This window comes from Lynx canadensis, chromosome B1, assembly GCF_007474595.2.
Source record: "Lynx canadensis isolate LIC74 chromosome B1, mLynCan4.pri.v2, whole genome shotgun sequence".
NCBI classification, from domain to species: Eukaryota; Metazoa; Chordata; class Mammalia; order Carnivora; family Felidae; genus Lynx; species Lynx canadensis.
The window spans coordinates 114,120,436-114,264,614 of NC_044306.2; the positions used below are offsets into that span (position 1 = coordinate 114,120,436).

Genomic DNA, 144,179 nt, shown 5'->3' on the forward strand with positions numbered 1-144,179 from the left:
AAAATATAATTCTTTTTCCACTGATTTGTGAACTATACTTGATTTGTTCTATAGAAGTATTCCTTAAAAGTAGCATGTAAACAGCAGCTCTATAAATCAAATTGTATGTTCCTATTCAGCAGTGGTTCTAGCAGGGGATTAGGAAGTTTTTCACATTACCTGGGATACTCTTTTAAAATACATCTCTCTGGTCAACCCCTTACCAGATGGTGAATATGATTTGAAGCAGAAGAGATGTATATCAAAAAAGGTCTCCCAGGAAATTCTCTTTCCGTTCCCACTACACACACTAAGAACCTCTGACTTAATGACAGCTTCAATTAATTAAAAAGGGGCTCACAGAATTCCTAGTAAGCATGTCTGTCCCTCTCGTCAGTCCCTGCTTCACAAAACAAGTGGCCAGAGACTCGTCCCCCCTGGAGGCAAGGAGATTCTCCATCTCACATGAGGATTAACTCATCATGTCTACATTCCATTTGATGTCAGTCCCTACACATTCTAACGAACGTGGCTGTCTTCTGAGGGCACAACTTCCTTTGCAAACCTTTCAAGAGGTGTCTGTTTTTTATCTCAAACCCTAGGTAGGCACCCCTCAGCTCCTCATTGTGGACATCCAGATTATCCTTTCTCCTTGACTCCCCCAGGTCCTCTGAGCTCATGCCATCACACCGCAGCATATTCCCTGCTCCCTTTTTTACAGTCCCCATCTCTCTATGACTATTTCTTGTCATTTTCCTTGGAAATTTTAACAGTCGAATAAATGACCCATCTAAAAACCTTGGGTTCTAAGTTCTGACCTCTTCATCTCCTGTGATCTTTTACACCACCTCAATCATCCGCTCCCACAGACAGACCCTAGATCTTGTCATCACCAAAATCTAAACTTCCCCAAATCTCAATTTCAAGCATTCCATATCCTGACTATCACTTCCTATGTTTCCAGCTCATTCCATCTGGTGTCCATACTCTTTTTAAAAATTTTTAAATGTTTATTTATTTTTGAGGGAGACAGAGACGGAGCGAGAGCGGGGGAGGTGCAGAGAGGGAGACACAGATTCTGAAGCAGGCTCCAGGCTCCGAGCTGACAGCACACAGCCTGATGCAGGGCTCAAATCCATGACCTGAGCTGAAGTCACTCAACCGAGTGAGCCACCCAGGTGCCTCATGTGCACCTTTCCTTTAAATGAATGTCTCCCTTGCATGCGTCCTCAATTCCCTTGCTCCTCCGTTCCTCCTCATACCAATCCTGCTTAAGTCCAACCCTCCACGAAGCAGCTGGATGTGGCCAGAGGCAAGAGGCACTGCTGAGCTCAATGGTTCCACTTTATGTTCAAGACTCACACCCCAACGTCCTAAGTGCTGCTTGACAATCCTACTACATGCCACTGGTCAATTTAACCTCTCACTCCCCTAAGCAACTATTTCTTGAAGCCTCTCCTACTTTCCCCCTTTCTCAGCTGGTAACTCTGCTGCTTCTTTTACAGAGAAAACAAGTGCAATCCAAAGGTACTTTCCATATTCACTTACCGCTTGGTTGGCTCTTCTTCCAGACACCTGTGTGGGTTTAGGTCTCTGCTCAGCTGTCATTTTCCAGAAGGGCCTTCCCTAGTTACTACCAAAAATAGCATTCTTGATTCCCTTATCCAGCTTTATTTTGTTTTGTAGCATTCATTACACCTGACATATAAATACATTGTCTTTTTCTCAGTCCTCCACACCATTACCCTAGCCTGTAAGCTCTGTGAAAGTGGGGATTTTGTTTGTTTTATGCCTGGAACAAAGTCTGACAAGTATTAAGTGCTTAAAATTACCTCCTGAATGAGTAACAAAATATCCAAATGATTTTTTCTTTCTCAAAGTAGAAACAAGATAGTTTTTGTTATAAAATTACAATATTTAGTTGCCCTTAGAATACTGTAGTTTTTCCTAAAGTTCAATAAGATTCACCCTTGCTGGAGGCATCATGGTACAGAGACAAGTACAGTCTTGGGGGTGAGGTTGGGATGGGAGTAGGTGGTGGGAGGGGAGAACATTTGGTTTTTACTATTAGCTCTGTCATTAATTAGTGAAGTCATTTAGAGTGAGTCATTTAACTTCTCATTTGCATCAAGGAATGTGAGAAGAATACGTTTATTTTTATCTAAAGAAAATAGAGCCACCAAATACATAACCAGTAAAAAATCACCCACTAAACACACCAAGTTCCTTCTTCCTTCTGAAGTTAATTGATGGGACTTTTATAGTTATAAAATTCCGTTCAATGATCTAATAGATCATTAATAGTTTTTATAGTAAATAACCTGTTAGTAAATGAGAGATTTTTTTCATTAGAATAAAATGACTCTCAAAATTCAAGATGGTAATCTTAACAAATAGGATAGTCACTATGTCATGAAAATTTTCTTGCTATGAATGTATAGGAAAAAAATGCCTAATTTAACTGAGAAAGACAAATTAAGTTATTCCTAGTCAATACTTGTATGTATTTTGAAAGTAACATTGGCTTTTAGAATACAAACAGAGTAAGTACTTGGTAATGTCCACAAAGTAATAAAAACGTATTGATTCACAGATATTACTAAATTCAAGTAGTAAATTCAACATATCCTATATGTAAAAGTAACACCAACAACCCTCCCCACACACAAAAAGACACCAAATATTGTCAAGCAAAATATTTTTAATTAGTAGGCTGATCATAAATAAATCCACATAAAAGATTTAACAGAATTACAAAGAGTTTTGTATTTCTTTTGTGGACTCAATTCATCATATGCATTAGTCAACCTCATTCTCTAACTGTGACAAAAGAGTTGTCATCCAACGATGCAGCACAGTTTAAGCAATTCATATTTTGTAGTTACATTTTTACATTTTCTTTACAAATGTAACATTTATGTACATTATATATATTTTTCTATAGTTCATGTACTGAAATGCTATTGTTTTTACAGGGAAAATATTGAATTCATTTAATGAATACAAATCATTCCTTGTTAAAAAGTAATTCATATAAACAAGTAACACGGTACCACTGCCTTTTGGCATCTCTTGTCAGAGTTTCAAGTCCAGAAATGTTATATTAAGTATAGGAAAAAGGGATTTACCTAACTTGACATTAGGACATACCATTCCACATAGCTACATAAATTTGCCAGCTTGCAATGAACAGGGCACTGTACTGCTGCACTACTGAAAATGTGTAGAAACCAACTCAAAATATACTTGGTGAAACAGCATCGTCATGACCACTAATTCAGGCTGAAGAAAATCTGTCAAGTTCTTTCTTCCCCTTTACCTTCTGCCAAAGCCTCGGGGTGCACTGTGTCTTGTGACAACAAATGCCTTCATTTCAAACAGCCTGCGTGCTTCTCTGACAGAGTATGCTTTACTCAGGCTACGGATCTTTTGCTTCTTACTCAATTTAACTTCACTTCACTTACAAATCTGCTGCTGAATGTGAAGCAAAAATTCATAGTAAGAGAATGCAGCTTCTGTTCGGTCTTCAATCAAATGTTGAAAAAATTCTGTTTTGGCAGGACTCTCATCTCTGAAAAAGAAAAAAGGGTATTTATCTAGAGATGCACATTATTAAAAAGAATAATTATACATTAAAAAAAAATCAATACATGGGGACTTTAGGAAAACAGAACGTAAGGGATATTTATCAATTAACAGCATTCTTCTACTAGAATACATTTTCATAATATTATTTAAAGTCTGCTTTGCAGACAAGCAATTTCACACAGATTGCACAGGATATGGCAATTTCATAATTGAGTTACAGAAGTACTTACTTTACCACATGAAGAATTGGGCTTAATGGTCTGTTGTCTCTAAGCCAAGTGATAAAGGATCTCGCTCTTTCTGATGAAAGTGTATCTAGCTCTGGAAGATGTGTCTGGTAAAAGTAACATAGTTAGGAAATTATTTCCCTTTCTCACACACTTCAGCAATATTAGAACTAAATCATGATTCGTTCCCCCTACCACCAACCACCAGTACTCTATCCTCAGCCATAAAGCAGCAACCAAACGAGTGAAATTGAAATTATTCACAAACCTGTTTATATTCTTTTGGATAAGATAATAAAACATGTTTGATGGTAAGTATATATCACTGGTATTTTACCTGCATATTATATTTTTTCTAAGTCGATAAAACATAAACCATGATTAATATGCCACTGGTATTGTGTTGTACTTTTATGTTTCATCTAAAGGAAACATGCATTTGAAGGGGGCTATTGCTGATTTCCAAATCTGCTCAACAGTTGTATGTTACATCCTTTTTTTTTTTTTTTTTAATGTTTTTATTTATTTTTGAGACAGTGAGAGACAGAGCATGAGCAGGGTAGGGGCAGACAGAGAGGGAGACACAGAATCCGAAGCAGGGTCCAGGCTCTGAGCTGTCAGCACAGAGCCTGACACGGGACTCAAACTCACAGACTGTGAGATCATGACCTGAGCTGAAGTCAGACACTCAATCGACTGAGGCACCCAGGCGCCCCTGTTACATCCTCTTCTACTAACAGTCATCCTCAGAGAACTGTATGTTTCCTTTAGTCCTTAAAATTTAAGGGCAAGGGGACATCCAGATGGCCAACAAGACACACAAAAAGAGTTCATCATCACCATCAGGGAAATGCAAATTAAAACTACAATGAGAACACCTGTCAGAATGGCTAAAATAAACAACACAAGAAACAACAGGTGTTGGCAAGGATGCCAACCCTCCTGCACTGTTGGTGGGAATGCAAACTGGTGCACTCTCTGTGGAGAACAGTGTGGTGGTTCCTCATAGAGTTAAAAATAGAACTACCCTATGGTCCAGTAGTGACACTACCCATTTACTCAAAGAGTACAAAAACACTAATTTAAAGGGATACAAGCATTCCTATGTTTATAACAGCATTATTCACAATAGCCAAGATATTGAAGCAGCCCAAGTATTCATTGACTGAATAAAGTGGTGTTTATATATACATACATACATACATATATATATATATATATATATATATATATATATATATATATAAAATTCAGCCATAAAAAAGAATGAAATCTCACCATCTGCAACAACATGGATGGAGCTAGAGTATAAACTAAGTGAAATAAGCCAGTCAGAAAAAGACAAATACTATTAAGATTTCACTCATATGTGGAATTTAAGAAACAAAATAAACAAGGTAAGGGAAAAAAAAAAAAAGAGAGAGAGAGACCAACCAAGAAACAGACTCTTAACTCTAGAGAACTGATGATTACCAGAAGGGAGGTGGGGTTGGGTTAAATAGGTGATGGGGATTAGGGAGGAATTAAATAGGAATTAAAATAAAACTTAAAAGAAAATTTAAGGACAAGGAATTCTAAAGAACAGTGTATGCATATTTAAAACTATGTGCGAGATTATTTTTAAAAGACCTAAAAAGTCTATTCTTATATGTTTTCATAAGTATATTTTATAAATTTAATAAATATATTTATATATGTAAGTTATATATATGTTATATGATGAAGTTTTTTCCAAAGCCAAATTAATAGTAAACTAAATAACTCAAAGTATAGAGTAAAAATTTAAATAGAAAATATTTAAATAGAAAACTTTATTTACTGTTATTGTTTTTAACTATGATTGAAGCTGAACATTGTTTCACATGGCTACTACTAGATTTTCCCTCCTATAAATTGCCTATTCAAATCTTTTGCCCATTTTTCCTTTCCTTTTTTTCTGAGGGGACTGGGGTGTCTTTTTCTTAAAGATTTGTAAGAAAACTTTTAATACTGGAGAAATTAGCCCCTTTTCTGTCCTGAGTTAGAGATAACCTTCTGATTTTATTGTATTTATTTTACCACATGGAAATGTTTTTTTTTAATGCTCTCAGATTTATTAATCTTTTCCATCATGGACTTACAAAGGCCCTACCCATTTTAATACAATAAAGATTATTTTTCTAGTATTTTTTTCTTTAAATGCAATCTTTACCACCTTCTATTTGTCATGAATTACATCCATTTCTATTTTGTGCCCCTGATATATTTATTGTGCCACTATCACAGTGCTTAAATAACTACAGCTTTGGAAGAAAGTTTACTATTTTATTTAGAACTTATTTTCTAGGAATGCCTGAGTGGCTCAGTAGGTTAAGTGTCCAACTCTTGATTTCGGCTCAGGTCATGACCTTGTGGTTTGTGAGTTTGAGCCTCACGTCAGGCTCAGAGCGGACAGTGCAGAGCCTGCTTGGGATTCTCTCTCTCCTCTGCTCCTCCCCTGCCTGTTCTGTCTCTCAAAATGAATAAATAAACAACAACAACAACTTATTCTTCATATGCTTTTCCCCTCTGCTGACATTATTCCCTCTTCTTAAACTTTTCCTTATTACCTTCATTTGTTGAGTTTTAGAAACGAACTCTGGAATTAATGTGTCAAAATCAAATCAATCAATCAATCAAACAATACCAGAATGTGATAAAAATTACGTTGACTTTAAAGTAGGCCTTTTCGTTAATAAAATAGAGAACTATTTTCAGAATCATATTTCTTTGGTATGGGTTAATACACATCCAGAAAAGGCCCACTGAAAAAAATTATGTTTATTATCAGCAAAAAAAACTTAGAAGTTAAAGTTGTTGGAAAACAATTTGGCAGTTCCTCAAAAAATCAGACATAGGGTTTATCATATGACCCAGCAATTTTATTCCTAGGTATGCACATTCCTAGGTATGCACAAGAGAACTGAAAACATATGTTTACACACACACTTGTACATAAATTGTTCACAGTAGCACTACTCACAGTAACTCCAAAAGGAAAACAACGCTAATGTCCATGAATGAATGACTGGATTTAAAAATGTAGCATAACTACACAATTATTATTTAGTCATAAAAAAGCATGAAGTACTTGTGCTTCCTTCCGCAGCACATAAACTAAAAAAAAGAATGAAGTAGTACTCATATGTGCTACAATGGGGATGAACTTTGAAAATATTATGAGAAATGAAAAGAGACGAAACACAGAAGGCCACATCTTATGTGATTCCATTTATATGGAATGTCCAGAACAGGCACATCTGCAGAGACAGAATGTAGATTGGGGTTGCTAGGGGAAAGCAGGAGGGGAGAATTTGGAATATAGGTTTCCTTTTGGGGTAATGGGAATGCTCTGAAATTAAGGTGCTGGTGACTGTTGTACACCACTGTAAATATACTAAAAGCTAATGAGTTGACTTTATGATAATTAAAATGGTGAATTGTATGTGAATTTGATCTCACTGAACATTTTAAACAAACAAGCATACAAAAAGTTAAAAGTGTAGAGCCCACTGACCATTTTCTGTGGTATTGATGCAAAATTAGGATACCCAAGCACATCCTCTATGAAATTATTGTCACAGCTTTTTCCAATCCAAATGTAAAAAACCTAAAACAAAAAAAACCCAACAACATATTAAAGCTCTGTACTCAGAAACCTATTATAACTAATTTTCTCAAAATCGTGAAGCATAAAAGAGGTAAAGTATACCATCTTAAATTAGGAACAAACATAAAAGTAAAAGGAAACTCATAATTGGTACATTTGGAATCCATATTCAAGAATCTAGAGTGGTTCGTGTCTTCTTTGCTTAAATTTCAAGACTTTCCATAAAATATTATTTTATTTCACCATCTTCCTTACTTTTTTCCCCCAATAGGGAGATAGTGCTTTAGCCAGGATAACTGACTCACTGTATTTCCTATCCACTATTTCAATTACTATCTGTGTATTTTAACTAAGGGCTCTCCCTCACCCCTCCTTTCCTGCTCATAAGGTATCGTTTATGAAGCTATCTTGATCATTCTGACACCCTTCACCACCATCTGGCCCAGTGACTTCTCCTGAACTCCTAATCACTAATGGCTCAGACAATGGGGAGAAGTTGAAACTGCTAAGACTCTTGAGGTCCTTTTGAATTTAATGATTCTAGATGCTAGACAGAATTTATCTCTTTACTTCTCTTTATCAAGTACACATAACCCATGACAATAAATAATCCATAATAATAAAATGGTATCTGACTAGAAAAGTCTAAAATAAATTGATTGCTCGTGCCAGGTACCAATTTATTGCTTCTCAGTTCCTAATCCCACCTTTCACTGCCTGACCTACGATAACAGAGCTGGCCTCTGTAAGTGTTTCTGCTTTTGCCAGCCAGAACAGTGTTAAACATCATCAGTAGAGGGTGCTTACAGAGCCACAGTCCATAAGGAAAGCACCTTCTCTTGTCAGTTTTTCTGCAGACAATTTTTGAAGAGGTGGTTGAGGTACGACCCTGTCATTAACATGTATCGCACCCTGAAAAAAAAAAAAAAAAAAGAGATGAAACGTGAAGGAACTTATATAACTATCATCACAGTCTGGAAGGTAAAGGCTACTACCAGTGTTTTATGAAATACTAAAAAATGACACTTGAGAATTTTCTAAGTTGCAAAAAAATTATTGATAATACATTACCACCCTGGCTATAGAATCAAGACACTCAGATATATTCAAATTACAAAGATAAAAAACATGAATATGTAAAATGATCTGTCCATTTCCTTCCCTTCTGGGATCTGGACACATTAAAAGTATGACTATTAAATCTGCTGCAAAGCAAGCTACTTTTTTACATTTTTCTAGTAACAAAATAAAGAAGATTCCAACGAGTAGAGTTTTAACACAAGAAAGAAAAGACACTATAAATTTGCATATTAAAAATAACTATTGGATACCAGATTTGGTTTATAATATAATAAAAATTGCACTTGTATCAGGGGGAACCACACCTCAACATAATAAAAGCTATATATGAAAACCCCAAGCTAACATCATACTTAATGGTGAAAAACTGAAAGCTCTTTCCATCCCCTAAGATCAGGAACAAGACAAGGATGTCCACTCTCAGCACTTTCATCAACACAGTATTGGAAGATCCAGCCACAGCAATCAGATGGCAACGAAAATGAAAGGCATCCAAATTGGTAAGGAAGAAGTCAAACTTTCATTATGCAGATGACATGATGCAATATACAGAAAACCCTAAAGAATCCACCAAAAAACTACTAGAAATGATAAATGAATTCAGAAAGGTCACAGGACACAAAATCAATATACAGAAATCCACTGCATTTCTATATACTAATAATGAAGTAGCAAAAAGAGAAATTAAGAAAACAATCCCATTTACAATTGCACCCAAAATAATAAAATACCTAGGAACAAACTTAACCAAGGAGGTGAAAGACTTGTACTTGGAAAACAATAAAACACTGATGAAAGAAATTGAAGATGACACAAACAAATGGAAAGATATTCCATGCTCATGGATTTAGAAAACAAGTATTGTTAAAATGTCCATACCACCCAAAGCAATCTACAGATTTAATGCAATCCCTATCAAAATAGCAACAGTATTTTTCACAGAACTAAAACAATCTTAAAATGCATATAGAACCACAAAAGACCCTGAATAGTCAAAGCAATCTTGAAAAAAAAGAACAAAACTGGAGATATCACAATCCCAGATTTCAAGTTATACTATAAAACTATAGTAATCAAAACAGTATGGCACTGGCACAAAAACAGACACATAGATCAATGGAACGGAATAGAGAGCCTAGAAATAAACTCGTGATTATTTGGTCAATTAACCTTTGACAAAGGAGACAAGAATATGCAATGGTAAAGACAGTCTCTTTAACAAATGGTGTTGAGAAAACTAGACAGCTACATGCAAAAGAATGAAACAGGACCACTGTCTTACACCATACACAAAAATAAACTCGGATTAAAGACCTAAATCTGAGATCTGAAACCATAAAAATCTTAGAAGAGGGCATGTCAGACAGCAATTTCTTGGACATCAGCCACAGCAACATTTTTTCAGATAGGTTTCCTAAGGCAAAGGAAATGAAAGCAAAAATAAACTGTTGGGACCATGTCAAAATAAAAAGCTTCTACACAGCAAAGGAAACAATCAACAAAACAAAAGACATCCTATTGAATGGGAGAAGATATTTACAAATGACATATCCAATAAGGAGTTAGATCTAAAATACACAAAGAACTTAAAGAACAAAAACCCAAATAATCCAATTAAAAAATGGGCAAGACATGAAAAGACATTTCACCAAAGACACCCAATATGGCTAACAGACACATGAAAAGATGTTCAACATCACTCACCATCAGGGAAATGCAAATCGAAACCACAATGAAATATCACCTCACACATGTCAGATGACCAAAATCAACAACTCAAGAAGTAAGTGTTGGCGAGGATGTGGAGAAAAAGGAACCCTCATACACTATCGGTGGGAATGAAAACTGGTACAGCCATTGTGGAAAACAGTATGGAGGTTCCTCAAAAAGGTAAAAATAGAATTACCATATTATCCAGTAATTCCACTACTGGGTATTTCCCCAAAGAATACAAAAGCACTAATTCAAAAGGATACAAGCATCTCTATGTTTATTTATTTAAAATAGCCAAAGTATGGAAGCAACCCAAGTATCCATCAACAGATGGATGGATAAAGAAGTGGTATATATAAATAATGGAATATTAGTCATAAAAAAGAATGAAATCTTGTCAGTTGCAATAACATGGGTGGATCTAGATGGTATCATGCTAAATGAAGTAAGTCAGTCAGAGAAAGACAAATACCCCATGATTTCACTCATATGTGGAATTTAAGAAAATATGAAGAAAAAAAGGAACAAACAAAAAATAGACTATTAACTATGGAGAACAAACTGGTGGTTTCCAGAGGGAAGGTGGGGGGAGATGCAGGAAACAGGTGAAGGAGATTAAGGGTACATTTATCATGATGAGCAGTGAGTAACGTACAGAATTGTTGATCCACTATATTGTACACCTGAACCTTATACATAACATTATACTATACATTAATTATACTGGAATTAAAAACAAAACCAAAAATTGCCTTCTGATCACATCAGGAACAGTCAGTATCTACCAAATACAAATGGAAATGTCCACTCTACAATTTACTTTGTAATAAATATAACCAAACCCATAAGCTGAATTACTTCCCGTTATTTTTGAAAACTCCATGACCATAGACAGTATCTAATAGTCCTACTGTTCAACCAACTCTACAGCTAGTGTCGTCATTTACTATATTACCACTATAGGGAAAGAGCAGATGTAAAAAATTGTTAGCACCTTACATTAGCAGCCTAGCTGTAGAATCAAGACGCTCAAATATATTTAAAAAATCCTACCTCATCTGTCAATCTGTCTATCCTGTATAAGTTGGGATGAATCATTTTCATTAGATGAACAAGTGGCTGACACTTTATCTGACACATGGCATATACACGATCATCCAGGCGTGTGCTTGTACCAGTTCTAAATGCTTTCTACGAGGAAAAAAATACATATTTTCAAATAAAACAAATATAGACAAACATTAAAACAAATATATATACCATCACAGTCATGGAAAAAGCATGGCCTTCAAAACAGACCTGGATTAAATTCTCAGCTCTGACACTGAACAGGTAGATAGGTGAGCAAGTTATTAGCTTCTCAAAGCTATACTATTATCATAATAAAAACAAAAAAAATGCTTACCTCTCTAGGGTGTGGTAAGGATTAAATAAGATGATGCATATATAACAGTTATTATAGTGCTTGAGACTTGGAAAGATGTTCGATGGACAGTATATCCTTTCCTTAGAGTCTTGTTCCAGAAGCACATACATACTAAGAGTGTGCTATAAAAGCATACCATTCTTTAAGTTGCTCCCACATATTATTTTTTTTAATGTTTATTTATTTTTGAGAGAGAGAGAGAGAGAGAGAGAGAGAGAGAGAGAGAGAGACAACAAGAGCGAGAATGAGCCAGGGAAAGGCAGAGAGAGAGGGAGATACAGAATCCGAAGTAGGCTCCAGGATCCGAGCTGTCAGCACAGAGCCTGATGCGGGGCTTGAACTCCCGAACTGCGAGATCATGACCCGAGCCAAAGTTGGACGCTTAACCAACTGAGCCACCCAGGTGCCCCTTGTTGCTTCCACATATTAAAGAGAGCATATGGTTTCAAACATCCTGTTTTTATATGCTTTCATTTTCCACTGATCTTCTGTTTTTCAAAAATTTTCCAGTGCTAAGCTGCAAAACTGTCTAAATATGAAAAACCGCAGAAAACCTGGATTTCATTTCTTCATCTTTATGAAATGTAACAGTGTAGATAGAGAGCTACCTGTTTAAGAAGGGCCAAAACATAGAGAGGAAACAGCTTGAGGGAGCTGGGTGCTATCAGGGCAGAGTGCTGTAAATTTGAGACCGTTGAGCCGTATGCAGATAAGGAATCCACGACAGCATTCACTAAGGCATCTCTTGCATCTGATAGGCTTGAGGAGATGGATCGATCAACAGCTATAAAGCAATCAAAATGAAAATGTATTTCACCATTAGATTCCAATGAATGCTACGAGAGATAAAATTTATATGCATTTCTTAAGAAAGCAACAAACACTGTTTTCAGGATAGAAAAATACATTTCACCTGCTCCTTCATTTTGTAAGTGTCTACTCATGACACATTTTTTGTGAGGTAAATGTGAACAATTCTGTCAATCAGAACAAATCTAGATTGTTTCGGACCTTTTGGTTTTAGTCTCTATACATCTAAAAATGCTTAACTTCTATTGATATTAGGGAATGTGTACCATCCATTTACATCTGAGCAAGAAAGCTCTAGGGATGTTTTCATTTCTCCAGTAGAAGTCACATGTATAAAGTATCATTTTTTTTTTTTTTGCATAAACAATGCTGGGTTCTGCTATCTGAGTCATACCTTGTGATCCTCTAAAATTTTCTTTATTAAAGCATTTCCAGGTCAACAAAAAAAAAAGAGGGCAACTGAACATAGCTTCTCATGCAGACACTGAAGAGCCAGGTATCAGTGTGAAAGTTATTTTCTTCCAAGCACATATTTTATTAAACTAGAGATAGCTTATAGGTATGCCCAAGTATTAAAAATAAAAATTATACTGAATAAAAAAAATTATATTGAAAAACAATCAGTTATAACATACTGAATTTGAAATACAGATAAAATAATAAAATACTGGGATACTTTAGTATATGGTATTATAATTTTTCCCAAAATGGATAATAATGACTACTTTTCTCTAGGACTACATGAAAAATAAGATTCATTTCATGTCAAAAAGGAAAATTCATTAAAAACAACACTCCCAGTATTATATTAATTCCCCAAAAGACTTTTTTTTTTAAAACTTACATATAATAATATTTATTCTTTTGGGTATAATTCTATGGTGATTATATGTCAAACGCACAGCTATGTAATCAATATCACAATCAAAATACACCACAGTTCCATTACCCCAAAAATATCCAGTGGTGCTGGCCCCTTGTAGTAAAATCTTCCCACTATCCTTAACCCTGATAATCACTGATCTGTTTTTCACCCCTGGAATTTTCCCTTTTCTAGAATGTCATATGAGTATGTCTACAGCTGTCTCCTTTTGAAGCTAGCTCCCTTCCATTTAGCATGATGCCTTTGAGAGTCATCCATGTCTATTCACGTATCAACAATTCATTTCTTTTTATCACTGAGTTACAGTTAATGGTATGGATACACCATAGTCTGTTCAAACATTCATCAACTGAAGGACATTTGGGTTGTTACCAGTTTTTAGTGATTATGAATCCCCCAGGAAGTTTTAAACTAAAGAGTTAATAAGAAATATAAGAACAGTCCAATTCACACTTCTGTAAGTGAAGATGTAAAACATATACACTTTCTAAGTAAGTAATTTCTAGGGTAAAAAACGTCCAGGTTTCAGCTTTTAGGACAGAAGAATCCAAGTCGTCCACGTTCTTACTCACCCATGTTTGCCAGAAGGCAGATGGCAGCCTGTACGTCCACTCCCGCATACACATCTGCTAGTGAACTCACTACTGGCAAACAGAGCGTGTGCACTCTAATTCTCCGTTCGCCTATAGGAAATGATGAAATAATGTCAAAACACACTAGACCAAGACAGAAATAAAGCAGACAGGTCAAAACAGTATTCAGGTTACTATCTGACTGAATTAAACCAACAGGATTCTGAAATGTAAACACAAAGTTTTACACGTAATGGGTTTTAAAGAAAATCAAACACTCTCCATATTTATAGATTGTGATATATATTTTGTATACAGTTGAACATTAGGTTCTGGCTTTTATTTTTAAATTTTTTATTATTTTTAATTTTTTGACAGAGAGAGAGAGAGAGAGAGAGCGCGCGCGCACAAGCTGTGGAGGGGGACAGAGGTAGAGATACAGAGAATTTTAGGCAGGCTCCACACTCAGTGCAGAGCCTGACACGGGGCTTGATCCCACGACCCTGGGATCATGACCTGAGTGGAAATCAAGAGTTGGACATTCAACCAACTGAGCCACCCAGGTGCCTCCTGGTTTTCAGTTTAATATCAATCATCGTAAATTATATACAGCATAGTAAAATGTCGGAAAACCTGTCAAGTAACTAACATGGGTCTTACATGATATACAGATTTATTTATTTTATGGGGCAAAAAATAATGCTAAGGATGACATAGCTGGATTTAGCATGAGTTTACCAGACACATATGATACTGAGAATCCATGACTTCCACGAGTCAAAAATATTAGATATTAGATATTAAAAGGGCACCTGGGTGGCTCAGTTGGTTGAGTGTCTGACTCTTGATTTAGGCTCAGGTCATGATCCCAGGGTTGTGGGATTAAGCCCTGCATCGGGCTCTGCACTGAGCGTGGAGCCTGCTTGGAATTTTCTCCCCTGCTTGTGTGCTCGCTCTCTCCCTTAATAAAACAAAACAAAACAAAAACAACAACAACAACAAAATGATACTAAAGATTCAAAATGAGTTAAAAAAAAAAAAAAACAGAACATATATTTGATTCACTAATGCAGATTCCATTTATCTCCCACTGTACATTCATTCCTTCTCCCCATTTCCACCAGCATGTAAAAGGAGGGGGAAATTACGGCTGATTATATTTCATATCTATTAACATTACCTTTGCTTGATGTATATAATAAAGCTGTCTGAAAGCACACTAAGGAAGTATCTGTCAAATTTTCTTCGATTGACAGCTGTACTGCAAATCCAGCATCAGGATTGATGTTGGCAAGGGATAACAAATCAGTGGAACGGACAAAGAAGTTTCCGTGAAAAGTGTGCATTGAAAGACCTAAGGAAGAGAAAACTTGTTATAAAAGATAAAGCGACAGAAGTATCTTTACCTCAGGCTAAAGCTACTTTTTAAAGTAAAAACTGTCTCTGATTTTGAATTTTTTTTTTTAGTAGCCTCCATGCTGGAGGCATGGAGCCCAATATGGGGCCTGAACTCAAGACTCCGAGATCAAGAGTCAGATGCTTAACTGACTGAGCCATTCAGGTGCCCCTATGATTCTAAATCAAAAGGGTTAGGATTAGGGTGTTAGTAGAGGTTCTAAAATACCAATTCAAAACCAACAAACAATGCATGTTATATAAAAGAGACAGTATACATTTAACTTGTATTGATAACTAATCTTGTATTTTCTCATACATGATTTGAAGTCAGACAAACATCTAATATACAAAATGAAACTAATGACGGTTACTATATAACTCATTTAAGAATTAAAATTGGGGGGGGGAGGAGGGCGCCCGGGTGGCTCAGTCTGTTTAGGGTCTGACTTTTGCTCAGGTCATGATCTCACAGTCTGTGGGTTTGAGCCCCACGTTGGGCTCTGTGCTGACAGCTTAGAGCCTGGAGCCTTCTTTGAATTCTGTGTCTCCCTCTTTCTCTGCTCCTCCCCGGCTTATGCTCTGTCTCTCTCTCTTTCAAAAATAAACATTAAAAAAAAATTTTTTTTAATTAAAATTAGGGATGAGAATCCCTCCAGCAAACATTCACATAAAACTGAGGTAATGCAAACTGAAGACTAACTGAACGATTATGAAGGCAAAGATCATTCATCAAACAATTTTCACTTATGATCTTCCCTACTCCTCTAATTCTCCTTCTAAAATCACCTCCAGTATGGCTTTTTCTTAGGTTCTTCCTAATAAAGCAAACATTATTTTTTCTCATTTATTCAAATTACTTAAGAAATTAGGCAATGATTATTCAATAACTATATACATTTAAAACAGCTTATAGCTGACTGGTTCAAGCAGGGAGTCCTGAATGATGAAGAATCATTATAGGTAGTCAAAGTAATTTTGACAAAAGTACATAACATAAAGCATGATTCTTGTAATTTCATACCTTTAGTACACCTTATTCTCATAACAGCTTCAAACCCAATTTTTCTTGTGAGATACCGTTTCAGGTCTTTCTGTAACTTTTCTGCTTGTGAAGGATTGTGAGTATAGTGGAAAGATGGATAATAATAGATGCACCCTGCAGAATACTTGGACATGCAAGCTTTAGAGAGAAATATAAAAAATATTAGCTACAGAAACAATGATATCCTATAATAATATCCAGGAATATCTTACTTGCCCAACAATAGTACAGATTTTTATATCATGAAAAAAATCTAAGTCTTAAGGAAGAAGCCTAAGCTGTCAAAGTAAGAAAATACAAATCTGCGAAAACACAAATATTTGTAAAATATCTGGATAGGGTTTATTGTTGAGCAGAATGGCAAAGGAATTAGATTTTAAAAACAAATAGTAATAGCATTTTAGATTTGTATAGTGCTGTACAGTTACTGGTAATTTTCACAGATATCATCTATCTAATTCACATGCTTTTTATCCCCAAATAGAGAACCCTTACTAAAGAGTTTAGATTTGACTATATGCTAAAAATGTTTATGTTAAAAATGTTTATGTAAACAGATGAACATGGAATCTCCTTACCTAGAGAAGCAAGATCAGAATACTGTGAACTTAAGAGGAACAGATCCACTGCAGTCTGCTGCCCTGAGCAATCTAAAGCCAGTTTCTTATAAAAATCCGTTGCAGGGCCAAGATGCTGTACAACCTAAATCAACAGGCCATAAAGAAAGAGCTGGAAGCCTTGCACTATGCACACATTTCTACATCTCTTTTACAGTAACGAAGATGATACTTTGTCCTCCTATCAAACTAAGTAAGTTTTTGAAACATCTAGGTAGTTGGCATAGATCCTACAAGACTAATTGTTAACATTTATAAAGCACTAATAAAGGACTGTTGGAGAGGTTTTAAACAAATTGAAGTTACCTACATTTTACAGGTGAGGAAACTGAGGCAAAAAATGATTAAGTAACAACCAATTACGTGTTTACTGAGTGGCGGACGCTGGAATATAAAACTGAGAAGTCTGGCTCTGGCTCCAGAGTGAGTGCTATTAACCATTACTGTGTACTGTTACATGACAATGTGACAGAATCAAAGACTGATGAAGGTTTTTCCTATTGGCATGAGGACACTTGAGCTGAGAAGGTAGCACTGGTGAAGAGTTAAAAATGCAAGAGTCAGACTCCAATTCTTAACTCCTATGCTACACTGCATAACAAAATATTTCAATCCTCTTAATTATAATGTATGATTACTATATTAGAGTTTACTCAGACATGAAGAAATATGTATATCAGAACAGGTATTTAAGCTTCTGAGTCCCAGGAAATAAAGAAGATTTCTAAAAGTTAAATGAGATAAATAAAACAAAACTGCACTGGAGACTTCAGTAACACATAACACCTTCCTCTGTTCAAAACCCCTCAGTATTCTATGATGGATTGCAATAGATCAATGAACTGAATGCTAGCTGTACTTGATGAGTTTAAAAAATACACTTGCCCTAATTTATTTTAAAATTAGATTTTTTTCTGAAAAGCAACTTAAAAAATGCAGTTTCTGGGATGCCTGGGGGGGCTCAGTTGGTTAAGTGCCCAACTCTTGATCTCAGAATTGTGAGTTCAAAACTTGCTTTGGTCTCCACATTGGGCATGAAGCCTACTTAAAACAAAAACAAAAAACCTTCCTAATAATACAGTTTCTATAATAAGTAAAATATGGCACTATTTTTCTCTAGCAAATTGATGAAGAATAAAAAAACAGTAAAAATAATGGCTAGAAGATTTGAGAGTCCTTAAGGATGCAGTTGAGAAAGAAAGAAAGAAAGAAAGAAAGAAAGAAAGAAAGAAAAGAAAGAAAGAAAGAAAGAAGAAAGAAAGAAAGAAAGAAAGAAAAACCCCAAGCAAGTAAAACACTTTAATAACTTAAGTTTGACCCAATAATTACGCTTCTAGGAATTTTTCCTAAGGAAAAACTAAATATGTGGCTAAATGTTTATGGCATTACTAAAACTGTTTAGTTCAGACTCACAATTAGTTGTAATAGTATTCCCTTGAGATCACATAAAACTTATACAAAGCACAAAAATGATTATTCTAGCTCATTTATTATTTGAAACAAGGGATTAAAATATTCTGACCAAATCTTCATGTAAAACCCAAGTAATATTCAGTCTCATAGTTTTTGGTTTTTGTTTTTCTTTAATAGAGAAAATACTGGAAACAACAGTTCAGTAGCTAGGAGGCAACTAATTAAATCGAGTACTTTCATATTTACTAAAAGATATTCTTTATTTTTGAAAGTTTATTTATGTTTTTAGTAATCTTTACCTTCAAAGCGGGGCTTGAACTCACGACCCTGAGATCAAGAGTTGCATGTTCTTCTGACTGAGCCAGCCAGGTGCCTCTAAAAAATATTTTTTAAAGATAATTTTCAGGGGCACCTGGGTGGCTTAGTTGTAAGCTTCTGACTTCAGCTCAGGTCATTATCTCAAGGTTCGTGAGTTTGAGCCCCGTGTTGGACTCTGTGCTGACAGCTCAGAGCCTGGAGCCTGCTTTGGATTCTGTGTCCCCCTCTCTTTCCGCACCACTCCTGCTTGTGCTCTCTCTCTCTCTCAAAAATAAGTAACATTAAAAAAAAAATTAAGACAATTTTTGGGACCTCAGAAAATGCTCACAATGTACTCTTCAATGAAAAAAAGTCAGTTAAAACATATACTATATACGTATGATGCCTGATTATGCATATTTGTATATGTTTATATAAACATTATTATCTTTTTTTTTTTTAAAGATTTTAAGTAATCTCTACACCCAACATGGGACTCAAACTCAAGACCCCAAGATCAGGAGTTACATGTTCTTCAACCAAGCCAGTGAGGCACCCCTAAATCCTATTATCTTGATAGTAAGTTTATTCTTGTTATACAATGGTTTGTATTATCTTTATAATTAAAATGTTTATGGGGGCTCCTGGGTGGCTCAGTCGGTTAAGCGTCCGATTTCAGCCTAGGTCATGATCTCGCCGTTCCTGAGTTCGAGCCCCACATCGGGCTCTGTGCTGGTAGCCAGAGCCTGGAGCCTGTTTCAGATTCTGTTTCTCCCGCTCTCTCTCTGCCCCTTCCCCACTGACACTCTGTCTCTCTCAAAATAAACATTAAAAATTTTTTTTTAGGGGCGCCTGGGTGGCGCAGTCGGTTAAGCGTCCGACTTCAGCCAGGTCACGATCTCACGGTCCGTGAGTTCGAGCCCCGCGTCGGGCTCTGTGCTGACGGCTCAGAGCCTGGAGCCTGTTTCCGATTCTGTGTCTCCTTCTCTCTGACCCTGCCCCGTTCATGCTCTGTCTCTCTCTGTCCCAAAAATAAATAAACGTTGAAAAAAAAAATTTAAAAAAAAAGAAAAAAAAAAGAAAAAAATTTTTTAAATGTTTATTAGTATGAACATGTTAAATTGTAATATCTCAGATTTAGTATTATCAGTTGTATAACAGAAAAGAGAACTGCAGCCAGAAAATCAAGTCACACCTTCACCATTAGTTACTTAACCTTTGGCAAATTTAATCTATTTTCCTCATCTGTAAAATGAAAGGATTAGAGTAAGTTATTTTTAAATTTCTATGACTTGCAAAGAAAGTAATACAAAGAACGCAAAATGATACATTTTCTCACCAGATTTTTACTATCAATGAAGTAAAAAAGCAGAATAACGAACAAATAATTACACGGGCTATGGAGGTACAAAACAAAATCTTAAACATGACAGAGAAACCAAATCTAAAATACCTTCGTGCTTGATCTCTGATTAGGATCTTCTCTGGACTGCAGAAGTCCTGCACCCAAGGAAGGTAACTGTGTCTGAAATACAGACACACGGCCACCTGTTGGAGACATTAATTTAAAGGCAGCCTGAAGCGCAGGACCAAGGGCACTGTGTGTTTCTCTTGTATTGGTGAACATATTTGGTAATGCATTCAATAAGTCTTTTATAAGCTGGGAAAACAAAGATTAAAAGTTGAATTACTCAGAGGGCAAGGCAATTTTCTTCTTTAAAACATTCTGGAGTATAATATATACCACTGTATCTTAGGGGATATAAACTGAGGGGCCAATAAGTATGCTACCTACATTGTCTATGCAATATTAATATACTAAGTAAACAAATGTTAAAGATTTTAGTAAACAGTTAAAATAACAGAAATATTTTCATACTTTAAGAGAAAAGTCAATCTCACCTCTTTACTTTCATACAGATTCACAAGTAAGCTATCCGGTGTAGGTAGAAAAACATCTAAAGGGAAAACATATATTTTAATCAATAGATAAATCAAGTCAAAAGAATATCATAAATCTAAAAATCTTAGTTTTTAACAGGCTGTATATATAATGGGAACCATGATACTGCTTTATTAAATATATATTATACATATGTGTGTGCACATATAAGTACACACACAGACATAGAAAACTTAGAATGAAATATGTTCCAGAAAACAAACTATATCTATCTAGAGAGAGAGAAGAGAGGAGAGAGAGGAGAGAGAGAAGAGAGGAGACAGAGAGGGAGAGGGAGAAAGAGAGAGAGAGAGAAAGCATGAATTGGGGAGTGGGGCAGAGGGAGAGAGAAAGAATCTAAACAGGCTCCATGCTCAGCACAAAGCCTGATATGGGGCTGGATCCCACAGCCCTGGAATCATGACCTGAGCCAAAATCAAGAGTTGGACGCTCAACCAACTGAGCCACCCAGGCACCTCGCCAGGAAACTGTTTTTAAAGTATCAAAGTGCACCAAATTATCCTTACAGCACTATGACAGAATGTATTGTCAAATACAGTAGCCTCAATTCCAAAATCTATAGTCACAAAAACTTCTATTCACTGCTTACCATCTATATCAGACACAATCAACATTTGAGGTTGTGATAATCCTTCTTGTAAATTGTAGAAATGAATAGTGCTATCGAAGGTCATGAACCCTATTCTTGTTCGTGAATCTCCAGGAAGCCTAAGGATAAAAATGATAATTTTAAATTCAAAGTGTTTAGTAACATATTTTATTAAAAAAAATAATGAAATAGTAAACAAAGTCTAAGAATAATTACACATGCTTTTTCATAGAGGAAAGTTATTCCTCTCTAAACCAACATACATCAGAAAAGAGCAAAGATGAAACATCCCATTTTCAGATGAAACCAACGTGTTTAGAGCTAATACTCAAGAAAACTGAACCATGTTCAAATAATAAACCAAAACTAAAAATGATTAAAAAAATCAAAGATTTCTTACTAACTTTCCTCTAGCACACACTCCTTTAATTAAACATTTACTCATATTTTCAGTTCCAATGCTACAAAAAAAGTGTATGTAGCTCAAACTGTTTAAGGGCAGATGACAAATGAGTACTTTTCAAGAAAAGACAATGTAATTAATGTAAACCAGATTTTATTTTTTAATTCTATTTTATTTATTTATTTATTTATTTATTTATTTATTTTTATATTTATTTAGTTTTGAGAAACAGTGAGACAAAGCGTGAGCGGGGGAGGGGCAGAGACAGGAGGAGACACAGAATCTGAAGCAGGCTCCAGGCTCTGAGAAAGCGGTCAGCACAGAGCCTGATGCGGGGCTGGAACCCATGAACTGTGAGATCATGACCTGAGCTGAAGTCGGACGCTCAACCGACTGAGCCACCCAGGCGCCCCTGTAAATCAGATTTTAATGTGGAAATTTTTAAATAAAAATCACATTTAAGAACATCAAGACATTTTATCTATTATCAGTCCTTTAAAAGTTTTCTGCAAGAACTCAGTATTCAAGAGTCAATGCCATGACAAAAAAAAAGAATAAATGACCATTTCTTTGCCCGTCAGGTTCTCCTAATTGATAAAATGGATGCTTCATCTTACAAAAATATTTTTTAAGTACCACTATGTTAAATGCTGTTATATAATTTATTATTTTAGCAATGCTTTTAAAATATTTTTGAATATCACAGGATGCCAAAACAGTGTACATCAAAAACAAGAAACATTATTACTGTTATGCATGATTGATCAGGCCAGTCAGATAGTCTGCAAAGTCAAAGAAAATTTCAGAAAACAATGCACCAACTTATGTGGGTGTTTAGTTTACCAATACTGGTCAAGATTTATGATGTTTCTACAGATGATTCTTTACTCCTCTGAAATTTCTAAGGTCATGGAGTGTTAGGGCTGTTTGTTACCGATTAGAATGGAGACTCCCTATCTACTCTACTCCAAGCTCAAAATTCAGAGTTGAGATGCAATTGCTCCATATCAAATGGCTTTTTCTCCAAGTTATAACCATAGCCCTTTCCAAAAACATGTTATCTTCTTTTTTTACTTTCCTAATGCTATTTTCTGCTTAATAATAATAAAAAAAAAATATGTGTGTGTATGTGTGTGTATATATATATTTGTATGTTATGTTTTAAATAATTTGCCATTCCCAATTTTATCCTTTTGGTTTGGCATGGTCTATTTAACTCACAAATAGTCATGCACTGGACAGGCTCCTGTTTCTAGGGTCATATCCTCATACTTTTTCAGCAAGCTGACTCTTCAGCTTTAAAACTATTTCTTTGCAGTCTTCCATTGCTACTCACTGCTGAAACTACACCCGAATTAATAAGTACTTGTGCCGAAAAACAGGGCAAATGCTTCACTCAAGGATGAAATTATGAAAACTCTAAGTTACTAAAAGCAAATCATTTAAAGTTTCTGGGTATTTTTATCTCAACGTTATCCACTAGTCATAGGCCCAGATCAGTGATATGTAGACTATGGTAACAGAGCAAGGATTCTCAGACTTAAATGGAAGGTGGGAGAGAACCTTCTGAAATCACCAGGAGTACTTCTGACAAAGTATTTATATATAACCACCCTTACTCCTCTACACATGGCAAGAACCAATGCAGGTGTCAGCCACTCTTACTAATAACCTTAAGTCATATATCCTGTAGGTTTGGGGAGTAAAAAAAGAAATGTACAAACTACTTTGTTTTCCAGAGATTTGGAAGGTCCATTTTTGAAGCTAGTTGAGGGTCTCCTTCATGACCAATACTAGGCAGGATTTAGAGCCAATATCCTATACCCTGTTTCTAATTGCACGATATAGCTCATTTCTAATGTGTCAAAATGAAGAGCTCAGTTTCTGGCTTCCTGAAATATTCAGCACAAAATCAATTCCTTCTTCCCTTTTATCTGGCTCATTTTCTCATTAGGACATTTGAAACTCATGAAAAACTCCTTGCTCAGGCAAAAATTACAGCTAGATTTCTCTCATCTGGATCCTTGATATCCTGGTCAGTGTTCAGATCTGTCAAGTCAGAGGAACAGTTAGATGAGATCTAAATTCCTTAGCAAGTATTAAACATTTAGAATTTTATGATTTGGACAGCAAGTCATGAATCATAATAATTGAAGTAGCAGGATCCTTGGTCTGAGGTGGACAAGAAGTACTGTGCAGTGATAGATAAATGAAGTCAAACTGTAATAAAAACGAACCCCATAAATTGCTAATAAACTTCACATTTATATATATTTGTACACACACAAACACATTATGAGTAAAAACATTTCTTACTTGTCTAGATTTTCTAACAACGACTGGCACAAAATTGTCAAATATCCAGCTTCCACTGCATTATGAGATACATCTAAAACAAATAAGTAAACTGCAGGTTGAGGAGGACGAAGCTGAAAGGAATAAAAATAATGTAATTTATTTAGTAGGTACAGTTTATTCTTTTCATACCACTGTTACCACTGGGTATTTACTGATGACACAAAAAAATACACACATAGGATCGATATTTTGTAAGATCTAATGTGCTAAAGAAAATGACATTCCTTTAACTTTTTTTCTTATAAAGTTGGTTATGGATTAAGCATAATAAGGTAGTTGTTACACAGTAATAGTTAAATAAGCTAAATGTCTTCCTGATAGAGTGCTGACTGAGCTATCTTCCAAAGAAAAATTAAGCTTATTTACTATTTAATGCGAACCTCTATATCCCTTCCCTACTCCAAAAAACATTGTTTTTTATATTTAGTTTTTAGAATCTTACAACTGATAGTAGTAGCCATTAGTACTAGCTGTTGGGTCACCTGGTGGTGGCTAAGTCACAAGTATTAAGTGCTAAGTGTAAAGAAAGTGCTTGTGATGGTATTCTAAGTATGTTAAGTCATTATCTGGTAGAGATATATACTGAAGTATTTATAGGTTAAATGATATGATGCTGGGATCAGCATTTAATAAACTCCAGGGTGGGTGAGGGGAGGGAACACTGGGGTGGACTGGGTTTAGATGAAATGTATTTAGCAAAATGTTGCTAACTGTTGAAGCTTGGTGATAGGTAAATAATGGCTTACTATACTATTATTTCTTTTTTGCAGTAGGCTTGAAAAATTACTGCTATAGAAAGTTAAAAGGATATATAAAATCTTTTTTTTTTTTCTTAATATGCCAACCAAAGATCATACGGCAAAAATTAAAGATTAACTTCTTGCTTCACCACTTCAATTAGATTGAGATCCTAAGGAGCCATAACAGAGTTGGGAATGTAAGTTGTAAAGAAGGCAAGAAGTTCAGAGTAAAAGTGCCCAAAAGTAAAAGTTAATATATGGAAACAGACAAGGAAATAGTAGTTAAGTGGGGAGATGCTAAACTGGACACAAAGGACCATAAAAATCACAAAAATAAAGAGAGACATGGGTTGAACACCAGGAATTTAATACACATTAACTGTCCCTGTTCACCTTTCCCCACTAGCAACACCTTACATTTTTGCAGGCGACAAAGATTAGTAATGAGGATACTGAAGAAATGTAGGTTATTATAAATGCATTTAAAATGAATAGATATGATAAAGAGGAGAACTTTAGCTAAGAATTCATTTTTGTAAATAGAAAAGAAGAATGAGATCTTAAAGGACTAGTATAATTAAAGAACAAGTAGAATTTTGTGATGAACTGGAGAGAGAAAAATTAAAGTGAGGTCGATATCCATTTATCTTGATATCTGTACTGGGTGAACCAGTAAGATGGTGATATCTTTAGGAGCCGGAAAACTGCAGTTTTTGGCAAAAACATGAGTTTTTCTGTTTGAAGGTCTTAAATATTAAATGGCAAAAGGATATTTATATTCATTCCATGACAGTAATCAAATCAAAATGACAACAAATTATAAATGTAAGTGCTTATCACAAAATTTTACTAATGTTTCTTAGTGACATAACTGCATTCTTTTAGGACATCAAGTAACCTTTATAAAAAGTTTTCTATTTGTTAAGTATAAACTTTCGGTATTATTGTAAAAAATTAATACTGGGGACAATACAAAATTTTGCAAGAATTTACCTCACAGAAAATTATAAATGACCAATACAGTTATATCCTATGGCTAATATTTACACTGAGTAGTTACCATGTAATCTGAAGAAGCAATGAATTCCACAGTTGAATTCTGAACTTCTGGTCGTTTATGAGGCTCTCCATAAGATCGAGTTAGGGGGTTATACATAAATTCTTCAGGAACTAGGTAACAAACAGAAATCCAGTACAAAGTTAGTAGTATGTTTTGTAACTAAACACACATGTACATACCAAGAAATAAACACCTTCGTCAATATCTGTATCAAGTTTCAACAGTTCTGTGAACATCTAATGGTAAAAACACTCCTTAAAAAATATATCAAGATAAAATAAACATATAGTGAAATCAAGTGAGGAAACCAGGACACGGGCAACCTTGTTTCCCAGGCTTGTGTCCTATTTATTATATCACATGACATGAAAAGAAATCAGACAGAAACACAAATTTGAAAGCAATTATACTACAAGGACCTAAAAAATGAGTAAAGGGAAACCAGACAGACCTGCTGGTAGGCACATGTCTACACATACTGGTAAAAACGTATGTTTGCTTTAATGGACCAATTATATCTGGTAATGTAGAAACTGAAGATAATCTTAACTTGGCAGGATCAAGCACAGTTAGTCTACATGACCTTCACTGCTTGTTCTGTGAATATTATTTTTATTTGGCCTTACTGTCACTCTGCTTATTATCAATTATCCCCGGGCCAGCCAAGATGAAGTGTCCCTAGCCTACATTTTCTCCATTAAAAGGGGCCTGAAAGTTTTTGAAGCAATGAGGAAAGAGACCAGATAGACAAAATTGTCAAAATGTTTAAAATAGTATTAAACACACTTATTTTAAGAATCTGAAACTCACCATCATTAACTCTATAGCACAAATTGCATTTCCATCTACGTTGATCAATGAAGGATACAAAAGGGTTGATATATGTTCGACACGACCGGCACCTCACGATGGTGTTTGATGTTATCACTGGTAATTGCTAGGAAGTAAAATAAAGACGCTGTAGCAGAAAAATCATCACAGGGAAAAACGGAACGCATACTGCTCTGCTCCACATACACAACAGAAACCATAACTGAGTTTTGGAATTGATGCCTTTTAATAAAATCCAGTGATGTGCTGAGCAACACAGGCAGCTGTCAAGTTTTCTCCCCCTTTGTCACAAACTGTAAAATAACACCAAAACATTTTATTACCAAATGTAATAAAAGTTATTGGCTCATAAGAAAAGCCTGGTTGGCCAAGACAATAACTCAGAGCTCATCAGGTAGACTCAAGAAATATCAGTGAGAAAGAAAAATGTACCACATAAAAATGTCTTTGTCTTTGTTGCCCGACAGCACCTGGTACTAGACCATCAGGCACTGCTCACCAGCCAGCCACACAGTCCTGATGGGAACCGAGGCCACAAAAACACAAACACGATGTGCTTTAAAAAAAAAAAAAAAAAAAAAAAAAAAATACAGGGGCGCCTGGGTGGCTCAGTCGTTAAGTGGCCGACTTCGGCTCAGGTCATGATCTCACGGCCTGTGCGTTCGAGCCCCGCGTTGGGCTCTGTGCTGACAGCTCAGAGCCTGGAGCCTGTTTCAGATTCTGTGTCTCCCTCTCTCTGACCCTCCCCTGTTCATGCTCTGTCTCTCCCTGTCTCAAAAATAAATAAAATGTTAAAAAAAAAATACAAAAAAAAAAATACACGAGAGGCACCTGGGTGGCTCAGTTGGTTAAGAGTCCAACTTCGGCTCAGGTCATGATCTCATGGTTTGTGAGTTGGAGCCCTGCATTGGGTTCCGTGCAGACAGCTCAGAGCCTGGAGCCTGCTTCTGTCTCCCTCACTTTCTGCCCTCCCCTGCTTGTGCTCTCCCTCTCTCTCTCTCTCTCTCAAAAATAAACATTAACAACAACAACAACAAAAAGACATGAACAAAATGTGTGTGTGTGTGTGTGAGACAGTCTTAGATAATCAAAGGCAGAAGTTCTACCTAATTTTGAACAAGTTATTTTTTAAGAGAATGAGAATGTTTCGGTGCTAAACTTATCAAAAAAAAGACCACTGAAATGCTGGTAATTTTAGTGATCTTTTTAAAAGTGTTGAGGGGGCAAAGATTATAAATTATGATATATAAAAATAAACTTATAAGGGCACGTGGGTAGCTCACTCGGTTAAGTGTCCAACTTTAGCTCAGGTCATGATCTCATGGTTTGTGAGTTTGAACCCTACATTGGGCTCTGTGCTGACACTGTGGAGCCTACTTGGGATCCTCTCTCCCTCTCTCCGCCCCCCCCCCCAAATAAATACATAAACTTAAAAGTCAGCATGAAAAATATTCAAAAATAAACTTATAAATCTGTTTTGGACTCCTTTAAAAAAAAGGGAAAAGGGAAGAAAGGGCTTGGGAAGCGAACTTTATATTTAATTTAAGAACTTTAGAAAATATGAAAAAACACTAAAACCCCAAATATTATTCAATTAATTCAATTAATCCCTGATAACATTTTAGTATATTTCCTTCTCGCTTTTTTCCATCTATACATAAATATTTATATCTTTGTATTTAATTTCTTTAACATACACAGTTTTTATTACACAAGTAATGACAAAAACACTTCATGAAAAAATCAGGAAGCACAATTAACTGAAAATGAGAAAACAAAGAATTACCCAGGATTCTACAGCCCAGAGGAAACCACTGTTGCCAATTTAGTGTATACACTTCCAGAAAATATCATATATGGCATCTGTGTTTAGACAAAAATTCTCACTTATGTATATAGGAAATTAACTATCTTGGTTTAGAGATAAATGGCTGAAATAGTATTATAGGTGATGATACAGCATTTACTGAATGAATAAATTCAAGGTATTTATTGTGTATCATAATTATTTTATTTTCTATTCACTCTCTTCCTTTCTATACATCCTAGTATGAAAGTTAGTTCCATAAGGAACCTTACTGACCTTTATAACCTCAGCATCTGGCACAATAGGTAGTTAATAAACACTTTTTTTTTTTTTTATAAATGAGGGCAAAAGAAACTCAGCAGCAGTAAGGATAGAAAATCACAGCAGTAAAAAAATGTGAGGGGGAAATACAACTTACAAAGTATAAATAAAATATATCTGGATAAACTTGTGAAGTTTAGAGTTTTAGTTTAAAGACAACATATTTGCATAAAATAGCAGAAGTGTATGTAAAAATCCAGCAAGCTCGGCATTAAACCAACAGACTGTGGAAACATAAACAAGTAATGTTTTAATTCAATAGACTTGAAGCATTTGGACTTATTATTACAAAGGTTATTTGTTCAGTACAGTTAGGAACATCATATAGTTTTCCTCCCTAACTGGACATTACTGTTGGTACAACCTTTATGTTTAATAGAGCTCCCAAAGGTTATCTGCAATGGTCTTCCCAATTTCCAAAAGTACTAAACTTTCAAAATCCAGCTCAGACCTCGACAGTCACAGAAAACCTCTGCTACTGCACCTAGAGAAAATCACTTCCCATCCTGTACTCAGTGCCTAAGTACCTCACAGAATCTGGTTAGTTACGTATTGGTTACCCTATACCATCATTTATTTGTTTTTACATCTTTGTCCCCTGTTACATATAAATTTCTTAGGAGCAAAGTCAATGACTTATTTATCTCTGTATTTATCGGTGCTCAGAGCCTGTCACAGAGCAGGTACTTTAAAAAACAATGTCTGCTGAGTTGAGTTTGATTATTTCTAACTTAAAAAATAAAAGAAGATGAAAAATAATCTCCCAGAAAATATACAATCCAAACACCCTGCACACAAACATACATCAGTATCCACAAATATTTTGAAATATGTCACTTTACCGTCAGGTCTCTGAAAGGATGTAACAGCAATCCTAAAGGAAGCTTAGCTTTATTCAGTAAAGCCTGGGTCTGTGGAATATTTGTCAAAGTACACCGAAATGAACTGCAAAAAACAGAGGCAACACGGACTATATTAGCTATCAGAGAAAAAACATACTGAAGTAGACAGCTGTAGATAATTAACATTCAAGGGTACAGATGAAAATTATCTGAGAATGTTCTAGAACTAGAACTAGAAAGATCCGTGTTACTCTAAGCAGGCATATTTGCAATATATGTCAAAAGACCTAAATCAAGGACTCAACATTTTCATGGTGGAAACGTTTAACACATTTGGGAAAAAACATTATGACTAAGAATGTGAATCGGAGGGAGTAGAAAACACAAGTGAACAGGTATACCCCCGCATCTTTAGTAATGCTGTTTCTGCTTTCCTGCCCATTTTCCACCTGTTGAAACTCTCTTACTATGAGACTCCTCAAAATTATCGCTTCTTCTGAAACCACCCTTCCTTCTGCTAACAAGTCAGAAGAAATGACGTCTTCCTGTGCTTTGAGATCAGTTTATGCTTCTATGTATTACTCTGCCTTGCCTTAGGGTTGTGTACCTTGTCTGTCTTTTCCCCTTGAGATCAGAGATCATTTTGTCCTGTGTGACCCTAGCACTATTCCTCTCTTAGACAAAGTGCTTATAGCTCATTGAGTTATAAGTCAAGGTCAGTAGACACAGAATCAATAAAGGAGCAATCAAAGAGATAAGAAGCAAGAAGTACTGGACACCAGAAAAGAAATTTTAAGAAGAGCAGGTGATAGTATGTAGAGATATCCAGATACGTACAGACTTCGGGCTGGTGGTGTTCCATGAACGCACTAAGGCGGTCCCTGCTTCACGACTTCTGTGTTTACTGTTCATGCAGCTTGGCACACTTGGTTTGTTCTCATACTTCATTCAGATCTCTACTCAAATGTTAACTCCGTGAGAAAAACCTATCCTGACTCCTCAATTAAAAACAGCCAACCTCTACCCTTACTACTCTCTACCTCATAGTAATATTCTGACATTACATTACACGCATGATCCCTAACTTATGAAGGTTAACTTACGATTTTTTGACTGTTCATAATATGTCTTCCCTAATAGCATAAAGGTTGCAAATGATTAGGAACTCTGCTTACTGCTTCATTCCTAGCACCTAAAACCAGTGCCTGGCCCTTAATTTAGAAGGCATTTGATAAATATTTATTGAATAAATGATTTATCGTTTTATGTAGGCACAATTATTACTCCTGTTTTACAGCTGACAACACTGAAAATTTGAGAAGTTAAGAAATTTGCACAGTCTTGGGGCACCTGAGTGGCTCAGTTGGTTAAGCATCCAACTTTGGCTCAGGTCATGATCTCACGGTTCGTGAATTTGAGACCCACGTCGGGCTCACTGCTGTCAGTGCAGAGCCCACTTCAGATCCTCTGTCCCCCTCTCTCTTTGCCCCTCCCCCACTTGTCCCCTCTCAAAAATGAGTACTAAAAAAAAATGTGCAGAGCCTTACAGCTATTTATCAGTGGAACCATGGTAAGAACCTGTGTCTGTCCAGCTCTAAAGTCTACACTCCTAATTGCTCTGCGTTGCTATTTTGATAACAGAGAGATTTTCACAGAAAACACACACACCATCCCCTGAACCTGTGGAATCTCTTCAAACATATACATAGACCACATTCACCTACTTAGGGGATGCCTAATCTTCTATAATACAAGGCCAAAATCCACATACTTACGACCTGATAGCAACTTATATTCACAGGAATAGGCAGCTGTTTTTATCCTAGAATCAGTGATTATACATTTTTATGACAATGATCTTGATGCTGCCTTAGGCACCGATGGGGGATTGGTGGCAGTGGGTAGGAGAAGAGGGGGAATCTTCGGAGCGGCTCTATTTTCTGTTTCCTGTATTGGAATTCTCTATAAAATTTTGGTTGAAAAAAGAGAAGCTTATGGTTTTTTAAAAAAGGTAGAACATCACTGCCTTAATAAAGGAAAATAATGGCTGTAAAAAAGAACGCTAATTCTAATGCAAGGAAGAAGACAACATCTTTCTGTGAAGCAGAGTTTACTTTATGAAGGAGAGATTTCAGGAGCAGAAAGATGTTTTCTAAAAAGCATCTAGGTGCAGAGAAATATCCTATTCTTAGGAGGAAGAAGTACTGAAAGCAAACAAGAACAGAACTCGTAGTTTTGAAGGTACTGTAATGTGAGTGACAGAGCTCACCTACCCAGAGGATGCACCAGGGCTTGGTGGCCACCAGATGCAAACTGTCAGTGAAACTTCTCCATGAGGTGAGGAAAACTCAAAAAAGGAAATCTTAAGCCTGGGGATAATGGTCTTCGCATTCTATGCTGAGTAGGCAAAGAAAACTCAGAGATAAACCATTTACCTAAACCTGTTCTTGGGATTATATATGTGAAGTCTGCATCCTTTTCAAGCAAAGATTGAAGGGTATACATTTTTAAAGATTCCACCTTATTTTAAGAGACATCAGAAGTTACTCCTGGTGAAAAGTAAGGGAAAATAAATTTAAGAAAAATATAGTTAAATCTGGGTTCCTGAAACCCTTCACTCAAATAGAAAAAAAATTCCCTCACATTAGGTGACAGGGAATAGGACTGAATGGAGACAGAGATGGAGGCATGAACAGGACCTAAACTGAATTTTACCTAAACTGAACAGGACCTAGAACTTCTATACAAACTAAAATACAAAAGTCTGGATTAACAAAACTTCCAGTCAAAGAATTAATATCCTATCACTTTTACTAGTTTTGAAACTCAAACAACATTTCTGACAAAGTGTATTACTTACTAAAGATTATAAAAATAAATACTTACTCTGGGCTACAGTTTAATTTTTTGAGGTCTAAATTCAAGTTAGGTACAGGAGCCCAAACAGGAGTCATGGGTAAAATATTCCTCTCCTGGGTGAGGTTTACAGGTCTCAGACTTTCTGGTTGTGGAGAACTTTGAAGACTCAGTCCTCCCAGACTGGAGGACAGCTGGTTCATACCAGGATACTGCTAAAAACACAATTCAAAACAAAACAAACAAAAGAACAATAAAATCAAATTGAATACAATGTATTCTATTACAGGATTTTAACATTCGGAGTTAAGTGAGAAAATATAAGAATTTAATAAACATAAACAAAGGGGAGGCAGTGTGCCTGGTGGGTGGCTCAGTTGGTTAAGTGTCTCACTCCTGATTTCCGCCCAGGTCATGATCTCATGGGTTCATGAGTTTGAGCCCTGTGTCAGGTTCTGTGCTGACATCGTGGAAGCTGCTTAGGATTCTCTCTCTCCCTTTCTCTGCCCCTCCCCTGCTCCTTCTTCTCACTCTCACTCTCTCTCTCTCTCTCTCAAAATAAACATTAGAAAATATTAAGCCTGGCTTGGTAACAGAATGATTTAAAAGGGTAGCTCAATTTAAAACATTCTTGAAAAAAACCTCAAAACAAAATACTGAAAAAACAGTATTAGTATTAGTACAGTTACTGTACTAATTACTAGTTACAGTTACTGTAACTAACAGTACAGTTACAGTATTAGTACAGTTAAACCTCATAACAAAATTTTCAGCAACAATGTTTTTCAACATTAAAAATCTGGTTTCTGTGAATACAGAAAGGCATAATGAATACATACATGCTTATGTTTGCAAGGTTTTTCAATGATCAATTTTTGGAATAATGAGTTGATGCCATAAAAATGTACAATGCTGTTTTGCTTTGCTTATTTTTTCTGTTACCTTTGTTATATTTAGTATTATTATGAATGCATGGCTTTCTATCAACTCCAAGTGACTGAATTACAGTTATTATTTATTTTAATGCTCAAACTACCCAATTTTTTTGCCAGTGGAAAAAAGATAGATTATTTAATACATGACAGTGAACTTAGAGCTAACTATTTATAGAGGTGGGGAGGGGGATGAGATTTATTGTTTACAGTATGAGCCAAAATAAAACCTTAAATAGATTAAAGATGCAAAATTGAAACAACCAAAGAACTAAAACAATTTATAGCTGGAATATTTCCTAACCTGAAGGCTGAAAAGATCTTCTAAAGGACACAAACAAAAGTTAAAACAAAAATCACAATAGGACTATTTAAAATTTAGACATTCCTTCAATGTCAAAAAAAACCCCACTAAAATTAAATACAAATGTCGAGCTGGAAGGAAAAATTACAATGTGTATTAGACAAAAGGTTATTATACTTATTATAGATAGCTTTTACAAACCAGAAGACCTGAATAATGGTGAAATAATATGAACTGGAATTTCAGTAAAGAAACATAAATGACTAATAGTTATAAAAAATCTTTGCTTATAAAAAATAATTCTTGGTGGACTTTGTAATATAGAAGAATGGGCAGTCATAGACACTTTTACTGCCTACTGGATATCTACACTTAAATGTTATCAGGCATTTTAACTTAACATGGCCAACTCGATTCTCACTCCTAGACCTGTTGTCTCTCTTCATCATCAAAGTAAAAGCACTACCCTATACCCAGTTGCTCTGCCAAAAACCTAAGTTATCCTTGCTGTCTTCCTTTCTTTCACTTATCATAATCAGTTCATCAATAAGTCAACTTTCATCCATCCACTGTTCATTACCTCTACTGATACCACCTTAGAACAAAGCATAGTCCTACATTTCTGTGATTGTGGCAAAGCTTCCATTTGTCTCTGTTTCCATTTTTGTCTTTTCAAATACTTCCATCCATAATCTGTTCTTCACACAGTAGCCAAAATGATTCTCTAAATAACGTAAATCGGGTATCACTCCATTACAAAAAATCTCCACTGTCTCCCCTCTGTACTTGGGATAAAATCCAAGCTTCCGATGATAGTCCTTCCCTAGCTCTCTGATCTTATTCCTATTGCTAACTGAGTTCCAGCCATACCAAGACTTTATTCTTGCAACACATCACAGTTGCTCCTGTCTTAAGTCTTTGCATGTATGCTTCCTCAGCCTGAAATGCTCTACCCCCAGATTTTTCCATGCCTGGCTTTTGTCATTAAAATGGTATTTCAAACAGAATTTCTACAGTGAGGGATTTCCTAACTATCTATTCTATATCCCCAACCCTAGCAATTTCTTCAACTTGTCTTACTTCACAGCACTTGTGACTATTTGAAATTATCTCATTAATTTATTGATTTACTTATTTACTGTCCCAGGGAACCTACCCCTCCCAACAAATTTCTGACAGCAAGAACTTTGTTTTGTTTACTGAGCTCCTCTTGTATCCTCAGTGCCTAAAGTAGTGCTGTCACACAGTAGGAACTCAGTAAGTTTTTACTGAATGCATAAGTGGAAATTTTAAAGTCTTATAAAATTAGGTGCTTTGATTCAGTAATTCCACCTGAAGAAATTTCATCTAAGAAAACGAGACAGATGCATCAAGGTGTGTATGCATATAAAAGTTGACTTTAACAATTATGCCCAACAATAGCAAATTGGTTGATTATAAAACACTATGCAGCTACCAGAGGAAGGATATATAGAAAGGTTTTGTCTTTTGCTATGAAAAGAACAAAAAGTTTCTAAAACAATATCCCTACTTATCAACTTCTTTTGTTTGTTTAAAAAAGCCATTAGATGTCCAGTTTCCTTCCTAGCTCTTCCCCCAAAGTGCATAGCAAGAAACTTGGAAGGACAGACTCCAAGTGTTGCTGTTTACATCTTGATAGTGGGAATATTGTTTGGTATTTATTTTCCTCTTTGTGCTTATCTGCACTTTTCTACAGTTGATCATGTCTTTTTTTTTCAGGGGGGAGGTTAAAAAAAAAAAGTGCTAAATACATTATTTACATTAGCCAAGAAATGGAAACAGTCCAAGTGTCCATCGATGCTAAGTGAAATAAGTCATTCAGAGAAAGACAAATACCATATGACTTCACTCATATGTGGAATTTAAGAAACAAAAAAAATGAGCAAAGGGGGAAAAATAAGAGAGAAAGGCAAACCAAAAAACAGATTCTTAACTATAGAGAACAAACTGATTGTTATTAGAGGGGATGAGGGTGAGGGGGATGCATGAAATAGGTGATGGGGATTAAGGAGTGCACTTGTCGTGATTAAAATAGAAACTTAAAAAAAATAAAAAAAAGCTTTTGACTAAAAAAAAAAGCACTATAGGGGCGCCTGGGTGGCGCAGTCGGTTAAACGTCCGACTTCAGCCAGGTCACGATCTCGCAGTCCGTGAGTTCGAGCCCCGCGTCAGGCTCTGGGCTGATGGCTCAGAGCCTGGAGCCTGTTTCCGATTCTGTGTCTCCCTCTCTCTCTGCCCCTCCCCCGTTCATGCTCTGTCTCTCTCTGTCCCAAAAATAAATAAAAAACGTTAAAAAAAAAAAAAAAAACTTAAAAAAAAAAAAGGCACTATATAACATTACATCTGGTTTTTCATATATTCATTAAAATACTTATCTAATTCTTATTTTCATTTCAAACATCATATTTCAGGGCTGAAAAACAAATTTTAATTTTTTTTTCTTCCTCAAAGGCCAACTACTGAGGTTTCCCATTTCTTAATAAGGGTCATCTCAAATTAATAAATGCAAAAAAAAAAAAAAACCCTTAAAAATTTAGAACCCTACCACTGGCTAATACTAAGTACAACATTTAATGGCATTTCAATTTCATTATAAAGGGTTGCTTAAAGCTAAAGTAAGATATTCTTATCCTGGGGCGCCTGGGTGGCTCAGATGGTTAAGCGTCCGACTTCGGCTCAGGTCATGATCTCGCAGTCCATGGGTTCGAGCCCCGCGTCGGGCTCTGTGCTGACAGCTCGGAGCCTGGAGCCTGTTTCAGATTCTGTGTCTCCCTCTTTCTCTGACCCTCCCCTGTTCATGCTCTCTCTCTGTCTCAAAAATAAATAAATGTCAAAAAAAAAAAAAAAGATATTCTTATCCTAAGTAGGACTTTAATTTTTTTTTACCATTTATTCATCTTTTTGAAAGACAGAGAGTGAGAGGGGGAGGGGCAGAGAGAGGGAGATACAGAATCCGAAGCAAGCTCCAGGCTCTGAATTGACTGCACAGAGCCTGACGCAGGGCTTGAACTCACAAACTGTGAGATCATAACTTGAGCCAAAGTCGGACGCTTAACCGACTGAGCCACCCAGGCGCCCCCTAAGTAGGACTTTAAAAATAAATGGCTTCTTTTAAAATTAGCTTGATAATGTTAATCTTAGATTAAAATGTATAATCTTTTTTTTAGCAGATAGGTAAGAATTTAAATGTACGTCCTAACTGTGCATTTAAATCATTACTGTTCATTGGCCCAGAAACACTAGGGTCCGAAAACCTATTTTAAATTCACATTAAACAAAATTAAATTGCTGCTTTGTATTCTTCCTTAGATTCATATATCAAATCTGACTTTGGTTTTCTGCACAAGTCCCTACCAGTTAAAGAGAGAAAAAAAAATGCTTAATTCTGAACTGCAAAGACTTGTATTCTCAGGACTAAGCCTGGTCTTAGATGATTTCGCTTATCTGAGTCTCAATGTCTTCACTTAAATAATGAAAGGAAGGTAATTACTACAAAAAAGTCAAAATTCCAAGTGTTCACAAGAATGTGCAGTAACTGGAACTCTCATAAACTGCTAATGGGAGATATAAATTGGAACATCTGCTTTGGAAAACTGTTTGGCATTAACGGTTGAATGTTTGGGTACTCCATGACCCAGCAATTTCACTCCTAGATTCACACATCTGTGTAAAAGACATGAACGGAAATATTCACAACAGCACTATTCATGATAGCCCCAAACTGGAAATTTACCCTGATGCCCATCAACAATAGAACAAATACATAAACAAGTATATTCACAAAACAGAGTGCTGTACAATGAGAACAATGAGAATGAACAATGAGAACAAGCACACAGAAAGCAAAATGTTGAGCCAAAGACTCACAGCAAGAGTATACACAGTTATGATACTACTCATATTAAGAACAAAAGGAGGCAAAACTAATGTGTAGTATTAGAAGTCAAGACAGTTGCCAATTCTAGCTTGAGGGTTAGTGACTAGAAAAGGCATGACAAAGGACTCTGGCTGTTGGTTACGTGTGTTCAATTTGTTGAAATGTATCAAACTGTATGATGTTGATTTATATACCTGTACATAAATGTAATATAGATTATAGTTCAATAAAAAGTTTTAAAAGATGAAAGGTAGGAGTGAATGCTTTCTAACAGTATAAAGTCTAAAGCTTTGGCTTTGTGATGCTCATTTCCCCCAAGATTTAATAATCCAAGTTACTTTTTATTTTTTATTTAAAATGTTTATTTATTTTTGAGAGAGAGAGTGTGTGTGCATGCATGTGGAGAGGGGCAGAGACGGAGAGAGAGAGAGAGAGAGAGAGAGAATCTCAAGCAGGCTCCGTACTGTCAGTGCAGAGCCTGACGCAGAGCCCCCACAAACTGTGAGATCATGACCTGACCTGAAATCAAGTCGGATGCCCAACCTGAGCCACCCAAGTTACTTTTTAGTCTGCCTCTGCCCCCTTCATTCAAACTCCTGTGATCCTTGCACTGGAACTAGAGTATAAAAAGGACTGGGGTCACAGAATAGAATGAAGTTATTTTTAAAAATCTAGTATAATAAATATTAATTTTCACTTTTATTCCAAGGACAATCTCTTAACTTCCAAAATAACCTCCTAAATAAAATGGGAAAAGAATATTGTCCATTCTCTATGTCAAGGGTCAGCAAACTTTTTCTGTAGAGAGTCAGGTAGTAAATATTTAAAAACTTTAAGAGATGCATCTCTTTTGCAACTATTCAACTCTACCACTGTGGTGCAAAATTGTCATAGATAATACATAAAAGAATGATTGTGGCTCTATTCCAATAAAGTTTATTTGCAGAAATGGGCAGGAGGCCAGATTTGGTCAAAGAACCTTTTCCTTTGTCACTGTGGAATACCACTACAATTTTTTTTTTCTGTCCCTAAAACTTCCTCTAAGAACCAGATCCTTTCTTTGAACTTGGTTTTCGTCTCATTAAAATGTAGAAACACATTATATATTATGACCCCCAGAAGCAATCTGTCTAAAGCACAAGAGTCAGAAAATAATGATTTAAAAAGTGTTTCATATGACATTAGAGTCATAAAGAAACTCTAACAGAACAGAAGGCAGAAAAATGTGTACCAACTAACCACATTTCTTCAGTGCCTCTCCCAGTATCTTTATTCCTTTTGTGCCTTAATGCTAAGATTAAATTCCAGAAACATGATTGTCCTATTTCCTCTATTTTTTTAAATTTTGTTTTTTAACACGTTTATTTATTTTTGAGACAGAGAAAGACAGAGCATGAATGGGGGAGGGTCAGAGAGAGGGAGACACAGAATCAGAAGCAGGCTCCAGACTCTGAGCTGTCAGCACAGAGCCCGACGTGGGGCTCGAACTCACGGACCGCGAGACCATGACCTGAGCTGAAGTCGGCCGCTTAACCGACTGAGCCACCCAGGCGCCCCTAAATTTTGGTTTTTGAGAGAGAGAAAGAGAGAGAGAGAGGGAGGGAGGGAGGGGGAGGGGGAGGAGGTGGGGGGAGGAGGTGGAGGGAGGGAGGGAGGGAATCTTAAGCAGGCTCCATGCTCAGCAAGGAGCCAACACGCAGGGCTTGGTCCCGTGACGCTGGGATCATGGCCCGAGCTGAAATCAAGAGTCGGATGCTCAACCGACAGAGCCACCCAGGTGCCCCTCCCTCTAATTTTTATTCTTAGTGGACCATAAGATGAAATTTCTCTAAGATTAGTCTACTACGAGCAGTTTTTTCATTATAAGTAGAATGCTTTTGCCATTTCAGTTGTTAGCTTATATTTTACTTTCTTAATAAATATAAATGTAAGATACTTACTATTCTGTATTATTAAATTGATATGGCATTTAAGAGGTGTCTCCAAAAAAGGTCATATCAGAATGGGTCACAGCAGTACTTAATAATAAACATAACTACTGATTAGGATTTATGTATATGGAGGCTGTCACCAGTTATGTGTCATGTTATGAAGATTTTTTTTTTTTAATGTTTATTTTTGAGATAGAGAGGGAGCATGAGCAGGGGAGGGGCAGAGAGAGAGGGAGACACACAATCCAAATCCAAAGCTGGCTTCAGGCTCTGAGATATCAGCACAGAGCCCTTTGTGAGGCTCGAACCCACAAATCGCAAGATCATGACCTGAACTAAGTAGAACGCTAATCGACTGAGACACCCAGGCAGCCCAAGATTTCTTTAATCTAAGAATTGGAACCAAACTTCCAAATCACATTTATACCATGTCATTTTTTTTTTTTTTTTTTGAGGAAAAAGCCAGCTTGGTAATACAGAATTTTAAAAAACTTAACACTTACTTTCTTTATTATAAAATTACCAGCACATTGCAAGACTCTAAAAAATGGAAGTACCACGAGGGCCAGAAAAATCATAGCTAATATCCTGATCCAGATATAATCTCTTTAAGAATCTGGTATTTATATTTCCTTTTATCTCTATCTATGTACACACAAACACAAACACACCCACAAAACTAGAACCAAATTCTATGTATATTTGATCTAGGCTTATCAGTATTTGTACCTATGATCCATCTGAATCACCAGGTATTTGTTAGAATTGATAAGTTTCATGATTTTAGAAATGCAATGTCTTTTTTTAAAATGTTTGTTTATTTTGAGAGAGAGAGAGAGAGAGAGAGAGTGAGAAAGAGAATCCGAAGCAGGCTCTGAGCTGTCAGTGCAAAACCCAACGTGAAACTCGATCCCATGAACTGTGAGATCATGACCTGAGCTGAAATCAGGCCTCAGATGCTTAACTGACTCAGCCACCCACGCACACCAGAAATGCAATGTCAAGTTTATACATACTTGAGCATACTGCTGGAATCCAGAATACACTGGGCTACTGGGAGGTACTCCAGAATTAAGTGGTGCTGTAGCATTCTGATAACCAGGCTGAAGAGTTGGATAGCCATACCCAAATGGCTTAGCCATTTTTGAAGGCTGAGGAGCAGTAGGAGCTGAAGCTGGAGCAGAGTCAGGTTCAGGAGCAGGATCAGGAGCAGGACTGCTTGCTGATGAAGAAAGCATATCTAACAGAGGGAAAAACATTATGTTAGCACTGCAAATCAGGATTCTATAAAGACTTGGCTCCTGGGCAAGCTATAATCTTTGGCATTTCCCTTTTTTAAACTTAAAAAAAATTTTTTTTAATGTTTTTATTTATTTTTGAGAGAGAGAGACAGAGCGTGAGTGGGGGAGGGGCAGAGAGAGAGAGGGAGACACAGAATCTGAAGCAGGCTCCAGGCTCTGAGCTGTCAGCACAGAGCCTGATGCGGGGCTTGAACTTGTGAACTGTGAGATCATGACTGGAGCCAAAGTTGGATGCTTAACTGTATGAGCCACCCAGGAACCCACCCAACCCCTGCCTTTTTAAACTTTTTATTTTGAGAAATTGCAAATATCCACAGAAATAGAACAGAATTATGAACCTACACCTCTTCACTCAGCTTTAATAGCTGCCAGTGGTTTGCTAATCTTATTTCATGTATTCTCATCCTGTTTTTTTTTTTTTGCATTCATTAGAAAAGTGTTTTTTTTTTTTTAATTTTTTTTTTTAACGTTTATTTTGAGACAGAGAGAGACAGAGCATGAATGGGGGAGGGTCAGAGAGAGAGGGAGACACAGAATCTGAAACAGGCTCCAGGTTCTGAGCCAGACACAGGGCTTGAACTCACAGACCACGAGATCATGACCTGAGCCGAAGTCGGACGCTTAACCGACTGAGCCAACCGGGCGCCCCAGAAAAGTGTTTTTTAAATTAGTTTCAAGTATACAATATAGTGTTTACACCTTATCTTTTTTTTTTTTTTTTACAGAAGTATTCAGAAGAAAACCCCGTATTTCCTATCATTTCACTGACAAATACTTCAGTTGGTATTTCTAACAGGTATGACCTTCATATTTACACAAATATAAAATATACTATATACCATATAAAATATCTAAATGTACTATACTATAAATGAATACATTATGATATAATTATTTTTACTTTTATTCTCTCAGCAGGAATTGGGGCTAAGAAGCAGAAAAAAGAACAAAGCAATAAAAAGGGTATCAACCACTCTTTTATTTGACCCTGCCATTATTTAAAAAGTCCATGGAAAGGGTAGATATTTCCATAATCCCTTAGAAGTCTGTATTATTTGCAGAAGCAAACTATACAAGTATGAAAGACAATGTACAGAATAGTGTCCAGCTCCTAAAACAATGTTTGGTATATAATAGATGCCAAATAAAATTTAGTGAATACATGTTCTTCCTTTATTTAAATTCAAAACAAAAACTAAAATTTGAGTCACACTGAGAAAAAACTGCAGAAAATTTAATCATCAAAGACAAAAATAACAAGACACCCTAAAAATTACTCTACTACACATGCCATTATTAACATGCTGCTATACGGTTAGTCTTATTTTAAAGTAAAATCTATATAGTATACATGAATTTTACTCTATTTTTTCCTATAAAAATTACATTCTTCACCAGCAACCAGACTCTGCAAAAAATATGCTCTTAAAAGCATGTGATTTAATAATATTTTTTCTTTGAAGATTCTTGAAGACTCTTATCTTTCTACTGACAATATCTCTTGGCTCGCATTTTGAAGATATGTTCCTAGATATTCTTCTATCGTCTTGTGCTAATGAGGCAAGGGCTGGCTTACTGGCTTTCTGGTAACCTCCCAGATTTCTTAATAGAACAAGAGCATTTATGTAGTGTCATGTCCTGCTTATCCTTCCTCACAGGGAATATAAGTAGAACGGTCTCTTAACATTGTAACAGTCATCAGCCTAAGAAATAAAAAACTGGATTCCTAAACATGGAGGTCTAAGACTTCTCCTCTTCTTTAGGAAAGGGAGGAGGTAAAACTATATATTTCTATAGTACTAAGATCTATCCTAGTATCTGACATACAGCATTTTCAATACATTTTCTTACAAATGTTCACATCTTTAATTTTGGTGCAGTATAAACAGCTAGAAAACTTGCCCAAGTTCACCCACTTATGTCAAAGCACAGTTCATAATAAGATTAAGACTGGTTAATAAAAGGGGTGCCTGGGTGGCTCAGCCAGTGGCTCAGCCAGTGGCTCAGTCAGCCCTGGTGGCTCAGAGATCAGGTCATGATCTCATGGTTTGTAGGATCAAGCCGTGAGCCAGGCTCTGTGCTGACAGTACGGAGCCTGCTTGGGATTCTGTCTCATCTTTCTCTCTGCCTCTCCCCGCATTTGCACGTGCTCTCTCTCGCTCTCTCTCTCTCAAAATAAACATTAAAATTAAAAATAAAAAAAAATTGTTGAGGAAATGAATATAGACAGACAAAGCAAAGTCAAACTCCAAGGCCACGACCTTTTATTAAACCACATTTGACATTTCATAATCAGGTTAGTTTTTTTAGGTTAATTTGAAGCTTATGAAATATATAGTTACTCATCTTAAAATTTTTTTTAAATAGAAAGTTAAAAAAAATTCCAGTATAGTTAATATACAGTGTTATATTAGTTTCAAGTATACAATATAGTGATCCTACATATAGTATTCGCCTTATAGTGAGCAAATTTACTCTTTTAAAATATTTTGATAATGGTGAATGTTTTTGGAATGGTCCATAATTTCTTAGACATGTGCATGCCTAGGGAAAAAAAAAAATCCCTACTCACAAAAGACCGAGTAGCTTACTGGAGTATTCTTGAAATACTAAAAAGGAACTCTATATTAAGCTGAGAAGATGAAAGTTTTCTACCAATCTGTAGGATAGTGATAGCAAGATAGTATGTTAAGTCCAGCGTGCTCCAACTTAAATTAAGCTCCATCTTGGATTATTACCAAAGTGGTAAGAAGTAAAGAAAAGAGGAAAATTACTTGTCCTGTTAGTCCTAATGTTTCAAATCATTAGAAAAAGTGAGAAAGAGAGAAGTCAGATGTGATGTAAGAGACAGACAGAAAAGGAATTTCACAATACAAGACATTATAATGAAATGACTAATAATTATAAAACCTAAGCTTGCATTTTTTTAAAAACCATCCACCACTCCTATTCCTTTGTAATGACCAAAGTTATTTCTAGATACGGTTAAAAGTAATGCCTCCAAAATCTAGCCCCAAGTGGTTAATCTATTTACCTGGTGGAGGCAGCCAGGAGCCATAGGGGGAGTAAAGAGTCAAAGACTATTTATATTCAGAGGCTAGTTGGAAGGAATTCAAGGACCTAAGCATGAGAACAGAAATATAAAATTTACTTAAGAAGTTATTAGCATAAAAAAGGGAAGAGGAAAATTACTTAGTATTAAAAGTTACTTAGCATTTAATACTTTAATACTTAAAGTATTAAAAGTCTTTTAGAAAGAGGAAAAAGATAAAGAGCATAACAAAAATAAAATAATAAATTTTCTTAGGCCTCCCAGAAACAACACTTGTAGTTGTTATAGGACCATTAAAACTACTAAATTAGGGCTGAGAGTATGAGAAAATGTCTCTTTGTTCTGTTAAAAACATAGCCCGCTAATTATGTATAATATATGTGATGTCTGGAAACAACTGATGGTCAGTAATGTTTCCAGTAAGCATCAAATAAGCACAAAATAAACTACCTGGGTAGCTGCCTCCTTCCAGGGCGTCGTAACTGTTGGGCACTGGAGAAGCACTGCTTGTGGTAGAAGAGCTGTCAACACCTGAAAGGAAACCAAAACATCTACTAAGTTTAACGGGACAATGTATCTTAGAGCAAGCAGCCTTTGGCAATGTTGAAAAGGATGTTTTGCCGAACTAGGAAAATTCCTGAGTCTAGTAAACACTAAAAATGACTGATGTTTCATGACATTTAAAAATCATATATAAACTTATGTTAATAAGAGTGGGGAGAATATGGAGCTGACAAGTGGAACAAAATAATTTAATCAATTTTAATGACTTTTATAAGGCAGCACAGCTGTATGGAACCTCTTAGAAGAGGAGTCTATGGCTTGGTTGTTACCTCACATGTTACCAAGCATTTCTATGCCTTAGTTTATATATCTCCAGATTGGAGAATAAAAATCTGTGAGATTAACAGGAACCATCAGTGGCAATTTATGAGACTTAGTGATAGGTCACATGGATAAAATAAACAATATATTTATTTCATTCATCCACTCAATAAATATTCTGAGCCTACAGTTATCGTAGGGCGATATGCAAGAGTATATACTGATGAATAAAACTGAAAATTCACATGGTCCCTCTCTTGCATTAGAGATCTTGGGCTCTTTCACTCTAAGACAAATATCTGGTAGAGAGGTGATCCCTAGTTCTTACCACCAATATTATAACGGGGGTTTAAACTGCATTTTAGGTTAATTTTCAACTGCGATATAAAAAGAACAGGTATGCATAATTATCTTTCATTGAATAATTTTAGGTGCCATGAGAATTAGGTATACTGACTCAGGGCATAATGGCTAAAGCTTTTTGCAAAGGAACATTTTATTATCAGCAAAAAACATGATTTAGAGGCAAATGACTGAAGTTACTTAGACTCTGTTCTTTACTTGCTATATAACTTAGGGTAAGTGACAATCGTCAGTACTAATACTCTCTTCTGCAAAATGGGAACAATTTTAAAAATGCCCTACATGTGTGCTTCTTAATGTTCCTGTGAGGCTTAAATGAGATGGTGAATATGAACTGAGAAAATATAAGGGCTATAAAAAATAAGTAATAGGTAGAAGATACTAATGTTAACTAAATGCTTTGTGATAAATAGAAAATGGATGCATATATATGTCATTCTTAATTAAGAATGGGAAATGATGGCTCTTCCTTTTGTTCTTTGTGTTTGTGAATATACAACTAAAAAAGAATGCTGATATATAAGGTCGTTTTGAAAAGTTTGAAAGTAAAACATTAAAAAACAATACACCAGTACCCAAAGCAATATTCAGTGCAATCCCTTTCAAAATACCAATGGCATTTTTCACAGAACTAGAACAAACAATCTGAAAATATCTATGGAACCACAGAAGACATCAAATAGCCAAAACAATCTTAAGAAAGAAGAACAGGCCTGGAGGTATCACAATCCCAGGTTTCAAGATATATTACAAAGCTACACTGATAAAAATAGTATGGTATTGGCACAAAAACAGACACACGGATGTATGCAACTGGGTAGAGAGCTCAGAAATAAACCCACGCTTATAGGACCCATGAATCTATGACCAAAAAAACAAAGAATATACATCTTAATAAATGGTGCTGGGAAAAGTGGACAGCTACATGCAAAAGAATGAAACCGGACCACTTTCTTACACCATAGACAAAAATAAACTTAAAATGGATTAAAGATCTAAATGTGAGACCCAAAATCATCAAACTCCTAAATTAAAAATGCAGGCAGTAATCTCTTAGACAGTGGCCTTAGCAATTTATTTATGGATATGTTTCCTCAGGCAAGGGAAACAAAGGAAAAATAAACTACCGGGACTACATCAAAATAAAAAGCTTTCACATAGCAAAGGAAACCATTAACAAAACAAAAAGGCAAACTATTGAATGGAAAAGATATTTGTATATCCTATATCTGGTAAAGGGCTAATATTATATAAAGGATTCATAAAAACTCAACATCAAAAAACAGTCTGATTAAAAAATGGGCAGAGGTCTGGAATAGGCATTTTTTTCCAGAGAAGACATACCGATGGCTAACAGACACATGAAAAGACGCTCAACATCACTAATCAGCTGGGAAATGCATATCAAAACCACAATGAGATATCACCTCATACTAGTCAGAATGACTAGCTAGTATCAAAAACACAAGAAACAAAAAGTGTTGGTCAGGGGCACTTTGGTGGCTCAGTCGGTTGGGCCTCTGACTTCGGCTCAGGACATGATCTCGCGGTTCTTGAGTTCAAGCCTATGTGGGGCTCTGTTCTGACAGCTCAGAGCCTGGAGTCCGCTTCGGATTCTGTGTCTCCCTCTCTCTCTACCCCTTCCCTGCTCATGCTCTTTGTTTCTCTCTCAAAAATAAACATTAAAAAAAAAAAAAAAAGGTGTTGGTCAGGATGTGAAGGAGACATAACCCTCACGCACTGTTGGTGGGAATGTAAATTGGTACAGCCACTATGGAAAACAGTATGGAGGTTCCTCAAAAAAACCCCAAAATACCATACAATCCAAAAATTCCACTACTGGGTATTTACCCCCCAAAACCAAAAAGCTAATTTGAAAAGATATATGCACGCCTATGTTCACTGCAGCATTATTTATAATAGCCAAGATACAGAAGCAACCCAAATGTCCACTGATAGATGAATGGGTAAAGAAGATGTCACCACACACACACACACACACACACACACACGAATATTAGTCAGTCATAAAAAAGAATGACATCTTGCCAAGTGCTATAACATGGATGGATCTAGAGGGTATTATGCTAAGTAAAATAAATCAGAGAATAAATGGCATATGATTCTACTTAGATGTAGAATCTAGAAAACAAGTGAACAAATAAACAAGAAAACACTTAAAAAAATTTTTTTAATGTTTATTTTTGAGAGAAAGAGCGAGAGTGCATGAGCAGGGGAGGGACAGAGAGAGAGGGAGACACAGAATCTGAAGCAGGCTCCAGGCTCTGAGCTGTCAGCACAGAGCCCGATGTGGGGCTCGAACTCACAAACCGTGAGATCGTGACCTGGGCCGAAGTCAGACGCTTAACCGACTGAGCCACCCAGGCGCCCCAAGAAAACAGACTCTTAACTACAAAGAACAAACTGGTGGTTGCCAGAGGGGAGGCAGGTAGGCGTATGGGTAAAATAGGTGAAAGTGATTAAGAGGTACAAACTTCCAGTTATAAAATAAAATCAGTCATGGCGATGAAAATACAACATAGGGAATATAATCGATAATACTGTAATAACACTGTATGGTGACACACAGTGACTACATTTATTGCAATGAGCACTGAGTAATGTACAGAATTGTCAAATCACTATGCTGCACATCTAAAACGAATATAACATTGTATGTTAACTATTCTTCAATAATAAAATAAAATCTTTGTTTAGTAAATCCACCCCTCCCCTCCGCAATACACCAAAACTTAAATATTCATCAACAGATGAATGGATAAACAAAATGGCTGGGATATTTTTCAGCTATACAAAGGAATAAAGTACTGATACATGCTACAGTGTGAATGATCCTTGAAAACATGCTACATGAAAGAAGTGAGACACAAAAGGTCACAATTATATGATTCTATTTATAAAAAATATCCAGAATGGGTTAAGTCTCCAGAGATACAAAGTAGACCAGCTGCCAGGGGCTGAGAGAAGTGAAAATTGGGAAGTTACTACTTGATGAAAAGAGTTTCCTTTTGGTAGGATGAAAGTTTAGTTCTATCCATTCAATACCTTCACAAAGTTAGAACTAGATAGAAGTGGTGACTGCACAGCAACCAAAACGCTAGAATCAGATAGAGGCGGTTATACTACTGACACTGAATGATACACTTTAAAATGGTTAATTTCATGTTACACGACTTTCATCCCATCCTTACACCTTACACTAAAATTAACTCCAAATGGATCACAGACCTAAATGTAAGCACTACAACTCTTAGAGTACAGGAGTAAATCTTCATGACCTTGGATTGGCAAAGGATTCTTAAATATGACATTAAAGCCACAAGCAACATTGTTTATATACACAATGGAATACTACGTGGCAATGAGAAAAAATGAAATATGGCCTTTTGTAGCAACGTGGATGGAACTGGAGAGTGTGATGCTAAGTGAAATAAGCCATACAGAGAAAGACAGATACCATATGGTTTCACTCTTATGTGGATCCTGAGAAACTTAACAGGAACCCATGGGGGAGGGGAAGGAACAAAAAAAAAAGAGGTTAGAGTGGGAGAGAGCCAAAGCATAAGAGACTGTTAAAAACTGAGAACAAACTGAGGGTTGATGGGGGGTGGGAGGGAGGGGAGGGTGGGTGATGGGTATTGAGGAGGGCACCTTTTGGGATGAGCACTGGGTGTTGTGAGGAAACCAATTTGACAATAAATTTCATATATTAAATATATAAAATAAAATAAAATAAAATAAAATAAAATAAAATAAAATAAAATAAAATAAAAAAATAAAATAAAATAAAATTTCTTAGAAAAAAAAATAAAGCCACAAGCAACAAAAAGAAAAAGATAAATTGGATTTTATCAAATTAAAAACTTTTGGGCTCCAAACAATATCATGGGAAAAAAAAAAAAAAGAGAGAGACAACCCCCAGAATGGGAGAATATATTTGCAAATCATACATCTGATGAGGGTCTAGTATCCAGAATATAAAAAGAATTCTTGTAACTCAACAATAAAAAGACAACCAAATTAAAAATGGGTAAAGGGCTTAAAAAAGAGATTTCTCCAAAGAAGATAAAGAGCCAATAAATACATGAAATGATGCTCAACATCATCAGCCACTAAGGAAATGACAATCAGAGTAACAATGAGATGCCACTTCATATCCACCAGGATGGCTATAATTGAAAAGACAGATAATCCCAAGTTTTGGCAAGAATGTGCAGACACTGAAAACTTCATGAGACTGGAAAACGGCACGGTCATGTTGGAAAACACCTTGACAGTTTCTAGAAGGTTAAACAGAGCTACCTTATGACTTGGCAATTCCACTTATGAGAAATGAGAATACACACCTCCACAAAAAGCTGCACATGAATGTTAACAGCAGCATTATTCATATGGCTAAAAAGTGGAAATCCAAAAGTCCATCAGCTTGTGAATGGATAAACAAAATGGGATGTATCTACACAATTAAATATTATTCAGCAATAAAAAGGAAGGAAGTATTGATACATGCAACAACATGGATGAACCCCGAAAACATCATGCCTTAAAGAGAAAGAAGCCAGTCACAAAAATCCAGATATTAAATAATCTATTTATATGAAATATTAGAATAGAAAAATCTAGACACAAAAAGTAGATTAGTGGTTGCCCAGAGCTGTAAGCGTGTGTGTGTGTGTGTGTGTGTGTGTGTGTGTGTGTGTACGTACAAGAATTAAGAACAGGAAGTGACTGCTAAAAGGCAGAAAGTTTCTACTTGGGGGTGATAAAAATGTTTTGGTATTACATAGCAATGGTTGCAGAACTTTGTTAATATAAAACTGCCAAATAGTACAATTTAAATGAGTGAATTTTATGGTATTTCAATAAAGCTATTGTTAAAAAAAATACCATAGCATTCTCTCTGATCAAGAAAAACTTTTATAAATATCAAGAAATAATTATTCTTGAAAAAAAATTAAGTTGAAAGGTAAGATTGCTTACACGTATCAAATTACTTTAAGGAACATACTACTTATGCTGCTTATCTTCCTTCATGCCAAATCAAATATTAATGCTTAAAAATTTGGCCAATTTTAATAATAATGCTATATCTACAAACTTTAAAGTATTAATTTTGTACAAATACTGTTTTATTTATTGAAAAATTTGAAACCTGCTAGTTTACTTTAAAATTCACTTTCAGGGGTGTCTGGGTGGCTCAGTCAGTTAAGCATCTGACTCTTGATTTCAGCTCAGATCATGGCCTCACCATTTTAAGATCAAGCCCTACGTCAGGCTCAGCGTGTAACGCAGAGCCTGCTTGGGATTCTTTCTTTCTCTGCCTCTCCTTTGCTCACTCTCTCTCAAAACAAATAAATAAACTTTAAAATTCACTTTCAGAAGAAAAGAACCAATGCAAATCTCTATTTTGAACTTGTTGAAATAGCAAAGCAATGATAAAAGTTTATCATTGATAAAAAAGTTTATCAATGATAAAAGTTTATCTGGATAAATCCAGATGAACTACAGACTCAAACTTTTCTAAAATTTAATGTTTAGATTAATTCTACTTAGGTCATGCCATCACTGCCAGAACAAGTCAAAGCGGCGTTTTGTTTTTTTTTAAAGAGGTACATTATGTAACTTACAAGTTGACATTCTGAACATGCTTAAAAGCACCTTCACAATTCTCCTACCATCTTACAGAATAAAGTCTAAGTACCTTTTATCAAAATAGGAACTACAAAATGTGGCTCCCACCTGCTCTCTTCACCTCTATTTCTCTCCTATTCCTATACCATTTTCTCTTTTACCTTATGATGCAATCACACTGATCTCATTCTGCACCCAACACACCATCTTTCCTGGCATTTATACACCGTATATATTGGTTCACTAGCCTAGATTCTGTTGTTCCACATGGCAAATTCCTACTCATCCTTCAAATTTCAAATCCTCCATAAAACCTTTCTGATACGTGCATGGAAAATCATTTCTACTCCCATGCTGGGACATTTTTTCAACTCCTAATTAATGTACTTTTCAAGATATATTGTAATCATATATGCTTTCCTATCACATTTGAGGAGGAGGCTATGCTGCTGTCTTAATCTCTGGAACCATAATACCAAGCAAAATACTGCTTTCTGGGTACAAGCTGGCTTTAGTTAAACGAATAGCTTTGGGACTTGTCCATATTCTTAAACATTACATAGGTCCAGTTTGCAGACACTTATATACCACATAATCTATATTATTGACTAAATACTATACATTTGCTGGCTGGGGAAAAAAATAAAGCATTTTCAAATGTTTAGTATTGCACTTAATCATATTTGGGGCTAGCCTAGACATCTAATTACTACTTGAATACTATTTCTATTTGAAAGTACCTTTAAAATTTTAACTCTAGATGCTGGTACCAAATTTCCTCCCACTGAACCCCTAATATTCTGCTTCTCATCTTACAGAAAGTTGGGAGTTTACAGCTATAGCAATCATATATCTATGTACAGGATGTTTACAAGCTAATTATTCAGGTAACAGGTACCACATTAAAAAAAATGTATATGAATACTGAAAACCCTCAAATACTTTTCTTGTAGCATGAATATCCTTTTATATCCTTCAGAGACCCAGGACATGTGTTCAATTTATAAAATTTAAAAAATCCGTTCCATATGTATTGAATTCAGCTAAAAGATATTTACTTGTTAAAATAATAAAACAGTACATCAAATAAAGGGAAAGACAGATTTGAACCTTTTAAGGATTCTCTTCAGGGGTGGGAAAAGGGGGGAGATATTGGTCAAAGAGTACATACTTCTAGTTATAAGATGAATACGGTTAGAAATCTAATGTACAGCTATAGTACTATAGTTAATAATACTGTATTACATATTTGAATAAACAAAAAGAAAAATTCTCTTTGGAAGTGAGACCTAAGTAGGCCAATAAGGTCTTGTTATCTACAGGCGTCGACTTTAACTCATTCTGTGTCAAAATACGACATTATCTTTTAAAATTCCCAAGGCAAACCATAAACATATCATTAACTCTGATGCAGCACCTAGCACTGAATAATTACTATTAGCTTGTGTGAAAGTCAAACAAGAACTATGACCTTAAAACTCATTATGAAAAATCAAAAGTTTTATTCCAATAGCACTTACAAAATGTAGCACCAAGCTGTCACATTCCCAGAGCCATGTAAGAAAGCTTCCTGTTGTTCTCTGGCCATTTCCTAACCTGAAAATTCCCTAGAGGAAAGGTGACTGAGAGTTTGTATAGCAGGTAACAGAAGATTAACTGACAGTGCTTTTCAGGGAACAGGGCTGAGCACAGCCTAAAGTCTGAATTAGTCTTTGCGTTACTTCCCTCTTTGACATTATTTCACTTCTCCATTTTTATTCCATTGCTATTCCCTTTCACTCCCACTTTCAAGTTGTTATCCCTTACTATTAGAAGTCTGACAGTATCTGTCTGCAGTACAGTACCTAAAACTAACAGAAGGTCCACTCTAGCACTAACAACTAAAGGAGTCAATACCTGAGACCAAATAAACTAAAGAGAAGAATTTAAGATAAAACCATATGGGAACCTGACAGCTTGCTAGTTGCTCAAGCTTCCTTTAAAGTTTATTCTCCAACAATTCTGAACTTTTAGGAGCTTCTAACAAAATATGACTGCCCCTAGTAAAAATCCTATTGTAGTTTTCTAGTGTGTATTTCGTGAGAAAATTTTTATGAGAAAGTCTACCTATAGCATGTCATTTAGAAAATATAATTAGATTGTAAATGTAAGATTGAAACTGAAATAAAAGTTTTCCTTTAAAATCGAAAGTTAAAAAAAAATATTCCTGTACTGGACTGTTGCATAACCTTGTTGTCAAGAAAACCGTAAGCTTTAATAAGTGAAAAGCTAAACAAGTAGTTTCTTTTACCATAAAGAGGAATTTTACTGATTTCCAAACCTGCCCATTAATATTTTGTTGTTGTTTGATAAATTTTTTCAAAATTGGAGAACAATTCCATGTGAACAAAACACACAAAAATCTTATGAATATAAGGAAATGCTTAAAAAGTAGAGCACTCCAAATGTCTTTATTATAGATACTTATATGTAATCCCCACAACAACTTGAACCACTGTCTTTTACCTCTTTACATAGGAAAAAATTATTGCAACTGAGCAGGTTTAAAAAAATAAAACTAAAATTCATTCATTCATTCATTTAAATTTTATCAAGAAAGAAAATCTTAAGCAGGCTCCATTCTTAGCACGGACCCCAACGTGGGGGCTTGATCCCAAGACCCTAAAATATGGCCTGAGCAGAAATCAAGAGTCAGATGCTCAACTGACTGAGTGCCCCTGTCCCCAGGTGCCCCTAAAATTCATTTAAAAGCTAAGATCTCTGGGGTGCCCGGCTGGCTCAGTTGGCAGAACATGTGACTCTTGACCTCAGGGTTCTAAGTTCCAGCCCCATGTTGGGTGTCAGAGACTACTTAAAAATAAAATCTTTAAGAAAAAAAAGCAAATTTTTCCTTGACTGCTTTCTTTCCTACTCAAAACATGTCTTTAATTTGCAATCAACAAACATATGACTTTTTTAACAAACCATGGATTGAGAACACCAGGATTCTAGTAAAACTGTCCATGGTATAGTCTTATTATTTTGTTCCATAATAAAAAAAAAGGCACAGGAGGAAGATAACATGTAAGTAATAGAGTAGTGACTACTGCCACGTGCCCTTTAGTTCCTTCCTACTCCAGTGCTTTGTGTTCTCACTAGGAGATAGAGACTCTTTTCCTTTTCTTTTTCACACCTTCGTGCAAAGAGGCCTTGGTTTGACTCCCCACTCTGCTGCTTAGTAGTTGTTGGACCAGAGACAAATGTTACTTAGCTTGTTCAGATCATAGTCAACTCATTTGTAAAATGAAGCCAATTATCTCTGCCTTATAGGATTGTGGAGAAGAATAAACTGAAATAAAAAATATAATCTCAGGGCGCCTGGGTGGCTCCGTTGGTCAAACATCCAACTCCTGATCTTGGCTCAGGTCATGATCTCGCAGTTTGTGAGTTGGAGCCCCATGTTGGGCTCTGTGCTGACAGAATGGGGACTGCTTGGGATTCTCTCCCTCTCTCTGCCCCTCCCCCACTCACTATCTAAAAACAAACAAACAAACATCATCTCAATGTTAGCAATGACAATTAATCTTTTTGAGTCCTTACCATTTGCCAGATAGTGTTCTAGGCTCTTTACAAAGAAAACCTTCAACCCTTAAAATAACCATTTGTAATCTCATTAGTATTGTTATTCCCATTTTACAGATGAACGAACTGAGACTCAATGAGTTTAAGAAACTTGTCACAAATCTAGGAAGGGTCAAAGTCAGGATTTGAATCTAGAAAAACTGACACAAAACCCCAGGGAGACGTATTAGCTCTTCAGTGCTGGCACTGGCATACAGTAAGTGCTCCATAATGTTAGGTATTATTATAGTTTAAATTCCATGAGTTAAGAACTCAGAAATTTTTCTGGTGCGGCCACTCTGGAAAACAGTATGGAGGTTCCTCAAAAAGTTAGAACCAGAACGACCCTAAGATCCAGCAATTACACTACTAGGTATTTACCCAAAGAATACAAAAATACTAATTCAAAAGGATACATGCACCCCGATATTTATAGCAGCATCATCTACAATAGCCGAACTATGGAAATAGCCCCAACTATCAATTGATGAATGGATAAAGATGTGGTATATGAATATCTACAATGGAATATTCCTCAGCCATACAAAAGAGTGAAATGTTGCCATTTGCAAGGCTGTGGATGGAGCTGGAATATTACGTTAAGTGAAGTAAGTCAACCAGAGAAAGAAGACAAATACCGTATGATTTCACTCATATGTGGAATTTAAGAAACAAAACAAATGAGCAAAGAGAAAGAAAAGGGGGAAAGGGGCAAACACCAAGAAACAGACTCAACTATAGAGAACAAACTGACAGTTACCAGAAGGGAGGTGGGTGAGAAGATGGGTGAAGTAAGTGATGGGGATTAAAAAGTGCATTTGCTGTGATGAGCACAGGGTGATGTACAGACGTGCTGAATCACTATTGTACACCTGAAACTAATATTATGCTGTATGTTAACTGACTGGAATTTATATAAAACCTTTAAAAAAAAAAGAACTCAGAATTTTAAATCTGTAATATATTCAAGAAAAAAAATAGTTAAACAAGATAAGGTAATTGGAGAAAAACCATAAATGCTTAATCTTTTTGATTTCCCAATTTTTTTCAGTCTAAGAAAACAGAAGTTTCAACAACTGCACTTAATTGCAAGCGGAATAAAAATGAGAGTAATTTAGTTAACTATACTGGAATTAAAAAGATTTTTTTAAAATGAGAGTAATTTAGGCTGTCAACATTATACAAAATAACACATTTTTGAAATGTGCAAAATAAGGATGAGAGGATCTGAATAATATATACATTAAATAGTAATAATTCAGGGCCTGGGAACAATAATCCATTTAGTAGCAATATCCACACACTACAATCAGATCTTGGTTTCATTAAAATACCCTTTTCCACTAAACAAAATAGAACTATTTGGAGAAAAAGCTCAGTCCATGGTTGAAGCAATGTAAGATGAGCTAGGAACATCTTACTGAGACCTCAATGTGCTTAAAATATATGCTTAAAGACTCATGGAAACATTAAAAAAAATTTTTTTTTTAATATTTATTTTTGAGAGAGAGATAGAGCACAAGTGTGGGAGGGGCAGAGAGAAAGAGAAGGAGACACAGAATCTGAAGCAGGCTCTACACTCTGAATTGTTCCCACAGAGCCCAATTCGGGGCTGGAACCCACAGGCTGTCAGTTCATGACCTGAGTCAAAGTCAGATGCTTAATCGACTGAGACACCCAGGTGGCCTTCATGGGAATATTTTTATTTATTTATTTGTTTGTTTGTTTGTTTAATGTTTATTTCTGAGACAGAGTGAGGGGGAGAAACACAGAGAGAGCGAGCGAGTGAGCGAGAGAGAGCGCGCACATGAGCAGGGGAGAGGCAGAGAGAAGGGGGACAGAATCCGAAGCAGACTCCAGGCTCCGAGGTGTCAGCAGAGCTCAATGTGGGGCTTGAACTCACGAACTGTGAGATCATGACCTGAGCCAAAGACAGATGCTTAACTGAATGAGCCACCCAGGTGACCCCATGGGAACATTTTTAAAAAACAGTTTGAAGGAACTGTCACTGGGCCAAAACTAGGATAAGTTGCTATCAAAATAACCAATGTTTGTAATAGATTATTACCTAGTGAATAAAGTAAGAATCCATGAATCAATATGAACCCAAAGAAGTCAACAAGGGAGAAGAAAACGTTCTCCTTTACAGTGAAACCTTGGCTCATAAATATTGAAGGAATGTTGGAATTAGAAAATCAGCAATGAATACCTAAACTGAGTGAAAGTTTATAGTAAAGAACAGGGCATTACATGCTATCAAAAAATCTCCCCAGAAATTATTAAAAAAAATTTTTTTTAATGTTTATTTATTTTTGAGACAGAGACAGATAGAGCATGAATGGGGGGAGGGGCAGAGAGAGGAGTCACAGAATCTGAAGCAGGCCCCAGGCTCTGAGCTGTCGGCACAGAGCCCGACACAGGGCTTGAACTCATAGACCAGAAGATCATGACCCGAGCCGAAGTCGGAGACTCAACCGACTGAGCCACCCAGGTGCCCCTGCCAAAAAAAATTTTTTTAAGTTTACTTATTTTGAGAGAGACCAAGATAGTGCAAGTGGGGAGGGGTAGAAAGAGAGAGGGAGAGAGATAATCTCAGGCAGGCTTCCGGCTGCCAGCACAGAGCTTGATGTGGGGCTTGAACTCACGAAACCCTGAGATCGTGACCTGAGCTGAAACCAAGAGTCAGATGCTTCACTGACTGAGCCACTCCAGCACCTCTCCCCACAAATTATTTATTAACTCCAAGAGGAAAAAGAAGTAACTTTACTGTGGAAAAACCTGGAAGACACCATTTTAATCAAGTGATCAAAGTTAACACCATCAATATGGAAACAAATCAACATCATGTGCCTTGGAGAGAATGCACTAAGAACACATTACTTTAGTGGTAATCCTGCCTAAATACATGATTTGAATCTAATCACAAGGATACATCAGATAAACCCAAAGTGAGGTACATTCTACAAAACAACTAGCCTATATTCTTCAAAATTGTCATAGTCAAGAAAAAGAAAGGTTAACGGACTATCTCAGATGGTAAGAGTCTAAATAGAAATGGCAACAAAACTCGATGGATGACCCTGAATTGGATCCTGGACCATGAAAATAGCTATAAACGATCTTACTGAGACAACTGTTGAGATGTGACTATGGGCTGTGTAGCCGATATTGCACCAGTGTTTAATATCCTGATAACTGCACTGTGTTATGTAAGACACTGTTCCTATAATAAGGAACTATATGATATCTCCAACTTACTTTCAAACGATGCAGGAAAAAATGTGGAATTATGAAGTAAGTGGGGCAAAAATGGTTTATCTAAGTGTATATGGGAATTTCTTTTCCTCTTCTTACCAATGTTTCTATAAGGCTGAAATTTAAAAAAAATTATTTAAAAATTAAACATTACTAAAAATCCAAAAAGATAGATGGGTATTTTATATATTTAAGGTAAAAAAAAAATTACTCCCCACTGTAACCCTCTATTTTTTACCCTTCCTCGAATTGTGCATAATGATCTGAATATTTTTTTAACCAGTATTTGAATATAGTCAATCCTCTTTTTTTTAAAAAAAAAAATTTTTTTTAAACACTTATTTTTGAGAGACAGAGACAGACCACAGGCCGGGGATGGACAGAGAGAGGGAAACACAGAATCTGAAGCAGGCTCCAGGCTCCGAGCTGTCAGCACAAACTGTGAGATCATGACCTGAGCCAAAGTCGGATGCTTAACCAGCTGAGCCACTCAGGTGCCCCAGGATCTGAATATTTTAAAAATGCACAGGAAATAAACTTTTGTTTATTTTTATTTTTTTAATTTTTTTTTTTAACGTTTATTCATTTTTTTTGTAAATTTTTTTTTTTTCAACGTTTATTTATTTTTGGGACAGAGAGAGGCAGAGCATGAACGGGGGAGGGGCAGAGAGAGAGGGAGACACAGAATCGGAAACAGGCTCCAGGCTCTGAGCCATCAGCCCAGAGCCCGACGCGGGGCTCGAACTCACGGACCGCGAGATCGCGACCTGGCTGAAGTCGGACGCTTAACCGACTGCGCCACCCAGGCGCCCCACGTTTATTCATTTTTGAGACAGAGAGAGAACAGAGCGTGAATAGGGGAAGGTCAGAGAGAGAAGGAGACACAGAATCTGAAACAGGCTCCAGGCTCTGAGCTGTCAGCACAGAGCCCGACGTGGGGCTTGAACTCATGGACCGTGAGATCATGATCTGACCCAAAGTCAGACACCCAACTGACTGAGCCACCCAGGCGCCCCAATAAACTTTTGTTTAAACATACTGTTTATAGAGCAAATCCTTCCATTCAATAATAAAAATAACAGGAGAATCATGGCTATATATAATTTGAAATATCTGCCTTAATGGTTGTCTTAAACTGTTAGAGTAATGGAGGAACTGAACTGGTTAATGTTTAGTAGTGCTCTACCCAACAAAGCCAGAAAAAGATATTCAACAGGCTGCAACACATAATCATATGTACAACTTCTTCCCCTACCAAGATCTGAACTACTACTTCATGAAGCAAGATCATAACTACAAATTTTGGGCCTCCTAAATATATAACAAGAAGGACCAAAAAGGACCTCAAAGAAACACTGTTAATTTCTCTATCAGTATTATAAAATCCATGTGGTTCATTTTGATTAGTTTAGGTAGCATGCAGAGCAGAAAACAAAACATTATTCCTCAAAGGGTGCTAAAGCAATCCATAAGCCAAAAGCTTCAGTTAGGACTCATTCTTTGGCATGTGACATGAGAGGAAATGCATTTCTGAAAGAAGAAAGCACTCTATCATCATGAAAGATGTGTCGTTACTTACAAAATGGTAGAGATGTCCAAAGGAGGAAAAATAAAACAAGCAAAAACACCTCATTTCAAGTGAACCAACCTTCTATAACCCAAACCAAGCAAGTTCATTGAGCTAAATCTGCAGACACTCTTGTTTTAAAGGCTAACAGACTATGGACATAAAAAGAAAGCTTGAGTAGGAAAAGATCAAGAACTGGTGTAAAGCTAAAGCAGACCTGCTTCCTCATCCTCCTCCTCCTCTTCCTCATCATCGGAAGTTGATGACAAGGGAGTTGGTGCGGAGCTAGCTTGATTATTAACATAGTCACCATACTGCATGCCTGTAAAGTGGAAAGCACAAACACAAGAGTCAAACCAACAGGAAAGATGAGAAATAAAATTTTGACATTGCATCAAAAGTGAGAAAGAACTCTGACATTCTAAAGAACATCCCAGCATGCATTTTAATGTTAGCAAACTTATTATCAAAACTGGAACCATTAGAAAATCTCTGCAAAGCAGTTTAGTAAAAGCAGCTTTTATAATAACTGGTTTAAGTGTGAAAAACGTACCACGTATTACGCTGATAATATTTAGGAAACTGCAGTGATACTCTGAAAATTTAACTGAGCTCCATACATGTTTACCTTCATTGACCTTGGGGCCCTTGTGGCATACATCCTTTGGGACTGCGCATTCTTGGTGAGCAGTGATCATTTCTACTCAAATGAATTTATACAGCATTCAACACACATACAAATACTTGATACCTTCCTTCTGTTAATGCCACCTTGATGGTAACTCAGTTCTCGTAACGGAAAAAGAATGACAGTTAAAGAACTGTATTCAGAATAGTTCTCTGCTCACAGATGCAAAAAAAAAAAAAAAAAAAGCTAATTACCTGTGGTCCTACAAGTGTGACAATTACAAAACAGTGAATTTTCTGAGATGGCCAATCATTTCAGCTTCAGCCTATTGCCTACATGTAAGTCTGAGGTAGGTGGATAAGACTGGTCTTGTAAGACACACCAAGAAGAAAGATTCTGTGGAAAAGGCACAGCAGGTTTAACTATATAACTCTTCTCCCCCACCTCCCCAAAACAGTGACTGGGTGTTTTTATAATTTAATTAATGTGGTAAAATTAGACTAAATCCACAAAATTTTAAGAGGGAAAATAAAATAATCCCAATTAAAAATACAAAAATAAAAAATAATATCCTTGTAAAGAAAATCTTATAGCTCAACTTGAAAAAAAGATTAAAAAAAAATGACACTGAAACACAGTGTGGATATTTAAGAACACTTCACAATATTGGAAGCACAATGAAGCGATGCCTCATCAAACTCACATGGTAGTCCCCTGATGCTTGCTGTCTTTTTTCTTTCAGGTGACCTTTTAAATTAGCACGTTATGAAATATGGCCCTTTGTAGCAACGTGGATGGAACTGGAGAGTGTGATGCTAAGTGAAATAAGCCATACAGAGAAAGACAGATACCAGTGGATCCTGAGAAACTTAACAGAAACCCATGGGGGAGGGGAAGGAAAAAAAAAAAGAGGTTAGAGTGGGAGAGAGCCAAAGCATAAGAGACTCTTAAAAACTGAGAACAAATTGAGGGTTGATGGGGGGTGGGAGGGAGGGGAAGGTGGGCGATGGGTATTGAGGAGGGCACCTTTTGGGATGAGCACTGGGTGTTGTATGGAAACCAATTTGACAATAAATTTCATATATTGAAAAAAATAAATAAATAAACAAATTAGCACATTATGTTAATAAACATAACTCATGGCTATCATAGGAAAAATGCTATTAAAGAGAAAAATCTGAGTTCAGAAGAGAGCAAAGGTTAAACTGCAGATGAGTGAAGCTCTGATCTTCTGACCAAAGAAGTCAGAAAAATCTGCTGGCTTTGCTGAAACATCTTTTTAATATAGATAAACAGTAGTTATTACAAACTTATCTGAGAAATCAACTTGACACCCTGAAAGACCAAATTCAGAGTGGCCTGTTCCTCTAACAAAACCTATTTAAAATGAAAATTTGACTAATATTAGACCTTAGGTTAAATATACTAAGAAGTCTGCAATAAAACACAAGTTAACAGTAAAAAGATAGTACAGAAAATAAATACTTCAATTTAATAAGAACTTCTTTAAAAATGAAGTACTTTCTCAAAATGCAATTAGCATTGCACTTTAAAAAGTATATATGTGTGTATACAATAAGAAGAAACAAGAGAAAAAAGAAAATCCGTTTACTGCGCTAAGACAGGCCACTAAGCAGGAAAAAATCAGAAGAGAATCCATTCTTTTCATCACTGAATCAATACGCAGGATGTTGACTCTGTAACTAATCAAAAAAGCCAAAATAAAGCACAAACCTATATGCATGATAAAACATTTTCCTCTCTTTGTCTAGATTTACTGAATTAACAGATTCACTTATTACTGGAAAAATATGCAGTGCTTAATTGGAAACAAATGAGAAGACTATACGATTAAAAAAAAATCTAAAGAACTACTTAATGAACTGGAACAAACCTATGAATAAGACAAAATAGAGTAATGTATCATTTTAGGTTATACTATGGCTGTCAATGTACCGTATTAACAGAATGTCACACAAAATACTCAAATTTTTACTTTCTCAAAAAAGGATGCAGTCCTTTTTGAGAAATTCTAGAGATGACAGTGTCAAGATTTGAGTCCTTCCCCAACTATGACTCTTACTATGCTCAGAATTTAGCATTCCTTTGCTTGTCCAAGTAAACTTTGTTTAAAGCTTGAGAATATTAATGGCACAAGAATATGATATTTTTGTGACTCCACAGAGAAATGATAAGAGCTCTGGAATAACAATCAACCCTTATTTAAAGCCCTGCTCTAGGCTGGGTACAGTTCATACAAACTGCAACAAATGGGGAGTTACAGCCAAAAGGGGGTTGACAGCCAAGTCATCTACTCTACGATATGTGCGAACTTCCTGAGTGCCTTTATTCAGACCTCCTTTAAGAGCCAGAACCTATGCATGAGATACTCAGGTTGCATATATGAGGTGGTAGAACGTAAGGTCTTCTAGAGCTCAGCCTGAAAGCCACTGTAGAGATGTACATGGAGTACCTTCCACTCCAACCACCGCAACCTCCATCTCCACCTGCGCCAAATGGGGCAGGAATGCTACATCCTAACTTACTGTTTTACTTAGAACTTTGAAGGTATGAATCTTAGTAAACCAAGAGGCAAGACACACTTCATAGATAGAATCTGACACGATGAAGAGCTTTGTTACCAACAGGGCCCCAATATCTTAAAAAGGACATTCAGTTTAAACTACCTATCACATTAAAGTACCTTCAGGCAAACTCTCCAAGAGACTGTATCCTTGGAGCTGCTTAATAAAGGGCATCTTCACTGTTCCCTGGATACAGCTACACTGGGAATAAATAAAATTAGTCTGAAGAGAACAAATCCCTTGTGGAAGCTAGCTTTTTCAAATTCAAGAGTTCAGACTTTTGAGCGACTGTTACCTTTCTTTAAGCTGGTCTTCAAACTACATATGCATACTCTAAAACTTTCCAAGAGTTCCTGCAAAATAATGGCTTTAAGAGAATCAGTTCCCATGGTAGTCTTTCTAAAACTTACCCACCTTAGAAAGTGCCTGTGTTAACAGCCATTCTCTCACTTTACAAACGAAACACATACCCTTAACTTCTCCTAAATCTTACACTGCCCTGAGATATAAAAATGTCTCTGGGACTAACGGGAAAGCTTCTTCCTTCTTTAAATGATTAATCAAGGCACCTTCAATCTACAGACTTTCTTTTATCTTGCCATACATGTTTCGGTTAAAGATGAAAGGTGTTAGAAATAGGGTTGGGGCTCAATGGAATATTCTTAACTCAAAAATAGTGAAAAGTAAATTGGTGGGAGTAATGATGAATTCATTTAATAATTCTGCACGTATGCAGCTCACAGGCACTACTGCCAAAGAACCCACTGCTTTTGAAAGAGTACCATGAGGACAAAGCAAAACCAGTAAGAAATACTGAAGAGACAAGCAGCAGAACACTGAATAAAGATGGGGGCTCTGGGTTCAATTCTATGCTCTATCAATTACCAGCTGTGTTTCCCTGGGCAAATTACTAACCTCTCTGGTTTTCATTTACATCATCTGTAAAGGGGGTAAGAACTACCTCAGATAGTGGTTGTTGTGAGGATTAAGTGAATTAATATATTTCAAAGCTTAAAATGATGCCTGAAATATACTAAATACTATATAATCATTAACTACTATTATTATTGAACTTTAAAAAACATGTTTTTGTGTATATTTAATTAAAAACAATTATTTTCAGCTATTCTTAATATTTATCCCTACAGGGGACAGAACAAGTCATTACAAAAAATAAACTTCCACCAATCTGAAGAGTATTCTTTGTCATGTTAATTCTTTTAAAAACAAGTAGAATGTTTTCTAGGATGACCAATTTTTTTTCAAGATACATTGGATAAAACTCATAGATAAAAATTTTACATAATTTCTTTGAAAGTCAACATGAAATGTTCAATGAAGTATTTTACAACCTATTTTATCATAAAATATTTATGATTATAATCACTTCTCACCTCCTTATATTTTATACAATATTTAGTTATTTCTACCTCCTTTTTAACAATAGCAAAAATATTTACTAGTGGGTAAATCTGTTAGTACTTAGTGGTATATGTTTTTCTTTTTTCAATTAATTACATGGGAACATTGTTTTTAATGTTTATTTTTGAGAAAGAGAAAGAGGGAGAGAGAGAGCACGGGGGAGGGACAGAGAGAGAGGGAGAGAGAGGATCCCAAGCAGGATCTGAGCTGTCAGAACAGAGCATGACATGGGTCTCGAATTCACAAACTGTGAAATCATGACCTGAGCCGAAATCGAGTCAGGTACCAACTGAGACACCCAGGCACTCCAACATGAGAACATTTTAATCATGATGCCTGATTAAATAACAGAATTACTTTTCATTTTTATACTTGATTCCTATTTAAATATTTTAAAGACGCCAAATACCAGAGTTTGATACACATAATGCATATATTTACTATAGGAATACAATGGTTTTCAAGAAAATCCTCACTTCTTAAATAGTCTAATATCAGATAGATGTTACACTCCTTTATTTCAAATTTGGTAACAAAAAACAGCTTATCAACTCATTGCCTAATTTTATAGTCTACCATAAAAAGGATACATCAATCATATTTGGTCTTTGACATTTAAATTGACTGCTTTAGTAATTTGGCTTAGAAGATATATGCTATAATTTATTTCTCAGCGGAGTTTATGATACCCCTTTGAAACTCCAGGAACACATTCCCTTGGATTAAAAAAATTAAGTCACATTTTCTGGCAAAGAATGAAATTTGTCTCACTGGTTTGAAAATGAGGACTGCCTTTGCCAATTAGGTTATATGGCGATGCCATATATAAAACAAATGACCTACATTACACTTTAAAGTTTTTGATAAAAACACATTTAAAGGATGTGATGAGATGTTATATTGGCAAAAGTATAATGAAATTCACAATACTCTGAATAATTGGTGATTCAGCAAAACAAGGATTGGGTTTGGAGCCAGAGGACCTACATGGGGTCTTGGCACCCCCTACCTAGAGAGTTTGTGTCTTTGGGGAACACACCTAAACCTTTCTAACCTTCAATTTTTCCTTTTATAAAAGGAAGATGAAATATGATATGCCTGCTTTACCTGATGATTGAGATAATAAAAATTAAAGGTATTTTAAAATTATAAACTGCTACATGAAAGTAATAATGGTACTATCTACAAGCTGGAAAATAAAATCTAACAAACAACAATAAAAATTCTGACATGTAACCCAGAAGATTAAAAACGTTAAAAAAGTCTAAAGAAAAACACTACTTTAATAAAAGCCTTCCAATACCATTCCTATCTTCTTTACATGAAAAAAATTCTTAGCAATTGTATGTGTGAAGATAAAAACTATGAATGAAATTTATCTTAAGTTTATCTTATTCTAATAATGAGTCATACAACTCAGGTACACAAAGCTATGATGGGGATGGGGGAGAGTCATTCATTTCACTGAACGATGTATTTCCATTCAAAATGTACTTTCCATAAAAACAATACCCAAATTCATAATTTTTATATGTTATTTTGACCAACTATATACTAATAATTATCTTGGTAGTTCAATCAAGAATAAAAAAAAGTTAATGCTTAGACATGTACGATCATAAAGCAAAATTTAAATTTCATTTTATATAATATTACTATGGCAAAGAACTATGATAGAATGATAAAAGAGTTTCTAGCTTAAGAATATATTATATTATTATATATATTAATATATATAAAATGATCATATTATATTCAGGGGGAAAGAGTATGACATTAAGGAGAAAAAGAAAAAAATGTAAACTTTCCAAATGTTAAAGAAGGGCTCATTTAGGCATTTTTAAAAAGGATGACAGTAGGTATCATTCTAGTGGATACAAAGAATAATATAACCTGTTTGTTTTAAAAGTCAATGTATGCAATATGTTGAAATTACATAACTGCAACTATTTAAACTTTTGGTGAAAATTTTAGCCGTCAATCTGACCAATGTCCAAGTAGTTAATAGAGTTTTTACAAAAACTTTTTAGGAGGTATGCAAACCAAAATTTGCAGCCTCCTATCTTAAAACCAGTACAAGAATGTGTAGTCCTTCTGAGAACAACAAAGCAAGAGTATCTCTGAAGCTAGGAGAAAAATATTAAAATCTCTTTGAAGTATTAATATTTTAGTAGTCATATCAGAACCACAGCATAGCCTGTGCAGCCCACATACTATTCAACTACAACAGGCACCATTCACATAAACCATAACTTGCACAACACACGTGGCAGCCCTACCTCACATGACATATTGTACACTGCACATCTATCCAAAGGCCACTAAGGAGCCAATCTCCCACTTAAAAAAAAAAAAAGGAACAAACTACAATTCAAATGTTTCTAGTATTCTCTTTTCTGTTACTTATTCAAGGAGCTTCTCTTGTAAATCAAGAGCTTGTTAACTAACAGCCTACAAAACAATTCACCTTATTTTACAGAAAGATAAAGTTTCAGTTAAAAATCTTTCACTCTGCTACTCGGGCAGAGTAATTTATAATCTTGGGCAAACTCCTTAATCTTTCTGAATCTCACTGTTCTCATCTGTAAAACAGGGATATTATAGGATGATAATGGGGGTTAAGTAAGATAAAAGTATCTGGCACACTGTAAGTGCTCAATAAATGGTAGCACCTCTTTTCAAACCTATTTTATTAAATCTATCTTATTAGTAAGAAAAACACATAATTAGGATTATTTGTAGGGATGTGGTTTACAAAATGATACTTAAAATGGCAGGATGGTACTTAAAGTAAAATGCTAACAAGAAAATATAATAGGAAAAAGATATCAGCAGGGGCAATGTAAAGGGTCAAAACAAGCAAGATATTTAAGAAATGGAAGCCAGTCATCAATGCCGAGGAAAGATACCATTCATTTAGTCAGGGGTTCAACCTCTTAAGTTTGTTCTACTCATGATAAGCAAACATTTCCTACTAGTCCTTCATTTTAAAGGCAAACACTTATAAAAAACTAGATTTTATTCCCAATATACCCACTGGCTTCTTGGGAATCCATGGACACTCCATGGTGCTGCAGGTGGTTTTCCTATAAAGCCAAATAAGAACATTTTTAATGTATAATCTGATTAAATGATAGAAAGTCCTCTTGACCACATACTCAACAGATAATAATAAGTTGTGAGATCAATCTAAGATGCTTTTTCTGAGATTCAGAACATAAGAGAGAAAAATGAAAGAGAATTCTTCATATTCAAGGTAAGAAGCTGTCATTATACAGTAAGCATAGTCTCTAAAATATTACTAATGGTTGCTCTGGAAATACAAACTATAGATTCCTAAAAATAGTTCAGTTATTTCTCATCAAATGAAAAACACAGTACATCAACCTGAAACATCAATAGCTTTGGAGTTTCAGCCAGGTAGAAAATAACCAAGAATACTGCCAAAAGAAAAGGCCACGTAGGGAAGGAGGGTCAAAACAACACCTTTTAGTTACCTGTCACTTATTTAACACATGGAGAATATTCAACAAGCAAACGAATAAACCATATTGTTTGTCAGTGCTGCAAGGGTATGGGTTACAATTTAATTTTCACCCCTCTCAGTACCAAAGGTGGCTCAAAAGTTACTTTCATTAATAATAATGACAGAGAAAACATCAAATAGGATATGGAGAGTCACTAAATTAAAAAATCTGGGGTGCTTTATCCTACAACTATAGTAATATTTAAAAAATAGGAAAGAAATGTTCCATAACAGAGGGATGGATTAGTAAATTATAATACATTGACACAATGAAGTATTAGCCATGAAAATGACTCTGACAACTATGGGGATATATGAATCAGAACTGTGTATAATTTAATAAATGTAAAAGCAAAACACAAAATGGTATATATGCTATGACTACAATTATGTAAATATATAGTCATAAGCAGAGCCTGGTAGTTAATATACAAAAAACAGTGTTGAACTGAGATTAGAATTATATCACTTCATATTTATATAAACTATAGTTATACAGTTGGACTTTCTAAAATCAGCTATTGAATCAGTGTGTGTGTATATATTTGAGTGTGTACTCTGTATACAGTAAAATAAATTTTTCAATACCTTTCTGTTGTAATAACTCTGATGGCTGTGTAACTGAGGCTAAGGCTCAACTGGGCGATTTGCAGCAGGAGGTGTTCTGTTGATGAGGCTCCTGACAAACAGAGGATACGACTGGGCTGGACTTGAGAGGCTGAACATTTTGCATAACAGGACAAGATAAAGAATCTGCAACTAAAGACAGAAAAACTATTTCATTCACAGGAATCAAATGGAAAGACCATCAAAATACTAACAAAATACAGTTTATAGGAAGTTCTTGTAGAAACTTCAGTAGCATCACATACATCTAGTATTACATAGAGAAAATAAGGTGGTTCAAAGATATGATTTTAAGAAAAACTGGAAACTTACCAATGTTTTAATAACCTTTAATGGCAACTTTCCTAAAACATCTCATAAACTTCCTTACCTTTTAAACAAAATGAATCCCAAACAGTTTTACTTTACTAATCATCACTGCTATTAATTCATTATTGTACTATGCAGTGGTACCTAAGATAGATGAATAGAGGTTGTTTCTGCAGTAATGTCCACGAATTCCCGTTCAAATGTTTCCAGTATCAGCTCAGATCCCGTATTTTATTATAAACTGCCACATCTTATTTGCTGCTGCTAATCAAATGCTGTTTCACATATAGCTAAGTAAGGACTCAACGGTAACACTAGGTTGGACGTCTGGATAAAGTACTGTGATTCACAGTGGGTCTTTTGTGAAGGTCAAACTGCCTGGTTTGGAGGATAATCTTCAGCCAACCAAGAGGTAATTAAAAACCCATGGCAACAGCGTATCCTCAAGGGTCCACTGATGGATAAATGGATAAAACACTACACACACACACAACACACACACACACACACACACACACATTATCAACCATAAAAAAGGAAATCCTTCCACTTGCAACAACAGGGATGGACTCTGAAGGTATTATGCTAAGTAAAACAAGTCAGAGAAGACAAATAGCACATGATCTCACTTGTATGTAGAATCTAAAAAGCTGAATTCATAGAAACAGAGCAGAATGGTAGTTTCCAAGGCCTGGGTGGTTGCGGGGAAGGGAAATAGGGAGACAGTGGTCAAAGGGTGTAAACTTTTATTTTCTTTTATTAAAGTACAGTTGATATGCAATATTGTATTAGTCTCGGTGTACAACATAGTGAGTTGCAAATTATATACAGTATGAAATTGCTCGCCACAATAAGTGTACTTACCATCTGTCACCATAAATTTTCAGTTTTAAGATGAGTAAGTTCTGGGGATCTAATGTACAGCACTAGTGACTATTGTTAACAATACCTGAAAGTTGCTAAAGACAGTAAATCTTAAATATTCTCATCACACACACACACACACACACAGGTAATTATGTGAGATGATATGGATATATTAACTAACCCTACTATGGTAATCTTTTTGTAGTACATATATGTGTCATGTCAATCATCACATTGTATCATCTTAAACTTACACACGTTATATGCCAATTATATCTAAAAGTTAAGAAAGGGGTGCCTGGGTGGCTCAGTCAGTTAAACGTCTGACTCTTGATTTCAGCTTAGGTCATGATTTCACAGTTCGTGAGGATTGTGTCCCATGTAGCCTGCTTGGTTGTGATTCTCTTCTCTCCCCCTCTCTTTGCCCTTTCCTGGCTTGTGCGCACATCTCTCTCTCAAAATAAATAAACATTTAAAAAAAATAAAAGGGGGGAACACCCTATGACAAAAAGACTAGTAGTGAGCAGTGAAAATATATCTATATATATGCATACACGTATGTATGTTTAAACATGTATAATGTGTCTGTGCCTATATAGACAAACTTAGAATGTGTAAGACTAAAACAAATGTAGGAATATGGTGACAGAACAAAATATCGTTATATGTGGGATACCTGGCTGGCTCAGTTGGAAGTGCATTTGACTCTTGATCTTGGAGTGGTAAGTTCAAGCCCCATGATGGGGATAGAGATTATTAAAATAAATAAACAAAAATTAAAAAAAAAACACATACACACACAACATGTTATATGTCCCATAGTGTATAAATGATATAAATGTGGGGAATGGGGAAGAAGGTGGAAGGTAGTCTAAATGTGTTATTACTTCATCATTTTTAGGAAGGACAAACGTCATTGTGGGGAACTGAAAACCTGGTCACAGTATGTTACAATTCTTCTCATTAAGAAGTGGAGTCTATTTTCCCTCTCTCTGAATTAGGACTAACCTTGTGACTGACATTTAATCAATAGAATGTGACAGAAGTAATGCTATGGCAAGTCCCAGAACTCAAATCTCAAGACACCCTGTAGCTACCCTGGGACTATCATGTAAGGAAGTTAGTTAAGTGTTGAAAAACCTAGGTACCCCAGTGAACTATTCTGCACCAACTGCTGGACACATGAGTGAAGTCCTAGGATCTTCCAACTCAGCCAAGCCTCTAGCTAAATGAAGACACACGGGTGAGTCCAGGAAAAACCTGCAGAACTGTCCAACCCACAGACCACAAAAAATAGTAAGCCATTTTTGTCTTAAACCAGAATTAGATAACTGATGTAATCACTAAAACTGCTAACATAACAGAGTGATAAATATAGTTAACAGTACAAAGGGAAAACTAAAATACAGTCATCTAATATTGGGTGACAGAGAACAGAGAAGGGGGCATGAAGACCCAGTAAATAGGCTAGTTTTACATTAGCTTGTGGTAGGTAATTAAAAGGTACTGTCTAAAAAATGGAGAGGATATTTCTGCCTCAGTAAGGACCAAACCTCCCATTAAAGATAACTTTAAAAATACTTTTTAAAAATTATCAAAGACCTAACAGGATATTAATGAAATTCCAGGCCCAAATCTGTAAGAAATTAAAAACTCAGAAAAATAGCTAACACTCAAGCTGCTTGCACACTGGGGATATCTGCTTACACACCTGATCTGTTTCTGTGGACTTGCAGAGGCCAGGGCATACCAGATGGGGTACCTGATAAGGTACCCATACTTCCACTTTTAAGATAGTACTCTGAAGGGTTATAACTTAGGAATAAGGATAAGCCAGGAATCTAATCCTTATAACACAAGGAGCTTTGGTTCAGATCATTCAATAGTCAGGAATCAGAGGCCTGGAATGAATTAGTGCAATAAGCTCGTAGTACCAGAGGCACTTGGCAGAAGGAAAGAAAAAAACCTCTATGGAGAACAATTCCATCATCCTAGGCCTCAAACGATTCCCACAATTATTTTTCAAAAGGGCAATTCCAAGCACAAGTCAAAGATAAGTAATTTTAAACAGGGCCCCTCTCTGTTTCCGGAACGTTACAGCCAGTCTCCAACCTGCTTATAATCCTTCAGAATTTCTGCCAGTGCTCGGGGTGAAGACAAACATCTTACCCTCAAAACTTTCTAACAGGTTAACAAGGCCGGAATGATCCTAAGTCCCTAGCCTCACCCTGGCCTGTGCTTCTCCTCTAGCTTCACTGCTCTTCTTCCAGTCCCTTGAACTTGCCATGCTCTTTCCCATTAAAAAGGAATAAATTCACTCCTCGCTTTGACAAACTTTTTCTTTAATAAAACAGTTGGTTATAGATAAGAGTTTATGTGATACATCTGTGCATATTTACATATACACATATATAAAACATAATAAAATGCCCATGAACTCAGCATCCAGTTTGTAAAAAAAATATTTCCCAAACTGCTGAAGCTATCAGTGTACTCCTCACGGAAGTCCTCCCTCCTGAATTCTGTTTATTATTCCCTTGCATTTGTTTTTAAATAATTTGCCACACATACAAGTATTCCTAAACATTTTTTTTGTTTGCTTTTCAACTCGGTAACAATATCACACTACATACGTTGGTTTTATTGAATTTTTTTATGAATGTCCAAGTCTGTGTTTCTCCCCTGCCTTCCCAGACTTGTGTGGCCAGCTGGAAATGTCTGGTTTGTGTTCATCTCTCCCTCATTTCTGACGCAAAAGTTGAGACCCCACCACATCTCCTATGCTCTGCAGCCATGCCTCTTTTGGACATTAAAGGTCGATTAATACACCAAACACACACACAATCCATTTGATGAAGAACCAACGAACCAACATAAAAAAAAGCAGAAGCACAGCCATAAGTCCAAGAAAAAGCCAATCATAAAGTTCTGGAGACTCTGTGCAAAGCTGACAGTATTTCCGTTTATTTGTTCTCTGTCCTCTTGGACACACAACATATCCTCCATATATTTCAGTTGAGCCATTTTTAAGTAACAGGGTCTTCCCATGATAGAGTCCACGACTTCCTACGTTAAATTTCTGGGGTCCACTCAGGTTAATGTGTGCAACCGTATATGACATTTCCACTTCTGTTCGGTAGTCCATTGGAATGATATAACCTATCCATTCTATTATACTGGCTTTTGGGTTTCCAATTTTTTGTTTTCACAAACAGTGCTGCTATAAATATTCCTGAACATGTCCCTGGTGCAGATACGCAAGTTTCTCTAGGGCAGAGCTTCTTAAGGTATGAACTGTAGGTCAAAGGGGCGTAGGTGTGCAGCAAGAGACTCAGAATCCCCTTAGCCCTGAGGGAAGCCTGTGGGAAATAAGCTCTTTTGGCCTAGAGAGCACAGTAGTCCTTTTTAGCCCAGTATCCCAAACAAATGTCATCATTTCCTAGAAGTGCCACACATCTAAAACAGGATGCGGTAGTCTAGAGCCTTCCATTCAAAGTGTAGTCTCTAGGCTGGCAACAGCTCACATAGAAACTTAATGAAAATGTAGAATCTTGGACCAAGCCATACTAGACTTGGTGAATCAAAACCTGCATTTTAACGAGAGTCTAGGTGACTCATTGCATCAAATTTTAGAAATGGAATCACTGCATTTAGGGGATGGCTATCTTCAATTCCACTAGTGCCCAATTTTCGTAAAACAGTGAACCAATAAATCCTATCAACAACGGTGTCTAAGAGTCTTCCTGTTACTCCACACCCTTGCCATCCCTTGGTACGGTCAGACTTTCAAATTTTTACCATTCCACTGCTAGGTATAAAAAGACATCCCATTCTATGGAACACCTGAATGGCTCAGTCAGTCGAGCATCTGATTCTTGATTTCAGCTCAGGTCATGATCCCAGGGTTGTGGGATCAAGTCCCATGTTGGGCTCTGTGCTGAGTGTGGAGCCTGTTTAAGATTCTCTCTCTCTCTCCCCTCCTCTGCCCCTGTCCTCCACTCGTGCTAAAATTAAAAAAGAAAAAAAGGCGGGGAGGTAATCTCATTCTGGTTCTAATTTTCTTTTCCTCAAAATTAATGAGATAAAGTATGTTTTCATTTCATCTGTTTTTTTCTTGGGTTGTTGGTCTTTTCCTTATTAATTTGTATGTGTTATTTGTGTATTCTGGATAAATACTGTAAATAGTTTTTTCTCTCAGTTCAGAGCTTGTCTTTTTGTTTTCTTCATGTCTTTCAGTGAAGAAAAAAAATTTTTTTTAAATAATGGCTTCTAGATCATAGAGTAGTTTTTAATTTTTTTTAAAATGCTTATTTTTGAGAGAGAGAGACAGAGCATGAGCCGGCGTAGGGCAGAGAGAGAGGGAGACACACAATCTGAAGCAGGCTCCAGGCTCCAAGCTGTCAGCACAAAGCCTGATGTGGGGCTTGAACTTGTGAACTGCGAGATCATGACCTGAGTCAAAGTCAAATGCTTAACTGACTGAGCCATCCAGGTGTCCCAAGAAAAGTTTTTAACTAGAAATTAGTCAGGGGGGGCACCTGGGCGGCTCAGTGGGTTGAGCGTCCAACTCTTGGTTTCAGTTCAGGTCATGATCTCATGGTTCCTGGGCTCCAGCCCCGCATCAGGCTCTACACTGACAGTGTGGAGCCTGCTTTGGGGTTCTCTCTCGCCCTCTCTCTTTCTCCCTCCCCCGTTGCACTCTCTCTCTCAAAATAAATAAACATTAAAAAAAAGGAGAGAGAGAAATTAGTCAAGTTGAACATGCTTATTCAATATAGTGATAATTTATTATATGAGTGTTGCCTTAAGAAACTTTTCCTTATTCCAAGTTTCTAAAGACAGTCCTCTGTACTTTCTCAGAAGTTTTTAAAATTTTGCCTTTTGCATTTAAATATTTATCTTGGGGGCACCTGGGTGACTCAGTTGGTTAAGCATCTGACTTCGGCTCGGGTCATGATCTCATAGTTTGTGAGTTCGAGCCCTGCATCGGGCTCTGTGATGACAGTTCAGAGTCTGGAGCTTGCTTCAGATTCTGTGTCTCCCTCTCTCTCTGCCCTTCCCCCTGCTCACACTGTCTCTTTCTCTCTCTCAAAAATAAACATTAAAAAAATAAACTAATATAAAATATTTATTTCACCTGCAATTTATTTTACACATGAAGAACTCATTTTTCAGATTGCGGTTCAAATATGAAATATCAGGGGAAACTTCCTGAGAATTTATTCTGCTTTTCCTCAGGCACATCAGTACCCCAAGATGACAGACATAATATTAACTTATCAGTAATTAGATCATGGTGTCATGTGTATTGTGGATTTTTATATAGAATTATATAGGTGTTTATTATTATTTTTACATAAGCAGTTTTTAAAATGCTTTTTATTTTAAAAAATTGCACATAGTAAAACACCATTCTCAGACAGTACTATGTCATAATATGCTATTAATATGGGACTCTCGTTAAGCAAAAAAAGTCAAAATAATTTTAATAAAAATAACTCCTAGGGGCGCCTGGTTGGCTTAGACGGTTAAGCAGCTGACTCTGGATTTCGGCTCAGATCATGATTTCATGGTTTGAGTTCAAGCCCCACAGTGGGCTCTGTGCTGACAGTGTGAAACCTGCTTGGGTCTCTCTCTCTCCCCTGTGCACACATGCCCCTCTCTCTCAAAAGAAATGAACCTTTATTAAAAAAAAATAACTTTCCTGGCAAAACTGTATGTCTTGGCAACATTATCTTGCTAATTTTTAAAATTATGTATTTTCAAAACAAAGGATAGTAAAAAATGTAAAAAATTGATTTTAAATGAATTTAAAGTTTCAGTACTCATCTTGCTATCAAAGATGGGTATCTTTTTATCTTAGTCACCCACTCAACTAACTTCATCTCAAATTAGAATTTCTGAACCTTCAGAGATTTACCTACAGTAACAGTCCTAATGAAACATGGACACCTTTTCACATATGAAAGGACACATATCAGCCAAAATTTCACCCTAACAACTAAACATAGCACCCAAGACATATATAATTGGGATAAGCTTTTTAATTAAAAAAAAAAAATTTGAAGTTCTAGTGCTGAATTACAGTGACATGTTCTTATAAAATAAGACGCGAATGAGATAATATTTAAGTTCTCTTTTATTCCAATGCTCTTAAAAATGAACTTATTGGCTGCCTAAAAATAATAGCATGTATGCATCACCATGTTTTTGGTAATCATTTAACTCAGGTTCATGTTTTTGGATCTCCAACACTTTATGAATTGTTGAAGAACTTTTACTACACCTAAAATGAAACTAGTATAATCAATAAAAAAATGCAATCATTTTAGTCAATTATTCCATGAATTTCACACAAAACTATATTTAATACCTAAGATTATCATTCTAATTTAATAATATTGTATAAGTGTGACCAAAACAATTAAAAAAAGTTTCCTGTCTTTCTAGGAAATTTAAATCAATATTCCCATGGTTCCCAAAACTGGTACCTAAGCACACAAGTCACCCTTGCAAAAATTTACAGGGTTCTAAGGGATGTTTTATTTAGTTATTTATTTTTTATTTAAAACAAATTTTTTTTTAAACATTTATTTATTTTTGAGACAGAGACAGAGCATGAACAGGGGAGGGTCAGAGAAAGAGGGAGACACAGAATCCGAAACAGGCTCCAGGCTCTGAGCTGTCAGCACAGGGCTCGAACCCACGGACTGCAAGATCATGACCTGAGCCGAAGTTGGACGCTTAACTGACTGAGCCACCCAGGCGCCTCTTATTTTTTAAAAAATGAATGTAGTTTATTCCATTCCAATATAGTACATTTATATATTAGGATTAAATGGGTTTTATTTAGTAAAAGTAACATAAATTAACCAAAAATTTACAAATTTCAATAGTTTCATGTTATTTAGTGTATCATACAAAATAATTCCTTAGTATTTAATGATTAACTTTAAATGTGTACGTATGTGCTTATGATACCTCTAATATAGAACATTTGTATACGTGTAGAGGATTTCTGGAAGGATTCACAAAAAAAATTGCTAACTGTGATTATCTCTGGAAATTAATGGCCAAAATTTCTAATGGTAGTAAAGTTTTTTTTCATTCTATCTATATCTGAACTCTTTCTATGTGTATTTGTTAATTTTTCACTATAAAAACTTACCAAAGGATGTTTTAAATTTCTAAGAGAAACAGTGATATCTGCCAAATACCTTATGAACTATTACTACTACATTGCTTGGGGCGCCACGAAAAGAAATATTGATACATATCGATTCAACCTGAGAAAGTCTGGGAACTTCTGTAATATTTCATTTCAAAGTAGGTTTCAAAAATAACCTCTTTATTTCTTTTGAAATGGGGAAGAACAAGTATCGAATTAACCTGAGATATATTTGTCAAGTTCCGAACTAGAATTAAAAAGTAACTTGCCAATCTAAAGGCAAAAAAAACCAAAACAAAACCCTATTCGACATGAATTAACTTCTCAAATTATATTTTTATGACTTTCATGGTACGGTACTAGGATTAAAAGAATGGAAATATACCCCATCTCTCTATGTAAAGGACTAATTATTATTCAAAAAGAAGGTAATTTTGTAATTATTCTTTATTCAATATTTTTTTCAGCGATTGCTCTTTACAATTAGGTGTTCTATTCATTGGCCAAGTGGCCCCGTATTTCCCTGACCCTGTATCTCAGTATAATTGGTTCCATCCAGGGTCCCATTCCCATCTCAGAAATAAGATAGGAATTACCTGTATTTCTTCTTTTTTTGTCCCGAAAGTCACAAAATCCTTAAGTCAGAGGGACCTTAGGATAAGCTGATCTGTAAAAGGACTGCTGAAAGAAGAGAGAAAGAAAACAATTTCTAGGGGACAGAAAGCCCTGGTTCTGAGGAGGGAAGGCTGAGAGTCAAAGAAACTGAGCTCCGGGACAAACTCTGTTTCTAACATTAATCACCACCGGAAGGCAAAACCCAACTTGGATAGCTTTCCTCATTTGTAAAACAAAAAGAAATAGAATTTGCATTTGAATCTTGTACTAGGCGTCATGAGGTCAAATCAGAAATATAGATTCCACAGACTATACTGAAGATTCTCCTCTAGCTCAGTAGGTAGGGTTGAAGATCACAATCTGTGCAAGGGGACCTGGTGCACAGCCAGATTTGAGAGCTGTGAGAGATGCTCTACGTTGACTTACCCAAGGCCTAGTTGATACCAACACATTTCTTTCTCACCTGCTTCTACCATGAAGGCTACAAAGCTAAATGTTCATTTTCCAATCCTCCCTAAAATTAGGGACTGTCTTTTAAAACAGCTATGGCAAATGATATAAAAAGTCTGTCAGTACCACCACCCTATCTTCTTTCCTCTCCCTACTTTCTGCTTTTAACCAAGACTAGATGTCTACAGATACAGAAGTTCAACTGTTTCTATAAACCAATGTGCAAAGGACGGCAGAAAAGACACTGAGGACACCTGGATCCACTATATCTACCTAGACTTCTTGTTATCTGAGAAAAATACCACTTTTGTTTAAACCACTATTAGTTGCTTACAGCCAAAAGTGTTTTTACATAACACAGCAGTGAAAGAACAGATGATCTCAAGCATACAGTTCAGACATAATATTCCAAAGTTCTAATTTTAAATAATCTAATTGTCCAGGGAAGGATACTTTTCTACATCATCTTTAAACTATGGCTCTTTGGACTCTGATATACAATTTAAAGATACTGTTCAGAAAACTACCACATCTTGACCAGTTCTCATTCTTTACATACATTTTCATTCAGTTCAAGAGCATATTTTGTGAAGTTCAAGCTCACAAGTTGAATTAAAATGAGTATATCCTATGGAAACCCCACACAAAAATGACATGTACGTAATTTTCAAACTAATAAATTTAACCATATCTTGATTTAGGATGGTTAGAAAGACTACAAGAGTATTCTTCATGTATCTTTCTTCCTCTTCCCCATCCTTCATCCTAATTTACCAATAGGGAATAGAAAACATAAGCTTTAGTATGTATTCTGACATATTACATACATATATATTTTTTTCTGTGAGCGTTGCTAACAGGGCTTCACTTGGGAAACCGGTGTGGTATTCTATAGTGAGTAGGGCTCTGGCTGAAATAGTAACTGTCCCAAGGTTGAGCGGTATAAAAAAGAAAGTAGTGGCTAACAAAGCATAAATCCAAATGGATCCTATTTTGCCCTAGACCTAATTCATACTAAAGACAACTATTGCAGAGGCATAAAATGTATCAATAAACATTGCCTGAGATCCCAATCATGACAAAGAACACACCTATGTATGGTAGATGGTTGGGTGTCTGATTGTGAATAGGTGAAGGAAAAGGGTTCGGGGAAATGTTGCAAAGTACCACAATAAATAAGGCAAATAAACTGCAAAGGTGAGCTAATTTCCAATTTTTCCATTAGGCAATATTATCTTTAACCTTCATGCAAATAAAAACCTGACTGGAAATGCACTGATTTTCAGCCATGCTTTGGTGTACTTTTCATTCAACCTACCAGTATTTGTTGGGTTGCTGTTGGCTGTAGCCAGGGAGCCACTGTGGTTTCGGAGGAGATTATCTTGGGTTGACGGAAGGCCTGAAGCTGACCACGAGAGAGTACTGCATCCTGAAAGACTCTGCTGCTGGTGGTACTGGTGTGATGGTGGAGGTGGAAGCGGTGATGAATGACTGATAGCTGTACTGTGACCAGAAAATGAATTATCTCTAACCGGCCGGACAGTCGGAGCATTCTGTGAGGTAAACATTTGTTGCCCATATGGATCACCAGCAGGCAGAGAGGGATATGAAACACTAGGATACGCAGCATTAGAAACAGTTGACATAGCATAGTGACCACAAGTAGAGGGAAATCCCTGAGAAGCAACAGAAGAGTTGGCAGAGTACATGGCTGGACTACTGTAGTGATTCACAAAAGGGGAGTACGGCTGGGAGGCACTCGTATGCAAATGGGATGCTGATGAAGCGGCACCCTGGAAAGGTCCCGGAGTGGATCCTACAATATGAGGAGCAGGAGGACCCCTGCCATACATCTGCTGTGCTCCTGGTTGTTGGTTTGCTGTGTTAGGAGTCACCACATTTTGTGTCGGTACAATATAGAGACCAGAGTAGTAATCACCACATTGGCTATCCAATGGCAATGAGGTCATTTTCCCAGGTCCTTGAGGATAATGTCCTGAGGGAGCAATATAGTTTTGAGGATGCAATCCATACCCTGATGGAACATGCATTTGATTCTGTGCTGGACCTGAAAAAGAAAAGCAAACATTTATAGGGATTGGCAAGGAGATACTAGTTTTTAAACACAGTTCCCATGTAAATATTGCCATAATCCCAAATTGTCACAAAAGATATACTATTATGACCCACTGTGGTAGCTAGCCTCCAAGATGGCTCCCAGTGATCTCTACCTCGTGGTACTGATACCCTTGGGTGTGAATTCACATCCTCCCAAAATATACTAAGACTGATCTGCGTGACCAATAGCACATTAAGCAGAGGTAATGATTTATCGCTTCCAAGATTAGCCTAATCTTGAGTGCTAGCTCTCTCTTAGATCATGAAGTTTGAACAAAGCTGCCGAATTGTGAGGAGCCTATGGAAGAACCCATGAGGTAAGGTACTGAACTCTGTGCCCAACAGCCAAGGGGAAACTGGGGCCTGCCAACAACCACATCAGTGAGTTTAGAAACAGATCCTTCATACTCAGTAGAGTCTTGAGAAAACTACAGCTCCAAATGACAGCTTGACTACAATCTCATGACATCCAAAGCCAGAAACTACCCAGCTGCTCCCAAGTTCATGTCCTTCAGAAATGATGAGATTAAACATTTGTTGTAAGTTGCTAAATTTTGGAGTGTTTTGTTAGACAGCAATAGATAACTACCATTCCCAGTATGGAAGAAGTACAAACCTTTTTTATTAGCTTTTTTTGTTTTTGTTTTTTTAACTAAAAAATTAACACTAGATACCCATTGTAAAAAAAATTTTTTTTCAAACAGTGAAGAATATAAAATAAAAAGTACCACTCCTTTTCCTGGTAGCTGATATCCTTCTTCCTACATGTAGCTATACTTAATGGTTTCTTGCGTATCTTTCATGACACAGTTCTGTAATTTGCTTTTTTTACTAAATATCCTGAATATCCTTCTGTGTTAGCATATATAAATCTTCACCATTCTTCTAAAAATCTATATAGTATTTCATTACGGAGATGTAATATTATTCACTAAATCTCCTTTGATGAATATTTATTTCAGGGAGTAAACTAATTTATATTTATGAGGTCAACCTCTGTGATGAATCTGGAGGTTCAAAGGGTTTATACTTTTAAAATTGACCATTACTGCCAAATATCTCTTCAAAAAGTCTATCAATTTATACTTCCTATGAATAATGCTTAAGAATGCCTCATCTTCCCAACACTAACATTTCAATCTTGCCAACCTGAGAAACATTTCAGGTTGCATACTTAACTTTGAGTAATGCTGAGAATCTTTCCAAGTATTTCTTAGCTACTTAGGTGTCTTTCTCTGTTATTTGTCCTTTTGTCACAGGGTTGTGCTTTCCATAATGATTTATAAGTGTTCTTGTATATTAAGAAGTTTAACCAGGGCACCTGGGTGGTTCAGTCAGTTAAGCGTTGGTTAAGTGTCCGACTTTAGCTCAGGTCATGATCTCGCAGTCCATGGGTTAGAGCTCCACATCAGTCTGTGCTGACAGCTCAGAGCCTGGAGCCTGCTTCAGGTTCAATGTCTCCTCTTTTTCTGCCCCTCCCCTCCTCACGCTCTGTCTCTCTCTCTCTCTCTTGAAAAATAACATTCAAAAAAATTTTTTTCCCTTGGGTTACTGTTTCCCTTGGGTTACTGTTTTTTGACTTTGTTCATGGTGCCCTTTGCTATAGTTTCTCTATTATTATATAGTAAAATCTTTCTTTCATGCTTGATAAATTTTTAAGTCATACTTAATAGAGCCCCATTCTAATATTATAAAAATATATACCTGTGTTTTCCTCTACTACTTAAAAATTTTTTTTAATGTTTATTTATTTTTTGACAGAGAAAGAGACAGAGCATGAGCGGGAGAGGGGCAGAGAGAGGGATACACAGAATCTGAAGCAGGCTCCAGGCTCTGAGCTGTCAGCACAGAGCCCGAGGCGGGCTTGAACTCACAGACCTCGAGATCACGACCTAAGCTGAAGTCAAAGTTCAAGCGACTGAGCCACCCAGGCGTCCCTTCTCTAATACTTTTAATATTTCCATTGACATATATTCATATTTTTGATCACTACAGAATATATTTGTATCAATACCATTCAAATTAACATTAACCTCAGTATTACTTTTATTAATTTTTTTAAAATTTAAATCCAAGTTAGTTAACATTCAGCGCAGTAATTTCAGGAATAGAATTTAGTGATTCACCACTTACATATAAGTTTATATACTTATATATAAGTTTACATATAAGTTTATATATATACTTATATTATGTAAGTATATATATATAAGTATATACGTATATACTTACATATATAAGTATAAGTATTATATAAGTATATAAGTATTAAGTATATAAGTATATATATAAGTATATATAATATATATAAGTAATATAATATATAAGTATATATAAAATTACATATAGTTTTATTAATATTACAAGTATTATTAAACATATTACATTATGTGCCATTCACTGTCCTTTGAAGTAAACAGTTGTAATTATACCTACTTTACAAATTAGGCAAAAAGAAAAAACAAAAAAAAAGACTAAACTCTATACTGGTAAGGCATTATCAATCAAGAGAAGACCCACATCAGAGTGAGATAAGTCCGTTTAAATATCTATCCACTTAATAAATGATGTGGCTCATCTATCCTATAGGATCTGAAAACAGGGAAATAATCATCAGTATGTCCAAGCTATTCAAATGCCGTTCTTTTAAAGCTAACAGGAATGTTGTACATGCTAATGTTTACCAGAAGTGAACTACCTACTTCTGGTGAAAAAAGGAAACCTTTTTTACTTCTCAGCCCATCAAAGAAAGTTACTTACTTTGAGGGGATGTGAAGGTGTGAATAGCAAATTATATGTTGATGCTTACCAATCCTTATACAATATCAAGATCCAAATGTTATGAATATATGAAAAGTATGTGAAGATAATCTGGTTCAAATGATAAATGAATCAAGACTCCTTTGGAAGTAAAATGCTTCCTTTCAAATATTTTAAATCAATTTTCAAAAGATTACTTAAAAAAATAAATAAACATAAGATCAGCTTAAATGAAAAGAAAATGGTATCCAGGACAAGTAAAATATTTTTAAAAATTTTATCTTACTGTGACCTAACAAGAAACACATTTTCTTCTTTTACTTATTTATTTAGAGTGTGAGCACACATAAGTGGGGGGAAGAACTGGGCGGAGGGGGGGAAGAAGGAGAGAGAGAGAGAGAGAGGGAGAGAGAGGGAGAGAGAGGGAGAGAGAGGGAGAGAGAGGGGGAGAGGGGGAGAGAGAGGGAGGGAGGGAGGGGGAGGGAGGGAGAGGGAGAGGGAGAGGGAGAGGGAGAGGGAGAGGGAGAGAGAGAGAGAGAGAGAGAGAGAGAGAATCCCAAGCAGGCCTTACACTATCAATATCAACATGGAGCCGGATGTGGGGCTCTAAGTCATCAACTATGAAATCATGACCTTGAAATCAAGAGTTGGACGCTTAACCAACTGAGCCACCCAGGTGCCCTTTTTTAAAAACTTTATTTATTTACTTATTTTTTTTTGAGAGAGAGTATTTCTTCAAATTTATTTTTAAATGTTTTTATATTTTTGAGAGAGAGAAAGAGACAGAGCATGAGAAGGGGAGGGGCAGAGAGAGAAGGAGACACAGAATCTGAAGCAGGCTCCAGGCTCTGAGCTGCCTTGTCAGCACAGAGCCTGATACCCGACTTGAACTCATGAACAGCGAGATCATTACCTGAAGTCAGACGCTTAACTCACTGAGCCACCCAGGCGTTCCTCTTCAACTTTAAAATGTATTAGATAATTCTACTAACTGTAGTAGGATATAATACCAAAACTAATATTAAAGTTTAATTTCTTCTACACATACTAAAAACTGAACCTGACAAATATTACAAATACAGAGGTTACACACACCTATGCTCTTTTATTTTTAACAAAATCTGTAAATTATCGAAATTTCAGTAGTATTAGCATTTGCATTTGCCCATATTTCCTATAATTCCCTCAGCAATTGTGGCAGTTTTAAAACGTGGTCCCAAAATTCTTTGATACTGTTCTGATTAAAGGGTGAAATCTGTCTACTTCCTTTGAATTTGAGCAGGCTTTTAATAGCTTCCACCAATAAAGAATGGCAGAAGCGAAGCCTTGTGACTTCCCTGCTTGATCAGAGACAATTCAGTTTCTACATTGTTTGAAGGAACATGTGCATGTGGACCCCTGAGTAGCTAGCTGCGCAGGAAGTCCAGTTATTCCACAGCTGCCATGGTCTGGGGGAGTCAAACCACATGGAGAGGTCACATTTAGGCACCCAGGTTTGAACTCCCAAGTTTTTGAGTCATTCTAGCCCAGGTGCCAGACATGTGAATAAATGAGCCTTCCAGATCATTCTAAACTCCAGTCATCAAAACACCTTTGAGTCTTCCAAGCTGAGGCCCTAGATATCATAGAGCAGAGAAAAGCCATCCTGACTCTGCCCTGTGCAAATTCCTGATCAACAAAATCTGTGAGCATAATAAAATAGTTGTTTCAACTGTTAAGTTTTGGAATAATTTGTTATATAGCAATAGCAACTGACACAGCAACTAATTACTATTTTTAAAAATTCAGAATCCAGATTCTAAAACTGAACTACACCCAACTTTACTTAACATAAAAATGTACTACATTCTTAAAAGTCCAGACATCACAGTTTCCATAATTCTTACAAAAGAACATGTTATCTTTAAATCAGTTAAACATAATTATGTGTACATATGTACAGAATGCACTAAGTAGTCCTATTCCATTGGAAAAATAGTTCCTTTGTAGATAACATATTACTTGAGAGCTGTAAAGCTTATGTAAAATATAGAAAAAGAGTTGAATCAGGTACACTAGGAAAGAATGAAAAAAAAAACTAAGGGCTGAAAACTAGGTTTACTAGGAGAGGTAAAAACAACTGGAATCATAGACACATGTGACAGACCTGCATTACCCCATATGGTAGCCACTAGCGACACGTGGTTATCGAGTACTAGAACATAGCTAATCTGAATTGAAGGTGCTTTAAGTATAAAACACACACTCAGGGGCACGTGGGTGGTTCAGCTGGTTAAGCGTCCAATTTCAGCTCAGGTCATGATCTCACAGTTCTTGGATTCGAGCCCCACGTCGGGCTCTGTGCTCACAGCTCAGAACCTGGAGCCTGCTTCGGATTCTGTGTCTCCCTCTCTCTCTGCCCCATCCCTACTCATGCTCTGTCTCTCTCTGTCTTAAAAGTAAATAAAACATTAAAAAAAAAAAAAACCTTTGTAAAAAAAAAGTATAAAACACACAATTTTAAAGAAATGATATGAAAAAAGTAAGATAGCTCAGTAACTTTTAATTTTTTATCTTTTTAAAGTTTATTTTTTTGATAGAGTGAGTGCATGAGAGAGAGAAAGAGAAAGAGAAAGAGAGAGAGAGAGAGAGAGAGAGAGAGAGAGAGAAAATGAATGAATCCCAAGCAGGCTCCGTGCTGTCAGACCAGCTCAGGGCTGGATCTCATGAACTGTGAGATCATCCACCTGAGCAAGATTAAGAGCTGGATGCTTAACCAGCTAAGCCACTCAGGGTGCCCCTCTCAGTAACTTTTTAATACTAAACATGAACACATGTGAAAATAACAACCTTTTATATTGTGATAACTGGATAAACTGAAATTGATTGTACTTATTTCAGCTATTTTAATATGACTTCCAGAGAATTTAAAATTACATATGCAGATTGCATTAGACTCCTACTGAATACAACTATAAGACAGAAAAATACAAAGAGAAAAGGTGAATTAATGTCAGCATATGTGGAATGCTTTCAACCTAGGCCTAAATATTTATTTTTTAATGTTTTATTTATTTTTGAGACAGAGACAGAGCATGAGCAGGGGAGGGCAGAAAGACAGGGAGACACAGAATCTGAAGCAGGCTCCAGGCTCTGAGCTGTCAGCACAGAGCCCAACACGGGCTCGAACTCACGGACTGTGAGATCATGACCTGAGCTGAAGTCGGACGCTTACCTGACTGAGCCACCCAGGCGCCCCTAGGCCTAAACATTTAAATTGGACATCAGTAGAAATATTAATTACAAAAGTATTTTTAGGTACTACCAAATTTCATTAATGCTACTAATTAAAAAAAAAAACAGAGAAATAACTGGTTTTCTGGGATTATTTAGATGTGCATCTTTCTTTGTGAATTCAAAATGGTTCTGTAGCATATAAGAAAAGACTGCTGGTATTTTACAACTACTAAAATGGAGAGAGACAAAGGTTGTGGATGAAAGGATAAATTAGTTATATATGTAGATAGTCAAAATTCTGAAAAATAACTCTAAGAGTATTTTTCTTATTACAAATATGATATACAATAATTGCAAAAAGGAGTACAGAAAATTATCAAACAAAATATCATCCATTATCTTACTACCTGACATAACTGCTTTTAATATTCTGATGTATAACTACCCACTAATTTCTTTTAGGATATATCTAATTTAGTTAAGCAGAAGTAGAATTATAACATACATTTACATTATAACATACCATTATAACATACCATTACATAGATTCATAGAATCTATAAATCAGAATCTATATAATTACATAGAATTATAACATACCATTACATAGATTTACCATATTTTAATCACTTCTCTATTAATAGCCATTTAGGTTTTCCATATTTTAAAAATATTAAACAATATGATAATAAATATATTTGTAGGTTAAGTCTGTGTGTTCATTCATTTTACTCTTCTGAAAGTAATTTCCTATCAGTTACAATAGTTGGGCAAAGTCCCTAGTTAGCAGCCTAACTGTATAGACAGACACAGGAGAAACATTGAGATACCCAGTAAAAAACCCAGCAGAGACCAGAATCAAAGTTGTCCCAGAAGTTGAATTTAGCAGACAAAGGTTTTAAAGCAGCTACTGTAAATATGTTCAAAAGAAGGAAGAAAATATATTCAAAGAATTGAAAAAAAAATCAGTAACTGAACTGATAATATAAAATGAGAAAAAAAACTATTTTGAAAATGAAAATATTCAGAATAAAGCTGAAATAAATATACTAGATAGCCTCAACAGCATAGTGGAAGAAAGAATCAATGAATCTAAAGACTGGTCAATAAAGTGATCCAAATTTGAGGCACCTGGGTGGCTCAGTCAGCATACGTGACTCTTGATCTCGGGGTTGTGAGTTCAAGCCCCACATTGGGTGTAGAGCTTAGTTGAAACAAAATAGTAATAAATAAATAAAATGATGTAATTAAAAACAGAGAAAACATAAGAAAAGGAAAATTTAAGAAACCTGTGGAACAAGATGTAGCAGTCTAACATTTATGTAAACAATAAGGTTGAACAACGGCCTCCCAAAAGATATATCCACATCCTAATCCCCAGAATGTGTGAAAATGATCTTCTAGGAAAAAGAATAACTATTACATTTTATGACAAAAGACAAGATTAAGTTAAGAGTCTTGAGATTAAGTGGGTCCTAAACGCAACCACATGTAACTTTATAAGATGCACGTAAATAGAAGATATACACATTGAAGAAAAGGCAATGAGAAGGTAAAGCAGAGTGATGCAGCCACAAGGAACGTCAACTGTCAAACAAAAGTTAGAAGAGGCAAGAAAAAGATTCTCCCCTAGAGTCTACAGAGAGAATATGGCCTTGGCGACACCTTAACTTCAGACTTCCAGTCTCCAGGACCGGGAGAGAACAAATTTCTGTTTTAAACCACCCAGTTGGTAGGATTTTGTTACAGCAGACCTGGGAAACTTGTACAGTAAGGATATAGAACAGCAATTCTCAAAGTGTAGTACACAGAACCCTGGTAATACTGGAGACTCATGGGGGATCCATAGGTAGAAACTATGTTCATAAGAGTACTAAAATGGTATTTGCCTTCTTTGCTGTGTTGACATTTGTACTAATGGCACAGAAGCAATGATGGGTACCATACTGGCCCTGTGGCATAAAGTAAAGCAGTGGCACCAAGAAACTCTAGTAAGTACTGTATTCTTCATTACCATGCACTCATAGTAAAAAAATAAAAGCCATTCCCTTATTCAACAATGTTCAGGATTTACTAGATACTTTAAAAACGCAAAAAAAGGGGCGCCTGGGTGGCGCAGTCGGTTAAGCGTCCGACTTCAGCCAGGTCACGATCTCGCGGTCCGTGAGTTCGAGCCCCGCGTCAGGCTCTGGGCTGATGGCTCAGAGCCTGGAGCCTGTTTCCGATTCTGTGTCTCCCTCTCTCTCTGCCCCTCCCCCGTTCATGCTCTGTCTCTCTCTGTCCCAAAAATAAATAAACGTTGAAAAAAACGCAAAAAAAAAAAAAAAAAAAAAAAAAAGACAAAGAAATGGCATACAGATTGGAAAAGAAGAAATAAAACTATATTTGCAGAATGACAGGACTGTGTAGAAAAATCTGAAGAATCTTTAAAAAAGAAAGAAAATAAGTGAGTTTATCAAAGTCACAAGATACAAGGTCAACATGTAAGAGTCAAATGCACTCCTCAAAACAATAATGAACAAATAGGATTTAAAATTAAAATAAAAAACAAAACCAAGCATCTAAATGGCTCAGTCGGTTGAATGTCCAACTCTTGACTTTGGCTCAGGTCATGATATCCTGGTTTGTGGCACAGAATCAGGCTCTGTGCTGTCTGCGTGTATTCTCTCCCTCTCTCTCTGACCCTCCCCTGCTCAAGTACATGTGCATGCTCTCTCTCAAAATAAACAAATAAATACTATTTATAATATCACAAAGAAGTACTTAAAATATAAATCTAATAAAATATGTAAAGGATCTATATGCTGAAAATGACAAAACACTGATGAAAGAAATCAAGGATTTCTTTACATAAATGGAAGGACTAATATACCATGTTTGTGGGCTGGAAGACTTGCAATTAAGATATAAATTTTCTCAGTTTTTATCTTTAGGTTTGATGCAATGCCAATAAAAATACCAATAGTTTTTTAATAAATATCAACAAGCTGATTCTGAAATTTCTATGGAAAGGCAAAGGTACTAAAACACCAAAAAAACAAAAACTTTGAAAAAGAACATTTGGAGGACTCACATTACCCAATTTCAAGGGTTGCTTTATATGCTACAATAATCAAGAAAGTGTGGTACCCAGAGAAAGGATAGATACACAGAACATAATAAAAAATCTAGAAATAGAGCCACAAAAACATAAGCCAACAGATTTTTGACGAAAGATGTCAAGGCAATTCAATGAAGTAAAGATAATCTTTTCAACAAATGGTGCTGTCATAGTCCACCATTCAAAAAATGAACCTCAAAAAAAAAATGGAACCTCAACACGTCTAGGTCTCAAAACTTAAGTCAAAATGAATCACAGATCTAAATGTAAATTGAAAACTTCTAGGAGAAAATTTAGAATATATAGATAATATGAGATTAGCAATAAGTTCTTAACCTATGACACTAAAAACATCAGGAACAGAAAATATTGAGAAAAGAGACTTCATCAATTAAAAATTTTACTCTACAAAAGCACCAAGAGAATTAAGAAAGCTATGGATGAGGAGATAATATTTACAAATCACATGCCTAATAAAGCCTCATATCCAGAATTTATTAAGAATTCTTCAAATCCAACGGTAAGAAAACAGACAACCCAGCCAAAAAAAACTGGTAAAAGGTCTGAAATAATCACCAAAGAAGATATATGGATGGCAATAAACATTAAGCTGCTCATCATAAATCATTAGGGAAATGCAAATTAAACCACGAAATATCACTACATAGCCATTGTAATGACTAAAACAACAACAAAAAAATAAAAATATCAAATGTTGGGAAAGATGTGGTGCAAAAGGAACTCTCACTCATTGCTGGAGGGAACAGAAAATAGTACTATTTTGCCACCTTGGAAAACAGTTTGACAAGTCCTAGTAAAGTTAAATATATACAGCTGACCCTTGAACAATGCAGAGGTTAGGGGCATGAACTCCCTGTGCAGCTGAAAGTAAGGATAACTTTTGACTTCCCTAAAACTTAACTACTAATAGCCTACTATTGACTGGAGGTCTTACCGATAACATAAACAGTTGCTTAACACATGTTTATATGTTATACATACTATATACTGTATTCTTACAATGAAGTAAGGTATAGAAAACAAAGTGTTACTAAGAAAATCATAAGGAAGAGGTCACACTAAGAGTACTTTACTGTATTTATAGAAAAAATCTGCATAAGTGGATTCATGCAGTTCAATCCTGAGTTGTTCAGGGTCAACTGTAGTTACCATTCGACCCAGCAGTGCTACTCCCACACATTTACCTATGTGAGCAGAAAACCTGCGTTCACACAAAAACTAGTATATGAATGTTTACAGCAGCTTTATTCACAATCACCAAGAACTAGAAACAATCAAGATATTCAACAACAGAGGATGGTTAAACAATCCTAGTATACACATACCATAGAAAAGTACACAGCAATAAAAGGGAACAGACAACCGATTCATGCAACAGCAGAAATGAATGTAACTCAGTGAAAGAAACCAGACCCAAGAGACATATTTTATGGCTCTATTTATATGACATTCTGGAAAAGCAGAATGACAGAAATGTAGAACAGAGCAATGGTTGTCAGGGCTGGTGGAGGAAGAGATGACGATTACCAGGGGACTACATGAAGACATTTTTTATAGTAATGGAACTGTTCTCTATGATACTGCGGTGGTGGTAGATACCTGACTGCACGGATTTGCCAAAACTCATAGAGCTGTACACCACAAAGAACAAAAGCAAGTTTTACTATCTGCAAATTGTAAAACAACATCCAGAATGTCAAGATAATCTAGGACAGAATGAAGACTGTGACAGATCAGTCTAACTGCATTACATGTATGATAACCTGAGTGAAGGATACTTAGGTAATATATACACAGATGAATAGGCACTGATGTAATTATAGAGATGTTTACATACATAATTAAGTATATACATAAATATCTCCTAACTCTGTCTACTGAGAAAGCCTATAAGCAGTGACACCCCAGTAGCTATGAGCACCTCCAGGGCCCAGGTCTTGGTTTCTAAAAACCATGCCCCAACAAAAGGAACTAGGGCTCCTTGGACAAAGGACTGATTCCAGTGTTGGGATAGGGCAAGTGCAGAGTAGAGTACCTTGTAGTGTCAGAAAGTAAGGAAGCAGTCAAAAGACAAAAGGATGGAGGTAAAGGGACACTGGAGCCAACCTCAAAGAGTTCCCAGTGGCCAAAACTCAAAACAACTCGAGCAACAAATACAAATAATGATAGTTCTAGATTATAATCCAAAGAATAAAGTAAACATTCATGAGTCTATAATGATATAAATAAATGACTGCATACATTTTAAAATGGGAGAAAAGGGGTGTCTTCCTTACAGAAATAGTTCAAATAATAAACGTAGAATAAATGAGCAAAAGAGAAAATTACCATCAGAATTCCACAGTAAAAATCACTGCAGGTGCAAGCCACTGAGGAATGCTAAAATTAGTGGGCCAAACTTTAAGGAGAAACAGGAATCAAGTATTTCCCGAAGAATATTTGAATTACTGTGATGACTTCAGCATGTGCTCACAAATTATTTGATATACCTCACTGTAGGAGGTGGAGCTTAATTCTCAACTTACTTTCTGTTGAATGTGGGCTGGAGTTAAGTAACTCCTAACAAACAGAGTAGTGAAAAAAAATAATAATTTTGCAGTGGAAGAACCTGGCAGCCCCTGTTATAGACTAAATGCACACACACCCCCCCCAATACGTATGTTGAAGCTGTAACCCCAATTCGATGGTCGTAAAATGGGGTCTTTGGGAGGTAATTAGGTTTAGATTAGGTCACAATGGTAGGAAGGACTCTCATGATGGAATTAGTTTTCTTGCAAGAAGAAGAAATCCCTCTCTCTCCACATGCATGCAGAAAAGCCATGTAAGCACAACAGCAAGAAGAGGGTCTTCACCAGAACCCAACTATGCTAATCTCAGACTTCTGGATTAGTCGCCCTAATCTCAGACTTCTGGACTCCAACACTGTGAGAAAATAAATGGCTACGGTTTAAGCCACACAGTCTATGACATTTTGACTGGGCTAAGACATTCCTTCAATCAAGTGCCCAAGGTTAACATGACCAGTAATAAAACAAGTTGATATCATCTGATCCCTAATACAATGTGATAAGAAGGGCACTTCACCTCTGTGGTATTCTTTCTAAAAAGTCATAAATTATTTTTTTAAGTTTATTTACTTTTCAGAGAAAGCAAGAGGGAGAGAGAATGAGCAGAGGAGGGACAGAGAGAGAGTCCAAAGCTCTGGCGTTGTCAGCAAAGAGTCAGACACGGGCTTGAACTCACAACCATGAGATCATGATGTGAGCTGAAGTCAGATGCTTAACTGACTAAGCCACCACGTGCCCCAGTAAACTGACAGTCTTAAGAATTCACCCTCACTTAATCATGAGAAAGCATCAGCAAAGTGAGGAACTGTCTACAAAATAATTAACCAGTCCTGTCAAAGTCCTAAAAAACAAACAAAAAGGCTGAGAAACTGTCACAGATCAGAGGAGACTAAGGAGACATGACACTTAAAGCAGTATGATATCCTGAACTGTATTCAGGAACAGGAAAAAAAAAAAAAAACAGTGGGAAAATAGAAATAAAATCTATAGTTTTCAAAAAAATTTTTTAAAGTTTGTATTTTTGAGAGAGAGGGACAGAGCACACGTGAGGGAGGGGCAGAGAGAGGGAGACACAGATTTTGAAGCAGGCTCCAGGCTCTGAGCTGTCAGTACAGAACCCAACGTGGGGCTCGAACCCACAAACTGAGAGATCATGACCTGAGCCGATGTCGGATGCTTAACTGACTGAGCCACCCAGGCACTCCTAAGTAAAATCTATAGTTTAGCTAATATGGTATGTCAGCAATGTTAATTTTCTAGTTTTGATAAGGTACCACGGTTTGGAAGATGTTAAGACTTTAGAGGAAGCTGAGTGAAGAACACTGCATTCTGTACTATCTTTGCATCACTTCCACAAATCTAAAATTACTGCAAAATAAGTTTTTACAACATCAAAGGGAAAAAGTGCTGGAAATGACTTACTAAATTGACTGTATGACACTATTTTTTAGACAAATGACTGCACCATACAGAACCAGAGTGATTTTCCTAAAATCAAATCTGATTATGTTATTTCTTTGTTTAAAGCTTTCTAATTTTTTAAAATGTTTATTTATTGTGAAAGAGATGGGGAAGAAGGACAGAAAGAGAAGAAGCCAAGCAGGCTCTGTGCTGAAATCTGAGTCGAAATCAAGAGTCAGAGGCTTAATCGACAGAGCCACCAGGCCCCCCTCTTAATGGTTTTTCTTGCCATTAATAAAAAGTTCAAATCCTTTAATATGGTCTATAAGACAGTGGAAAGCACAGCAATCTCTCCCTGACCCCAAATGTCCATGACCTAATCACTGGAACATGTAAATACGACAGCTTATACGGCAAAAGGGAGCTGACATTACAGATTGTATTAGGACTGCTAATCATCTGACCTTAAAATAGGGAGAAAAGCTTCAATTATCCAGATGAGCTCAGTGTAATCACAAGAGTCCTTAAAATTAAAAGTACAAGAGGGAGGCAGAGGAGAGGCAGGGAGAAGTGACTACAGAAGACTCTTCAGAGATGAAGACAGATATTGCCAGCTCTGAAGGCAGACAGAGGGGACCATGAACCAAGGAATGTGGGCACCTCTAAAAGCAGGAAAAGGCAAATAAACGGATTCTCTCCCACAGTCTCTAGGAGGGAATTCAGCCCTACCGATCTTGATTTTAGCCTTGTTAGACTTTTAACCTACAGATGATGAATTCATGTTATTTTATGCTGCCAATTTGTGGTAATTTGTTGCAGCAGCAAAGAGAAAATGAATGCAAAGGCCCTGCACGACCTGACTGCTGCTCACTTCTACTTTATCACTCACCACTCCTTCTCACTGTGATTTTCAGCAGGTGTGCCTTAATATACCGCTATATTCAAAGCATTCACATGGGTCTACTGAGGTCTGGTCAATAAAGAAAATGAAATTTTGCTACACTAAAGGTGCCTATCATTATGTTGAAGTGATACAGAATGATGACCTGGTAGAGAGCAAAGCCAGAGCACAACATAAGGAAAGACTGTGCTAGAGCTTTGCTTCAAAAGGCCATCGAAGAGGTTGGTTAGAGCAGAATATAGGTACACTGCCTTCCTTGTAAAGGGGATCAAATAAATATGTGATATTTTTCTGAAATTTGCTTTTTTCTAATAAAAATTTTTTAATGTTTATTTCTGAGAGTGAGAGAGACAGAGTGAGAGTGGGGGAGGGTCAGAGAGAAAGGGAGACAAAGAATCCAAAGGAAGCTGGGGGCTCTGAGCTGTCAGCACAGAGCCCCGAACAGGGCTCAAACTTACAAACTGTGAGATCATTACCTGAGCCGAAGTCCAACACTTAACCAACCTAGATGCCCCTGCTTTTTTTAAATTAGAAGTGTCCAAAGTTTAATTTCTTCAAGAATGCCACCAACTAAAACTTTAGCACTAAGGTAGCCATGAGTATGAAAAGGTCAAGAATCACTGATCCATACACACGTTGACAATACTAAATTTTTCTCAAGCCATGCTTGCTCATCTCTGACCCTTCACACAGGCTCTTCCCTCCACCTGGAACCATCAAAAATCCTCTCTTACCCCTTCATCTGACCAACTCTAATTCTTCGGATCTCAGTTCAACTCTTCCTCCAGAAAACATCTGCTAACCCTGCAAGTGAATGCCTACTTAATGGTGCATCTACAGCATCTTGGACCACAATGACAGCACTTTTCACATGGTACTGTAATTGTCTAACTGTAAACTCTCTAAGTGAAAAATTTGAGTCTAGTTGGGTCCCAGCTCTATCATATTCCTAAAGTTAGCATAATGCCTGGCTCATGGAAATCATTCCTACATTTTGGGGAAAAAATTAAGCCTAGTAAATAATCATCAAACACTTCTGTATCAGACATTTCTCTCATCACAATGTATCAAGAAGGACGGCGTAAATAAAGAGAAAGAACACAAAACTTTAAGAGCTTTCGCTACATAAAGCAAATTATACTCTAGTACAAGAACAAATGCATGTATCTAAGTTTTTTGATCTATATTATATATAGATCTATATTATAGATAATATAGCTATATTAGTTCAAATGGAAGAACAGCCTTTGAAACGAAAGGAAAGTAATAATATACAGTATTTAATTACATCTAAGGTGTTTTGATACTGCTGCTTTTTACACTCACCAGGTGCATTAGCTTCTACTGCTATTGTAATGAATTACCACAAACTGGCTTAAAACACCACAAATTTATTATTTTACAGTTCTAGAGGTCAGAAGTCCAAAATCAGTTCACTGGGCTAAGGTCAAAGGATCATGGGCAGACATGGTTCCTTCTGAGGCTCCAAGAAGGGAATCCATTTCCTTGCCTTTTTCAGCTTCTAGTGGCCACCTGCATTCCTTGGCTTATGGCCCTTTCTTCCATCTTCAAAGCACACTACTCCCACCTCTAGATGCTGACTCCTCCAGGTCCCCTCTAATCAGATGTTGTGATTATATCAGGCCCACTCAGATCCAAGATAATATCCCCAACTCTTAATCACAGCTGCAAAGGTTCAAAAATCAGGACGGAAACATACTAGGGGGCCATTATTCAGCTCACTGCATCAGCTGTTAATGGCAGGTTTTCACGCAACTATATCATGACTTCTATCACTTCAGTAAAACAAATTTTAAAATTCCACCAATTCTAAGATGCCCCCCAAATTCAGAGATAAAAATGTGAAACAAAAGTGTCTTAGAACCAATGAAATAAAATAATTTTACTACATCCACCAAATAACCTAACACAGTGACTCACAACAAACAAAAGAGCATCAACAAATAAATCACTGAAAACAGGGAAGTTCAGGTTACATACAATCTCTGAAAAGTTTCTACATTCTTAGCCTCAAGTGAGGTATGTCTGTATAAAAGAAGAACATATATTCTAACACATTATCTACTCACTGGTACCAATCTGACCTGAGAAGTAAACAAAACATTTTTAAGAAATCGTCTATATACCTTTTTTAAATTTTAGTTTCTTATTTATTTTGAGAGAATGTGAGCAGGGGAGGGGCACAGAGAGAGAGAGAGAGAGAGAGAGAGAGAGAGAGAGAATCCCAAGCAGGTTCTGCACTGTCAGTGCAGAGCATGATGCAGGACTCAAACTCACAAACTGTGAGATCATGACCAAGAGCCAAAACCAAGAGTTGGACACTTAACTGCCTGAGCCACCCAGGCGCCCCAGTCTATATACCTTTTAATGGAGCTGCTCAGCTGGTCAACCTGACTGATATCATCATATACCAGTTAGATACAGTCTCTGGTTTTCTCTTTTAAAGGTTTTATTTTTAAATAATCTCTACACCAAACCTGGGGCTCGAACTCACAACCCTGAGATCAAGAGTCTTATGATCCACCAACTGAGCCAGCCAGGCGCCCTAGTCTTTGATTTTCTATAAGCATCTATGCTCTCCTTGGCAAGACTACATCATCACAAGATAAATAAAATTTTAAAGATTTTATTTTTAAGTAATCTCTACACCAAACCTGGGGTGCAAATTTACAACCCTGAGATCAAGAGTCTCATGTTTCACTAACTGGGCCAGCCAGGCGCTCCTGGCCTCTGGTTTTCCATAAGCATCTACGTCCTTCTTGGCAAGACTAAACTATCACAAGATCTATCCAGATGATACATCTGCCTCAGGGACATAATCTCCTTCCAGACACTAGATTCCCACCAAAGGAAAATTGATTCTATTCTTGCTGTAAGCAAACCAGACACAAGAATCCAAATTTACAAGGTAAATATTTTACGGATGTCTAGTCACTATACAAAAAAATTAATCATAAGCTCTCTTTAAATAAATGAGTTTTCTCATCCTCTTCCTTGCCAAAAAAGTAACGTTTTAAATATCGAGAGTCTTTGTTTCATTAGTCTTTTCCTGAATCAAATTTCAATATATTTTAGAAGTCAGATTCAAGTTTTTCATTATCTTATAAACAATATCAAGGTCAGCAAAATATAAGCTCCTCTATCTGATAAAGATACATTCATACTAACGTGAGGGGCACAATCAGATATAAGGATATAAGAACATCATTTATCCATCACCAAACTACCAAGAAATAGGTCAATATTCAGCCACTCATGCATTTTAACCATTCTTATTAAAATATTATAGTACTTCTGAACCAGTTGGTAAATAGTCACACAGCCCCGACCCTGCTTCCCTGTTGTATCCCACAATGCTGTTTCCTTGCCCCAGACCTTCAAGACCTCATGAACACCATCCTGCTCTAGCATCAAGGCTAGTATCCATTCCATCGTCAGTGTATGTAGCACTGATTGTTAAATATTTTGAATATATGATTCCTGACAATAGAGTATCAATAATGTTGCTAAAATAAAAATTTTTTAGAAACATAAAAAACATAAAGACACACACACCCCTACAGAAATCTGCAATTAGAAACCCCAGTGATTTAGAAAATGAGTAATTCCAATCACATCTGTATACCCTGGTTTACTCTTTTCTAATGGAAGGCTAATAGCTACAAAAGTAATTGACCCAGTCACTGCTGGCTGACAGTCTACACAGACATGGCCTATGTAACCATTTGGATGAAATCTTACTGCATTAAGTACATCAGTTCCCCTCTTTGGCTGCCACAATAATGAGTACTAAGAGTAAAGGGACCAAAAGAAAACCAATACCAGTTGAGAACCTACTCTATGCCAGGCACATTACTTTTCTCTACATCATCTTATATAATTCTCACAACAATCCTGTGAAGTGTCACTATTGTCACTTTACAGACAAATGGGGATATGAAAGGTCACTAATGTATACAGATTCAAACAGTTGATAAATAGTGAAGAAGCTAGGCATTGCAGGTTCCAAAGCTCATTTCACAATACCTGTTTCTCAGAAATACTGAGAAAAACAAGCAAGTTCAGACTTGGCCATTCGCTTGGCTAGGCGAAGCATTTTACAACTCCCTCTAGCCTCCCTATTTCCTCTTGCTTTTCCTCAGTTCCTATCACAAGCAGCTTTCAGCACCAATTAAATCCACCTTCCTGCAGCCAGCTAGCTGAGGTAGATGGCCTATTAAAGGAAACCTTTCAAGAGTAGATCTGTTGGAGGAAAGAAGGCCTGGCTGAGCAGTGTAAGAAAATAATAAAAAGACTGAAACAGTGATTGAGCCTTAAGAGAGAGCTGACCATACACAGATCCTTTCAGGGGTCAGTCTTCAAAAATAATAATGAATATGAAGCCAAGTTCACTTACTCAGTTGAGTGCCTACTGCAGAATATGATGAGGAAAACTCATACAGTCTCTGCCATCCAAAGAATTTATATCCTGGTGTTCTGAAGGAAACGGAATGAAGGGGACTCTCATTTGCTAAATATCTCATTTTGCTAAGCACCAGGTACTTTAAAAATAGTAACTCATTTAATAAAACTCTCTCTACAACTCTAGAAGAAAGGTATTATTATCCCCTGAAACTCAGAGATGTTAAGTAATTATCTCTACAAAACCCTGAGCTGTATCAAAGCCAACGACTTTTTACTAGCCCACACCTTCTGCAATTCTGAGTATGCTTAGCCTACTGGAAAGAGTGGCTTTCCCAGGGCTGAATATAACATGATTTGCTCTAACGTGCAGTGCTAACATGAGGGTCTCATTTCTAGGAAAGTCCATTGAAGACTGGCTCAAAAATCTGTTCTATTTCAATGTTTTTAAGGATCTAATACTTCAGGGTTTACAGATAATTAGAAAGATGAAGTTAGCTCAAATGCTATAATCAGTGGCAATGAATGTGGTTTACAAAAATCATTACAGATATAATCTCAGAAACCTGAGAGGAGGGACTGCAGTGGGAATGAAAAGACACTGCAAATAATTAATGCAATACATACAGCAACGAAAAATAAAATTTAAACCCACATAAAAGACACCTGTTTATATAAGGAATAATTTTTAAGATCCTTATCTATTAATCAGTTTAGAAAGAAATTATGTATCCAGATGGTTACATTGTGCCATACCAATATCTTTACCAGAGGACCTGATGTTTCTGCTGAGCTATAAAGAGTAGAAACCTGAGACACAGATGCTGCTCTGATCAAAAAGAACTTTCTTCAGACACACTAGGGAGCTTTATATCATTTTAAATTTTGCATGTGCTCTCAAAGTTGAAGGGTTTCCTATAACTGACCAGATAGTACTGCTGAGTGAACGGTATGCTTATGCCATTATGGAGTCCAATAATTCCCATTACTATCTCCTCTTTCTCACATTATTAGCAATTGAAATGATAAAACTGCCAGCAGTATCATTCCTAATAAAGGCATATGGAAGAAAGAAAACACATTTTCATTTGAAAATGAGCACCATTTGCTTCCCCAAAGTAGAACTAGACAGCAGTGGTTTACTCTTAAATCTGGGTGCCTGCCCTCAAAAAAAACTTTTGAATTACCCCTTTCAATGTAGGTCAGTTGGGAGAAATTTTGAAGTTACCCCATCATTATTGCCAGGATTATTATTTCACCCAGTCTTTCAGGTTTTGAGGACTAGACTTTGGAAAGACTCTGAAAAGGCAGAGTAAAAGTTGAAAAATATTCAACTAACACCTCATATGGAAATACAAATAATTCTAAAAGCCTATATGCTGATCAGTGAAAAACTGAAGTACAGAAATCCAAGTCCACAAAAGGAAGTGTAAGACAAGTATGTCACAAGCTCAAGTCGAACTATTATATTCAAGTTAAGTGGGAAAGAGCATGTGAACAGTTAAACCCAGAAAGCAAAAGTGATAGACTCAGTTTTCTGCCTATTTCCTACCCTTTCAAAAAAAAAAAAAGTCTCTGAAAAAGAAACTTTTTACAGTCTCTTTCAACGTTTATTTTTTTATTTTTATTTTTATTTTTTTTTTGGGACAGAGAGAGACAGAGCATGAACAGGGGAGGGGCAGAGAGAGAGGGAGACACAGAATCGGAAACAGGCTCCAGGCTCCGAGCCATCAGCCCAGCGCCCGACGCGGGGCTCGAACTCACGGACCGCGAGATCGTGACCTGGCTGAAGTCGGACGCTTAACCGACTGCGCCACCCAGGCGCCCCTACAGTCTCTTAATAGAAAGAGAACTGGACTTGGAATTAGGAAGACTGAATTGGAGTTGATTTAACTAATGTTTACTGAATACCCATTATTTGTTCCAGGGCCTGAATATATACAGCAGTGATGAGGGAGACAAAACTGCTACCCTCAGCAAGTTTACACAGGAATTGGTGAAAAACATACCCACTTAACCCTTCCAGATCTCAATTTCCTCTGTACAATTAGGGAAGTGGACTAGGTGTTGTTCAGGCTGCACTCCAAAAACATCTCAATATCCACCTCTATTTTAATCCTAACGGCTCTGCTTTTGTCTGATTTTTCCATCAGTGGTCTATCCACTATTTCCTTCAGAGCAATAAATATGTTTTTTAAAAAGGTTGGATAACCACTAAATAAGTGATCTATAGATAACATTCCAGTTTAACAATTCTGTCTCCTGTAATGTTCTATCCTCATACTTCTGACATGTTTCTTTTTCATCATGCCTGGAATTCCATACAGACAAATTAAAAGGAAAACTATTTCATGTAGGGCTAAAGAATGAACCAAAACCCCAAAGGATTGCTTAATCTTTATCTACAAATGCCAAAACAATGTAGCAAAAATTGTTTTTTTCTAAGATTAGCAAAAAAAGACAAAAACAGATTTGATGTTGCTACTTCTCTACTTAAGCTACTTCCTTCCACCAAAACAACAAAAAATTGACTGTAGTTTTTTATTTTACTTTATTTTTTTGAAGTATAATGGACACATGCTCTATTAGTTTCCGGTAGACTAAAAGAATGATTCAGTATTTGTATAAACTGCAAAATGATCACTACAATAAGTGGTTAACATCTGTCACCATACATAGTTACAGATTTTCTTTTCTTGTGATGAGAACTATTACCATTTCCTCTCTTAGCCTAGTTTTTTATCTTAATTTCCAAATTCTTTGGCAATGATACTCAAGGCCTTTCTGCAACCTGACCCCTTTTTAAGTATCCTTTTCAGCTTCAATGCTTTGGGTTCTCCCTATTACCCAGCACACTTCTTGTCTCTTGACAGCTTCTCTTCTAAACATGCCGTGCACTTCCACAATTTGAGACTTTTGTCCATGCTGTAACCTCTGACTCAAGACAGTCTTGCCTTCCTATCGATACCTGTCAAATCCCTCAAGGTCACCACCAAGTCGAATGTCACCAAAATACAGGTGAATTTAGGACAAAGGCAGTGATTCACTTTCCACTACGCTAATCTTGAGTACCCAAGTATTAAACATTCCACAAATGCTTTAATGAATTATGTTAAATGGTAGAAACAAAGCATCATCCGTATCTGGCTTCTAACGTTCTTACTACACTCATTACAATTGATATTCTGGCATTTCTTGAGCATTCACAAAACTTATAAGGCTAAGATCAATATCTCCCACTTTAAAAATCATTCACTAACACAGTAATGATGTTACACAGAATCAAGAAAAGGCAATCCTTGGATCACTGTTAAACATGGGTTTACAATATTCTAAAACACTTGGGATCTCTTCTTAAATGGCCATGTGCTAGTTCCTTCACACACAAAACTGTTCAAAAACAAAACAAAAACAACAATTTATATTAAGTTCACAAGAAAAAAACTGCTCACAAATATCTTTATGTACGTTCAGGACAGGAACACAAAACTACAACAATGTTCACATTCAAACCCACGACAGCAAACAATGACCATTGGAAGCATATAATATTGCCAAGTATGGTTGATCCAAAGGATACTAAGCCTAAGACATCAACCACTGATTGTCAGGATACACGGTAATCTTCATGTTAGAAAAGCATAAGCTGTAAAAACTAGATATTGGCTGAACTGACATAACCCAATGAATTTTCATTAGCAAATTGTACGAAACAGGTCCATCCAAAAGTCGTTTGTACTAGTGTATTAGTACAGTGTACTAGTGTAGTTTTGTTCTCTTATGAACACAGGGCACTTTTTCTGAAGTATTCCATTACTTCCAAGAGTTCTCATCTAAAATACTATCAAGTCTATAACATGAGTTCCTCCTACCGTGGCTCCATCCACAAACATTCAAATCTCAAGATTAGGTAATGAATACCCCAGAAACGATTATTTTTCACTTGAATCTCCTGCATACTAAAAGCCTACGACCTTAGCATGAAAGCGGCTTTCAAGTTGCACAGGCTGCTGCCTGTACGAAGGCCTTTCTTTCCTCAAAGCAGGGCCAACTCTGGCACGCTTTATTTCTGAAAGTGAAGCTGAGGGAAAAAAGCCACCCAGATCTAAAGGTATTCGTTTAAATCCGTTTGACACCTGCTCCCTTTACAACGCGACAAGCAAACCCCAAACGCTAGAGCAGCAGCCGCAGCGGCAATGACAGATCCTGAGGCCAAATTGGGTCAGGGTTACGGTTACTCTTATGTTGCATATTTACACCCTTTTGTCTACAAACTTGCGCGCTAACTTAAGTTCCCTACAAGGCAGCGGGCTCGCTGGGCCGCAGAAATCAAAGCAATTTTCCTGACTCGGGAAGGGCACAATCCATGCAGTTCCATGGCTACACCAGTTTTCTCCAGACCACGCACTCTGCGGCCTCGGCTTTTCGCCGGAGAAAGGGTCGCTCCGGGCAACTCGCCTGCGCTCAGGCTGGATATGAGGGTTTTTAAACTGCACCTGGGCCCCTCCTTTTCCACCGTCCCCACTAACCCCGGCCGCTTTCCGGCCTAGGGTCACATTACGTAAACAGCCCCAGCCCCAGCTTTCCCAGGTCGGCCCCCGCCCCCGCGCCAGGGCGCCCCTCCCCCCCCTCCGTACCACGCGTTCCCCCCCCAAAGTCCGCCCCCCACGCGGCCTCCGCCCGCGGCCTCGGCTCAGCGCCCCAACCCGCCTCTGCCCCCGCCCCGACGCCCCCCACGGCCCAGCCCGGTCCAGCCCGCCCCGAGTAGCCGCCCAGGCTGCCCCGCCGGCGCTAGGCCCCGCGCTCCGCAGGGGCCGCCCGCCTCACCGTTCTGCTGGTGCGGCGCCGGGCCCAGGCCGGCGGGCGCGGCGGCTCCTGAGGCTGCGGCTCCTCCAAGCTTGGGCGGGATTCGGGCGCTGGCGGCCGGATGAGGGGATTCGGCGGGGGCCGACATGACGGCGCTGCTGGCGGCGGCGGCTCCGCTTCAGGGAGGTGGGCGGAGGGAAGGGAAGGCGGGGCCGGAGAGGCGAAAGGAAGAGGAAGGAACGCGCCTGGCGTCACCGAGGGAGTCGCCCGGGACCGCGGCCGGGTGTCGGCACTCCACCGGGGAGACCCGCTCTGCGGACGCAGGTGCCGGGCCCCTGGCCCGCCTCGTCGGGCCGTGCTGCGCGCCCCAAACCCTGAGTGCGGGGCTCCCGACTCGGGTGGCTCCCCGCACCGAGGCCTTGGGCCGCCGACGCAACGCCCCCTGCAGGTCGAAGCCCGGCAAGCTCAGGCTCGAGGCGGGGTCCGGGGCCGCGGCCTCCCCGCCAGCCTGGCGACTAAACTGCTCCGGCACCGGCGGAGCCCCGGTCGCTTTGAGAGGGAAGGGATGGGCCCCGGTAGGACTCCCATCTGTGCGGAGGCTGCGCGCGCGGCGAGCCTGGCCCCGCGGGGTTGGGAGGGGGATCCGCGCCGCACCCTAGCCTCGGGGTGACATCCGGAGCTCAGGGCCACGCCGCACTGGCCTGACCCCACCCACCCTTCCTCCTGAACGGGAACCCTGGATTCACTTTCGGTTTTTCATCTTGAAATTTTCCCTCTCAATGTTAATTCTAAAGGAAATACGGCATTCAGGGTCCCTGTCTGTAGGAAATTGTAATCCTCAGCAAAGGAAGAGGAAACATTTCTCTTTGATAAACACAAGGATCGAAATAAGTGCGTTATTCTAAACTTTTCCCACTAACTTAAATCTATGGAAGGGGAAGGAGGAAATAGAGCAAGAGAAACTGGAAGACAAACTTTTATCTTCCTCATTTTTGCCAAGAGTTGCATCATTCTGTTGATGTTTAGATGAGAAGCTATAGCATCCAAAGCAGAAACTCCGCCTGCATTATATACCTTGAAATCTTTGAATCCCTGGCCTATGCCAGCAGGCTAACTGGCAAGCAAATCTTGGACTTTATTACCCAAGTCATTTTTCCATCTTAGAACCCTTAGTGTGCTACCATCTTTATTAGAAATGAAATTGCTCAAGGGCACCTGATGGTTAAGCCCTCGGTGGGTTAAGCCTCTGACTCTTGATTTATGCCCAGGTCGTGATCTCAAGGTTCCTGAGATCTAGCCCTGGGGTAGCCTGCTGGGGATTATCTCTCTCTCTCTCTCTCTCTCTCTCTCTCTCTCTCTCTCCCCCCCCCCTCCCCCACTCGTGCTTTCTCTCTCTCTCAAAATAAATAACAATTAAAAAAAGTGAAATTGTTCAGAAACATTGAATTTGAAATGGGATGTAGCAAGATGTTTCTGGAGTGATAAGTCTAATTTACCGAATAATTATGGAAATCATGTAGTGTGATCTAGCATAATGCAAAGCTTCCCTTTTGTTGTTCCCATGAATTAATGGTATTTGGTGCTTTAATGCATCAAATGGACTACAAATAGGATTGCAGTAGTTGGATAAGTACTTTTGAGTTTTAGGGTTTTCAAAGAGACGTCATGCTCCACATAGAAGTGGCAAGCTCTTTTCCGCAGCATTCCCAGCTTTTCCACAGAAACCTAAGCCCTGCATGAGCAAAAATCACACTTTGCTTTATCAAGGAGATTACATGGTTACAGGTTCCAAGGCTTCCCAGGAGTTCTTTGAAAAAAAAAACAAAAAAAAACCAAAAAAAAAAACCGCTGGATTAAGGGCTACCATTATGAGGGTAAGGGAATCACTAGGCAATTGGCATTTTGCCCCTGAATGTATCTTCCTTTAATCAGAGGTATATGTAATGAAGGCAAGCCCTATCTGTTTTAGGGGAGACTCCTAAAGAGGAGGACTGGAACCATGTTTCAGCAATCTTCCCCACAATCTTTATCATCTGAGCTGCTTCCTCTTGTCCACTAATTTACCATAGTATTTTCTATTTTCTAGCATGGTTATAAGAATCTTTTGCATGTCAGATCCTACAACTTTTTTTTTAATGTTTATTTATTAGAAAGAGAGCGTAAGGGCAAGGGAGGAGCAGAGAAAAAGGGAGAGAGAATCTGCACTGACAGTGCAGAGCCTGAGGCAAAATTTGATCTCAGGACCCTGAAATCATGACCTGAGCTGAAATTAAGAGTCAGACGCTTAACCGACTGAGTCACCCAGGTGCTCCAGATCCTACAAACTTTATGAAAATGTGTTATTTTGCTCTCTTGCTTTAAGTTTCGTGACAGCTATCGGTGAAGAAAAGGATAAAGGCTTGAATGAGTGAATGAATGCTTACCATGTGCCAGGCACTGTACTAGTCACTTGAGATGCGTATATATGTGGATATATATGTGTGTATATATATATATATATATATATATATATATATTTCCATTTAGTCTTCACAATAACGCAATAACTCTACGGGATATTTTTCTTATCCCCATTTTACCAGAGGAAACTAAGACTTCTAGAGTTCAGTATTAGCAAAAGTCATGAACCTGTAAATAGCAGAACCAGAGATCAAACCAAGGTCTATTTAGCTCCAAAATCTTTACTCCATTCACTACAAGCTATGCTGGGTTCATTTACATTTTTCTTCATAAAGCTATGCTAATTATGATACACTGTTTTGCTTGTCAAAGGATTTTCAGTTTTGCATATTTAAAATGTATTCCAGTATTCTTTAGAATGATGGATCTCAAAATGTTTGAAATGCAAATTAACAGGTCCCACCTAAGACCTACTGAACACTGGACATGGGCCCCAACAGCAAACTCTCCTGGTGATTCTGAACACGTAGGAAAATATGAGAACCACCGCTTTTGAATAGCAAAGTTAAGGTGACTTGGTTCATTGTTTTTCTTTCACATTGGGAGGTAATGCTCCTTTTCTTCAGGACGTCTCTTCAATTTTTTTGCCAGTCATTAAAAGTGATCGTTTTTAGATGTGTGATGACAGTGCCAGAAATGCCAAATATGGTAGTGCCTGTGTCGATTCTGATCGATAGGCGGTGTTGAAGCAAATGCTGACCTCCAAGTCTGTGTTCAGTGGGAGAGTGCTGTAATTGAAATTAAGCCCTTCTGCAGGTACAGGAGGGAAATTTTTGCTGAGTGTTAGATTCTGACACATGTGCCACTATGTGTCACCCCTAACTCGGGACTTACATTCTTTATAACAGAAGTTGCAGGAGACTTCACAACTAAAGACCTATGTGGATCTCAGAAGATGCTAGTGCAGTCCTTTCTCTGCTGTAGCCTCGCTTCCCATCCTCAGACAGGTTTTTTTATTCTCTAGTTTTTAAATCATGTCTGACCTTTGTGGAACACCTTTTTTCTCTCTTGTGTTTTTTGTAATGTTTATTTACTTATTTTGAGAGACAGCGCATGTGCAAACATGAGTGAGGGAGGGGCAGAGGGCAGGAGAGAGAGAGACAGAATCCCAAGCAGGCTCTGTGCTGTCAGCACAGAGGCCCACGCGGGGCTCGATCTCAGAAACTGTGAGATCATGACCTGAGCAGAGATTGAGGGTCAGACGCTTAAACAACTGAGCCACCCAGGTGCCCCATACCTTTTCTCTTTTAGTAGCATTCCCTATTGGGTGTCTCTGTCCCAATATGAAAAACAATTTTCTTCTTTCTCCTTCTTTATCTGATCTATTTACACATTTATTGCATTTTTCGTAGGCCCACACTTTGAGTAGCAAGTTTCCAAAGGGCATCTTTCTATTACATTTGCAAGTTCACTGGGGAAAGAAATACCCTGCTTGGATGATACCAAGGGAACTACTTAGCAGCTGCAGTGTAGTCCTACCTGGCTCCACTTGTATTGATGTGGTACAGATTAAACTGGGTCTGGCACTTCCCTGGCTTTCTACAGCTGGTACTGGCAATGGACAGATGAATAAGATATAATCTGTTCCCAAATATTTTATGCAGGATCTTTTACATATATTCTTACTTTTTTAAAAAATTTTTTTTTCAACGTTTTTATTTATTTTTGGGACAGAGAGAGACAGAGCATGAATGGGGGAGGGGCAGAGAGAGAGGGAGACACAGAATCGGAAACAGGCTCCAGGCTCCGAGCCATCAGCCCAGAGCCTGACGCGGGGCTCGAACTCACAGACCACGAGATCGTGACCTGGCTGAAGTCGGACTCTTAACCGACTGCGCCACCCAGGCGCCCCTATTCTTACTTTTTTATATTGGAATTTCTTGATTTTTTTCCCTATAAACTTGCTCTATTATTTTTTTCTGTTCCTTGTGAATCTTTATTTTTTCTTTTTATTATGGCATTCTAAATTGAGTTCTACCACTTATACTGTGATGGGAAGAAACAGTTTCACTGACGTTTATATTATGTGATTGCTTATGTTTATGTCATCTAATTATCACGTAAGTCTCGAAAATCTAAGACACAGCTAAGATCCTAAAAGAAAAAAAAAAGATAGGGATTATTAGGCAAATAATTACCATATAGTCAACTTGTGCACAAAACTGCATGCAGAAAATTCTGTCAAGTTCTTACTTAGAAGATTTGGCTATTATTTCAGATATATAGTACTATAATTTCTGTAGCTATCTGCTTATCCAACCCATAGCAAGTTAGAAACAATGAATCACAAGATGGGGCGGGGGAGGTACTATTGATATGGGCATATTGAGAGCAGCAATCGTTATCAGTGGCCAGAATAAATACAGGAAAGACAAGAAAATTGGCAAAATGGAAGAACTGAAAATGCACAGCAGTCTGAAGCAATTAGTTAAATTGAACAACCCTGTATATTCCACTGGGAATATGATAAACATAGCCCACAACTCTGCCATCTGAGAATTTCTAACCTCGTATTCTGAGGGAATTGAACGAATGGAATTCCCATTTACTGAGCATCTACCATACAACTTGAAATCTCTAGGACATTTCTCTTTCTCTCTTGCACACACACACACACACACACACACACATTCAGGAGACAGCAGGGATACACAACCTATTTTTAGAACCTTAGAAACTCTTGTACATATGATCAGCTTAGGCTTCTAAAGCCCCATTGTTCTAACATTCACAAGTCCAGAGTAAGTAGAAGAGTTTACCCTCCTAGGCCCCATATGCATGTTCACCAAACAGAAAGAGCCAGTTCTTTGAAGCTTTAGAACCAAGCTTACTCTTTTCTTTTTACTGGTAGCAAGTTGTAAAGTGGTGCCTCTCGAACTTCGATGTGCCTACGAATCACTTGAGGATCTTCTAAAATGCAGTTTTCTGATTTAGCGGATTTGGGGATGTCTTGAGATTCTGCATTTTTAATAAGCTCCCAGGTGCTGCTGCTGCTGCTGGTCCTCCATGACCCACACGTTGAGTAGCAGGGTTCCAAAGGGCATCGTTTCAATTACATTTGAAAGTCCATTGAGGAAAGAAATGCCCTGCCCGGATGACAAGAGAACTACTTAGCAGCTGCAGTGTAGGCCTCCCTGGTCCCACTCCTGTTGATGTGGTATAGATTGAACTGGGCCTGGTATTACCCTGGCTTCCTACAGCGGCAGTACTTTCTTATGCCTTTAAGATACTGAACCCGCTCCTACTGGGTTGATGGGTGCCCGATGTTGACACTGATCATCTCACCACATATTCAACATTTGGGTCATTATTTTTCCTCTTGCTGATTATTGTTGTAGAAAAATGTTGTATTGACTCAGGCTGCCATAACAAAATACAATAGACTGGGTGGCTTGAATAACAGAAATTTATTTCCCACACTTCTGGGGGCTGAAAGTCCAAGCTCAGGGTGGCAACATGGAAGGTTCTGGCGAGAGTTCTCTTCCTGGCTTGCGGAACCTGGCCTTCCCTCTACGTCCTCACATAACACGGAGAGCAATGTCTCTGGTGTCTCTTTGCATAAGGGAGCCAGTTCTATCAGATCTGATCTCCACCATTCTGGTCTCATTTAACCTTAATCACCTCCTCATTAAAGACCTAGCTCCAATATAGTTACATGGGGGTTAGTGCTTCAGCATATACATTTGGAGTGGGGTGCAATTCAGTCCATAACAAATGGCATTTTTGTAAAGGCATGAGTTCACTGTTTGCCCTTCAGAATTGCTCCTACTTTCAAGTGGTTTGTCCCAATTCACTGTATATTTAATTATTATGAGTTTCCATTCTTAAACCTCTTTTATGTTAAATTCTTATTCTAAATATTGTCAAAATTTTCACTGCTCTCTCACTGACATAAATGTTGAGATTTGGGGCATGTGTGTGACTCAGTCGGTTAAGCATCTGACTCTTGCTTTCAGCTCAGATCATGATCTCACCATTGGTGGGACTGAGCCCCTGCATCGGGCTGTGTGCTGACAGCAAGGAGCCTGCTTGGGATTCTCTCTCCTTCTCTCTCTGCCACTCCCCTGCTTGTGCTCACTTTCTCTTTCAAAATAAATAAATAAACTTAAAAAAAATGTTGGGATTAATATTTGTAAAGTACACTTTAAAAATGTAAACTCTGGGCACCTGGGTAGCTCAGTCAACTGAGTGTCTGATTCTTGGGTTTGGTTCAGGATCTCACAGTTTGTGGGATTGAGCCCCAGATCAGGCTCTGTGGTGACAGCATGGAGCCTGCCTGGGATTCTCTCTCTCTCTCTCTCTCTCTCTCTCTCTGCCCCCTCCCCCGCTCTCACATGTGTGTTCTCTCTCAAAATAAACAAACACTAATAAAATTAAAAAAAAAATGTAAACTCATTGTAGGTTCCAAATTAATAAGAAGATGACCTGGGTCAGCATTTCCCAACCAAAGTACCAGGGGACGCTGTGGGCTGCAATGCATTAAAAGATGTGCCAAATATCAATCCTCTTCAGACATTGGAGGATTGTCCTGAGGGGGCTTTCAGGTGATCCCCAGCCTAGTCTCCTGGGGCTGCAACTTCCCTGTGTGTTTACCCCACAGAAATATTCTTATTTTCTATCTGGGCTAAGCCAGGAAGGGGCTGGGAAGTGCTACCCTTGGCAAAAATTACCGTGCACAATCTTCAGTGCCATCTGCTGGAAGCAGGCAAAATTGATATAGTGTTGCTCCAGAAGGTAGATTTTTATTTATGAAGCTGTCTGAGTTAAAACATCATAAGAAGGGGTGTTTCTTTTCCTTTTTTTTTAAAGTTTATTTATTTTAAGAGAGACAGAGTGCAAGTGGGGGAGGAGCAGAGAGAGAGAGAGAGAGAGAGAGGGAGATAGAGAATCCCAAGTAGGCTCGACACTGTCACACCGAGCCTGATGTGGGGCTTGAACTCATGAAACTGTGAGATCATGACCTGAGCTGAAACCAACAGTGAAACACTTAACCGACTGAGCCACCCAGGCTCCCGGATGCCTGGTGTTTCTATATTACAGGTTTAGTTCATTTTTTTTTTTTCTAGTTGAAAGGAAAAACTTCAATTACATTAGAAAAATCAATTGTGTGAATACAATTCTCTTTGAAACATGCCAGATTAAAAATGTCGAACATACTAATTCGGTTAGGATACACTTTTTAACAATCACTATGATGGCAAGTTTTTAAAGAGCTTGACATATAAAAATGTGCAAGAGTATGGGAGGAGGGGGTGGACTAGAGAAGATAAATTCATGGGAAAATGGTAAACTTCCTAAAATATTAGACAGCTTTCTTCTGAAGAGTGGTAAGTCTGCTTCAGATGCCAGACCAAGGACAAATGAGTTGAATTTTGATACATGGGATATGTTCAATCAGGATTCTTGGGAATCCTGAAGAAGGTATCTCCACAATGGGAGAGAAATTCAACTACATGTGCTCTACACTTACTCCCCATTTCGGCTTCCAGCACATGTCATACTTGCCACTTAGATTTCATTTGTTTTGATATTTTCAGTAATTACAAAGTCATTTATTAATATCCTTAAAGTCTACAAAAGCATACCCAACTAAAATTCCAGTAAAATTTGAATCTCTATCGTGGGCTGAATTGTGTCCACTCGTAATTGATATATCAGGGAGCGGGAATTCCTGCCCCCTTTAAAGGCCCTTCTAACTGGACTAAAAATCAGATTGGCATGAAGCAGATTGACAGGGGAAAATCTGATTTAATAGCATATGTACAAGGAAATCATACAGGCATGGAAATTCCACAGACGGGCAAAATGAGGTATATATGTTATTCTGAACCAAGGAGAAAGTAGTAGGGGTCTGGGACTTCAGAGGAAAGGAATGTTATTCACAGGGTGATAAGAAGAGATGTTTGGTAATTAGATGTTTGCCCTGTCATGTAGATGAGTCACTTGGATAAAATTTATCTTTACTAATAACTCTTATTCTGGAAAGACCCTCCAATTTAGATTCTTCTATGTAGTTAAGGGTGTGAGAAAAGTTTCTCCTGGGCCCACAAGGTCTCCATTGCTTGCCAAAGAGGCACATTCTCAAGGGGCCTGTCCGAACCCCTTCAAGTCCTAACCACTAATAACTCAGAATGTGACTGTATTCGGAGATAGAACGTTTAAAGAGGTAATTAAGGTAAAATGAGTGGGCCCTATGGATGGGCCCTAATCTAATATAACTGGTGTTTTTATAAGAAGAAATTAGGACACAGATTTGTTTGCCCAGAGGAGAGACCATGAGAGGACAGAGAGAAGGCAACCATCTGTAAGCCCGAGAGAGAGTTCTTAGTAGAAACCTTATCTTGAATCCTTAATCTTGAACTTCAAGCCTTCAGAAGTACGAGAAAAGAAATTTCTATTATTTAAGCCACCTAGTCTGTGGTATTTTGTTATGGCGGCCCTAGCAAGTTAATACAATGTTCTTCCTATGGGGTCTTTTTCCTCTATATTTTGTTCAAGGATTGAAGTAGATTTTCTTTATTTTCTTGGTGCATAATTTCTTTCAAAAAGGTTTTTTCTTATAACAACTTTCTTCTCCAGTAATGAAGAGTAGAAATCAAGCAGATTCCTATACACAGTTGCTATGGAATAGACTAAAATAAATCCTTATCACGTTCCTGCAAACTTATATGATATTATGAGGTTTAAGCTACAGGAAAGTTGATATGGGAGAGGTTATTTTAAACAGGAATTTCTCCCATGAGGTTTTCTCCTTTTAAACACAACAGCGTGGGTAATGTTATTTCCCAGAAATTCTCTGAGAACATTTCTCTTAAGAAAAACATTAAGGGGGCACCTGGGTGGCTCAGTTGATTGAGCATCTGATTCTTGACTTTGGCTCAGGTCATGATCTTACAGTTCATGAGTTCAAGCCCCACGCCGGGCTCTATGCTGACAGTGTGGAGCCTACTTGGGATTCTCTCTCTTTTCTCTCTGCCCCTCCCCTGCTTGCTCTCGATATCTCTCAAAATAAATAAAAATAAACTTAAAGAATAAAAAGAGAGAAAAACATTCAGGAGGAGAGAAATATACATCCTAAGGGATGCTACATGCTTCTCACCCAAGAAGTGATCTGAAAGCCTATCTTCTATGTGTGGCTGCTGTGTGGTTACACAAGAATTTATGGCTTCTCACTTTTATACCACGTGGGAAGGAGGTAGTGAGCAAAGTAGAAGCAACAATGAGAGAACAGCATGGAAGGGTTTGAGGGATTGAAAGAGGAAAGGAGTTTTAACTGTCATGAGGAGTGAGGAAACATATGTAGAGATATCGTAGGAAGCTTTCCTTTCTTTTTTCTTTTCCCTGTGAAAGACTTCTGTATTACATCTTTAAGGAAACCTACTAAAGATCTTTATTTTTATCAGAGTTAGTCTCATTATCTTTGAATGAGACTCCCCCCCCCCCAAAACTGGGTTCTGTTTGTAGATTAAACAAACTTCCTCCAAAAGGCATCTTCTAGGCCCAGCTCTTCTCATTTCCTGGATCTAGGAAATTTCTGATAATATGAGTGAAGTGGGTAATTCCTGTCTACTTTCTGAGACAAAGAGTTCTTACTTTGTTCTCCATGGAACTCCAGTAGAGCTATAAGTTGTATAGCTGAAACCAGGTCATATAATCCATGTACTTTCTCTATAACTAGGGCAGAGAATGTCGGCACGTCTGGTATCTATTAATTTTCCCCCTAGCTGAAGTTTGGAAAATACGTGTTTTGAGACACACTCTGGGCTTAGGGAACATTTCTTCTTTGCGTGTGCATATGTGTGCACGTGTATGTGTGTGTATTTTGTTACTGTAATCGGCCAACTGGGAAAAAGCAACAAAAAATTTTAATGGCTGCAAATACATGAGTTCTTTATAGATACAAAATGTAGACATTTTGATGGTTAATCAGCATGTATGTAAACAGAAGGCATAGTCATAATTTTGTCCCATGATCATTGGGCACAAATAATAAGAACTGTATACAAATCACTATAATTAGGAAGCCACAGGTTCACTTTTAAAATAAGGTAAACGTTGGAAATAATAATTACTGCTATTTTGGGGCACCTACTATTTACTAGGCATTGCATTAGGTATGCTAGTATATTAATTCCACAAAATAGTAGACACTTAAAAACTCTATAAACAAGAAATCTGAAACTCAAAGAATTAAGAAACATCCCACGATCACAGTTATCTCAATCATTTAGTGAGTGGGATAAACAATGGAGGAAGTCACAGAGGAAGAAGGGGGGGTTGCCTGAAAGGCTCTAGAATCCAGGTACAAAGGTAGTTCATCCAGTCTCCAGTAGCTAATGATATCCATAATGACGGTTTTCTCTTGTATGCTATCATTGGGATGAAAAATAATAGGAGATTTCAAGCATATTGCCTCTTTCAGTTCCTCCCCAGCCAAGAAGTTTCAATAAACAGATCACTGAGAACTTAAAAAATGTGTTGGCAAACTTTACCCAGGCACTGGTGTTCAGTACCATTTTGCTTCATTTAAAAAAAAAAAAAAATCAACAGAGAATGTAATCTACTTAGCTCACTAAAAACGTAAAAACATTGTCTTTAGCATATGTAATTTTTTTTACCTTTTTTTTTTTTTTTTTTTGAGAGAGAGAGAGAGCAAGAGAGAGTGTGAGCGGGGAGGGGCAGAAAGAAAAGAGGGAGAGACAATCCTAAGCAGGCTCCACACTCAGCTTGGAGTCCTACAAGGGGCTCAATCACGGCTGTGAGACCATGACCTGGACCAAAATTGGGAATCGAAAGCTTCACTGACTGTGCCACTCAGGTGCCCTTAAATTTTTTTTTAACTGGGCTCTTACAGAAGCCCAACTTCTGAGGCTGTAAAATGCAACAGCCCTCTTCCATTTAACAATTAAGTTTAAAAACAAGTTAGAAAGTTCCACCTCTCCCTTTGGGCTTAACTAATTTTTCTCCTGCTTTGTGGAATAAAGCGTCAGCGGGCTTCCATCGCCATCTGGTGGACAATGTACAGTCGTGCTCTGACTTGAGAAGACTACAGGACGTGAGGAGGAGGGTGATTAATAAGAGTTTTATAATAATGCAATTAATCTGAAAGGAATGCATGGGAATATAACAACTCCATAGACAAAAACAGTGTATTTCTTGGTAATTATAAAGGGGGATCACTTTTAGGTGTTGGATCACAAACTAGGATGATGTGGAACCAAAGTAATGAAAATAATCTTTAGTCACACTCCACAGTGTGTATCACTTCATAACTACTTCCAGCACCATGGACCAACTTAAGTAGAGATGTTTACTCAGCATTGTCATTTGAGAGGACAGGAAGTCTTCTATCTACATCCATTTTTATTTCTATAATCCCACTTCTCTTACACCTCAACTCTCAACATTGAGGATCTACTCTTTTTTGGTAAGATTGTTCTATTTTCTTTAATTAAAACAATTTTTCATTTTGTAAAAAGTTTATTTTTTTTTTGAGGGTGGGGGAGCACATGCACCTGCAAGTAGGAGAAGGGCAGAGAGAGAGAAAGAGAGAGAGAGAGAGAGAGAGAGAGAGAGAGAGAGAATCCTAAGCAGGCTCAGTGCTCTTAGCATGGATCCCATGAACCATGAGATCATGACCTGAGCCAAAATCAAGAGTCAAATGCTCAGCTGACTGAGCCACCCAGGTGCCCCCATTTCCTTTAATTTTAAAATACAGATAAGCCTTACAGGTATCACACATCCTTAATTTTTTTTTTCAACATTTATTTATTTTTGGGACAGAGAGAGACAGAGCATGAACGGGGGAGGGGCAGAGAGAGAGGGAGACACAGACTCAGAAACAGGCTCCAGGCTCTGAGCCATCAGCCCAGAGCCTGACGCGGGGCTCGAACTCACGGACCGCGAGATCGTGACCTGGCTGAAGTCGGACGCTTAACCGACTGCGCCACCCAGGCGCCCCACACATCCTTAAAGAGCTAGGGCGGAGGGTTGCCTGGACAGCTCAGTCGGTTAAGCGTCTGACCCTTGGTTTCAGCACAGGTCATGATCTCAAGGCTTTTCAGTTCGGGCTATGTGTTAACAGCGCGGAGGTTGCTTGGATTCAACTTCTCTCTATCTCCCTCTCTCTCTCTGCCCCTCCCTGGCTTTCTCTTTCTCTCTCAAAATAAATGAATAAACATTAAAAAAAAAAAAAAAAAAGCTAGGGCAGAGATGTAGCTGGCAGAGGGAAAGAAGTGTGCAGTGCTCGTCACAGAATAGTTCTAAAACCCTGCCTTTCAGCACATTTACCTTGGTTAGATTGGCTGTGGGGCCCTTTCTGGTCAATGAGCTATGAATTAAAAATTTTAAAGTCCATATGATTCTAGGAAAGTAGTTTACAATTGACAGTAGGCAGCGGAGTAAATCGAAAAATTCAGGGTTTTTTTTTAAAAATTAGTTTCCTTTGTTATTTTTCCATTAATACAACAAATGATACATTAAATATATAGCTGGCTCAATGTCATCTTCTCCCATAATATATCACAAATGGTATGATATGTGATAAAATATAATAAAATTACTTTTTTCATACTCACCAAAACATATTTAGCTATATAAATAAATGCTGCCTTTCAAAACAATTTGGGTAAAGATATGCTGCTAGTATGCAAATACACTAGAAATCACAAGCCTCCATTTGTCCCCAGCCAAATGCTGCCACCTACTGGCCAGACTTCACTCATTGGTAAGCTACCACTGAACCTGACCGGAACCTTCCAAAAAAGCCTCAGCCCCATAAGTAGTCATATCTGTTATGACTAGGGGCAAGTTTTAGGCCCTTCTAGTCTGCCAAGTCACATCCAAGCTGACCCTACCCTCCCTACATTGCATTGCTGATGATTCAATTTAGGGCCAGCCCTTAATGGTCGTGCAGGATCCCTCCTCCCACCCAGACAGGATTTCCTCCTTTTAAGCTCTGACCTGGGTGGCTTGGTGTGGGGCATGATGTATTAGGTTCTTCTTGTCTAGTTCCATTTAGTTTCCTTTCCCTCCGAACCTCTATCCTCTACTCCTCCATGCCCCATAGTCACAGGCTTTCACTGCATGCCCCTTCAGTTGACTGAACTCAGAGTAAGCACTGGACACAAACTGAGTAAGCCAGAGTCCCTCCAATCTGCCATCTGGGACACGCAAAAATAATCCAGTCTCAGTTATTCTAGTTTGGAATTTGTCTCAATGGAGGAGCTGCAGATTCTGGAGCTGTAGGAGGCCATTTTCAACCATAGGGAATGCTTACCAACATTTCCCTCCTGTGCCTTATAATTCCATCACTGCTATCAGGGAAGAAAGGAAAGGAGGAAGAGCATGCAGGAAGGTATGAAAGATCCCTGTAAGTGGAGGACAAAGCCAAGAGGATGCGTAGAAGGGGCAGAGCCAGGGATGAAGGGCTCGGTTCCAGCCCAATCCATAGTTTCAACCACAATCCTACTCCTCATAGAAACCCCCCACCTCAAAGAGAGAGAGAGAGAGAGAGAGAGAGAGAGAGAGGGAAACTCCCCTCCTTTCCAGGTAAGCTCATTTGTTTCTGGCACCCAAACGAATTTGAATGAATACCTCCAAGCTTGTTGCGGGCTTCCTGATAAAATTATAACAGGAAATGTCTTCACAAGCCAATCATACATCAGTTCGACTTACATTAAAATCGCCTTTTATGAGTTTGCTAAAATTGATGGGCGCCTGGGTGGCGCAGTCGGTTAAGCATCCGACTTCAGCCAGGTCACGATCTTGCAGTCCGTGAGTTCGAGCCCCGTGTCAGGCTCTGGGCTGATGGCTCAGAGCCTGGAGCCTGTTTCCGATTCTGTGTCTCCCTCTCTCTCTGCCCCTTCCCCCGTTCATGCTCTGTCTCTCTCTGTCCCAAAAATAAATAAACGTTGAAAATTGATACAGCAAATATTCAGAAAATGCTTATTCTGCAAAACACAATGCTTGTCAATCACAGGAATGCAAAGATTAGTAGGAACTAACTCTTTGGGAGAGCAAACAACAAGAAAAATAATCATAGGTAATGCATTCCATGACAGGAGTATAAATAAAGTGGCTTGGGACAGAGAAAAGAGTGATTTATTCAGATTTTTGAAAAAGCTTCATTTATCAAATGCCGAAATACTAGCAACATGCTGAGAAGTGTGTTGTGATCTGGAGACAGAATGCAGAATAAACAATCTCTGACTTCAAGGAGCTTAACTTTTATCACAGAGTAAGTGGAAATGCATTTGGCACCCAAGGGAACAGCTAACCAAGTGCTAGATGTAAGAAGGCATTCAGAAGAGGAGATACGTTAAACTACTATGGAAAGGTACAAAGGTTAAATAGGATTAAACAGAAACGGAATAACAAAGAAAATCTCATGGAGGAAACTGGTATTGAGACAGTTCTCTCAGCAGCATTAGATTCTGTTTTCTGTCTGCCTGGTTTCTTCTCAGTCTTCTTGGTCCTGAGTTCCCTCTCCTTCTCTTTCCTCACTTTCTCGCTAGCGGTGTTTTAACTAACAAATATCTTGAGACCTGAGCTGCCGTCAGTGAGTCCTGTTCACCAGCTGAGGTCTGTGTCCTCCATCAATTTTCTGGATCCCCTGGTGCCTTCCAGCATTTCTGCTGCCACCAGCAGGCTGACGGCTCCTGTGGCAGCCATACCCCCCTTGGAGGTCTCAGTCTCAGCCTAGAGATGCTTCTAGATTTTGAAAATTCCTTCCTTGTTCACTCTCCATTGGCTGTAGAGGAAGTAGTTGCCCTCTGCAGTTCCTATTTCTGTACCCTTGAGAATACTCTTAGAATCTCTGTTAGCACCTCACCATTTCATTGCTTCACAATTGCCGATGCTAAACATTTCTGTTAAAATAACCGATGTTGTTTTTTGTCTCCTGATTGGACCTTGGTTGATCTAACGAGGCAGTGGGGAAAGTTGGGAAGGACTGCACAAAAAGCACAAACCAATATATAAAAGAATTCAATAATGTGACTTCATGAGAATGAAAGACTTTGCTCCTTGAAACACACCATGAAGAAAATGAAAAGACAGTCAGTGGAGTGGGAAATATTTGCAATACATACCTCTGACAGAAAAAAAAAAAAAGAAAAAATCTCTTGTATACAGAATATAATAAAGTATCTCAAAAATAAGAAGATGGCGTTAGTTTGCTTGGGCCACCATAACAAAATACCACAGACTGGGTGGCTTAAACAACAGAAATTTCTTTTCTTAAAGTTTTGGGGACTGGAGGGGCGCCTGGGTGGCGCAGTCGGTTAAGCGTCCGACTTCAGCCAGGTCACGATCTCGCGGTCCATGAGTTCGAGCCCCGCGTCAGGCTCTGGGCTGATGGCTCCGAGCCTGGAGCCTGTTTCCGAGTCTGTGTCTCCCTCTCTCTCTGCCCCTCCCCCGTTCATGCTCTGTCTCTCTCTGTCCCAAAAATAAATAAACGTTGAAAAAAAAAATTAAAAAAAAAAGTTTTGGGGACTGGAATTCCAAGACCCAGGTGTCAGCAAGTTTAATTTCTTCGAGGCCTCTCTCCTTGGCTTGCAGATGGTACCTTCTCTGTGTCCTCACCCTGTATTTCCTCCCTGTGCACATGTCTGTGTTCAAATCTGCTCTGCTTTCTTTTTAAAAATATTTTTTAATGTTTATTTATTCTTGAGAGAGAGAGAGAGAGAGAGAACGAGAGAGAGGGAGGCACAGAATCCAAAGCAGGCTCCAGGCTCTCAGCTGTCAGTACAGAGCCTGATGCGGGGCTTGAAATCACAACTGTGAGATCATGACCTGAGCTGAAGTCGGATGCTTAACCGAGTGAGCCATCCAGGTGCCCCAAATCTTTGCTTCTTTTAAAGACCATTGAGACACTTGCAGATGGTTTGTATGGCCAGTGCCTTCTGTCCATTGCAATAGTCCCTTTTCTCTGATTGCAAGAATCCTTTTAAATACAGTCTCTCCTTAGCTCTGTCCAGATTTGTGTCTATTTGGCATTCCTTTCCTGCCTACTGTGGTCAGCAGCGGGGCAGTCTAGTAGGAACATGCCAATTGCAAGCTGATAAGGAATGTGTTTTCCAGGGCCTGTTACATAATTTTTGGGGACCACTGCAAATGAAAATGCAGGATACCTTGTTCAAACAAACAGGGGACAAATACCATTAAAGATACTAATACATGTTTTGTCTCTTCTTCAAACTGTCTCTCTCAACTTATGATGTCTTTTATTATTTCATGTCGTTTTAAATAAAGAAAAAATAAAAATTAAAAAAATGTTTGTTTGTTTATTTAGTTTTGAGAGAGAGAGAGAGCACAAGCAGGGAGGGGCAGAGAGAGAGAGGGAGACACAGAATCCACAGCAGACTCCAGGCTCGAGGTGTCAGCACAGAGCCCGACATGGGCCTTGAACCCACGAACTGTGAGATCATAACCTGGGCAGAAGTCAGATGCTTAACTGACTGCGCTACCCAGGCATCTCAGAAAAAATAAAAATTTTAATTATCGACGTGAGCTTTACCATTCATCTCTATATTGCGCAATACCAGTTTAAATGCAAATGTAGAAGCTTTTTTTCCTTCTTAGCTTGTACATGCATATGCATTTTGTTCTTACTAGAAGAGTGGAAATGCTGCATAAAACAAACTCAACTCTTTTTGCACTTATTTATACATGCACAGCCTACATTCCAGCTTCCTGATGAATAAGGATGGACCAAAGGGAAAAGGAGGTATGTGCTCTCCTATATCTCCCTCTCCTCCTGTGTCATCATTTTTGGCATAAATTGTTCGCTAATATCAGGAAGTTATGTGAATAAGGAAAGATATGGTAGCGTTCCTTGGTCCGGTTGCCTAGAACACCATTGTCTTCTTTCTGCATTCAAAGCGAGTTCTTGTTTGAATGAAAAGTGGCTTCTTGGGATGTGTTAGGCCTCCACCCACCCTGCCCCACCCAATCATAGACCCAACATGCTTACCTTTGTTCTGGCCTTGAGTCTAGATGAAATTCCATCTCCTCCACTGTCACCACCAGCCTAGGGCAAGCTGTGGTCTCTGATCACTTGGACTGAAGTAATCTACTGACTAGTCTTTCTGTATCCATTCTTGTTCCCGTAATCCATTTTACACGCTGCAGCCAGAGCCATCTTCTCAACACATTTGATTATGTTATTCCCCCGTTAAAAAGCCCTTTAATACTTTGAGAATGATGACAAATATGATCCACAGACTCCTGTAAATTTTGCTTCTTACATTTTCTTTTGGTTTCAGTCTGCAGCGTGCTCCCTATGAATGCTCCATTCCTGACTAGTGGCCTTGCAGCTCCTTGATCAGCCCATTTCTTTTGATCTTTTCCTAGAGAACTCTTCCCCATCTGTACTCCATCCCCTCCTTCACCTAATTAAAGCCCACTCATCCTTCAAATTAACGTTCCAATGTCCCTTCTTCAAGGAAGCCGTCTCTTCTCTCTGGCAAATTCTAATCTTATAATTATTTTTTCATAGAACCATCTGCCTCTCCTTTGCAGCACTCAAAACAGTTGCAATTTTATATTTATTTTTATGGTTATTTTATTCCTATCTATATTTTCTAGAGTATAAATGAAGAGAAGAAACCCCTTTTCTGCGTATCTTTTTTGGTTTGTTTTCATAACATCTATCAGTAGGTGGTGATTGTTTACTCATGAGATAACCTGAAGAATGAGTCTTCCATAAAGACCTTATCTGTTTTGTTTACTGTTATTCCGCCCACCCTGCCTGTACCTAGAAGCTTTCCTGATACATAGTAAAGAGCTTAACAATTAATCATTGGATGAACAATAACCAAAATGATCAGACTTTTCTTTTGAAATTCCAAAGAATTGCTGATTCCAATGAGTGCTTAAATAGGATTGCAGATAATCCTACTGTCCTGACATCTGAACATCTGAACACTCCTACCTTTTTCCTTTGCTTGCAATTTTACCTTAGTCTCTTTCAAAATCTCAGTTGCAGAATGGGTATAATCCTCCGGTCCTTTGTGGTGAGGAATTTGAAGGATTCACTGTATCTTGCTTTATTGCATTATTGTGTTCATCAGCGTCTCTGTCTTCTTGTCCACTCACCTGTGGGCCCCTTCCTTTTGTGTCTGTCGCTGATGTGGTCTTTGTTGATAGCCTCTCCTTTTTTTCGTTTTTGGCCAGTCTCGTAGTGTTCTCAACATCTGTTATGGTTTAGAGGGACTCTGCCTGGAAATAGAAGTTCTTTCCAGACCGTGATATAAATTTCTAGTGAAAGCAAATGAATGAATATATAGCAAGAAACAACATTTCACAAGGAAGTTGCCCGGGAAGTGGACTGTTGTAGTAAAAGAGGCATTTGCCTATTATTCCGTCCCAGTAGCCTGATCACCCTGACCTGATCGGGGCTTTGCATCACATTGTGTGGTTTGCTGCTCTATCCTCAGCAGACTGTGTGGATTACGGTATGTACATTGGCACTTGTTATACAGCAAGTGCAAACAGCTGGGTTTCTTGCTGTTCATCCAGTGCCAAGATATTATTCCTCATAAGACCCTTTAACTGCTTTTGCAGTTAGTAACATCAGTGACTGGGAAATCAAACATTTTATCTAGTGGTTTGTTAACCGAAGGCTATTTTCCAGATGTTTTCTAGAGCTGTTCTTCAGATGTTGATTTGTGGTGGCGTTGATATTTTCTTTCTATAGCATTTTATTATTTTTGAGCAGTGATATTTAATTTAGTTAGGGGAAATGTCTTTTCCAAACTCTTTGTTTCTGATGACACACAGTTATTTTGTGCCTCATGTTAATCCCACAAACTACAGGACTTGGCCCGATTATAGACAGGACTAGACAATAGAAGCGTTAGAAGAGCTGCTGTACCAGACTTTTACTTCTGTCGAAGCTACCAGAGACACTGACAGATTATAGGCGTAGGGAATTTTAGGGCCGGGGGGATTATTTATGAAGATCCCCTCTTTATTCACAAAACGTAACTGGAACTCACAGACGCTAACTGATTTTGCCCTGGGCCACACAACTCGTTGTAAAATCAGAACTGGAATTTAGGTCTCCTAGATACAGGGGAGGGGAAACCTTTTTCCTATGCTTCTCACCTGGAGGCACATAGGTGGATTTGTTTGCCCCGTTCAGTGGCCGAGGGCTGCATTCACTGGCAAAGAGGTTTCCTGACAACATTTTGAAGAGACGGGACAAACTCCCACTGCCAGTCCACAGGAAACATCACTTTTTCCCATTGGCACACTGCTGGCTCTCTCTTCTTACAGACTTGCACTGAGGTATCACCCAGATGGAATTACTCTCGTGCAAAGCCATTTTGCCAGGAATCGTTTCTATGACTCTACTCCAATCCCTCCTTTCTCTCCACAAGCTCTCTCCCACCACACAAACCCACCAAGGGCCTCTTAAAGCTTTGTGATCATCTGTTTCTCCATCCATAGTGAGAGAGGAAGGGAAAAGAATCAGTTCAGTATGCTGTGGGGCAGAAAAGTTTTGAGAGTTTGACAGCAGTTTATAAATAAGTCAGGGTAGTTGTTGCAGACAATGGGAAGTATATATGGGGAACAGCATCGTAAAAAAATGTATTCATTGAGAATGAAGGATGACAGCATACAGTCCAAACCCCCAAAAGCTTAACAGAAATTCTAATAAAACTGTAGGTAAGCTTACATTATATTACACAAGTTTTTAAACTCTGGATCTGGGCCGAAAACATCACCTGCTTTAGGTCTTCAAATAGACACTTGAGCTACAGAATAATACAATTGACCAGCAAACCACTGTCAGATTTGGTTGTAATCTATAGACTGTCAACTTGGGGGTAACTGGTAAAGTAATTTTTGGTCTCTTTTTGTCTGTTTTAATTCGTGATATTTCTCTGCAGCTAGCTTTACAAGAGAAATTGAAACACAGCTGCTGCCCTGTAAATCCACAAAGTGGAATAAGCAGTGTCCAGTGAAAGAACAAGTCTCCCAGAATAGCTCCTATAACAATCCTGCTTGCTTCCCTTACTGGAATCCTTCCTTGTGGGCTCAACGATGATTCATGCGTGGAAGGCAGCGGAACTTGATTCAAAGGCGCAGTAGGACAGAAAGGATGCCATAACTTGCTGTTAGGAATTGGAACTGATGAATCAACAAAAGCAGAGAAGTCCTGGAATACCAGCTACAAAATCAGAGTCAAAACTTACCCCTTTGGGAATATACCTGATGACTCTTATTTGACTCTTATTTGTCAACTCTTTTACTATTTGTTGTTCTTTAAGCATGTATGAATTTAGCATGCTACTAAATTTGTTCATACTATTGTCTTGTAACATCCACCAGCCCGGAACACAAATATGGTCAGCAGACTGGGGCTGTCCAGGCTGGCATCACCTGTAAGGCGCTCCTCTCCCCTGGCAGGTCAGACTTCACTGCACTGCTGTACAAGGACCTCCCGTCCCAAATGCCTGACTCACCAGCCCCAGCTCCTCCACGTTCTCCCTCCTCCCCTTTGGCTTTCAACATTGACTCAACATTGAGTGAGGTTTGGGTCCTCACTCTACTCCTTCAGCTCAATGCTTAAATATACTCTCTTGGGTTTTGAGTTTATTTTTCCCCTCAGCCACATTTTCATCGCTCCTCTCTGTCTTGAAGCATTCACAGACAATGTCAGGGTAGCCATACCCTTCCATGCTTGGCTTCACTCTTGAGATTTAACAGACCATATCCTGCCCTTTGGGACAGTTTCATTCCAGTGAGATCCAGGTATGTTAAAGAAGTGGTGATACACACACACACACACACACACACACACACACACACACATATGTGTATACACACACACGTGCTTAACCAATGTTAAAGAAGTGGTGATACACACACACACACACACACACACACACACACGTGCTTAAGCAATTGATGCTTAACCAATTGAGCTACCCAAGTGCCCCAAGTGGTGGTATATTTTTAAAGTGATACTTTATTTTATTTTATTTATTTTATTTTATTTTTGAGTAACCTCTACACCCAAGGTGGGGCTCAAACTCACCATCCTCAGATCCAGAGTGGCATGCTCTATCAACTGAGCCAGCCAGGTGCCCTTAAAGTGATATATGTTTTGTTTTATTCAAGGTGGTTGAAATAAAGAGCGATGTAAAGGTAGATGTGTAAAAAAATGTTAAGGAAGAATGAGAGGGTGAGTAAACTCACCTGTTCGTATTGTTTAGCTATTAAAAAAAAAAAATTCATTCCCCAAAGTGTTCCAAAGGAATATGATTCGATGGTATTAACATGTAGTTGTATTAAAATGTTCTGTATTCATTTGGTATGTATATTTGATTTGGTGTGTATATTTGATTTACTTGATGTATATTTGATTTATTTGATTCATTTGGTATGTGTATTAAACTCTCAGCTTCTTAAGGGCAGAGACTGAATTTTCATTTCTCTTATTTCCCTTGCTGAATAGGCACTCAATTTTTTAAGTGACAAACTGACAGATTCATTAAATCAAGGCCTGTATGTCAGGAAGTGTGAGCCGTTGATCTGTGTACAGATGTCACCACCCTTTTAGAAGACAATTCCTGAGGATGACAGACTTGGTAAATCACACTGTGTGAGCATTATTCCCTCTGCCTCCCCACTCAACCCCAAAATGTTGACATTTTTATTCAGATGAAATTCCATTAAAATGAATATCGAGGAATGACTTTATCAAGAGAAGAAAAATGGGGACCTTTGCCCAGTAAAAGTGGTGCGGTGTGTGTGTGGGGGGGGGGCAGGGCGTGGGCACAAGGTTGGGGAACAATTGGAGTGGCAATGTCATGAAAAGGGCAATATTTAGCCTGAGGGGCCCGTGGGAGCAAGAGGCGGCTGTCGTTGGCAGGACACTTACCCCTTCCCTCTTGCATTGCTTTGTGACTTTGGAAGGAATGCAGAAAGAGGCCTTACCACTACTCTTCCCCTCTCTCTGTACCACTATGTTCTCATTGTCTCCCCTCTGGTTCAGACTGTTACCATCTTGGATCTGGATTATTGTTAATGGTCTCCTAATTTGTTTTTCTGCTTCGAATTCTCCTTCCTCTAACCCATCCAATATATCCTGATCAGATTAATCTCCCCGGAGCATCCAGCTGATTGTGCCAGTTGTTTAGTTATAATGTTCAGGCACGTTGATTTCAATTACCCTTCTTTCTTCGGTTCAATATTCCGCGACATCCACAGTCCCCCTCTAACCTAGGTGTTCTTCTGATCATCTACACTCTTCCTGTATGTTCCTTCCAAGAAATGAGACTCACTTTTCCTCCAACACGCCCAAGGCTTCTGCCTCGAAGTTCTACCATAGCTGGTTGTCCTTTACTGCCGTGTCTTATATCTAGAACTTTCCCGTATTTCACGACCTAGTTTAAAAGCTGCTTTGTCCATGAAATGTTCCCTGAACATCCCTCTAGAAGTGTTATCTGCCACCTTTGTTTTTTCACTGCATGTTGTGTCTTCATATTTCTTGAGATACCTATCATTTTCTACCTTTTGTCGTTTGTATTTGTGTTCCTGAACTGAGTGGTTGAGTGCTCTGGGTCAGACAGCTTAGATTTTAATTTTAGGTCTGGTCACTTATGGGATCTTGGTTATTACCCTTTTTAAGTTTTGTGTTCTTCATTGGGAAATTGATAGTAATCATAATTATTTCATAGGGTTTTTTTTTGATGAGGATTAAATGAGATAATGAATGTAATACACTTAACTCAGTGCTTGACACATAGTAAATGGTCAAAGAATTGTGTTATTTTGTTTGTTATTATTGTTGTTTTAATTTCCTTTCTAGGCTCTAACTTTGGTGAGAGTTAAGTCTCTCTATATAGCAGAGATCAGCAAACCTTTTCTTGTGAAAGGCCAAACAATATTTTAGGCTTGGCAAGCAACACATATCTCTGTCACATATTGTGAAATAATAGAAAAAATATATATTGGTTTCTGCCCCTGGTTTCGGGCACAGAGCGACTGAATCCCTTGTAGTTTTCCTAAGTGATAAGAGCACTGAGAGCATCTTTTGTTGTAATGTTTGATCTTTGATCTCAGTTCCTGACACAGGGGTCCTGAAACCTTTACAATTTTCTGGGTGATAGGAATGTGTTTTGTTCTAATGAGGCAACTCCGGGCGATCTCCCGGATGGGGACTGGTCACCAAAAAGACCAAGCCATGATGAGAAGCTTAGAGTTTTCAGCCCAACCTCCCCTCTCCAGAGAGGGCAGAGGAGCTGAAAATGAAGTTAATACTTGATCATGCCTACGACAGGAAACCTCCATAAAATCCTAATAGTATGGGGTTTGGATTGCTTTCAGGTTGGTGAACACATCCACATACCCCAACCACACAGAAACAAACTCCTGTGCTGGGGATCCTCCCAAGACCTCCCCCTATGTATCTCTTCATCTGGCTGTTCACCTGTGCCTTTTATCACATCCTTTAATAAGTGGGTAAACGTGTTTCCCCGAGTTCTGTGAACTGCTCTAGCAAAGTAATCAAACCCAATGAGGGGGTTGTGGTTTGGCTCCAATTTGTAGTCAAGTTGGACACAGGTTGTGGGTAACCTGGGGACCTACTACTTGCAACTGGCATCTGAAGTGGGGGGCAGTCTCACAGGCTGTTGACCTGTGGGATTTGAAGCTAACTCCAGGTAAAAAGTGTCAGAATTGAATGACCCCATAGGACACCCAGCTTGTTTCAGAGGCTTGCTTAGTAGGGAACTTCCCTACCTCCATATCTGGTTGTGAATGTGGTCATAGCATAAGAGTAAAGGAGACTTGTAAGAGGGAAAAACTGAGTTTTTCCTAAGACACACATTCTTTTCTTTTACAAAAATCTCTGAAAATGCAAAGTTCATCCCCAGCTCACACGCTGTATAAAACCTCAATTTGCTGACCCCAGCTAATAGCCTACAGAGCTCACATCAGTGATTCGTGGATATAAAAGTTAACTGAAGAATGTTGCCTCATTGATTGAGTGATGATGACCTGACTGAGTTCTCTAGGAGTGCCTCTATGCTTTTTTACCTTTTGCAAATGACTCTATTTTTCTCCCTTCCACCCTGCACCATTTGAAGTCCTGACTCTTTTCATGTGTCAGACCTAGGAACAAGTTGGATGAAGGCCCCCTAAAGTGTGGAGGCAGGGTGAGTTGCCTCTCCTACACAGCTGTGCCTCTCTGGGTCTCTAATACAATCCAGCAGGGGAGCTGTGTGCATGAGGTTAAATTATACTGGGGAGAAAAGTGGTAAGAGTATTGGAATAATATTAAATGTTGTATTATTGCAATTAGATGGCAGCTATTTATGTTTCTCCATGAATGTGTAAAATCCTCTCTCCCATGCTGGTTTTAATTGAATGTCTGACAAATCCAACTTTACTGTGACAAAAGAAAATGAGAATGTTGGTATTAGCATACCTTTTCCCCTTATTAACTACGTACATATCAACACCTGGGATCATGTGCATTATTTTCTCCCTTGTGCCTTGGTTTTATCACAACAACCTCAATTACCTCTATTAAGCATCTTTCCATAGATGTACAGGAATGTGAGTGAGAATAAATGGCTTAACTGAGAATTTTTACTACTGGCAATTTGGATGTTGGCTCTCTTTTCCTTATAAAGTCTATTTTAGAAAAGAATTGACATGGGGCACCTACGTGGCTCAGTCAGTTAAGTCTCCGACTTCAGCTCAGGTCATGATCTTGCAGTTTGTGAGTTTGAGCCCTGTGTGGGGCTCTGTGCTGACAGCTCAGAGCCTGGAGCCTGCTTCGGATTCTGTGTCTCCCTCTCTCTCTGCCCCCCGCCCACTGCTCACACTCTGTCTCTCTCTCTCTCTCACAAAAAAAACCCCAAACCATTAAAAAATTTAGAAAAGAATTGATACGACACATTAAATTTGAAGCCCTGACTGTATGTGTATCTTCACATGTTTGAAATGCTTCTCTTTAATTACTCCATAATTGTGAGGCTTATTATCATTCTTTTTATTGTTTAAACTCTATGAATTCACTTATGGGCTGACCAGAGCAATATTCAGAAATATCTATACATCAGTAATATCTATACACATTGCATTTCTTAGCCAATTTCATACCTTGAAAGGTAATAAAGTGATTCTTCTTAGAGTACAAAAATGTCCACTAGGTGCTGCTGCTGTGCACCGAATTAGCTAAAAGAGCCTAAAGAAATACATAATATAATAATTCCACCCACAAATTCCTTATCATAATCGCTTAAGCAATTATTATTGGTAAGGCGAATAAGAAAATAAATGGTACATAACTTGTTTCTATATAACTTTGAAGACCCTGTTATTTGCAACTTGTGTTTCATACATGGAAAGGAAATGTCTTAGGAGAAAAGCTAAAAAAAGTCAATACTAATTTTTATTTTTCAATAAAGCAACAAAAGCAATATAGAAAAAGAGAAATTTGAGAGAATGCAAAAAATCAGAGATAAAGTATATATATAGACTTCAGACAATGCTATGCTTTTAATATAGAAAAACTTTTGGTTAATATAACAATTATTAATCTAGAAATCTAATACAATTCTGTAGCAATCAAGCTAAGTCTTGAAAGGTAAAACCTTAATTTTGATTCTGGTCCAAATTCAATACTTATTCATTTTATTTCCAGGCTTAAGAAGTGATAGTTGCCAAAATATAAACATCAACGGTAAATTTTACAAACTATGCCTTCATTTATCTTTTAGGATTGAGATGGTGAAAGTTCTATGGTGGTGTTGGTTATGGGAATACCCAAGACTAGTTTAAGAAGGTTAGGGGGTTGGGATGCCTGCGTGGCTCAGTCAGTTAAGCGTCTGGCTCAGCGCATGAGCTCACGGTTTGTGGGTTCAGGCCCTACGTTGGGCTCTGTGCTGACAGCTCAGAGCCTGGAGGCCGCTTCTGATTCTGTCTCCCTCTGTCTCTGCCCCTCCCCCACTCATGCTCTGTCTCTCTCTCTCTGTCTCAAAAATAAATAATAAGCACTAAAAAATAATTAAAAAAAAAAAACAACAACCAGGCTAGCTAGGGGGCAATAAGAGCTTGCCTTCTGTTATACTCACTAGTCTAATCACTGCAGTCGTTGAGGAGAGGAAAAGTTGAAACAACATGGAATATTTCTCTCTTACCATTAGTTTCCATTTTGTGCAACTTATGGGGAAGGAGGGTTGACCAAACTGCAGACTGTGCACCTTTCCCCTCCTGAGCAGCGAGCGAGGCCCACAATGAGAGCATTACTGCTGCTTCGGTACTTTCCCTCTTATGGAACAAATTTGCAAGGTCTGCGGCAGTGATTCATAGTTCAGGAAAGACACACCTTCCAGAAGCAAAGATGAAGAAAGAAGGATATTCTATGTTTAGTCTTTGCTATTTTTACCCTTCTGGTTTTCAGTGAAATTGTGACTTACAATCGTTTGGTTATGGTGACCCATTAATTCATGAAACAGAAGCTTCTTTTGAGTCAATGGCTTCTTTTTTCAAACTTAAAAAGGAAATGAATCTGTATGTTCTTGTCCTTTCTCTATAGTATGTTCTGTTATTTTACTAACTCAAAGTCTATCCAATTATTCTGGACTCATCTTGAATAAAAATTCAGTGTTTCACATGAATAGCTAAATAATGATTAGTGGTTTAATTAAAAATAAACAAACATAAGGACCAAATTAGTTTTTTTTCCCAGTCCTTTTTTATAATATGCACCAAAATTACTGTTGTACTTAGGAAGTATTTTTAAGATAGAAGCTGACCTTACTGGTACTGAAATATTTGAACCTTATGGTTGTGTCATATGGCAGGGACCTTGTGCCTTATAAAAAAATATCATTTATATATTTAGTCACACATAACTTCTTATTTATTTAACATCTGCCTCTTCCATTGGACTATAAAAACCCCAAGGACTTATTTTGTATAAAGAGTGTCTATACAAATAGGTGCTTAAAATATTTTGTAGGCTGAAAAACATTTTTTTTTGTAAAATAAACTAAAAAATGTATTAAAAAAGATAAGCGTTTCTGAATTAAACAAATGAAATATCAGCCAGGGAGCATCTGGTTCCAGACTACCATAATAAAGTGAATATCTCAATAAGGCGAGTCAAATGAATTTTTTGGTTTCCCAGTGTATAAAAAGTTACATTTATACTATACTGTATAGGAACATGCCTTCCTCACTAAGCTTAATCATTTCTAGTTGTTTTTTAAAAAAAAAAATTTTTTTTAACGTTTATTTATTTTTGAGACAGAGAGAGACAGAGCATGAACGGGGGAGGGTCAGAGAGAGGGAGACACAGAATCTGAAACAGGCTCCAGGCTCTGAGCTGTCAGCACAGAGCCCGACGCGAGGCTCGAACCCATGGACTGCGAGATCATGACCTGAGCCTTAGTCGGCCGCTTAACCGACTGAGCCACCCAGGCGCCCCAACATTTCTAGTTTTTGAGTTAAGGTGGGAGACATGTGACTTCCTTTCACTTGAACACATACAGGCATTGTAGGGTTATTAATTGGCCTGATTTCAAGATTGTTGTGTCTCTGAGAATAGGGAGGCCTGAGGAGAGGGACAGAGGGAGGGAATGGCTGCTGTGTAGAGTAGTCAGAACAAACACAATATTTATCAAGTTCACTGTCTTATATGGGTGTGGTTTGTGATGCCTGCAAACAATTACAATAGTTACATCAAAGATCACGTCATAACAAATGCAATAATAATGAAAAAGTTTGAATATTTTGAGGGGCGCCTGAGTGGCTCAGTCAGTTAAGTGTCAGACTCTTGGTTTTGGCTGAGGTCATGATCTCGCGGTTTCGTGAGTTCAAGCTCCGTGTGGAACTTGTAGCCTGCTTGGGATCTCTTTCTCTTGCTCTCTCTCTGCCCCTCCCCAAACCGTGCTGTCTCTATCTCTCAAAAAATAAATAAATAAACTTAAAAAAAAGAAAAAGTTTGAACTATTTTGAGAATTACTAAAATGTGACCCAGAGACACAAAGTGAACAAATGCTGTTGGAAAAATGGGACCAATAGACTCGCTCGACGTAAGGTTGCTACAAATCCTCAATTTGTTAAAAAGCTCAATTATCTGAAAAGTGCAGTAAAGCAAAGTGCAATAAAATGAGGCATGCCTGTACAGTTTTCAGCACCTTGTTTCTTGACTCTGCTCTTTCATAATTAGTGTAACACTTGGATAACAAGACAGCTGCTTAATACTTTCTGGTTTCATCCCTGGCCTCCAGTTATGTTAGATATGCCAAGTCCATAAAAACACCAAGTGATTTAATTAATTCCAGTAAGTATTTATCGCACACTTCTTGTGCTCGGTTTTGTGCTATATTCTATTCATGCCATCATGTTTATTCCTTTATTAATGGTGATCTTTCTACCTTTATTAATGGTGATCTTTCTACCTTGAATGCTTTTCCCTTTCTTCTTCATTTATGTAATTGCTTATTCCGTAAGACGTATCTCGGGCATCACCGACCCCATAAAACCTTTCTTGAACCATAATATGACTGAGGTTCCAGAGGATCCTATATATGGCTCTACTTATAGAACTTAGAACATTTTATTTTAGTGTTAAACATTATCTATATATCCATCACCCCCACTAGACTATGATGCTCCACAGAGTAAAGCAATCAGAAGCAATCTGAAGAGAACTAGCACTTATTTCCATTATCAAATATATGAACTTACCTGTATCTGCACCCTAACACTCTGTCTTACTTCCTAATACAGTGGATAGACTCCCATTGATTCATCTGAGGCCAAGATCTACTTGGGCATTTCCATTGCCCCTGATTTATAGTTTGTCTAGGTATAGAATTCTAGTCTGGAAATAAATTTCATTTAGAATTTTAAAAGCATTGCTTCACTGTCTTTTTGTTTCTAGTGTTGCTGAGAAATCCAAACCATTTCTATGATTCCTTTAAATATCTACAAAGAGAGAGTAATGTAATGATTCCCCACATACCTACCACGTTGCTTCCACAGTTATGAATTCCTAGCCAATAATGTTGCATCTATAGCTCACCCCCCCCCGCTTCCTAGTCAACTTTCAATTATTTTAAATAAAACTCCAGACATCACACTGTCTCACGTGTGAATATTCAGTAATTATCTCTGAAAGAGATAAAGGATCGTATTCCTGATCCTTGATATATAATTTGTTTTATTCTCACTGAAAGATTTTAGGAAATTACTTTTCTTCCCAGAGCTCTAAAATTTTACAGTAATGTGCCAATGATTGCCCTTTATATTGGTAATTTCATGTCCATTCTAAGAAATGTTCTTAAATTGTTTCATTGATGACTTCTTTCCCTCATTACTCAGATGCTAACCTTTCTGGAATGGTGTTATAACTTTCTTTTCTTTCTGTTTTTTATTTCTTTGACTTTTTGTTCTGCTAAGAGATTTTCTCAACTTCATCTATCCATCTATCAATGTTTTCATTTCTGCTATTGTATGTTTTTATTTAAATTAAAAAAATTTTTAGAGAGCAAGAGAGTGCAAGCAGGGGAGGGGGCAGAGGCAGAGAGAGAAAGAGACAGAGCAAGAGGGAGAGAGAGAACCTTAAGCAGGCTCCACACTTAATGCAGAGACTGACACGGGGCTTGTTCTCACAACCTTGGAATAATGCATGGCCTGAGCCAAAATCAAGAGTCGGGCCCTTGGAGCACCTGGGTGGCTCTGTCGGTTGAGTGATGACTTCGGCTCAGGTCATGATCTCACAGTTTGTGAGTTTGAGCCCCACGTTGGGCTCTGTGCTCACAGATCAGAGCCTGGTGCCTGCTTTGGATTCTGTGTCTCCCTCTCTTTCTGCCCCTCTCCCGGTTGTGCTCTGTCTCTCTCAAAAATGCAATGAAAAAACATTAAAAAAATTAAAAACAAAAGAGTCAGGCACTCAACCAACTAAGCCACCTAAGTACCCCTCTGCTATTGTATTTTTAATGTTTTAGGGCTCTTTTCTGTGTTCTATGTGTTTATTTTTCTTTTCTTTTTTCTTTTTTTTTTGCATCTCATTTTTGTTTCATATATACAACATATTCTCTTCCTCCTTTTCTTTTAAATAACTTGATGTATTTTTCTAAGTTTTTCTCTCCTCCTCAGTTGCCTTCTTTCTCCCCCCACTGCTTGCTTATTTTAGTTTTCATTTTCTGTGGTAGAGGCTTTCTTCATTAGGTTTGTGATCGGTTGGCTCTCTGCTCATGATCAAGAAAGTGTGAGCCTAAAAAACAGATACACACACTGAGCCTGTGGGAAGAACTTTTCAACTTTGTATTTCAGTGACTCAGAACTTGGAGGGGGGGCGGCATTTCCAGGGGAAACTCTGAGGTGGGTGTCTTAGAGTCTTGCTCTTAGGAAGGTCAGATTGTGGGGAAAAGAGTTTTTCAGTTTCTTTTCTGGCTGTCAGCATGTTGGGGTTGTGTTGGGGAAGAAAGTGAGGGGTGTGTGCATTCAGCAATTCACTAGACATATGGTCTCATGGCATCCCTTCTCTGTTTTGTCTAGGTTGGAGTAAGAGACCCGAGATCTTACTGTTTCTCAAACAGCTTTTACCCACACCTTCTGTACCATTCCGATTTTAGTATATGTGCTGCCAAAGCGAGCACTACCCACATAGGGACTCTCACGCTGTGTTTCAGATTTTTCTGGTGTTGCCAATTTCTGATCCTTCTGAGACTATGGTGCAAATGATGTTGATTTTGAACCTTCCTTGCTGCCAGCTTGGGATTTAGGTTTCTTGGGGATGCTAGAGCAATTTTCTCGCATTATGTCTTCCAACTTCTAAAATGTTATTGCTGTTTCTTCTACTGTTTTCCCCACACTTGTTGGTTTAGATATTAAACGTAACTCATTTATTCTAATTATAATTTTGTGGAATTTAGGGAGGGAGAAAAGTAGATGTGTGTATTCACATAATCTTAACCTGGAAGAACCCCTCACCTCTTTTTTTTTAAATCTGAAAATCCTACAACCATTGTTTCATACAAAAGTGAAGCCTGTTCCTTGTAGTGGCTTATCAGTAGGATTTCAGAGTGTGCACCAAGGCCTCTGTACTCCTTGGATTTGCAGTGACTAGACTCAGCTACCAGCAAGATCTGATCATACTAGATTAAGACATCTTTGATCTCTTGAAGCCTCATCCACATATTTCTGGTAATGGGCCGCCTGGGCTTTGCAGATGCCCTAGAGGATTGCATAAACATGGGCCACAGTACCCACACTTTAAATGGATAAATTGTATGATATGTAAGTTTTATCTCAATAAAGCTGCTTTTTTTTAATAGTTCAATGAACTCCTATATATCCTTTTCTCAATTTCACCAATTGTTTACATTTTGCTCCAGTTGCTTTGTCATATTCTCTCTCTCTAAATGTACATGTATGTGAATCTATCTATCTATCTATCTATCTATCTAAATATATAGATTATATATATATACCTTTTCTGAGCCCATTTGAGGATCATTTGGGATGATTGTGGAATACTACTCAGCAATAAAAGAATGAACTATTGGTACACACAACATGAATGAATGTCATAATACTTATGCAGAGTGAAAGAAACCAGATTAATAAAAGTATATATTGTATATTTCCACTTACATAAAATGGTGGGAAATGCAAATCAATCAATAGTGATATAGAACACATAACTGCTGTAGTCTGGGAGATGAGATGGGAGGCTGAGGGGGCAAGAGAAAAGGATTACAATGGGGCACAAGAAACCTTTTGGTGGGGAGGAATATGTTCTTTATCTTGATTGTGGTGATAATTTCTTGAGTATATACATAGGTACAAATTTACCAAACTGTATACTTTAAATGTATATCGTTTATTGCAGGTTAATTGTTCCTCAATTAAAGCCATTAGAAACATTTCGGGGCACCTGGGTGGCTCAGTTGGTTAAGCATCCTGACTTTGGCTCAGGTCATGATCTCACGGTCCATGAGTTCGAGCCCTGCATCAGGCTCTGTGCTGACAGCTCGGAGCCTGGAGCCTGCTTCAGATTCTGTGTTCCCCTCTCTCTGCCCCTCCCCCATTCATTCTCTGTCTCTCTCTGTCTCAAAAATAAATAAATATTAAAAAAAAATTTAAAAACGTTTCAAGTTGCACACTTTGATATGGGCAGTATTTGTATATCAATCGTATCTCAATGAAGCTGTTAACAGAGTCAGAAGACAAATGAAAACAAAAAAATAATTTTAAATCATAAGTATAAAGGGCTACCTTTTTAAAAAAAAGTTTATTTATTTATTTTGAGAGAGAGAGTGAATTGGGGTGGGGGAAGGGCAGAGAGAGAGACAGAGAATCCAAAGCAGGGCTTGATCTCATGAACTGTGAGATCATGACCTGAGCTGAAATCAAGAGTCGGACCACCCAGGTGCCCCAAAGGGCTAATTTTATTAATATAAAATCTCCACCAAAGAAATAAGAAAAGAAACCCAAACAACTGAAAATGAGTAAAGGATATGACAGTTCACGAAAAAGTAAAATAATTGGCCCTGAAACCTAAGATAAGATAGTTGACCTCATTCATAAAAAGAAAAAATCAAATTAAAGCACCACTGGTACTGTTTTTCTGCTCTTTAATGGGCAAATATCAACAATTCCATACAACATGGAATATTGTTAACATTATTAACATTGTTAACAATATTAGCATGAGTTTGGGGAAACAGGTGCTCTCCCACAAGAATGGTAAGTGTATGGACTAATGCAACAGCTAAGGATGATGTAATAATATGTATATATATATTTTTTGGCTCTATCCTTCTACATAGCAATTCCACTTCTTGGAATTTTTTTTTCAGACATACTTGTGTGTTGCAGACTATGAGTCTGGAGTTCTCTCTTGTGCATCAAGAGAGTGGGCACAGAATTGAATACAAGAGAGGCTAACGTCTGGAAGGAGACAAGAGCTCCGAACAGGGGTTTCATCTCTGTATTTAACTGAGCGCTCAAGATATTACCCACCTGCTGAACGTGAAGAAAACAAGATCTTATACCTGTGAATGTGGAGAAAACAATCAGACAGTGATCATTAACATGTGTGTGTAACAAGCAAAGGGTCTGGGGGGCGAGTGGAGTTTGTGATCAAACTACAATAGTATATTGGCATCAGATGGAAAGTAATTTCCTGCAGGTGATATAACAAGTTACTTGTGATTCCATTATAACATCTCACTAGCTAACCTTGGTCACTTTTGCCCAGTGGTGGCAGTTTTCTGCCCTATACTTTTTTCATTTATGTAAGTAGAACCTATTTTCCCACACTCGTGTAAGTGCAAAGTGACCTTTGTTCAATATTACTCATTGAAGCTCTATTTTGTAGTAAAGATTGACAATAATCTAAATGCCTGTTCATAGGAGATAGGCTAAATAATTATAGTTCAGCCATTAGATGGAGTTTTGTGCATCGGTAAAAAGAATGGGAGTGCTCTTTATTTTATTTATTTATTTATTTATTTATTTATTTTTTTCAACGTTTATTTATTTTTGGGACAGAGAGAGACAGAGCATGAACGGGCGAGGGGCAGAGAGAGAGGGAGACACAGAATTGGAAACAGGCTCCAGGCTCTGAGCCATCAGCCCAGAGCCCGATGCGGGGCTCGAACTCACGGACCGCGAGATCGTGACCTGGCTGAAGTCAGACGCTTAACCGACTGCGCCACCCAGGCGCCCCTGGGAGTGCTCTTTATAAGTAGGAATGACATAATCTTTTCTTTTTTTTAAGTTTATTTATTTATTTATTATTTATTTATTTATTTAGAGAGAAAAAGAGATAGAGCATGATGGGAAGGGGGCAGAGAGCGAGGGAGAGAGAGAGAGAGTCCTAAGCAGGTTCCATGCATTCAGCACAGAGGCCAATGCATGGCTCAAACCCATGAACAATGAGATCATGACCTGAGTCAAAGTCTGACACTTACTTAACCAACTGAGTAACCCAGGTGCTCCTAAAATACTCTTTTCTTAAGTGAAAAAAGCAAGGTGCAGAACAGTGTGTATAGTGTGATACCATATGGATTAAAAATAAGTCTACAAATACATATTTGCCACAATAAACATAAGGCTGTGTAGAAAGACACACAAGAAACTGGTTAAGAAGGGTTGCCTCTGGAGAGTGGTGTGAGGAAAGGTTTTGAATAATTCTTTTCTTCCTTCCTTCTTTCCTTCCTTCCTTCCTTCCTTCCTTCCTTCCTTCCTTTCGTAAGACTTGAATCTTGAATCATTTGAATGTATTTCCAGTGTTTAGAAAGAGCCCCGTGATTACTGATACTAATGAACCCCTCTGAGGCTGGGGAAGTTTTAGCTCAAAAATGAATTTGTTTTGTTTTATAGCTCTCCCTCATTTTTCCCTCTCCCTCCCCTCATTCTTTCCACTAGCAATTTAAAAAATAAGTTTATTTTTAATCCAACATTCCCGAGTGTTTTGCAGCAGAAAAATATTTCATATTTTCAGGTTACGTAGTTCATAATATTTCTAGATTGAAGTCCTCATTATGTCTTAACATATTTTTGGAGGTGGAAGTCGGGTGAAAAAGTCTTAACATTTTTAACACTTTGGAAGCATATTGCCAAATTGCTCCTTGAAAGATTGTACTAATTTAAGTTCTTACTTGCAGTTAATGGAAGTGCCCTTTTTCTTGAACCCTCATAGGTACTTGTGCTATCATTTTTAAAATTCTAATTTGGTGGGCTAAATTCCTATCTCATTATTTTAACTTGGGTGACCTAAATTGTAATGAGTAGCTCATGGGTGGCTCAGTCGGTTAAGCACCAGACTCTGGATTTTGGCTCAGGTCATGATCTTACAGTTCATGAGTTAGAACCCCACATCAGGCTTGTGATGTGCTTGGGATTCTTTCTCTCTTCCTCTCTCTACTTTCCCCTGGCTCAAGCTCCTGCTTTCTCTCAAAATAAATAAATAAACTAAAAAAAAATACATTGCAATGAGTAACATTTTTTTCAAAGTTATACTGGTCATTTGAGTTCTTTTTTTAAATCTTTTTAAAAATTATATGAGTAATACATTGATTGCATTTTCCTGATACACAATACAAACTACATTGAAATATGCAAATATGTTGATATTTCACATTACGTAAGGAATCTGTATTTTTCCTGAGTTAACAAATTTTTGAAGCAACCATTTATTAAAAATCTACTCTTTCTGTGTTGATTACAAAAGTGCTTCACTAATTCTAAAACCTTATATATTCTTGGATGTATCACAGAATTTAGAATCTGTTTCATTGACCTATGTGGCAGAACTACATTGCCTAGTTATTTTTGCTTAAGAGTTTTAATTCATCTTTATTCTTTTGTTGTATAATTTTGGCATTGGAATTTTAATGGAACTATGTTAAATTTATAAATGATGTTTAGGAGATTTGAAATTTTATAACATTAATTCTTCTTATTAAGGTATTGTGCTCCATTTATTTAAGACACTTTTATATTCTCCAGTAAAATTTTGCATTTTTCTTTATGTCGGCCCTGCATATTTCTTGTTGAGTTTACTCCAAGGTGTTGGAATTTATAGCCCCTTCCTCAATGATTGGTTTATTTTATTGTGTCCTTTCGACTTTGTGTCACATTCTATCACTCAGCATCTCTGCAGCTCCCGGTAGTGCCCCTGCTGTCAGAGCAGTTGACGGGAGCTTTGAATGCCATGGGTCTGATGGATATTATTTATTCTTCTTGTGCTTGAATTGCCCACCTCTTAGTCTCCTTTTATGGCCCGTCTAGAGCTTATAGTGACCCACTGCTGGATCAAGAACCAGAATCCGTAGTAGCTCTCCTTCATTTACATAAACAGCTAACTGGTTGGCTGCCAGCTTTTTTAGCGCCACCCCACAGAGAGCACACCACTTGTGCTTCTGATCCCTGCTTGGATATCTGATTCCAGGCACTTCCTTCCTCACAGGGCTTATCCCCACGCAGGGCCCCCTGAACAACCCTACGAAATGTCAATTGCTTGTTTCCATTTGAACCCAGAGAATAGCTTCTGTGATTATTAAATATCTACCCAAGAAACAACCTAGTTCTAGATCAGAACATTTTAGAAAGAAAGAGGAAAGCAAAGATAATAGCCCCTTTTAATTGAAGCTCTCTATGTCACGCACTTCCTAAGCGTTCTTTCTTTTTTTTTAAGGTAAAATAAAATCTTTTATTAAAATTCCTTTTCCATTACAAAAATGTTTTTTATTGTGGCAAAATACACATAATGAAATTTAGCACCTTAGACCTTTCTAACTGTACAGTTCAATAGTCTTTGGTATATGCACATTGTTGGGCAATCCATCTCCAGAATTTTTCATCTTGCAAAAGTGAAACTATACTCATTAAACAACTCCCTCTTTGCCTCTCCCCCCAGGCACTGGCAACCACCATTCTACTTTCTGTCTAGGAGTGTGACTACTCTCGATACCTCACGCAAGTGAAATCAGGCAGTATTTATCTTTTTGTGACTGGCTTATTTCACTTAGCAGAATATCCTCAAGGTTCATCCATATTTTGATATGCGTCAGAATTTCCTTCCTTTAAAGAATTTTTTTTAAAGTTTATTTATTTGAGAGAGAGAGGGAGAGAGAGAGAGAGAGAGAGAGAGAGCATGTGTGCATGTGAGTGGAGGAGGGGCATAAAGAGAAGGAGAGAGAGGATCTGAAGCAGGCTCCAGGCTCTGAGCTGTCAGCACGGAACCTGATGTGGGGCTTGAACCCAAGAGCAGTGGGATAATGACCTGAGCCAAAGTCGGACTCTTAACCAACTGAGCCACCCAGGCACCCTTAATTTCCTTCCTTTTTAAGACTGAATGATATTTCATGGTATGTATATACACTTTGTTTATCCATTCTTCCATTGATGGACACTTGAACTGCTTCTACCTTTTAGTTATGGTGAATAATGCTACTATGACAACGAGTGTAAACATATCTCTTTGGGACTCTGCTTTCAATTATTTCTAAATGCTTTACTGGGTTCACCTCATTTGATCCTTACTACAGCTTTATGAATTTAATACCCCAGTTTTATAGATGTGGAAACTGAGGCACACAGAAGATAAGGAACTAATTGTGATTCCAGAACTCCCATGTTTGACCCTGCGCTATTCTGTTTTCCAAAAGAGACATCTAGGTGTCTCGCACCAGGGAATGGAAAATAAACAAGAGAAATGAAAATCATGCTTGCATTGGCTGTCTACAAAATAAGAGGCAGGTGTTAATTTTTATTATTCACCATATTTGAAGAACAATTCAGTAACAATTATATTCAGGTTATTTTTATTCTTATTGAATGAATTATAAAGTTGAGAGCTATCCAGATAATTCAGGGAAATGTCCTGCTTTTGTGTTGCCTTAAAAAAATTACTCTGATAATTGCTTTGATATGGGTAATCTAGACAGAGTATTTAATAATTTCAAAATGAAGCAAACTCTCAATTTCCTGTTTGTATAAACACAGCCATAATAATAAAAAAAAAAACACAGCCATAAAGCCATAATAAGATAAGATGAAAATTAAGAAAGAAGGAAGATGACTGGTTTGTGAAAATCTCATGAAAAAATATCCTTGTCTGCACTGTTAATATCTATATAAGTATTACTTTTAGGGTAGATCTTATATACATCTATATAGTGATTTGAAATATTACTCTCAGAAGGCTGAAAACAGCCTGATCAATAGACTCTTCATAGTTAAACAGCCAGGATGGGTATGGAAAAATTGGTGATGGCGGTCATCCCATGATCTGCATTCCTATACCACTGACTTGCCTGCGTCTTAACTTGCACATACTCCATATATGCTTTACAGTATAAATTCCAGAATGTCATGAGAAACGTGTTCTGAGGAATGTTTTTTAATGGGTTGTCTTACGCTGCGTGTGTGTGTGTGTGTGTGTTGCATATATCTTGATATTTTTTCTGTTTCATTTTTTTTTCAACTTAGCTGCACATTAAAATCATCCATCTTCCTTAGGTCTCAAACACTGCTGTGTTCTCAGGATCAGGAAATAAATATGTTTTTGTTTCCTGCCTCACAAAATAAATTATTTGAGTTGTTTTTCTAAGCTAAATTGTATTTTACTTCCTTTTAGATTTTTTTTTTTTTACCACCAGACATTTTTTCAGTTAGTGTAAAATTTATACCTAGGAAACAGATTTTTTTTTTTTTTCAAAAAACGTAAAGTCCATTCTAGAGATAGCAATCATTGAATACTTTTCCACAATATTATCCTCAAGATAGATGGAGAATGTTTTATGAAGTCTGATGAGTTTTGGTTGTACAGAGATATATGTAGAAGTGGATAAAGAAAGAAAATATTTGAATAAATTTTAAAAATGGCCTCAACTTAAAAAGAAGTGAAGCAAAACCCTACTACAGAGGGAAATACAGAGGTCTCAGCTGAAGTGTTCATGATTGTTATTCTACTTTGGTCACATTCATATGATGGGATTTTAGTGTGAAAGTGTTGGTAACTTATCATAAGGATGTAGATAATAATATATTAATAAGTTTAAAAGTCAACTTTCTTTTGTTTCAAAAGATATTTTTTTGATATGTATCTTTCAAAGATTCATCTTTCAAAAGATGTGTCTTCAAAAGAGATATCTAAGTGTCTTGCACCAGGGACTGGAAAATAAAGAAGAGAAAGGAATATCATGTTTGCATTGGCTGTCTATAAAGTAAGAGGCAGGCATGAGTTTTTATCTTTCTTTCACCATATTTAAAAACCAGCATGACAGAACTCATGTTCAATGAAAATTTGTTGAGATATAAAGGTGATTTTAATTTCTCACTGAATCCTAGAAAGGGTTGAATGGAAAGACTTGGGGGTCTGGGCTTCAAGAGCAGCTGGAGCTACTGCTTCCATTGCTGCAACTCTCTCTCCTCTTTCTCTGCAAGTCTGCTTCCTTCTCTTTCTCTCTAAACCTGACTCTTCCACATGGCAGGAGCACAGCTCACTGACAACTTTTGAAATTTCCACCAATACCCACTTTACTAGACACGGTTGCTGCCCTGGCCATGACCCCTTGGCCCACCAATGAAGTCCTCTGTGGCTGAAGAATTGCTCCCCTTTCTGTTCCAGGCTTCCTACCTTGAGCATTTTTCTATCAGACAACATTGGCTGGGATGGCAGATAGGACAGGCCAGAAGTGCCAAGTGGTTGTATGCTCAGGATTAAGTTCAGCCAGAGAGGGATGGGGAGTTGGTGCATAAACACTCTCCTTACTCTGCAGGGGGATAATTCTGAGTTTTGTACTATGGGCCTCTGAGAGGGTCCCTGGCAGCATTCAACATCTTTTGTTATTGCCTGCTTCTTTTCCTCATCTCACTTCCATACTTTCTTACCATGCTTCCTGTGAACATCTCCCAAATAAGCTATTTGAACCCAAATCCTTCTTTCAGAATCTTCTTTTTTGGGGAGAATCCACATTTAGACAACCATCAGAGAGTACCTGAGTTAGGTGTCCTTTACAACCAGTAAAAAAAAATCATGGACAGATTCTTAGATTGGCCCATCTTGGCTCAAATGCCTACCCATGCCTATCCAATCAGTTGCAGCCATGAGGGCAGGGACATGGTAGCTATCACATGGCTACAATAGCAGATAAAGTACTAAGATTCAGGGCTGAAAGGAATGAAGAGAAGGAGCAAATCTAAGAGACAGGAGGATATTATTCACAGAAGATAGGCTATGTGTTGGATGATACATTGGTTGGGTATATAAAACAATAGGTCTTTACTCATAAGGTAGTTGATAACATATTTTGTAAAATGTTTGTTCTGAGACAATTTTTTGTGACTTTGCTTTAAAATAATTCTAAACTTACAAAAAAACTGCAAGAATAGTACAAGGAATTCTCATATACCTATTGCTGAAATTTAATATTAGTTTTTATTTTGTCATTTTTTTAATAAAATTCTCTTTTTCTCTCATATATATATTTTTTCTCATATATATTTATATGTGAATGTATAAGCCCATGCTTGTATGTATGTATGTCTTTATACATACACACATATGTATGTACATATGTATAGATACATACTTTATATGTGTATATGTATAAATATAAATATATTCATCTATCTTTTTCTCTGAACCATTTGAGAATGTGTTAGAGGTGTATACCCCTTTATCCTTAAATACCTCAGGTGTGTATTTGCTAAGCACAAGGAATTAGGAATTCTCTCACATAATTAAGTGTAGTCATGAACTCAGGAAATTTATTATTGATTTTATACTATTTACTAATCTATAGCCCATGGTCAAATTTTATCAATTATGTCAATATAATCCTCTATAACTAGTTTCTCCTTAGTCTAGGATTCGACCCAAGAGCATCTATTTGCATTTATTTGTCATGTCTCTTTACTCTCCTTTAATGTGCAATAGTTTCCTCAACCTTTTTTTGACCTTAGCATTTTTGAAGAGTATAAGCCATATATTACAGAATATCCTTAAATTATGAAAGCAATATATTTTATATGTATTGGTAACCAATACAGCCAATATATTTTAACTAGTGGGTATGTGGAAAATGGAGAGAGAGGCAGAAGAGAGCAGGGGCTCTAAAGATGCAGTCAGTTCATTAATGTTGAAAGGACTTTCATTCTACTTTATATCTTGTCTTGATAGACTAAAACATGGCAGAGAGTGTTCATTGATTTAAGTTAGACAATGCAGTGTTACTGGAATATGTTTGAATATGTGGATGCAATCAGTGTCAGTGATGAATTCTACAAATCATCCTCCTCCTTCTTTTTCTTCTCCTCCTCCTCCTCCTCCTCCTCCTTCTTCTTCTTCTCCTGCTCCTTCTCTTTCCTCTTCCTCCTCTTCTTCCTCTTCCCCCCTCCTCCTCTTCTCCTCCTCCTCCTTCTCTTCCTCCACCTTCTTCTTCTTCCAATACTATTCAAAAGTTGTCTCTATCCAAAAGGTTTATACAGTGAGTGGGTATGTTGAATATATCATAGAAATTTATAGCTTAGTGGAGCTAGGTACTATTTAGTGCATTTTATGGAACAAGGACTTTAGATTTACTGAGCTCA

At 37.5% G+C, this 144,179-nt stretch overlaps 1 protein-coding gene across 1 annotated transcript; it reads right to left on the reverse strand.

Moving 5' to 3' along the window:
• Positions 1 to 2,660: 2,660 nt before the first annotated feature.
• On the reverse strand, positions 2,661 to 102,829 carry SEC24B (SEC24 homolog B, COPII coat complex component). The gene is given in 26 exon segments (XM_030313279.1): positions 2,661 to 3,550; positions 3,798 to 3,901; positions 7,330 to 7,422; positions 8,230 to 8,334; positions 11,269 to 11,406; positions 12,250 to 12,425; positions 13,907 to 14,017; positions 15,087 to 15,260; positions 16,326 to 16,484; positions 16,925 to 17,048; positions 20,127 to 20,333; positions 20,576 to 20,631; positions 21,226 to 21,344; positions 23,945 to 24,057; positions 25,787 to 25,896; positions 26,597 to 26,723; positions 29,588 to 29,690; positions 32,474 to 32,658; positions 40,525 to 40,748; positions 44,312 to 44,392; positions 59,341 to 59,445; positions 67,873 to 67,914; positions 67,917 to 67,963; positions 67,965 to 68,043; positions 78,639 to 79,388; positions 102,654 to 102,829. Coding segments are annotated over 26 exon segments (3,774 nt in total). The 5' UTR covers positions 102,781 to 102,829; the 3' UTR covers positions 2,661 to 3,435.
• Positions 102,830 to 144,179: the final 41,350 nt, after the last annotated feature.